Raw genomic sequence first — 144,179 nt, 5'->3', positions numbered from 1 at the left:
GCGCGGACAGTGGCTCCGCCAAGACATCACTCAGCTCCCTAAGCACCCTGGGGTGCAGGTTGTCCGGCCCCATTGCTTTGTTAACCTTGAGCTTTGACAGCTCACCGTAGACACTGCTGGGCGTAAACTCAAAGTTACTAAACGGGTCAACTGAGCCAACCCTTGTCTGTAGCTGAGGGCCGAGCCCTGGCGCTTCTCGGGTGAAGACTGAGCAGAAGTATTCATTTAATAGTTGGGCTTTTTCCGAATCCTTTTCCACATAGTCTCCGTCTGGTTTCCTAAGACGTACAATCCCGCCTGAGTTTTTTCTTCTATCACTGATATACCTGAAGAAGGATTTATCTCCCTTCTGGATGTTCTTTGCTAGAGACTCCTCCATGAGGAATTTAGCCTCCCTGACTGCTGTTTTGACGGCTTTTGATTTGGCCAGGTAGTCTGCTCTAGAGTCCTGCTTCCCTGCTTCCCTTCAGCATCTTTTCCTCTTCACCCCACATTTCCTCCTCCCTGCCCCTTACCTTTATGGCGTTTTCACCCCCTCTCCCCGGATAACAGGCCCAGTGCGACAAACCTCCCTGCCCTTTACCTGTGGCCGGCGATATCTAAACTGCCTTCTTACAACAGCCAGAGCGTTGTAGTTGCATATGACTGTTGTAAAGGTCGTCTCTGATGCAACTTCCGGTTGCTTCAGAGATGACTTTTACGGCAGCCACACGCAGCTTCAACGCTCTGGCTGCTGTAAGAAGGCAATTTAGACTCGCGGCCACGAAGGTAAGGGGCAGGGAGGGAGAAAGGGAGCTGTTTCAACTCAGCGGAGGCAGTAAAGAGGGAGGGAACGTGATAGGAGACCACACGCATTCCCTCCCTTAACTGTCCCCGTAGCCATGGTGGATACAGGTGTTTCCTCACCATTTGGCAGGTTATCGGGGCTAGCCGCGGGTAACAGCCACCGTGTCATTCTCTAGTTCCGGATCAGGCCAGCTGTGCACCCTCTTGGAGCGTGCAACCGGGGTGGACTGCCCCCCCCTTGGTACGCCACTGCATCCATGCATTCGCAGAGGCCCTCCAGACGGGCCCTGAGACACTAGTAGGGGGTGCCAGCAGGGAAGAGGACTGGAGAGAAGGAGAGGTGCTGGCACTGGCTGATTGCCTACAGCAGTGTTTCTCAACTACTTCAAGCTAAGTCTAACAAATATCAATTGATTACCCCAACCACAGACCTCCCAAGCTCCGCCCTAGGCCCACCCAAGTTCTGCCCTAGATCCCACCCCCTTTACTAATTGTAATGCAATTTTTTCCATTTACTTTTCATAAACACACAATAAACACAGCAGATATAAATTCTCAGAACTGACACATTTCAGTCACTCTATTGAAAATAAAATCATAACCTTTGTTGTCTGGTGACTTTATTTTTCTGTGCTTTTAACTATGTTTCCAGTGCCTTCTTATCCATTGACTGTTTTTCTCTCCTTCTTCAATTTCTGCCTTGCATCTATCTTTTTAAAGCCCAAAAATATATGGCTATGCTCTAGTGTCCTTAATATCAGTCCAAATGTTGAAGTATCCCGTTAGAAATGTGGACCAATATCATTTCTAACAGATTGCATCTATCTTTGGCATTAATTTAGCATTCCATTTTTCTGCTTTCTTCTCAAAATCTACTTTTCCATGTCTTCCCTTCCCTTCCTATCTCTCTCTCCTTCCCTCTCCTTTTCCATGGTCTGACATCTCACTCCTTCCTTCCTCCCCCCCCCAGTAGTCCAACATCTCTCTCCTTTCCTCCTAGTAGTCCGACATCTCTCTCCTTCCCTCCCTCCTCCCAGTGGTCCAACATCTCTCTCCTTCCTTTCCCCCCTTCCCAGTCTGGCATGTCTTTCCTCTCCTTCACATAATCTGGCATCTCTCTCTACTATTATTACTACTATTATTATTTCTATAGCGCTACCAGACTCCCATCCTTCCCTTCCATTCCCTGATCTGGTATCTCTCCCTTCCTTTAGTCATCTCTCCACCCCCCCCAGTGTAACATTTCTCTCTCCCTTCCTCCTTTCTGGACCCCTCCCAGTCCAATATTTCTCCCTCCTTTCCACCAGTCCAACATTTCTATCTCTCTTCCTTCTGCATGCTGCTTCTTCTTCTCCGGTCCTCCTTCCCTCCCCCAACCAACTTCTCTCCATGAGTCCAACTTACGATTTAACTATAATACTGAAGAGTATAAAGTTTACTGGCAATTTGCACATTATGCGTGATTATCACTTTCAACAACTCGTCCCTGATGAAGCAATTAACTTGTGAAATGGTAGAGTTGCCGTTGGACTTCCAATTAACTTTTGATTAGATTTCAATGGAACCTTGGATTTCCAAAGGAATCTAACAAGATGCAAGCTTTTGGATTACTATCCGTTTAATGTCTGTTTGATCTTGATATGGACATATGCACTTGAGGACTTCAAAAGGGCTTTATTAAGGTGCAAGCCATTTGGATTTCAATAAGTTAAGTGTTAATTTTTGATCATGTTATGGATATGTGCAATAGATTTTTAGCTTTTGAGAAAATACACTCAAAACAATAATGAAATAAATTAAATAAATTATTATAAGTAATATACACTGTGGGGCTTATAATCAAAAGAGAAAAAAGTCCAAAAACCGGCCTAAGTCGGCACTTGGACGAACATTTTCCAAATATGTCCAAGTGCCAATACTAAAAACGGGTTTTGGACGTATTTCTAAATGACCTAGGCCTTCATAGTGCCGCTGGACGACCAAAGCTAAACGGGGCATTTCAGGAGGAGTGTCGAGGGCGGGACATGGGCCAGCTTAGATTTAGTCGTACAGCATGTATAACTGAAAGTTATACAGCACACGATCGACGGAACTTGGACATTGTGACTTAGACCATCTAAAACATGGTCTAAGTCACAAAAACCCACCTAAAGTCAATAGATAAGCACTGCAAACACATAAAACAGACCCTCACACACTACCCCAGTGATCACCAACCCCCCCCCCCACCCCCATAAAAATATTAATCACACCTTTAAAATTCAGCCTCCAGACCATCATCACCTGGCCGCCTGGCATAGGAAAGCCTAGTCATCCAGCACAGAGGCGGCTTAAGTCATCTTGGGGGTGGGTTAGGGACCTATAGAGAGGAGGACCCATGCCCATAAGCCCCTGTAATCACTGCATTGATACTTAAACATGTGCACTCCCCCTATACACCCCCAAAACCCTTTTGTACTGGCATATAAGTGGCTCCTGCAGACATAAGGGCTATTGGGGTGGTAGATAAGTGGGTCTAGGGGATTCTGGAGGTGGTTTGAGGGGCTCACCATTACCTATAAGGGAGCTGTAGTGAGGAGAAGACATGGCACCCTTTTTGTGAAGTTCACAGCAGTGTCCTGTAAGGTACCCTATTTAGGTGGTATGTCTGCGTGTGCAGTTCATCACTTTGCAGACCCCTTCCATGTCCAACAGGGCTTGTTCTAGGCATTTTGGACTTGGCCAAAAAGTTGGACGGAAATGTGGTATAAAGATGGACGCTTTAGCGACTTGGACAATCAGATCTGCAAGACGTATAATTAGACAATTTTCAAAAGGAAAAAAATTTTGGATGTATTTTTCGAAAATATGTCTTAGGCTGTTTTTTACTTTGGACGACTTACGAGTTGGACGCAAACGGACTTAGACGTCCCTTTCGATTATGCCCCTCTGTATCTGTATATACCTTCTCTCTTTTTTCTCTTCTTTTCATTAGTATATATATAAAAAAAATGATAAGGATCACATTTTTGCTGAAAGAGCTCCATTGGCTGTTACTTCAAAATTCTAATCACAACATCTATGGTGTTAAGTATAAGCTCACCAAACACTATATAAGGCTTGGTGGCTACTTTTAGAGCCCGCCTTATAGCTTATCCAGGACTCATATGAATCCAGGATCTTGGAATCCATCTTCTTTTCTTTTCCCATGGTTTAGAGGGAGGGGTGAGGATTAGGTTGCTGTAGCTAACCCAATTGTGTAGGCTTCCACTGCTACTACCCATGTGGCCGGAATCATGCTGTGTGACACACTTTTTCTTGTTTTGTTCCGTTGGTGTCTTTGGGCTATTTTCTGGCTCTAGCCAGGGTCCTTGTTTGCCTTGGTCCTTTGCACTTTGATTTGTTTTATAGGGGAGGAGGGGTGTGGGTATGGCGGGGGGAGAGGAGGTTTTGGAGAAAAAATGGATGACGAACTTTGGATTGTATTGGATGCTGCTTTTTTGCTGTTTTCTATGGTGTCATCAATAAAAATTGTTCAACATAAATCAATATATTTCATATCATTAAAAAAAATTATAAGCTCACCAAAACCCACCAAATCTGTTTTACTGTTTAGGATCTCACCAGGTACTTGTGATCTGGATTGGCCACTGTTGGAAATAGGATACTGGGCTTGATGGACCTTTATGGCAACTTTTATGTTCTTATAATTTACTAGATCTAGTTCATTCTTTTCACTATCATCAATGTAGGCAGACAAGCATCGTTTCTCCTCTTCCATTGTTTGTGGTACCTGTAGTAGTCCTCTTCTGCAAATACTGTGAGGAAAATAAAGCTTGTTAACATCACTGAGGGAGAACAGAGTCTGGTTAATGATCATAATTTTTAACATTTCTCAAACCAAAGTTTCTAGCTCTGCTTGATTCTAAGTTGTAATCCACATACTGTATCTAATGACAAGTATGGTCCAGATATTGATGATAATTCCACCATTGAATTTAGCCTTCAAGATTTTCCTAACTTTTCTGATATATTCTTTGGTGATTGTATTATTTACCACGACAGGTTTGATGTTATCTGCCTTTAGAAAGCCCAGATATTTGTAGGCTCCTTCACTGTACAATCCCTTGATTATCTTATTATGGGCATTTCTATGCCTTTAGGGGTAAATTCTCTATTACTGCGTTTAACTTAGGCGTGCTTTGGACGTCAGATGTAAGTGAATAATTACGGAATTAAGGGTCTTAATTAATGTTAATTGGGAAATAAACGACACATAGACGTCCCTAAGAGGTAGTTGACGGACTGACGTCTACAGAAAACATAGTTCCGTCTCCAGCTCTGGACGTGGGCGTTCCGTGAGCGTTCCATGGGCGTGCCAAATGGGGACGCTAGATAGGCGCTACTTGAGCGAACGCCTGCGTCTAAATATCGTGTATTATGTAGACGTAAGAAACCCTGGTCTAACTTGGATTTCAATGCCGTTTCAACTTTCTTAATTGCGGCTCTTTGTTAGACGCGAGGCAGACGTTCGCTGTGTTTTTCATCAATAATTCCAATAGTGACTTTGAATAGGTAATTTTCATCTTTTCTCTGTCCTAATAAATATAATGTCAATGGAACACATTATATTGCATGGATAACAAACCACATTTCTGCCCAAACAATAATATAATTTACACATGGCTTTTACAACCCCCTTTTTTTTCTCAACAAACAGCACTGCAATCGGCTCTCTTTTGAAAGCAAAGAAAAAACAGCACACATTATCAGCACTTAAAAAGAGAATAAACAGATACATACCTTAACATTCAAGCTTCCCTCATTGCAAAATGGAGGTCTTCAGTTGCACAAAACTGACCTCATTGTGACCTCATCAATCTGCACCTTCAAAGTAGTATGCCACAATTAAAAGATGTGCTGGGTGTAGAACTCACAACCTCTGGATGTCAGGAGCACAGGCTGGCTCCTAACACATAGAGCTACAGCTGCTTCTACTTAGGTCCATCTCACCACCCTTTCATATCATACTTGACTGAGCTGTCTATGCTTATTAGCTATCATATCAGGATGAACTCAAATAAGTTTAAGCAAAGGAATGCCTAAAGATTTGGAAGGTTTTCAAGTAGAAAACAAATATCAAATATGTATTAAAGAATTGCAGCACAAATGACGCTGATCGGTAAGGGTAAAAAAACACCACTTTTCCGGGTATGACGCCTAAACGGAACAGATTACTTACAGTCATATATCCATTAGTACAGTGCTTAGAATGAAGATTAGCGTGTGAGAAAAATGGAGCTCCACCTCACATGTATTCAAGCACACTTGGAATATGGGTTTGGGGCTCAGTGAAAGCAGCGCTTTTAACCATTGAGCTACCACTCTTTTGTCTCAGCCTACTATGACATTATAGCTAAACTCCTTTTCCCTTAGCACTTCACTAAGATATGATATGACAAGGGAGCCAGAGACATTGGAGCAAAAGTTGCTGTAGGTCAGTGAGGAAAGGCACTCTACCAATCCTCCAGGCTTTGAGGGTTCAAACCCCAGCCTGTATTTTACTTGTGGCATATCTGCCTTCCAGGTGCACCTTGATGATGCTTTCAACTTCTTATAGGAGTTGAATATAACATTACTGTACAACTTTGCTGTGTAGCAGAAAAATAAACTTTTCCCCCTTCCATGCTAAGAATTTGAGTTCAACTCATCTTATATTTCTCCTTTTAAACATGGCATACTTTGTTAGTTTTTATCATGGTAAAGTATACATTTCTGAAATGGTGAAGAAACAATAATATACAACTGCAGTGTTTTGTCTCCTAGCAGAATTAACTGCCTATAAGAAGCGGTATAAGCAAATCCAAACTGCTATAAGCACAAGAAAGCATTTCTAGCTCAACACGGTAATGCTCCTGTTCTGAGCTCTGACCTCTGAAACTCCCTGGTTTAACTCCCACCTTTGCTCATTTTAATAAGGTCCTAGTTTTTTCCTATTAGCTCTTATAACAGGGTCTACATGGTGGACTTTGCCATTTGTAAGGTGCACATATCCCTTTCCAGGCAAACCTATTTTCAACTTACCATGGCTTGGACATCCTAAGCAGTGATGAGAGGAAACCTTTCCTCTGACAGCAAGATGACATTTGTGGATCGCCTGGTTAATGTGCTCTCATCACTGCTTAGGATGTCCGAGCCTGGCCAGCAGCCTGGAGTCCTGGGTAGACAAGTTTGGCTGTCTCCTGGCAGCCATTTTAGGAGAAATAACTGCGTATGAAGAACGGGTGGTTCTATGACATCACAACGCAAAAAAACGCGATGACGTTTTTGTGCCGCTTGGGGGTGCTTGCAGTGGCCACGCCGCGCTACATCAACACTGTTGATTACATCCTAAAGCACGCCGATATCGCTGTTATACAAAAAAGTATAGCAGAACGCTTAGAAGCTTACCATGTAAACCTAATGAAACTTCACCTCCCCCAAACACAATGACAAGTTATAAATTAAATAAATGAAGATTGGGAAGTGAGGTTCACATATTTTAGCTTAGCTATGCATGTTTGGGTGGGTGGAAAATAAAAAGAATATTATGTCTTTGGTAACCTTAATCAGGACTTGAACCCCTGACCTTTGGAAGATACATGCAGTGCTTTTAAGCACTGAGCTATGTTGGGGACTTGGGAATGAGAGTCTCCAGAAATGGCTTTAGGTACAAGCTTTGACAAGGGGTAATCATTGCAAGTATCTACAGGTGTATTTGATCTGAGAACACCCAATGAACGTCCAAAACGATTTCAAAATTCTAACGGCTTCTATGACGTCAGATGCTACTTTATGGTTAGGGTTAGGGCTACAGTTAGGTAGCTCAGTGAGTAAACGCGCTGTACCAATCATCCATAGGTTGTGAGTTCAACTCCCGGCTTGTCTTTTACTTGATTATAACATGAGGGGTTTATGCTGCAGGAGTGTGTTATTGGGGTGTTGCAGGGGTGTCTAGGATGACAGAGAATAGTCACTTGCATTTTCAACAATGCATTTGAATTTCTTAAGATGAAACCTTAGTGAGCTGGGGGAGGAAGGTCACCGCAGCCTCGCGCCTCAGATGAAAAGGTTAATTTTTTAGGGACTGTGTAAGCTGATCTGGGACAGTCTTCAGCGACTCGGAGCCCTCCTCCTGGCTGGGCAGAAGGAGGAGGCTTTGGCGGTGGTGGTTTTGGTGGTGAGTGAGGGCGGGAGGGGGGAGTCGCCTGGCTGCTGCATCTGCACTCCTGCTGGCCACAGACCTACTGATCACAGAGCAGAGATCACAGAAGCACGCAGGTATGTGCGCATGCGCGGCTAGGGTTTTATTATATAGGATATACACCTATCGCATCTCATTTTCATCACAAACACATTAGCGAGACTATACACAATACATTACAAAGTTGAGCTTGGGTTTGATAAAATAAACAGCATAATTTTGACTCTGTATTACATTTATTGAACCATACTTAAGAATATGGGTGTTGCATCCGTGACAACGGTGCTTTACACCATTGAGCTACCAGTCTTTTGCCTCAACTGACTGTGATATGATAGCTAAGTAGAGTATACTTTAGCACATCACTAAGGTATGCTATGACAGAGGAACCAGAGACACAGGTGTAGGTCAGTGAGTAAAAGCACTATATTGATCATCTGTAGGTTGTGAGTTCAACTCCCGGCTTGTCTTTTACTTGTGGCATATCTACCTTCCAGGTGCACCTTGATGTTATCCCAGGACAAGCAGGCATGATATTCTCACATGTGGGTGACGTCATCTACGGAGCCCCAGCGCGGACAGCTTTTCAAGCAAACTTGCTAGAAGTTTCAAGTTTGCACACTGCACCACGCATGTGCCTGCTTCCTTGCCCACTAGAGGGCGCGTTCCACCTCGTGGTCCTCAGTTCATTTTTTTCCGCGGAGCCAGTAAGCCTGTGGATTGTGAGCTCCAAAAACTTTTTTGTCGCCTGCTTCCTGACACCGCGTCTGATTTCTTAGGCGCTGTGCTTTTCGATTTTCTTTGTCGTGTCTTTATTCTTTTCTTTTCAAAAAAAAAAAATATATATTTTTTTCTTCTCGTTGGGCTCCGGGGGCTCCCGGAAGCCGTGGCCGCGGGACGTCGATCGTTCCCGGCCAGTTTCGTCGTTGATGTCCCGTCCTGTGACGGGTTTCAAAAAGTGCAGCCGGTGCGAGAGGCTGCTCTCCATTACAGACCCCCACCGGTGGTGCATCATTTGTCTGGGCCCGGAACACCCTACCACCTCGTGCGATCGCTGTTCCACCTTTCAGCCCAGGGCTCTCCGTCGCAGGAGGGCCAGAATGGCAGAGTTATTTGTGGCGGACCCCGTGGTGAAGGCCTCGACGTCGGCCTCGGCTTCGGCCCCGGCCTCGACCTCGGCCTCGACGACCTCGGGGCCCTCGGCCTCTCCTCGCCCTTCGACTTCCAAGTCGACCTCGGGAACGAAGACTACCTCGGGTAAGTCCTCCTTTCCATCCCCTACAGGGTCTGCAAAGAAGCCGTCCTCTGCTTCGACCAAGGCGGGTGGGTCGTCCTCGGCCCCGCCTCGGGCTCCACCCGCGCACGCCCCGAGGGAACACTCGAGACCGAGGTCGCCCTCCAGGGAGCATGCCCCGGATTCGGACCTCCCGACTTTCGTCGGGATCCCGGCTTTCCAGGACCTCCTCAGAGCGCTCATCTCATCGGAGCTGTCGGGGGCCCTGGAACAGCTGCAACGGGCTTCGACCCCGGCGGCGGTTGCCTCGGTGGCCTCGGCTTCGGCGACCTCGGCCTCGGGTGTCGGGGCTCCCTCGACCTCGGGGACCGGGGCTCCTCCGGCCTCGGTCTCGGCTGTCGAGGCTCCGCCCGCCTCGGCCTCGGTCTTACCATCGACCTCGGGGGATCAGCCGGAGCGTAGCGTGCGGCCCCGGGACAGGATGCGTCGGGTACGCCGCATTTCCTCGTCGTCTTCCTCGAGGTCCTCCCGGGGGTCTTCGCCCTCGACTCGGACTCGGTCGAGGCGCCGACCGAGGAAGCCGAAGCGCTCACGGGGTTCTCCTCGAGGGCGCGGTCGGTCTTCCCCGATCGGGGGCGGGGCGTTGCGGGTGTCGGAGTTGCGCATGGACAATCCGAAGCTTCTCCGCTCCCCGGCGCGTGGGGTGTCCCGCTCTTCCTCGCCGAGGAAACGGGAGGGGGCTCTCGTTCCCCGGACCCCGGGGTCCTCGCCCCGGGCCTTGTCGAGGCGGACGCATTCTCCTACCCCCTCGAGGCCTGTGGAGAAGACATCGTGGGGCTCGGGGTCAGGGAGAGATCCCTTGTATTATTCGCACGAGGCCTCTCCTGTTTCCTCGGCGAGGAAGTCGAGATCTCCTTCCCCGCCTGCTAGACCGTCCTCATTTTCGGTTTTTGTGCAGGACATGGCCAAGGCTCTCGGGTTGGACCTCTCGGTGGGATCCCAGTATTCCAAGGAGTTCCTTGAGGAGCAGGACCTTCCAACTCCGCCTAGGGAGGCTCCTCGGCTCCCATACAATAGGGTACTCCTGCAGACTTGGTTAAAAAATTTGTCAAACCCTCTTACAGTCACGTCCGTCCCGTCCAAGATGGAAGGCAAATACAGGACGGTGCCGGCTAAGGGGTTCGACAAGGCGCAGCTCTCTCACCAGTCTTTGCTGGTGGAATCTGCCCTTAAGAAGTCACAACCTTCCCGGGTTTCTGCGGCGGTTCCACCTGGTAGGGAAGGCCGGACCCTGGACAAGTTTGGCCGTCGCCTTTATTCCAATTCCCTGATGGCCACCAGGGTGTTAAATTATGCCTTCACTTTTTCCTCCTATCTCCGGGGTATGGTGAAGGACCTCCCTCAGTTTCGTGACTCCCTACCGGACTCCCAGAGGGCAGGTTTTGATACATTCATGTCCAACCTGTCTCAACTGCGGTTGTACCTGTTTCACGCCTTGTACGACGCATTTGAGCTGGTTTCGAGGGTGTCGGCCTTCGCGGTGGCCATGCGCCGTCTGGCCTGGCTTCGCACCCTCGACATGGACCCAAACCTGCAGGACCGCCTTGCAGATTTGCCTTGTGTGGGGTCCGAATTGTTTGACGAGTCATTAGAGGCGGCGACCAAGAGGTTGTCTGAGCAGGAGCGCTCGTTGGCCTCCTTGGTCCGGCCCAAGCCTAGACCCCCGCCGCAGAAACCCTTCCGCCCTCCCCCGAGGCGGTACCCCCAAAAGTCTACTCCGGCTTTTTCCAGACCGCCACCTAGACGCCAGGCTCAGAGGGGCAGAGGGGGACAAACGCAAGCCCCGGCGCAGGGCCCTTCAAAGCCCGCGCCTTCTTTTTGACGGGCTGGGCGGATGGGGCAGGTCCCCCTCCGCGACCGCTCAGGAACCCCTGCCTATAGGGGGGCGTCTTCGGTCCTTTTACCCAGCCTGGACCGAAATAACATCAGACGCCTGGGTGCTCCGGATCGTCTCCGAGGGCTACTCTCTCAATTTGTTGTCTGTGCCACCCGATATGCCGCCGGGACCTTCCACTTGCAATCGGGGCCAGCTTCCCATCCTGCTGGCCGAGGCCCGGGCCCTGTTGCAGCTTCGGGCGGTCGAACCGGTTCTCGCAGATCAGCGGGGGACCGGGTTTTACTCCCGCTACTTCCTGGTCCCGAAAAAATCCGGGGACCTGCGCCCTATACTGGACCTCAGGAAGCTCAACAAATTCCTGGTCCGGGAGAAGTTTCGAATGCTGTCTCTTCCGGTTCTATACCCTCTCTTGGAGGAAGGGGACTGGATGTGCTCCCTCGACCTGAAGGAGGCATATACTCATGTTCCGGTGCATCCTGCCTTCCGGAAGTTTTTGAGGTTCCAGGTGGGGGACTTGCACCTTCAGTACAGGGTCCTGCCTTTCGGCCTGGCCTCGTCCCCTCGAGTCTTCACGAAGTGCATGGTCGTGGTCGCGGCGGCCCTGAGAAATCGTGGGCTTCAAGTTTTCCCCTACCTGGACGATTGGCTAATCAAAAGCACGACCAGGGAGGGGGTTATCTCAGCGACCCGACAGTCTATCGCCTTCCTTCAACGACTGGGATTCGAGGTGAATTTCCCCAAGTCACAGTTACAGCCGGCCCAGTCCCTTCAATTTATAGGCACAGTGCTGGACACTGTGCGCAGGCGTGCGTACCTCCCGCAGCCTCGCTTGGCGGCCTTGGTTCGGCTGGGGCGGTGGGTCTCGCAGCTTCAGGTGGTATCGGCCCAGCGCATGATGATGCTTCTGGGCCACATGGCATCGACGGTCCACGTCACCCCGTTTGCCAGACTGCACCTGAGAATCTCTCAGTGGACCCTGGCCTCCCAGTGGCGTCAGGATTGCGATCCGGTGTCCCGTCTCATTACGGTCACTCCTTCTTTGAAACGATCGCTCCGTTGGTGGACCGACTGTTCCAATCTTTCCGGGGGGTTGCTGTTTCTGGCCCCTCCCTTTCACAAGGTCCTGACCACGGACTCTTCGGAGTATGCGTGGGGGGCCCATCTGGACGGGCTACGGACCCAAGGTCTGTGGTCGTCGGAGGACCGTCGATGTCACATCAATGTGCTGGAACTTCGAGCCATTTACATGGCGGTTCGTGCGTTCGACCACCTCCTTCGCGATCAGGTAGTCCTAGTTCGCACGGACAACCAGGTAGCGATGTACTATGTCAACAAGCAAGGTGGGACGGGCTCTTGGCCCCTCTGCAGGGAGGCACTTCGCCTTTGGGAGTGGGCAATCTCCCGAAACATCTTCCTACAGGCGGTCTATATCCAGGGAGACCAAAACTGCTTGGCAGACAAGCTCAGTCGGCTTCTTCAGCCGCACGAGTGGTCTCTCCACTCCAGAGTCCTGCGCGAGGTCTTCGACCGCTGGGGGACTCCGCAAGTGGACCTGTTTGCCTCCTCGGAGACTCGCAAACTACCTCTTTATTGTTCACGGATGTACTCCCCGGACCGTCTGGAGGCGGATGCCTTCCTCCTGGACTGGGGGGGGAGGTTCCTGTATGCGTTTCCTCCTTTTCCCTTGATCATGAGAACGTTGGTGCGTCTCAAGTCATCCACCGCCACGATGATTCTCATTGCGCCTCGGTGGCCTCGTCAGCATTGGTTCTCCCTGCTTCTTCAACTCAGTGTCAGGGAACCTCTGCTTCTGCCTGTGTTTCCCTCTCTGCTATCTCAGAGTCGGGGTTCGCTGTTGCATCCCAATCTTCAGTCCTTGCACCTGACTGCTTGGTTCCTTTCCCCTTAACTTCGATCCAGGTTTCTCAGCCGGTGAGGGAAGTTTTGGAAGCCTCGCGGAAGGTATCGACCAGGCTTTGTTATTCCCAGAAGTGGACCAGATTTTCATCTTGGTGTTCCTCGCGTCAGCTGCATCCTGATTCGGTCCCGCTGTCTTCGGTTTTAGACTACTTGTTACATTTGTCTAATTCAGGTCTGAAGACGACATCTGTCAGGGTACATCTCAGTGCCATTTCAGCTTTTCACCGGCACTTGGATGGTCGTGCTCTTTCGCTTCACCCTATGGTGCAACGGTTCATGAAGGGGCTAATCAATGTTTGTCCCCCTCTGAAGCCTCCTCCTGTTGTTTGGGATTTGAATGTTGTCTTGGCTCAACTGATGAAACCTCCCTTTGAGCCTATGGACATGTCTCTTCTCAAATTCCTTACTTGGAAGGTGGTTTTTCTGATTGCTCTCACATCGGCTCGGAGAGTTAGTGAGTTGCAAGCTTTGGTTGCGGATCCACCTTTCACGGTCTTTCATCATGATAAGGTGGTTTTGCGCACGAATCCGAAATTTTTGCCAAAGATTGTATCGGATTTCCACTTGAACCAGTCCATTGTCCTTCCTGTGTTTTTTCCTAAGCCCCACTCCCATCCTGGCGAGACGGCGCTCCATTCTCTTGACTGTAAGAGGGCGTTGGCTTTTTATCTCCAACGTACCAAGTCTCATCGGAAGGTTCCTCAATTATTTTTGTCCTTTGATCCTAATCGTCTGGGACATCCGGTTTCCAAGCGCACCTTGTCCAACTGGGTGGCTGCTTGCATTTCTTTTTGCTACGCTCAGGCTGGTCTCCCGCTCTCGGGGCGTGTTACGGGGCATAGGGTCAGAGCGATGGCAGCTTCGGTTGCCTTCCTCCGATCTACTCCTATGGAGGACATTTGTAAAGCTGCCACTTGGTCTTCGGTTCATACGTTCACCTCCCACTATTGCCTGGACACTTTGTCCAGAAGCGATGGCCGGTTTGGCCAGTCGGTGTTACGTAATCTGTTTTCATAAATTGCCATCCTCCCACCTGCCCTTTTTTGGTTGGCTTGGAGGTCACCCACATGTGAGAATATCATGCCTGCTTGTCCTGGGATAAAGCACAGTTACTTACCGTAACAGGTGTTATCCAGGGACAGCAGGCATATATTCTCACAACCCACCCGCCTCCCCGGGGATGGCTTCTTTGCTAGTGATGGAACTGAGGACCACGAGGTGGAACGCGCCCTCTAGTGGGCAAGGAAGCAGGCACATGCGTGGTGCAGTGTGCAAACTTGAAACTTCTAGCAAGTTTGCTTGAAAAGCTGTCCGCGCTGGGGCTCCGTAGATGACGTCACCCACATGTGAGAATATATGCCTGCTGTCCCTGGATAACACCTGTTACGGTAAGTAACTGTGCTATGTCACAATGAGGTCAGCATTGTGCTGCTTGCTACTTCCTCTTCCTGTGAACTAGAAGCCACATTCAGGTCTAATCTGTGTTTTGATTCTGTTTCTAAGTTGGGCCAGTGTAAGTTATGGGATTTACCTTTGTTCTGAAGAATGAGCTGATTGTTGCAATGTTTTAAGACCAGGAGAGTGTTCTTTCGAGCAAGATATCACTTCTAAACTATCCTCTCTGAAATAATGTCTCTGGGAAATCGAGAGAAAGCTTATTGGATGACTTAGGGTGCCTTTCCTGCCAGTCTTTGTGGAACTTAAACGAAGTTTATATGGTGTTCAAAGTCCTATCCTTTCCACTTCTAATAGGAGGTGAGTATGACATTCCTGTATAGCTTTCTGTGTAGCTTACATCTACCGGTTCCCACCTTCCATACTGATAATGTAAGTTCAACACCCACTCGGTACGTTTCATCTTCTAGTTCTCCTTTGAAACATAACATATTTTTTTTCCTTGTATTAATGGTAAACTGTACAATTTTGATATCCTAGAGGAAAAAGATACAACACAGCAGTGTTCTCTGTCTGCCATTCCCTACCTCACTGATATTGCTAGATCAACTAATATATAGTTTACAAAATGGTATACTGTGTTTTGGTTATCTTTTTCATCATCCTATACTTACAATGCTGAATGAGTGATAATAAAGAGTATAAAAAAAGTATAATCTAAAAAAAAAAAACAACCGTACCCACGTCTATCACGGGTCCATTGGAGACGTCTTAATGACGTTTCAGAAACCTGCGTCTATCTTGCGCCAAGCGGTTCTAGAGACGTCTACCGCACGCCTAAGTAGCGTTTGATTGACACTTGAGTTTGCCGGACGTCTAAAGCACACCTATGTTAGACGTACTAATAGAGAATTTACCCCTTAATGTCTACCATTTTTCCATAGGATGTCACACTTGTCTAATCCAAATTCCATGGCACTATCTTCATTTGTGATTTTCCAAAGAGTTTAAAATTGTTCATGTACAGTAGATGTGAAATTTTTGACGATGTCTTTCCAGTCTGGTAGCCTAAAGTTGTCTTTCTCAATGGAATCATGGTGATCACAAACAAGAATGGTGAAAGACTTTGAGTCCCCCTGCAATATTCCCCTCTTGATGTTCAGCTGACCCCCTTCTTTACTGCCAACTGTCGGTTCTGTTTTCCACTGACTCATTGCCTTCTGCGCATAATTTATGACATTTTCATTCACTCTGGTTATTTCCAGGCATTTCAAAATCCAACTGTGTGGCAATGAGTCAAAGGCCTTCTTGTAATCAATCCAAGCTACATTCTAGTTCATTTTTCAGTGTGTGCATTTTTCCAAGATCATTTTATCAGTCAGCATTGATCTTTCGTGCCTCTGGTGTTTTGACAGTTTCCTTTTTGTTGCACTGGAAGCACATAGCTTCTTTCCGAATGGACCTGGACGATGGCTGTTATTATTCTTGTCAGCAGTTTGAACATTGTTGGCAGACCCTGTCCCTTTTGCTGGATCTCTTTACAGGAGGTAGGTCTTCCCAGTTGTCAACCATCTTTCAATCTGCCCTCCTTGCAATATGTTGCTGAACTCTTAGCTGTTCTTGGATGCAAACTGATCACGTTTGAGCCAGAAATCATGCAACTGGGTTTTTTTTCCAGGTGCTGTCTGATTCTTGACCTTCTTTACTCTTTTTCCAACTAATCTAAGAGCATTATAACTAGACCTCCCATTCATTTTCTAACTTTAGTTTTCACATAACTATGTAACTTGTTATCTTTATTACAGTTCTACACAGCTTCTTCCAAAATCGAACTATTTCTTCTTTGTCAGGCTCTTAATAGTTTCTGTTGGTTTTTCCCAGTGGTGTAGCCAAGGGTAGGCCTGAGCCCGTCCACTTTCAGCTCAGGCCCACTCAAAATTGTGACACCCTTGTTAAAGCTGGCGAGGATCTCCAAACTTCTTCAGCTGAAAAAGTCCTGCTCTGGCAGCCTAGAGCAATCCCCTAAGTGCTATTTTCTCAGCATTTGTATAAGCAAGACACAAGTAATTGTGGGCAAGGGTTACCATATGGCTCCAGAAAAAGGAGGACAGATTGAAACATATGGGTTTTACTTCCATTGAAAGGTTTACTTAAGAGTATGGGAGTGTTCTGAACAATTCTATAACTAGCTGCCCACAGTAGGATTACTATATGACTCCAGAAAAAGGAGCATGGAGCACTAAAAACTACACTGACTTTCCAGTCTATGACAAGACTGTACGTAGGCTCCAATTTTGAGGCCTTTTTCTGAATATAACACTGTAGATGCACCTCCTGGATTGAGTGGAATAGTATATATTATGTTATCCAGAAAAAGGACAGATTGAAACATTCAGGCATTACTTCCATTGAAAGCAATAGAAGTAAAACCCAGATGTCTCAATCTGTCCTCTTTTTTCTGGAGCCATATAGTAATCCTAGTGTGGGCAGCTAGATATAGAATTGTTCAGAACACTCCCATACTCATCACAGCCATCTATCTGCACCAGTTCATCACCTCACGTGGAGAAAGAGTTCTTTGTGGGAGTTAAGAGTTACAGAGAGGAGGAGAAGTAGTGGAGGCAGAGGAGAGAGTAGGAAAGGAGAAAGAGATAGAGGAAGAGGGAGAGAGAAAGAGAGATAGAGGCAGGAGAGATAAGTACAAGAGATAGAAACATATGTATCAGGAGGGAGTACAATTACCCACCCCAGGAGACTGAGGCCCTGGTATTCCTGTGCCTCTGCCAAAGGAAGCACATATTTAAACATTACCAACAGCTTCCCCCCCCCCCCTCAGTGTGTCCATGAGGGGGCATGGAACTATCAGGAGCAGTCTGCACAGGTGAATGTGAAACTGTGCCCCCAAGGATCACAGCTACACTTATGTTCAATCGCCAGACACAGGGAGGGTGTGACTCCAGTACATAGAACTTGCTCATGTCCTAACAAAGGAAAACCCACCACTGTGCAAAGCACAATCCACAGAATAAGATATGAGGAGCTCACATGGTTGTCTCAACTGTGTCCTGCTAACATAAGAGGCCCTATAGATGTAAGATCCCTTCCCCGCGTCTGCCCTACATCTATATAGAACAATCTTGGGGCTAGCTCACTAAAATACTGTACAGTGAACCAGCTAAACCATACCTACCTGTACCCAATGACCATTCCCACCTATAACCAACAGTGCAAATGCTCTACACAAAGACCACTCTTGGGCCCCAGGCCCACCCCAGCTAACAACCCACCTGAACCATGTTGGCCATTTCCCCCCTTGCCCTCCCTGTAAGCAGCCTATTGCCATATGTCCCAGGCCATGTGAGGAGCATTGCACACCATTTCCCAAAAAACATTCATGGATGTGAAGCCAAGAAGGTCTATCACCTGATCCTATTCTCCCACAAGGAAGCAAGGTTACTATACATTGGTGATCTCCAAATTAGACTACTACAATAGTTTACTCATTACTCATTGGAATTACTCAAAAAGAAATCAAGCGACTTCAAATAATACAAAATGCAGCCATAAAAATCATTACAAATTCTAAAAAAATATGACCATGTTACCCTTTTGCTGGAAAAGGCTCACTGGCTCCCAATAAAATACAGCATTTCTTATAAAATTTCACTATTAACATTTAAAACATTAATAACAAAGACCCCCCCAATTCATTGATAAACTTCTCATTCCCTATGAACCATCCCGAACACTTAAATCAGTTAATCTTGGATTACTGACTATTCCATCATTAAGAATAATTAGTACCAAAAGCCTGGACATCTTCTCTGTTGTTGCTCCGCAATATTGGAATTTGCTTCCCACCAATCTGAATACCGAAAAAAATCTCAACCGCTTTAAGGGTTTACTTAAGAGTCATTTGTTTAAAGAAGAATTTACACTATGACAACCTTCAATTCTAGACTCTGTCCATCAACTATCAAGGAAACACTGTCTTGCCCCAGTCCTTTTGTTCTTTCCTTAAATGTTCTCCTTTCCTTTTGCTTGGAAAAGAGACGGCTGAGGGGAGGTATGATTGAAGTCTACAAAATCCTGAGTGGAGTAGAACGAGTACAAGTGGATCAATTTTTCTCTCCATCAAAAATTACAAAGACTAGGGGACACTCAATGAAGTTACACGGAAATACTTTTAAAACCAAAAGTAGGAAAAAATTTTTCACTCAGAGAATAGTTAAGCTCTGGAATGTGTTGCCAGAGGATGTGGTAAGAGCGGATAGCGTACCTGGTTTTAATAAAGGTTTGAACAAATTCCTGGAGGAAAAGTCCATAGTCTGTTATTGAGAAAGACAAGGGGGAAGCCACTGCTTCCCCTGTATTGGTAGCATGGAATATTGCTACACCTTGGGTTTTGACCAGTTACTAGTGACCTGGATTGGCCAACGTGAGAATGGGCTACTGGGCTTGATGGACCATTGGTCTGACCCAGTAAGGCTATTCTTATGTTCTTATACCCTCCAACCTTGCATTTCCCATTAGTCAAATGTCCAAATTTAGTTTTGTTATCCATATTGTAAATTTTTAACCCCAAAATCTTTCTATTGTAACTCACTTAGAAATCTTGATAAGCAATTTTATCAAATTTTAATAAAACTTGAATGACATTCTGCCTAGCTGGTGTTAAGATATGGAATGCTTTGGTGGGTAAGTTGCGACAATGTATTGATAGGTTTCAATTCAAGAAACAGCTAAAAACCCAATTGTTTGTCACTGCATTCTTATGACTTAACAGTTTTTTGGAAAAGAAAAGATAGTTCTCCCCTGTTGATTTTCAGATTTTAGTTTGTCATAATTATTATGTTTGTTTTACCTCATGTGAACCGTGTAATTTTTAAGCGATATAGAAAAATTTTAAATAAATAAATTGTGTCTTGCAGGCACTTTGAGGTGCATCGTGATCTAGAGTCATTGTGGTGCTGTTATAGGCACGGGCGCCAGGAAGATCCTCATCAGATGCATGAGATGGTAACCTAGGGCTGAACATAAATACCACCCACCCCCACAGCACCCATGCAACCTATCTTTCCCCTATCAAGTGAAGCAATCGTCCTTTCAACATGCCCATACCCCTCAGAACCCTAAACAATGAGATGACATGGTACAGCTCCTACTACTTGTGTTTTGCAGGCGCTTCGGGGTGCATTGTGATCTGGAGTCACTGTGATGCTGTTACAGGCATGAATGCTGGGAAGATCTCTGGAGGGTTTTTTTCAGCAGCTTCATATTTCGCATGTTTAGACCCTTGCTGCAAATGTACTTCAAACAAAATAATAGTAACAATAAAGACAGCAAAATTCTTAATTCAAGAGTATTTGAATCCAATAGAAAATCTATAGTAAGATTTGAAGACCGCAGTCTAGAAGAGTTTGAGCTACTGTGCCAAGAGAAATGGGCAAAAACTTTACTATCCCGCTATGCAAAATTGAAAAACACTTATCCTAAGTAGCTTATGGGTATTAGAACCTAAGTAAATAAATATAGGGATATATATATTTTTTTTCAATTGTGATAATAACTTAAATAACAATATTCATATCACAATTTAAAATAATTAATTAATAATTTAAATAGTGCTCAGACCCACAACCCCTTAGTGTTCTTGTGTAAAGACACACAACACCAATTGCCATCAGACCATCATGGCACTATTAATGTCTGCAACACCATATAACAATCCAACATCCATTTACTATAAAATAAACTTATCTTTGTGGGGGTTACTGCTTCTCCGATGGTCATTTAATAAGCAGCTGGTGTCATAAAGTGCTTGTGCATGTGCTAATAAATAATAACTTCTGGAAGCCAATGTACAACCTAAGAACATACGAATAGCCTTACTGGGTCAGACCAATGGGCCATCTAGCCCAAAATATCCTGTCTTCGTGGAGGCCAATCCAAGTCACAAAAGGCACTTCCAACAAGCTCTGATTTATGGGACGTGAAGTCTTATAGAATCAAGACTTTTGTTTTCTCATTCTTATTTTTTGAGTATTTTTTAAACTGATCTGAGGAAGAGGGATTACCTTCGAAAGATAATCATAAACTACATTAAAGGCCCTTTTTATGAGCCCAACCGGAAAGTATGATCTGGTTATGTTGCTTGGCGGGCTTCCTCACTCCACTAGAATTGGGTTAGGAGGGAAGGGGGCTGGGGTGGGGGTGGGGGTTAGATTGAGGGGAGGTTAGGGTGGGGCTGTTCTGGTCTGGGGGGTTCTAGCATTGTTCATGGTTCCTTATTTTGCGGGGTGATTTTTGTTCGTAGCTAGATTGTACGTGTCTATGAGAGATTTCATGACTTATGGTTGTATTTGACTTTTGCATTTTCCTTTGTGTTATCAGTTGTCTTTTTACGTAAAATATGAATAAACAATTTTTGTGGGAAAAAAGGCCCTTTTTATAAAGACGTGGTAGAGCGTTTTAATGCAGACCAGCGAGGTAAATTCCCCACAGACCATTCAATTTCTATGAGCATCGGAGATTTTACCTCACCAGCCTACGTTAAAACACTCTACTGCAGCTTGATAAAAGGAGGCCTAAGTTAGTCCAATAAAAAGGTATTATTTTTTTCCTTTATGTTTTTGTTTTATTTCTATATTTTACCTTCCTAGATGTGTTTCTCCTTAGTGCATTTACAAAATCATGAGTGATGTAGAATGGGTACAAGTAAATCGATTTTTTTACTCCATGAAAAATTACAAAGACTAGGGAACACTTGATGAAGTTATAGGGAAACACTTTTAAAACCAATAGGAGGAAATATTTTTTCACTCAGAGAATGGTTTGGACAAGTTCCTGGAGGGAAAGTCCATAGTCTGTTATTGAGAAAGACATGGGGAAAGCCAATGCATGCCCTGGGATTGGTAGCATAGAATTTACTACTATTTAGGTTTTTGCCAGGTACATGTGACCTTGATTGGCCACTGTGGAAACAGGGTACTAGGCTAGATGGACCAGTGGTCTGTCCCAGTATTGCTATTCTTATGTTCTTTTAGAAACATGATGGCAGATAAAGGCCAAATAGCTCATCTAGTCTGCCCAAATGCAGTAATCATTATCTCTTCCTCTTTCTAAGACAGCCCTGCACAACATACGGCCTCGGGCCGCATGTGGCCCGAAACGGCTCTCACTGCAGCCCATGCCCGATACAGCTCTCACTCCCTGATCTTGCATCTTCCACCTCTTCTCAAACAAAAACCCAACCCAAACTCATCTCATCTCATCTCCAACCCCCTCCTGACTCAGCATTTCCCCTCTTTCCCATCAAACACAAACCGAACACCCTTCCCCCTCCATCTGGCATCTCTCTGTTGCCAGGAACCAGCTCCGAAGCTTTCCAGCGGCTATGTTTCACTCCCTCTGCCACAACTTCCTATTTCTGGCAGGGTGGGACGCAGAATATGGAAAGAGGGAATGGGACATTGGAGAAACAAAGTTTTGGGTGTTGTTGGAAACTTCAGAGAAGCAGGTAGGACGCGGAGATAGAGCATTTGAGAATGAGGGAGAGAAGTCAGGCTGCGGATATGGAGTGGGGAGAATGGAAGAAAGAGGAAGAGATGCCAAAGGGGAGGCAGAGGAGAGGAGTGCAGATGTTGGACTAGGGGGTGTCTAGAAGGAAGAGAGCGAAAGAGACTGCAAAAAGGTGGAAAGATTCTGGACTAAGGAGGGAGGGAAGAAGGAAGGAGACAGAGAGAGAGAGGGGCAAAGAAAGACCTGGATGAAAGGAGAACAAATGCTTGACATGGGGGGGGGGGGGGTTTGTAAGCAGAAGAAAGTCAGAGAGAGAGAGGCCTGGACCAAAGGAGAAAGACAGGAGGCAGATGCCGGATTAAGGGAAGTGCACAGAGGAGGAGAGACCCTGAGGAATAACAGAGAAATGCAAGATCATAACAGAGGAGGGAGAGAGAGGAACAAAGGTGGTGGTAGGTACAAAGGAGAACTGACACTGGATCTGGGGAGGGTGTAAGAGAGGGAAAAGAGAGAGCGAGACCTGGACCCAAAGGGGATGGTGCTGGATTGTGAAAGAAATGTTGGATGCACAGTCCGAAGGAAGTCCAACCAGAAACGAATTAAATCACCAGACAACAAAGGTAGGAAAAATGATTTTATTTTCAATTTAGTGATTGTAATGTGCTAGTTTTGAGAATTTATATCTGCTATGTGTCTATTGAAAAATGAAAGGAAAAAATTGCATTGCAATTAGTAAAGGGGGCAGGATATGGAGCAAAGTGTGGATGGGTTTAGGGATGGGTGGAGCTTGGGAGGTCTGAGTTGCGGGTACTTACCTTGAAGTAGTTGAGAACACTGCTGTAAGCAATCATCCAGCGTCAGTGCCTCTCCTTCTCTACCGCCCTCTTCCCTGCTGGCACCTACTGGTGTCTCAGGGCCCATCTGGAAGGCCTCTGCATGCGCGTTATGTCATCACGGCAACATCCGCGCACTTGTGGGTGCCTCGAGCCATGGCCACTGCCTGCGGCCCTCGCTACATTTTCTGACTTTGTTGCGGCCCTGGATCATTTTTGAGTTGTGCAGGCCTGCTCTAAGAGATCCCACATGCCTATCCCAGGCTTTCTTGAATTCAGACAAGTCTCTGTCTCCACAACCTCTTCCAGAAAACTGTTTCATACTTCTACCACTCTTTCTGTAAAAAATATTATCTTAGATTACTCCTGAGCCTATCACCTCTTAACTTCATCCTATGCCCTCTCATTCCAGAGCTTCTTTTCAAATGTAACTATTACTTTAAAAAAAAGTCCAAATGAAAAACGCACAAAAAAAACAGCAATTGAGGAATAGGAGGGGACAGCATTCTTAGCAGTCTGGCCACATAGACATCCCAGCAGAGCAGTGGGGCACCCTATGGAGCTTTGCAGTGAACTTCACATATAAGGTCCCAGATACACATCTCACCATAACCCCCAAAACCTACTGTACCCACTGTATACCACCACAATAGCCCTTATGCCTGCAGGTGTCACATATGTGTTGGTACATTTTGGATGAATTTTAGAGGGCTCACACTTTCCACCACAAGTGTAATAGTTAGACTGGGATATAAGCCTGGGTCCCTTTCTCTGCAGTCCACTCACAGACCACTAGGCTACTCCAGGGACTTTCCTGCGTCTCTAATAGGACTGACCATAACATCTGAAGCTGTTATTCAGACTGGTATATATTATTTCAGTCACATTTTGGGAGGCTGGGAAGGGGGACAGTGACCTCTGGGGGAATAAGGGAAGGCCATGCCTTCATGCCTCCAGTGGTCATCTGGTCTATTTGGCCACCTTTTTGCCATTTATTTGTTACTGAAACAGGTCTAGCCTCAAATGTCCATGTTTTGCACAGGATATTTTTTTATAATGTTCCATTATTGCAGAAAAATGTCCAAATCATATATCTGCCCTAATCCAGCCCAAAATACACCCTAATATGCATGCCCCCTTGAAAGTCAGATGTACTGCAGACAAACAGCATATAAACCATCTTAAAAATGTGTTTTAAGAATGACAATTTGAGCGTTTTAGTAAACAAAATGTCCAAATGCCACTTTATAGTAAACTAACACAAGTTCATAAGGTCAATCAAAACATAATTCACAACTCCCTTACAAATTAACCAGCACAAACTTCCACTTTATGCCATTTTAAAAAATTGTTTTCTCTTTTGAAAATGAGCCCCGTAGCAGAACTTGAAAAAGATTCAAAGTGGGAAGGCTTTTACAAAACATTATATTTATGTTATGTGCCATGCTAATTACAAAGGGAGAGTTTCAGATGCAATTTTCCTGGAGCAATCATTTAAATGAGATTTGAAACATGGACATAGAATTGAGAAAGCAGGATTTTGGCCTACTTTTTACTTTTGTGACAAGATGGTGGTGCAGTTTGACAGCTCTGATGGTAAACCAATTAGTTCTTCCCGGATCAAATTTTTCACTCTGAAAACATATTACAAGTCTATAATTGCACGGCAACTTCAAAGAGCACATTTTATAATATTATGACAGAAATGTGACTGGATAGGAATGGATGCATGTGATCTGTCTGGTAAGGGAGAGGGTTGCAGCTGGTTTGCTCGTATGAGGGAGTGTGTATGCAGGAGGTCTTGGAGGGCAGGAAGAATACTCTTTTCCCCTTGAATCCTCCATTCCATGTGCCCCTCGTGCTGTAAAATGCCCCCCCCCCACCCCACACACACACTTCTACCCACTCCCCAACACAATCATTGGCAATTGTAGCTTCACTTCTTATTCATTTGACAAGTTATAACTACAATTGCACTGCTTATCCCAACTAGCAATGCGATCCTGATCAGTGGTTGGGGACCAAGCTCCCTATCAGCCCCACTCTTCACTTTGACTGGCAACAGGCTCATTTTTAGCTGGTATGGTTTGGAGTCTCCATCAGCATTGCTCTTTACTTCAGCTGACTCTGGGCTCTGCTGGGGCCTGGGCTCCCCATTGCTTCCTCACTAACACTTATGTTCTAGATTTTTAATGTACAAACCACTGTTCCTTATCTGTGACATATGTACCATAGATGGACAGATATTTAGGCAAGAAACCAAAACATAAACATATTTTACTGTCAGAAAACACATTCAAAAAGGTGAGAATAATTCAGAGGTAGGCCTGAAAAAAATAATGTATACCACCCAGATTTCAATGTGTTGAAATATTTCAAACAGGTTATGTAGGTGGAACTCGCCAAGGCCACTCTTTCCTCTGCATTAACAGTAATTTTATAACTTGAAGGAGGAAATGTAGCCCTGATAGAAAAGCAACAAAGGAACATTCAACTTGCAGACTGCATGTGAAAGATTTTATATTCCCTCCCCTCTTACATTAATCCAATCATTACAGTGATTATTTTTACTAGGTTTAGATTTTTGTTAGTACCTCTTCCATCTTTTTTGTGACATACAGTACTTGAAGCCCTATTTTACATAGGACATAGAAATTGGAATTGAGATATCCAGATCGAGACATGCTCAGTTTCAGTGCTATTTTAGAAAAGGATCTGCTGATCAATGTTGTTCAAAGTATTATAGTAGGTCAAAGTACTTGGGATACATAATCGACCAAAACCAGACACTTCATTTCATCTGTCATTGATCACGTAGAACAATGGACAAAAAACTTCAAACTAAAACTAAACCCTGAAAAAAATCAAAATATCCATGGCCACCCCAACGAATAAATACAAACTACCATCAATCAGCTTACAAGGGAGAAACTTTCCTATTAACCCTGCTATAAAAATCCTACAAATTATGTTTTAGTTTATCCTTGTTTTATATTCTAAGGTGTGAATTGTTTCTCCCTCTTATGTGGACTGTTATAAGAGTTTAGACCATGTTAAATTTATAGGGTCTAAGGACCGGTGATTTGTTTTTTTTCTTTGTTTAAATTTGAGGGCTAAAGTCTTTTCTGTTACAGAATGTTTCATTTATGTATATAAATCATTAAATAAATAAATAATAATAATAATTTTAAAAAAATCCTAGGAGTGACCTTAGATCAACAACTGACATTTGATGCCCACACTGACATCGTAGTAAAATAATGCTTCTTCCTATTATGGAAACTACATACGATAAAATCATATTTCGATTTCGCTTCGTTCAGACTGTTAGTACAATCACTAATCCTAAGCTCGCTAGACTACTGCAACATCATTTACCTAGGATCCTACATAAAAGATTGAGAACTATTCAAAACACAGCCATACGACTGATTTTCGACCTGAAAAAATCCGACCACATCACTCCATATTTCAAAATACTACACTGGCTACCTGTTGAAGCTAGAACAATTTTCAAATTTGGTTGCCTATGCTTCAAAACACTATTCGGTACTGCACCCACCTACCTTCTGAAACACTTTGTTCTCCAAAACAAACTCCGCCTCTCACACAGAACAGTATTATTTGCCTTTCTGAATCCCAAAAGATGCCAATTCAAAAGATTCCTCGACAAGTCACTTTCCTTCCAAGCAGGAATCTGGAACAATACTCTAAGGGCTAGGTTCACAAAGCAAACCGATCGTGTACTGATTTCCCTCCGACCCGATTCACTAACCTCTGTGCCTATCCAATTCCGATCTGTGCATGCAAATGAGGGGGAATGCATGCAAAGTAGGCAGGGACGCGATTCACTACACAGAATAAGGAAGACCAATTGGGCTTGCCGATCCGAAGTGAACCAGCTGCTGAGGACCAGTTGCTTCAATTCTTACCGACTCTTCTGCCCTTTAAAACCACGGGCTGGCAATGCGCTTTGCAGAATACATAAAAAAGGAATTCTTCCTTTTTTATATATTCTGTAAAACGCATTGCCAGCCAGTGGTTTTAACCCACCCCCCGCCCCGATGCCCCCGTGCTGATGCCCGCCTGCGCAGATGCCCTCTCCCCGCACATATGCCCCCCCAAACAAACTTCAGGAGGGATGCCAACTCCCTCCTGCCACCCAAGGAATGTCCCATCTCCGATCCATCCCTGCCCCCCCGTACCTTTAATGGAGCAGGAAGGGTACTCAATCCTTCCTGCTCCAATGCCTCCTCACCCACCCAAAACAAATGTCTCACCAAGGAAGTCCCTGATTGGCTAATCCGGGACTTTCTTAGGTACTCACTATGGAAGACCCAGATTGGTTGAGGAGCCCGAGACGCCTGAGCCAATCAGAGCCTTATGCCACGCCCCATGCATCACATGATGCACCAGGGCGGGGCCTAAGACCTCACACTCATCGCGGGAGGCATTGGAGCAGGAGGGATTGAGTACTCCTCCTGCTCCGTTAAAGGTATGGGGAGAGGAGGTGGGCAGGGGACCATGAATAGGGAGGGGGTGTCCAGGGGGTGGCAGGAGGGAGTTGGTATCCCTCCTGCTGTTCGTTTTTGGATGGTTGGGGAGGTACGGGGGCGGGCAGGGGGGATCGGAGACATGGTGTCCCTTGGGTGGCAGTAGGGAGTTGGCCTCCCTCCTACCATCGGGGTTTTTTTTTTGGGTGAGGATCATGGAGTAGGTACAGGGCACTTGTTGGGAGGGGGGGGTTAATTTATTTTTAATTGGGTTGATATTTTGGCTACTTCTTCTGTCACTGCCAGGGCTCTAGCAATCCGTTCAGTCAGTTGGGGGCATGTTAACAATCGTCCTCATTTGCATGCAGGCCTGTGAATTTGTTGGCCTGCATGCAATTGGGCATGGCTCGGACACGGATCAGGGGGTTTGTGAATCTAGCCCTAAGTGACTTACTCCTTAACTCATCGTCATACCATTCGTTCAGATCACTGAAAACCCATTTATTTGACAAATTCGTTTAAACTTCCTCAAATGATTTCCTCTACGTCTACTTGCATGCTCCTGCCTTCTGATCTATATAATTATGTTACATGCCTGTTTGTTTACTCCCACTTCATGCTCATGATGTAACTTTGCTGCATTCCTGCAGCCTCTCTTATTGTATATCGTCTTGAACTGAAAGGTATGACAGGATATAAATAAAGCTATTATTATTATTGTCTAATATAATACCAAATTAATAGAATGCTGGTCGGTTGAAAGTTTGTGGTTATACATGGTCAAGTCACATTATTATGACCACTGCCTACTTCTGATGTCAGGAATGCACAGCAAAAGAACAAATGTATGTGTTGTGCGCAGGCTGCGTGGGTATATAAGGCGGGATGTCAGCAAGTTGTCAATGTAGCAACTGTGGTTGTCATGGGGGAAAAGGGCAATTTATCAGACATTGAAAAAGACATGATCATTGGCTACAGGGCCAAAGGCGACAGCATTTCGGAAATGGCGGAGTTGGTGAACTGTTCACGGGCTGCTATGGTTAAAGTGCACCACGAGTGACAAAAATTGTCTACGTCCTGCCAATCTGATTGTCCAGGTCGCTAAATTGTCCATCCATATACCACATTTTCGTCCAAGTCAAACATGCCTATAACAAGCCCTGTTGGACGTGGGAGGGGTCTGGATTGAATATCCAGACATGCCACCTAAATAGTGGGGTACTTCACAAAAAGGGTGCCATGTCATCATCTCACTACAGCTCCCTTATATGTCACAGTGAGCCCCCAAACCACCTCCAGAATCCCCTAGACCCACTTATCTACTACCCTAATAGCCCTTATAGCTACAGGAGCCAATTATATGCCAGTACAAAAGAGTTTTGAGGGTGTATAGGGGGAGTGCACATGTTTAAGTATCAATGCAGTGATTACAGGGGTTTATGGGCATGGGGCCTCCTCTCTATGGGTCCCTAGCCCACCCCCCAAGACGACTTAAGCTGCCTCTGTGCAGGGCGACTAGGCTTTCGTATGCCAGGCTGCCAGGTGATGATATTCTGAAGGCTGAATTTTACAGGTGTGATTACGATTTTTATGGGGTTTGGGGGGGGTCGGTGATCACTGGGGTAGTGTGTGGAGGTCTGTATTATGTGTTTGCAGTGCTTATCTGCTGACTTTAGCTGGGTTTTTGTGACTTAGACCATGTTTTAAATGGTCTAAGTCACAACGTCCAAGTTCCATCTAGGCTTTGTTGGAAAACTTTTGTTTATACATGCTGTACGACTAAGTCTAAGCCTGCCCACGTCCTGCCCAAATCCCGCTCTCGATACTCCTCCTGAAACACCCTGTTTAGCTATGGTCGTTCAGCGGCACTATGAAAGTCTAGGTCGTTTAGAAATATGTGCAAAGCCCAGTTTGATTATCGGCACTTGGACGTCTTTCGTTTATGATCGTCCAAGTGCCAACTTAGGCCAGTTTTTGGATGTTTTTCTCTTTCGATTATGAGCCCCTTGGAGTTTTGAGCTCTTATTGGTTATTGTTCCCCTTTGTATTTATAGGTGGATGTACTATCAGTCTCTAGCTACTATAATAAAATGCTAAGCGCTCATGCGCACTCCTACTTTGTGTTCCATGATCCGTATGTCCGTGGCAGGCAAGAAAGCGCATGCGTGCTTACAACGGGCCCACAGTCGCAGACCCCAAGGTAATGTTGAGTGCTGTGGCCAACTCACTTACACTCCACGCCCGAACTCACGAGCCGCACCGGTGCGGCGGCAGCTCCTCCCAAGAGCCGCACCAGATGGGGATCATGAGAGGAGCCATGGCAGCAAGTGCTGCACAAGGGACATGGAGGGGGGAGGGAAATGCCACTGCTGCTGCACATACCCGCGCTCACTTAATTCACTTAATTCTCACCGCCGCTGCAAGTACTGCACAGGGACGTGGAGGGGGAGGGAAATACCGCTGCTGCTGCACATACCCGGGCCCGACCTCGGTAATCGAGGTAACCTGCTGTCGCTGACGCCTACATCCACTTTCCGTGGTGGTTGCGTTCTGCGTTTTCCAAATCTGAACAAAATAGCCTGTGCCGAGCCCTGCCAGAGCTGCTTCCGATTACAAGCTAAACTTCTCAAATAAGCCAGTTTGGGGAAGGGAAATATTTTGCTTTAATTTGCCTGAAGTGTGTGTGCCGGGGAATCAGTGAACGATCTTACATTACTTTAGGTAATGAAGTAGGCCGCTGTCTAGGCCTACCTCGAAATAGAGACCTCATACTCTATATACTGGTATCAATCAATAAGTATATTTAATAGCAAATCAGTAACAGCTTACAAGGATAAATCATTCAGCATATAGAGTAACAGAATGTGATCTTCAGGCCTGAGGATCCTCTGATGTCTGTTCTGCTACTTCCTCTTAAAAGCCTGTTCTTATACATTTCTTGGTGGTCAACACCACGTTGGTCTAAATCACATGATACATCTTTATTGGTTATTTCCTTACACGTCATTACATAAGTATATTCATTTATTGGCTTATACATTTGTGTCACGCTATACGTCTGTTCAGTTTACCGTAAGGCCTATCCTTTTCCCGCAAATGCCCCTTTCTTTTACCATATAAGCAATTCTGAGCCTCAACCCCCTCCCTGCTTCGTTATCACAAGACATATCTTGTTAAATGATATTCTTGAGAATTCTATTTTCTGACCATGAGATGTGTTCATCCTTTTGTAATATCCTGCCAGGTGTGAGCCCTATTGCCATGTAACAGAGTTAAGTCTTGTTTCTCATAAGTTTTGCTTAGCCTAGCAGCTAGCTTAGCAGGGTATTTCCCAATCAGTATATGCCAGCTGGTAAGAGTATTATGAAATGTCTTTTATAGTGTTAATATACTGCTTTATTAGAGCAGGAGAAAAGGGGGGGGGGGTTCTTCTTTGAGGTCTGGTTTCTTTACCTTTAGTGTTTTCCAAAGGACTTAACATGCTTCATCTGTATCATACAAGGACTTTATACCAGAATTTTCTTCTTCTTCTCATCTTCCTCTTCCTCTCAGTAAAGGGGGGGGGAGTGTTGACAAGGGGGGAAGGGAACAATCTTGCTTCCAATTGGGGAGAGGGGTGTGATTTGTTGGGGACAGGAAATTTAAAAAAATATATGTGAACCTATGAAGATCTTGTTAACTGTTCTTTTCTTTTTTTTTTTTTTTGCTATGCATGGACTTTGCAGAGTTTTTTTTGTCTCTTTCTTTGTATTATAATGTTTTTATTCTAACAACATTATTGCTTTAGAATTCAATCCACTTTGCTTTTAGTAAACCTAAATTTTGAAAATGATTGTCATTCATTTGGATGCACTTGTGAGTCATTATTAAACCAACACAGCTATAAAGGTTCAAAAATTACACTAGCAAGAAGTGGAGTGTTCAGTCTGATAAAAAGTTTCTTCAGATCAGACCAGGCTGCAATATTACTAATGTCTTCTGCCTAGGTCTGTGGATGCTGATCAAGGGAATCTCTCTCTGAAACAGTTGACTTCCTTGTAGCAAAGAACGCTTCTTCATCATCATTGGCAGCATATAAACATATCCTACCATTATGCTTTAAACATATCCTATCCATTATGTTTTTATCAGGACTCTTCAGAAATGGCCACTGTCTAAAAACTTTTTTAAAGACAACTCTGGCCAACTAGCACGTCCTCATATGTCCAAAAAGCAATTATGCTAGTATATATTTCATAGTAATCTTTCTTTATACATTTTCTTTTCTTCATCTATATCTTGTAGAAAAAACCCCAACTTATTTCAGTGCAGGAGATCCAGTTGCCGACATAGCTATGTTTCGTATACTGTGTCAGGGCAAACAGACTCCTGAAAAACAGCAACATAATTGCCGCCATTAGCACTTCCATGAAGTAAACAGAGTTTAATTTTCAAAATAGAAAAAGGAAAACCAAAACAGTATGCAATGTAGTTTCAATCCATCTTTAACACACAGCATCCTCACATCTGTTGCCTTCCACTTTCAGTTACTCTCCACGGCACATTCATTCAAGAGTGGCCAGCCAGTTCTTCAAATCTCTTGCAGGGATGCATCACTTGATTCACACCAGCCAATCAGATCAGCTAGCTATTGTATTGACAGGATGGACTTTAAATCACCGACATCTGCTCAGTTTCTATATTCATTCTTGCAGGTTGCACACTGTTTAAATAGAAAATCCATCATTGTTCTTTGTAATTTAAAAGATGGTCAATATCGCCAGCTTCCCTCCCCAACTGAATGACATCCAAAATTCTACATCTGATATCTTAAATCCTGTGCTTTTTCTCAATCCAGTGCATTACTAATGGAGCAATTATTATTTGTTGATTAACCCTGGATTTATGTTCAGTTAACATCTTATGCTCAGTGCTGAGCATAAGTCCAGAGTTAATCAACAAATAACAACTGCTCCATTAGTAATGCACTGGATTGAGAAAAAGCATGGAATTGAAAATATCAGATGGGCCAATCAGGGCCTTAGGCTCCTCCCTGTGTATTCCAGTATACAGAGGGAGGAGCCTAAGGCTCTGATTGGCTCAGATGCCTAAGGCCCCTCCCTTTGGAGGGCCTTAGTCAGGCTCAGACACCTTAGGCCCCTCACTGTGCATCCCAAGATGCATTGGGAAGGGGAAGTCCTGCCATTTTGAAGTATTGGGCATACCTCCTGCTGTCATCTTTCTGTACAGGTACGAGAGTGGTTTGGGGGTATTGGGGTGATTTCGGGGGGGGGGGGATCTGGTGGTGGAAGTGGGCATCCCTTCTGTTGTTTCTTTCTAAAGTAGGGGGAATGTGGGAGGGGGTCCTGCAAGGGTAGGGGGGTTGGTCAGTTTGGCGTGGAAGTTTGCGGTGGCAGGAGGGAGTACTTTGACCTGCAGATTTTAATTTAAAGGTTCACGGATGCAGGAGAGAGTGGGCATCACTCCTGCATCTCTTTATTTTTCTTCTGGGAGTTGTTGGCGGTGGCTCAACTCGCCTTTTTTTATGGGGCAGGTACTGCATATGTGTAACACACACACAACATCTGTGCCATTAAAAAAAAGAAAAGCCCTAAAGCTGAGTGGTAGGAGGCTGCTTTGGGGCTTTCCCTGCCGCTCAGATGTTCAGACTTCCCCAAACTGACCCTGCACATGTGTGAGAGCCAGTTTCTAAGCTCGATGATCAAACAGCTGCCCATGAGTTTTGTGGAGGGCAGTCATAATCTCATCTGATTGCTATCTGACATGGGAAAACCAGACATCTGGAAATACAAGTACATACTTGTATCACTGTTCGCCGACAACGCCAAACTTTGCAACATAGTAGGCAGATGCTTATTACCTGATAATATGACACACGACCTACTGCTACTGGAACAATGGTCAAACACTTGGCAGCTAGGCTTCAATGCTAAAAAATGCAAGATAATGCACCTGTGCAAGAGAAACCCGTGTAGAACTTATGCACTAAATGGTGAGACCTTGGTTAGGACCACGGAGGAACGCGATCTAGGAGTGATCATTAGCGAGGACATGAAAGTTGCCATTCAAGTGGAGAAGGCTTCCTCCAGGGCAAGACAAATGATGGGGTGTATCCGCAGAAGTTTCGTCAGCAGGAGACCTGAAGTTATGATGCCGTTGTACAGAGCCATGGTGAGGTCTCACTTAGAGTACTGTGTTCAGTTTTGGAGACCACACTACCGAAAGGACGTGCTGAGGATCGAGTCGGTTCAGAGAATGGCCACCAGGATGGTAATGGGGCTCAAGGATCTCACGTATGAAGAAAGACTAAAGAAATTGCGGCTGTATTCACTTGAGGAAAGAAGAGAACGGGGAGATATGATTGAAACGTATAAGTACATCACGGGATGCATCGAGTCAGAAGATGATATCTTCAGGCTCGTGGGACCCTCCACCACCAGAGGGCATCCGCTGAAAATCAGGGGAGGGAAGTTTCATGGTGACTCCAGGAAGTACTTCTTCACCGAAAGAGTGGTGGATCACTGGAACAGACTCCCACTCCAGGTGATAAAGGCCAGCAGCGTGACGGATTTTAAGAAAAAATGTGATACTCACATGGGATCTTTAAGGGAGTAAATTCAGGGGGGGGGGGGATACCTGGAATGGGCAGACTTGGTGGGCTATAGCCCTTTTCTATGTTTCTACATGTCTGAGACAGGCAGCAGGCTAAATGACATCTGACAAGGCAGGCCTTCAAGACTCATATGCCTTTTTACTAGAAAGATTATCAAGGTAAGAACCTAATCTTTCCTTCTAGTGCAAAAAGCATGAGTCTTGAACAAGTGGGATGTACCAAAGCAGTTCCCTGAGTCTAGGGCAAGTCAGATGAGCCTGCTGCCAGCACCAAGAACCTAAAAGCAGTGTCCATTTGTTGCCACCACATCCACTCTGTAAAGTTTTGTGAATGTATGGAGGGTTGATAAAGTGGCTCCCCTACAAATCTCGGGCGGAACTGCCCGTGACTCCACCCATGAAGACACCACATTTCTGGTAGAGTGTGTTCTTAAAGCAATTGGTGGTATCTTACCATACCCAATGTACACAGAAGAAATGGCCATGTGAATCCATCTTGAAATGGGAGCCTTAGAAGCTGGCCTCCCCAGGTGACTAGGACTCATTAGAACAGTGTATTGCAAACTGTGTGCTGTGGCACACCAGTGTGCCTACTGAGATTTCAGGTGTGCTGCGACACACTGGTGAAGATGAGAGTTGTCCACATTGGCTGACTGTCTACAAGACGTGCCTCTACATGACTAGAAGTGAATAACCCACTGATTCAAGACTCATAAGCCTTTTGTAATAGAATTATACGTTATCCGCTTTGAACCAGGTATCAGGGAGTTATATAAGCATCATTGCCATTACCAAAATAAGCTATGAGAAACAGATCTACCTTTTGGGATCTGCTAGGTACTTGTGACCCAGACTGGCACCTGTCAGATGCTAGGCCTGATGAACCTTGGTCTAACTCTGCATGATCTTTCTTATGTTCTTAATCATTTTATCTTTTTTCTTTTCTATAAGAAAACAGGTTAGTTCAATTCAGTTAAGTTTAAATCTCAGGAACATTATAATGGCATTAAGGAACTGGCCTCTCTTGGACAACAGTATCTTGAGCCTTCATTTTCAACTATCCAGGGTATTTGCCGGATCATGTTGGCCCTCAGTTGGAATCCACAGACCCTCTTTACCTCTGGAAACTCATTTGTATATATCTTAGTTCCAGCAAATGGATGACACCATTGAGCTCCATCAGGACTTGTTAATACTGCTTTTGCAGCATCCTCACCTTGGCTGGCCTGAGGAACAAAAATTATATCTGGGCATCAAATTGGGGGTCTTCATACTGGACCAGCCCCAACACTGAAAATTTTAAATTGTTTATTTTCTGTTGGTTTCTGCCTGTGGCCTCAGCTGACTCCATTTCTTCGTATTTTGTTTTTTGTAAACTTTTAAAAACTTGCCCCCTCTTTTACTAACGCATAGTGTGGGTTTTAGCGCTGGCAGTGCTCCTATGAGCGTCAAAGCAGTTACCACAGCTGTTGGTGCTAAAACCCGCGCTATGCTTTAGTAAAAGAGGGGTTGGTTATTTCAACATTTTAATTGAAACTGTTTATCTGTAATATTGCATTGAAATTGTAAATCGCTTTAACACTGTGGTATACAGCTGGCTGGGGGTACAAGGATGAGAGAAATGCTGGCTGGGGGTAGGGGATACAGGGATGAGATACTGACTGGGGGTTGTAAAGCTTATTGGGGAGTACAGGGACGAGAGAGATGCTGGCTGGGGGTAGGGAGTACAGGGATGAGATGCTGACTGGGGGATATACAGCTTTCTGGAGTGCAGGGATGAGAGAGATGCTGACTAGGAGGGGGTACAGGCATGAGAGAGAGGGATGAGTGAGAGATGCAGATGATGGGGTAAAGGAGAGATGCTGGCTCAGAAGTGGAAGATCCAACACACCAAGAAGAACATAACATAGAGAAGAGATTTTAGATGGGGACTGAGTGTATATAGAGGAACACTGAAGTAATGCTGGGCACAGAGAGGAACAGACTTGGAGAAGAATGCTTGATGGGGAGAGAGAATTGAGACGGGCATAAAAGGACAGCTAGACACAGGGCCATTGCTTGAAAAGGGGTGATTCTGACAAAGGGATGATGGAAGCAGGGCAATGAAAAGGAACACAGAGGAGAGCTCAGGATAGAGACGGGAGGGAGAGGGGACAGATGCTGGACAGATGGGGACAAAATGTGAAATAGGTGATCCTAGGAAGACAGTTAAAAAACCAAAGAAAAGCAGAAAAGGGAATCTGAAACCTAAATAAATGGACTGTGCATCCTTCCTGCCAGGTACTGTCTAGGGAGGGAGGGAGGGGGTTCCAGCAGGAGGGACTGGGCATCTGTCCTGCTGGGGGATGTCTCGGGTGGGGGGAGTGGTGGCAGGAGGAATAAGACACTCTTACCGCAGACATTCAGGGGTGAGGATGGTGGGATTCCAGCAGGAGGGACTGGGCTTCCCTCCTGCTAGTTGTCTTTAAGGGGGGGGGGGGATCCCTGCCATGGCCACTAAACTGATCGTGGCAGGGAGATTCCCTTGCTGCAATCAGCTCTGCGGCAACCCGATTTTCTATCAGGTGCCTGTGACATGGACGCCGTTTAGAGAATCATGAGGACAGACCCAATTCAATATAGGACACCCGTGTGCGATTCTCTAAAGCCGCTTAGGCAGCTTCTGAGACTGTGCGTCTTATACAGAATCTGGTCCGTTATGCCCAAAAGTTTGAAGAGCTTTTAATTTTGGGAAGGACTTTTATGTTAAGTGTTTGTTTTTATTGTTTTTCCTGAATGTTTTGTATTTCAGTTTTGGTCTTTTTTGTACACCATTATGGACTATTTGGGATATGGGCAGTGCATAAATAAACGGTTTGTATTTGTATGACATAGTTGTTTGATAAATTAGAGGCGTTTCCAGCAGCAATTGTTTGGGCTACTCCAACACAAGTTAGGCTACTTTTTGCCAGGAGTTGGTATGGAAATTTTTTTTTGCCGTCTGGCAACCCTGCCCTAGAAGGAAAAGGGGACCACAGTTATTGGTAGTACCTTGCATGTTTCAGCTGCCTAGCACAAAGTACAGTAGCCCCTGCTTGTTTGCCTCCCACTTGCTACTACTCGTTGTGGAGTATTGGCCTACTCCATTACCAACAAAACTCTGGGTTCGTGCTCCTTGACAGTGCGGCACTTGGCCAAGATTCAGTGTAGAGTGGTTGGTCACTGCAGAGGCATTTGCGGGGTGCCTCCCGAGGCAACCGACCTACTTAGCCTAAACTGGTTTAATGCCTAGCTGCCAATTCATCTCCCATTTTGTGTCTGTTACCACGTGTTCACTCTAAGCGGGTACTACTCTCTCTGTGAAAGAGGGAAAGTATCACGTTATGAAAGCTTCAGTGAAAGGCAAGAAAAGAGCTGCTAATCTCCTGTTGTACTATTGACACTAGCCTTCCCTAAATAGAAGCGAGGAGGGGTCCCTCCAGCCCAAGTCTTAGACATAGCCGGCGCAAGCGTAAGTACACTGACTAGGCGGGATGGGATGGCCCCAGTGTACAGCGCGAGCTAAGATAGGCTGCGCAAGCGCGCGCCCGCCGCAGTGTCGCACTTTGCCGGTGGCGCGAGCCTCGCAGCGGCTTCAAGTCTAGTGGACAGCATCGCAACAGTCGCTGCGCGAGCGTGTACGCCTCGAGCGGAGGGTGTCCGTGGGAGCTTGTGGATGACCAGAGGGGTGGGGGGGAGGGCAGCGGCACAAACGAAGAAGGGCGAGGAAGTGAAGATTACTGGGGATATAAAGCGCAATAAAATAAAAAGCAATTAAACAGTAATCGCCGTCCTATTGACTTCGCATCCTGTCGGAGACAGGTGAGCCTGTTGTTTATTTTATTTTGTTTGTGGGGGAGGGGGAATAGGGTTTGTTGTTTTTTCGTGTGTGCGGGGTTGGATATTATACTTTTTTTTCCTACCCTCTTTTGTTATCGGGAGCAGGCTGTGGAGGAGCCGGCGGCCTGTTCAGAGGGGGTCGGGCCTGCGAACCGGGGAAGAGAAACTGAAAACAAACAATGGACCTTATGGTTTCAGGGAGCAGTAGAACGGACATCTCCTTGGAGCCTTTCTGGAGGCGGAATCTTGGGCAGCCGGCTCTCGCGTGCCGGTGGCCGGTTAGGCCGTTATTCCTCTATGGAGTTTTACTGGCAAGGAGTTGAGAACATAAAAAGGCATGGATCCTCTGGATCTGGGGATAGGTAAGGATGCGTGTGTACTGGTGGTGAGAGTGGGCAGGCTAGCGTTAGGGATTCTCTGTGGAGTATAATAGTGGCTAATTCATGTGCCTGGTGTGAGTGTGTGTGTCTGGTTGTGGGGCATTGTCTGGCAGCGTTTTGTAGAGATGAACAGAGGGTCTGCGGCCTAAACGCCTCCTTTATTGGGATCCATTTCCTTAACCCGTGCACACTAGAAAAGGGACTTAAAAAAAAAAAGAAAAATTATGGCGGTGATGGAGGAGGATACTAATAGCTATAAAGTCGACCTCATGCATATATAGTACGGACATAGAGTCGAGGAAATTAGATAAACAGGGCAGAATAAATATCCAAGGATTCAGTCTTTGTGTGTATGTGTTTTGGTCTGTCGTGGTTTAACTGCCATTTATCCGGGGTTTTGCTTTGATGATGAAACTACCCCATTTATTGTAGTAACATGGCGAAGTAGGGCTGCATTCTTGTTTACGTATATTGCATGTGGATGTTTTCCTGACACTTCCCATTGTTCTGCTAATGTGGATTGTTGAAATGAGGCGTGAGACAAAGATGTGGATCGTCCTGACATGAGCATAATCTAACACTCCAAATTCCTCTAGGCAAGGAGAAAAGGGAGATCGTCGTGATTTACTTTTTATAGTTAATAAAATCGCTGACATTTGGAATATAGTATATGGATCTCTAAGATGGGTATAGTATCATATTCATTGCTTCAAATACTACTACTATTTATCACTTATATAGCACTGAAAGGTGTATGCAGGGCTATACATTTTGACATTTAATGCGATTATCCTAATTAAAAATCGTATGAATGTTAGAATATTTAGTTGCCTGTAATGCTATTAAACTCAGATTTGGTTCAAGGGTATAAGGGGGCCTAGGTCACCCTTCAGCCTTATCCCCTTCCCTATCCCCCAAAGACATCATGCTTATATACAGTATATGACATGCACATTAATAAGGAGGGTAATAATAATTTGCTAAGTGTCATTTACCCAGGTAAAAAAGGGTATTTGAAAATTGCCAATCCATCCTTTAGGCAAATTGATGGTTCTTTGTATGGCTGGGGCTATCAGGATTTTATGCTTTGCTTTGACTGCAGCAGCTCTTTACTCCCCTCCCCCCTCCCGGCTGCCCTAGGCAACTGCCTAGACTTAATGGTTGGGCAGGCCCAGTATAAACTACCTGTGGTTTACTCGGCAAAGATCTGCCTGATAAAAAAATAAGAAGGTGGAATTTACTTATTTAGTGCACCTGCAATCTACAACAGTTTTATAGGGGTTAAGGAATGTTGCAAGTTGTATACACATTTTACTTTATTTAACTAACTGCTATTTCAAAATACCACAATTCCAGATGATTCTCTACCATCGCCGGGTGATTCCCTAAACTCATGCTACATTTGCGCGCAAACTTTTCTGGCAGGGTCTGAGTTGTCGTAGCCTTACTTTTCAGTCAGTGCCTGAGCATTGATTGGCTTAGGCATTGACAGGAAAGTAAAGCTTGACAGCTCAGAAACCCCCCATTAAAAAAAAAGAAGACCTATGAATCGAAGAACAGCAGTAGAGAATGCCCAGTCCCTCCTGCCACCAGGCTCTCCAGCTCCCCCCCCCCTCCCGACAATGTCGTGACACATTTCTATGATGAAGGCTGTCCATAAAGATGCCTACTCCCTTTGGCCAGCAGACCTGCCTCTTCAGAATGGCAGGCCTTCCCCTTCCCGGTGCATCCTGGGATGCACTGAGGAGGGGCCTAAGGCTCTGATTGGCCCTGGGACCTAAGGCCTGCCATTTTGAAGAAGTGGTCCTGCTGGCCAGTGGAAGTAGGTATCCCTCCTGCTGGCCTTTGTCGTAGCGGTACGTGGGGAGGTGGGGTCCCTGGTAGGGAGAGAGTAGGCATCCCTCCTGCCAATCTTGTACAGGGTGTGGGGAGGGGAGGGGGCTGAGCTGGCAGAATTGGGACTGGGGCAGGGAGAGCAACTTTGACAGCAGGGAGGAGCTGTACTTAGAAATTTCTCTTCTGAGCAAGTGCAGGCACAGTTCATCCTGCTCTTTACCAGTGATTTTCCACACAAATAGCATACATATAATTTGCATGCTATTATGCTGAGAATCGTCCATAAAATCGCTCCCACTACAGCCTACATTGACTTGTGGGATTTTACTGGCGAGTTTTGAGAATCTGGCCCTTAATGTATAACAGTCATCGTAACTATGAAAACCAGTAATTTTGTATGTTCAGGTATTGATAACTTTTTTTATTTTTTATGTTGTTGGTTCTGGCCTGGCTCAAAAAATTAAACAAAACAAAAAATGCACTGTTTTGTTTATAAATCAAATAGACAAGAAATCATACGTAAATACAAAAAATGGAGAAAAACAGACCTCATACGGACAGCCAGGACTACACTGTACAACTAAGCCATCCGTATCATCACAGGTCTGAAAAAAACTCCATACATAAATATATCAGTCTCTCATCTGTTAGTTAAACTTTTATTTCAAAACTTTTTTCTTCTTTAAAAACTGGATAATTATTAGATTTCCATTGCATAAAACTCATGACAATGGCTACAACTGAGAGGAATTGCCTCTATATTATAGCATTCATAGAAATAGATCGTGAAAAAAACTTATCTTCAAACTGTCTGTCTAAGGAAATGGTCAGCAAACTGTGGCTCGCAAGGCGCAGCTCTTTAGCCACTTGAGTGCAGCTCGTGGGTACCTGCTTCCCTTCTCCCTGCCCTCCCCCAAGCCACCGCTATTGGGAACAGGCCGCCACCGCTGCCATCGGGGAACAGGCCACCACAGCAGAGTACTGAGCTCTCCCTGCTTCCCTTCCCTGCGGGGCCGACCAACTCTCGCCACCTGACGTCAATTCTGACTTCGGAGAGGACGTTCTGGATCAGCCAATCACTGCCTGGCTGACCCGGAACTTCCTCTCCGACGTTAGAATTGACGTCGGGTGGCGAGAGTTGGTTGGCCCCGCGGGGAAGGGAAGCAGGGAGAACTCAGTACTCTGCACCGGCCTGTTCCCCGATTGCGGCAGTGGCAGCCTATTCCCTGATTGTGGCAGTGGCAGCCTATTCCCCAGCGGCGGTGGCAGCATGTTCCCAATGGTGGTGACTTGGGGGAGGGCAGGGAGGGAGAAAGAAAGAAGGGAGACGGGACACAGACATAAAAGGGGCACGGAGAGAGAGAAAGACAGACATACAGAAAGAAAGGGGACATGGAGAGAGAAAGAAAGGGGACATGGAGAGAGAAAGAAAGAAGGGGCAGGGTGAAAGAAAGAAAAAGTTTGGGGAGGGAATGAGGTCTGGAGGAAAGAAAGCATACAGGAGGCTAAAAGAAGGGAAGAAATATTGGATGCACAGTCAGAAGAATAAAGTGCAACCAGAGACTCATGAAATTACCAAACAAAGGTAGGAAAAATGATTTTATCCCAGGACAAGCAGGCAGCTATTCTTGACTGATGGGTGACGGCACCGACGGAGCCCCGGTACGGACAATTTTAGAGTGATTGCACTCTAAGAACTTTTTAGAAAGTTCTAGCTCGGCCGCACCGCGCACGCGCGAGTGCCTTCCCGCCCGACAGAGGCGCGCGGTCCCTCAGTTTCTTAGTTTCCGCGGAGCTAAGAAGACGCGTTTTCAACGGCTGTTGAAATTTTTTCTTAACTTGCCTTCCCGCTCGCGTAAACGTTTGGCTTAATTTGCCTTTTTTCTTTCTTTTATTTTGTTAAAAAAAAAAAAAAAAAAAAATCTTTTATTTTTTTCTTCAAATTTCGGTTTTCCCCGGCGGGGCCTTCTGCCACCATCGAAGCCTCGGCCTTCGATTTGGCGGAAGCCGTTTTTCCTTTCATGCCCCCTCAACCGGGTTTTAAAAAGTGCCAGCGGTGTGCTAGGCCTATATCTCTCACGGACCCACACAACTGGTGTTTACAGTGTTTGGGTCCTGAGCATCAGGCCTCTTCTTGCACCCGCTGTGCTACTTTGAAAAAACGAACTTTAAAAAATCGCTTAATTCAACAGCGATTGTTGTTCGGTGCCGAGATGTCCGACCCCGTTCCTTCGACTCCGGCTTCGGCACCGATTCAGTCGGCACCCTCGTCTTCGACGCCGCGTGATTCCACACCGGCATCCCAACAGTCAGGTAAGCCGGCTAAGAAGCCTTCCCCGCTGGAACGTCTTCCGGCCTCGAGTGCAGTGAGCCCAATCCTGCCGCCGGTTCGACGCCAGCGGAAGCGCTCCGCCCCTATAGAGGTGAGTCCCTCGACATCGGGCTCCTCATCTCCGGGGCGTCGAGCGGCACCGCAGGTACCGCAGAAGAAAAAAGCGGTACCGGTGCCATCCCTCGATGACCGCATTACGGCCATTCTTCAGGTGCAGCTGAAGGAGCAATTAGAACGACTCCTTCCTGCTATCATGACACCGAACCTTCCGGTGCCAGTTCGCACCGAGCCATCGGTACCGGTTGTTGTACAACCTGTATCGGTACCGATTGTGGAACCCGTATTAACCGCTTCCACTGTTTCGGTACCGCTTCACCTAACCTCATCGGTATCGATGCCAGTCCTTGCACCGGAGCCGAGAGCTCACCATCAATCGGTGCAGACTTCGGCACCGATGCGTCCGATAACTTCTCCGGACACGGTATCGATGAGGTCGGGCAAGTCGATGCGCAAAACCCGACACATGCAAACGTCGACACCTGAGTCTCGGGACCATTCTTCCCATGTAAGGGACCCTGATCTGTGGGGAGACTCAGAGGAACCCTTTCTTTCTGAAGGAGAATGTTCCTCAGAGGAGGAGGATTCGGCTGTCCCTGACCCATCCTCCAAACAGGCCACTTCCTCTTTCTCTAGTTTTTTGAAAGAGATGTGTGAGTCCTTGTCCATTCCTTTGGAGGCTGAATCCAAAAAGTCTAAAGCTTTTTTGGATGCCCTTGATTTTGATCAGCCTCCAAAGGAATTTTTGAAACTTCCCCTTCATGACATCTTGAGGGAAACTTTCTATAAGAATTTAGAGACTCCTTTAACTGTCCCAGGGGCCCCACGTAAACTGGATTCTCTGTATAAGGTAATTCCCATTCCTGGGTTCGACAAACCTCAACTACCACATGAATCCTTATTTGTCGAATCCACCCTTAAAAAGACTTCAGGAGCCAGTGTATATGCATCTGTCCCTCCTGGCAGAGAAGGAAGGGCCATGGATAAATTTGGTAAGAGGCTCTACCAAAATGCTATGTTAGCTAATAGGGCTAGTAATTATGCTTTTCATTTTTCTTTTTATTTAAAGCATCTCCTTACCACCATGGCTTCTTTCGAGAAATATCTTCCTTCACGTAAGCATTCCGCTTTTCACACATGCTTGTCGTCTCTTCTCCAATTGCGTAAGTTTATGGTGAGATCCATATATGACACTTTTGAACTTACATCCAGAGCGACAGCAATGTCAGTAGCTATGCGTCGTTTGGCCTGGCTTCGGGTATCCGAGCTTGATGTTAACCATCAAGATCGGTTAGCCAATGCCCCATGTCTAGGGGATGAGCTCTTTGGGGATTCCATGGACTCAACCACACAAAAGCTCTCTGCTCATGAGACGCGCTGGGATACCCTGCTCAAGAATAAAAAGAAGCCTCCTCCGCCAAGACCATACAGGCAGCAATCGGCCTATCAACGCCGTTTCACAGCCCGTCCATTGCCTACCACTGCTCAACAACCTAGGCGTCAGAGGCAACAGCAACGTCAGCCTCCCAGACAACAGCAACAGCAACAAGCTGTAAAACAACCCCCTCAGCAAAAGTCACAGCCCTTTTGACTTCATTCTCCGCAGTATAGCCAGTATTCCTATTCCTGCTCTCCTGCCTCAACCAATAGGAGGTCGACTTTCTCTGTTCCTCAGCCGGTGGGAAGTAATCACTTCGGACCAATGGGTCCTCAACATCATCCACCACGGCTACTCTCTCAACTTTCAGACTCTCCCACCTCAAAGCCTGCCAAAAGAGTCTGCTTTGAACAGTCCTCAATCAGCCCTCCTTATTCAGGAGGTCCAATCCCTCCTCCTTCTGAACGCTATAGAGGAAGTTCCTCTAGATCAAAAGGGGCAGGGATTCTACTCCCGCTACTTTCTAGTTCCCAAAAAGACAGGAGATCTCAGACCCATCCTGGATCTTCGCGATCTCAACATTCATCTAGTAAAAGAAAAATTCAAGATGCTTTCTTTAGCCATCCTTTATCCCCTTCTAAATCAAAACGACTGGCTATGCTCCCTCGATCTCAAAGAGGCTTACACTCACATACCGATCAATGTAACCTCAAGACCATATCTCCGATTCATGATCAATCATTGTCATTACCAGTACAAGGTGCTGCCCTTCGGTCTTGCCTCATCTCCAAGGGTATTCACCAAATGTCTCATTGTGGTGGCGGCTTTTCTACGCTCTCACCACCTGCATGTATTTCCTTACCTGGACGATTGGTTGATCAAAGACACTTCTGCCCAAGCGGTCCTTCTGGCCACCAACCAAACCATCCAGTTTCTACAACTTCTGGGATTCGAGATCAATCTACCCAAATCCCATATCATTCCCACTCAGAGACTTCAATTCATTGGAGCGATCCTAGACACACTCCTCATGAGAGCTTTCCTGCCATCCAATCGTCTTCAGACCCTTCAGTCTCTATGTCACCAGGTACTTCCTCTGCCGTCCATCTCAGCAAGGCAAATGATGGTGCTCTTGGGACACATGGCATCCACAGTTCATGTCACACCTCATGCCCGTCTTCACCTGCGCACTCCTCAATGGACCCTTGCGACCCAGTGGTCCCAAGCGTCGGACCCTTGCTCACGACACATATCTGTGACATCATCTCTTCGTCAGTCTCTGCAATGGTGGTTGGTATCCTCAAATCTATCCAGAGGTCTTCTGTTCCATCAGCCTCCTCATCAACTAGTCATCACCACCGACGCCTCTCTGTATGCATGGGGAGCTCACTTGAACGAGTTCCAGACTCAAGGTCTTTGGTCAGCCCAGGAGAGGAAACATCAAATCAATTTCCTGGAACTCAGAGCGATGTTTTACGCCCTCAAGGCCTTCCAACACCTTCTCTTTCCTCAGGTCCTTCTGTTGTGCACAGACAATCAGGTTGCGATGTACTACATCAACAAACAGGGTGGGACAGGCTCTCGCCTTTTATGCCAGGAAGCCCAGAAGATCTGGACTTGGGCCATAGATCATCATCTCTTCCTGAAAGCTATATACATTCAAGGGAAACAGAATTCCAAAGCAGACAAACTCAGCAGAATTCTCCAACCTCACGAGTGGACACTCGATCCCGTAACTCTGCACTCGATCTTCAATCAATGGGGCACTCCTCAGATAGACCTCTTTGCAGCTCCTCACAATCATCAGCTGCCCCTATTCTGTTCCAGACTTTACTCTCCACACCGTCTGACAGCAGATGCTTTTCTCCTCGACTGGTCGAATCTGTTCCTGTACGCCTTCCCTCCTCTGCCTCTCATGTTGAGAACCTTGTTCAAGCTCAAGAGGGAACGAGCCACCATGATTCTGATTGCTCCGAGGTGGCCCAGGCAACATTGGTTCTCCCTTCTACTTCAACTCAGTTCCAGGGAACCTTTTCTTCTTCCTCTGTTTCCTTCTCTGCTTACGCAACAGCAGGGAACCCTTCTGCATCCCAACCTCCAGTCTCTACACCTGATGGCTTGGTATCTCTCGGGCTGAACTCGACTGATACTCTTTTATCTCAGCCCGTTCGTTCCATTCTGGATGCCTCCAGGAAACCAGCCACTCTACAATGTTACCATCAAAAGTGGACGAGGTTTGCTTCCTGGTGTCTTCTTCATCATCTTGATCCCACTTCCCTAGCAGTGGAGACGTTGTTGGATTATCTTCTTTCTTTGTCTGATTCTGGCCTGAAGTCCTCTTCCATCAGGGTCCACCTCAGTGCCATTGCAGCTTTTCATGAGCCAGTCCATGGAAAACTTCTTTCAGCTCATCCCCTGGTATCCAGGTTCATGCGTGGGCTTTTCAATGTGAAACCACCTCTTAAAGCCCCTCCGGTTATCTGGGATCTCAATGTGGTTCTTTCAGCTTTAATGAAGCCTCCATTTGAACCTTTAGCTACTTCTCCTTTCAAATTTCTCACTTGGAAGGTACTTTTCCTTATTGCTCTTACCTCTGCCAGGAGAGTCAGTGAGCTTCATGCACTGGTTGCAGATCCACCTTTTACGGTCTTTCATCATGACAAGGTGGTTCTGCGTACACATCCAAAGTTTCTCCCCAAGGTTGTCTCGGAATTTCATCTCAACCAATCCATTGTTCTACCGGTTTTCTTTCCAAAACCTCATTCTCATTCTGGGGAACAAGCTCTGCATACTTTGGATTGTAAAAGGGCTCTTGCTTACTATCTGCAGCGTACGAAACCCCACAGATCAGTTCCCCAACTTTTTCTGTCCTTTGATCCGAACAAATTGGGACGTCCTGTTTCTAAACGCACGTTGTCTAATTGGCTAGCAGCGTGCATTTCTTTCTGTTATGCTCAGACCGGACTGACACTGGAAGGTTCTGTCACGGCCCATCGAGTCAGAGCAATGGCAGCATCTGTAGCTTTCCTCCGTTCCACTCCTATTGAGGAAATCTGCAAAGCTGCTACTTGGTCCTCAGTTCACACTTTTACATCTCATTATTGTCTGGATGCATTCTCCAGAAGGGATGGTCACTTCGGCCAGTCTGTTTTACAAAATTTATTTTCCTAATGGCCAACCTTCCCTCCATCCCTCTTTTTGTTAGCTTGGAGGTCACCCATCAGTCAAGAATAGCTGCCTGCTTGTCCTGGGATAAAGCACAGTTACTTACCGTAACAGGTGTTATCCAGGGACAGCAGGCAGATATTCTTGCGTCCCACCCACCTCCCCGGGTTGGCTTCTTAGCTGGCTTATACTAACTGAGGGACCGCGCGCCTCTGTCGGGCGGGAAGGCACTCGCGCGTGCGCGGTGCGGCCGAGCTAGAACTTTCTAAAAAGTTCTTAGAGTGCAATCACTCTAAAATTGTCCGTACCGGGGCTCCGTCGGTGCCGTCACCCATCAGTCAAGAATATCTGCCTGCTGTCCCTGGATAACACCTGTTACGGTAAGTAACTGTGCTTTATTTTCAATTTAGTGATCAAAATGTGTCCGTTTTGAGAATTTGTATCTGCTGTCTATATTTTGCACTATGGCCCCCTTTTACTAAGCCGCAATAGCGTTTTTTAGCGCAGGGAGCTTATGAGCATCGAGAGCAGCGCAGGGCATTCAGCGCAGCTCCCTGCACTAAAAACCGTTATTGCGGTTTAGTAAAAAGGGAGGGGGCATATTTGTCTATTTTTGTATAGTTGTTACTGAGGTGACATTACATAAAGTCATCTGCCTTGACCTCTTTGAAAACCCGCGGAATATAAATGATGATTAACATTTTCTCTGCGTACAGTGTGCTTTGTGTTTTTTAAAATTTTATTGTTGGTAGATCATTTTGACTTGGCTACGAAGGTAAGAGGGAGGGAGCTGCTGAAAGACAGCCTTGCAGGCTTGATTGTGCAGAGTTATTTTTGTAAAATCATGTTTTGTTATGTGACTGGCATTATTTAGACTTTAATTTCTATGAATGAATAGAATGAAAATGATATAAAATTGCTTGCTTGTTTTTATGTGCGTGCGCTGAAGGAAAGTTGAGAGAGAGAGTGGGCTTAGGACGCTGAAAGGAAATGGGGAAGAGAGAGTGGGGAGAAGATGCTGATTTATAATTTGACAATTGTACAGAATATTGTTTATTTTTATACTTTAATATAATAAGTTCAGTATAAAACTATTTGAGGCTTGTGTGGATAGGATCAGGTGGTTGGCGGGGACGGAGACAAATTTTTTCCCCGTGTCATTCTCTAGGCTCTGCCACGAATCGATTTCGACTACGTGTGGGCGAGTAGGGTGTCAGTCGGGTTGACGTAGCCATCGTAGCGCAAGCGGGCACGGGATATGGCTCTCAAAAAAAAAAATCTTAATCGAACTGCTGATTTTGGCTCTTTTGACTAATGAGTTTGCCTACCACTGGTCTAAGGCAATCCGTTTCTTGCTTCTTTTTCATAGATTACCCCGATGACTTTCTCCTGACAATAAGCATTTCTGTTTCGCCTTCTCATCAAGGCTACATCAGGGGAAAAATTTGCAAAAGCTTTTCTCATAAACCGCAGCACTTTTTAAATACTATCACGCAACTAAAAAGTGCTGGCAAAACCCCAAAATGGCTGCGTTTTTTTTCATGCTCTGTTTCTATGAATGCTATAATATAGAGGCAATTCTTCCCAGCTGTAGCCATTGTCATGAGTTTTATGCAGTGAAAATCTGATAATTATCCAGTATTTAAAGAAGAAAAAAGTTTTGAAATAAAAGTTTAACTAACAAATGAGAGTGGTATAATATTTATGTATGGAATTTTTTCAGACCTATGATGATACCAATGGCTTAGGGTGCAGTGCAGTCCCGGCTTTCCGTATATGAGGTCTGTTTTTCTCCGTTTTTTGTATTTATGATTTTTTGTCTATTTGATTTATGTATTGGATGAATGTGCATTCCTGCTAAACAAAGCGCGTTTTTTGTTTTGTTTATGCTAGTGTATACGGCTGTATCCCTTTATTGGCTCAAAAAATTGAGACAGTGGCTGAAAGCTCTTTAAAGCTTTTCTATCTCTAAAGTCTCCCCTTTTCAGTTTTAGTAGAGAAGATGTGGCACAACTCTTGAGAGCCTAATTTACTAATGAAGTGGTTCCATTTTATATCTTTGGTGTGTTTGTGGGTATGTGTGGGAGGGGAGGGGCCCAAAGGGGTGAAAGCTTAGCTTATTTAACAGTGTTTAGTGTGTGCTAGTGTGCCTGTGTGTCACTATGGGCTAGATTCACTAACCCTCTGATCCGTGTGCGATCAGTTTTCGTTTGCATGCAGGCCGATGAATTCACTAAAGGCCTGCATGCAAATGAAGATGATCGTTGGCATGCCCCTAGCCAACTGCACCATCACTAAAGCCCTGACAGTAGTGACAGGAGAAACAGCCTCCTGTCACTGCTGTCAGGACTTCTACCGGCTTTTAAATTTTTTTTTTAAATTCGGGCAGATATTTTGTGTGTTTTACACATGCAAAATATCTGCACGATTTAAAAAAAAAAAAAAATTAAACCTCCCCTCTCAACAATTGCCCTGAATACCCTCCCTCCCTGAACCCCACAAAAAATGTGCCCCACACCCTGCTCTCTGCTGCCCCGAATCTGCCTGCCCTGAATCTCTCCTGCCCTTCCCGCACTGGGAGCTCGTGGTTTTAACCTGCAGGTTAAAATCACGGGTTCCCTGGCCTACAAAAAGTGAAAAAAAAAAAGAGAGTTGCGATGCCCCCACCTCCCGTCGATGCCCCCCCACATGCCGATGCCCCACAAAAGGCAGGAGGGATGCCATCTCCTTTATGCCATGCTAAACCCCTCCTGGCCTGGCTAGGCCTGTCCCACCTCCCTCCCTGTTGCAAAATCTAGTCCGGCTGGCCAGGCCAGGCCCACCCACCTAAAAACAAACTGCAGGAGGGATGCCAACTCCCTCCTGCCACCACTCCTGGACATCCCCTACGCATTCCAGGCCCCTTTTCCACCCCTGCTCCCCGTACCTTTAACGGAGCAGGAGGGGTGCTCAACCCCTCCTGCTCCAATGCCTCTCGTGACGACTCTGAGGCTTTAGGCCCTGCCCTGTTGCATCATGTGATGCATGGGGAGGAGCCTAAGGCCCTGATTGGCTCAGGCTCCCACCTTGGGAGGGGCCTGGGGTGCCTGAACCAATCAGGGACTTCCTTAGGGCTGAGCCTAAGGAAGTCCCTGAATAGTCAAAGCAATAGCCAATCAGGGATTTCCGAAGGCTCAGCCCTAAGGAAATCCCTGATTGGCTCAGGTGCCCCTGGCCCCTCTCAAGGTAGGAGCCTGAGCCAATCAGGGTCTTGGGCCACGCCCCGTGCATTGTATGATGCACTGGGGCGGGGTCTAAGGCCTCAGAGTCGTTGCGGGAGGTTAAGGGGAGGGGGAGTGGAAAGAGGGCCTGGAATGGAGAGGGGGGTGGCAGGAGGGAGTTGGCATCCCTCCTGCAGTTTGTTTTTGGGTGGATGGGCCCGGCCAGCCGGACGGATTAGATTTTGCAACACAGAGGGAGGTGGGCCCGGCCCGGCCAGACCAGGAGGGGTTTAACATGGCAGGAGGGAGTTGGCATCTCTCCTGCCTTTTGTGGGGCATCTGTGCATGGGGGAGGGGCATCGTAACTTTTTTTTTTAAAAAACTTTTTTTTCCTTTTTTCTCGGGCAGGGGGGGAGGGCAGCATCGGGTGGTTGCAGGAGGAAGTGGGTTGCGGGTGGGGAGGCCTCAGCCATTTTTTGACAGGCCTGCCTGTCTTTTCTTTTTTTATTTTTTTTTATGGGGCAGATTTTTTGCATGTGTAACACATGCCTGCCTAACCCTAACCTGTGCCATGGAAAAAAAAATGAATAAAAAAGACAGGCAGGCAACACAGTTACCGATAGGTCTGCAGCCGTCAGGTTTGCCAGTAGTAAAACCCGATTCAAAATAGCCAGCAATTGTTAGTGAATCAATTGTTTGGCTATTTTGCATGGGGTTTTGCTAATTTACATGGGAGGGTTGGGATCCGATCGCTACAGGCTTTAGTGAATGGGATTAGAGGGAAATTTGGTCGCAAAGGGCTCGCAAACCAATCGGTACACGATCGGTTTGCTTAGTGAATCTAGCCCTATGTGTTTAGGTCCCAATATGGGCATGGGAAGGTGAGAGTCCCCCATCCACAGATTAACTCAAATATATTCTACATTCCCCTCATTCATTCTCACCAACCTCATCCACACCCCTCCCAAACATTCTTGGATTTCAATATATTATCCTTATTTGAGCTCAGATCGTTAATCTCAGCTATGAAACTTATTACTGATCCGCATGACCCAATCCTTCCACTATCCTAAAAGTTTACCTCACCGTTTTCATACCGTTCCTACACTCTGTGATCTCAAACAGCCCTAAAATAAGAAATATGTTAGCTTTGGGATATGTGCATCACAATTATTTTTGTATTCAGTGGCGTAGTCATATACAGCTGATTTAGGGGAGGGAATGGAGCTTAAAATTAGTAGATGGGCACCAAAGTTTCTCCCCGCCTGAGTGCAATTTAAAAATACTTGAGCTATTGGGGATTCCCAAGCCCTGCCACCTAAAGACATCTTCCTTCAGTCTGGCAACCCAAAATCTCCAAGCTTTGCAGCCAATGACAATATCTTCAAGCTGCCACTGCTTTCATGTATGCATGAAAGCTAAGGGGGGGGGGGGAGCAGGGAGGAGGGAAGGCAGCAGCTCTGCAATATTGCTGCCAGCTGCAGAACTTGGGAAGTTGAAGGGGAGGAGGTGGCCGTCAGTTGGTGAGGCTTGGGGATCCCTACTAGCTACAGCAAGGGAGATGTTCATTTTGAAGGAGCCTGAGCTCAAAGTGGGAGGCCCAAAAAAGCAGTAATATTTACCCTTACTGAACGATCCTCCATGTGCGCTGCTGACAGCTGATGCAGCATCCCTGCTCTGATGAGGCCATTGTTCACATTAAATGCGTGTTTTGTCTTGTTTTTATTTTAATGTAAAAATATATATTTTTTTCAATAAATAAGATTATTATGATGATGATATCTGGTTTTATTTAATGTTAGTAGCTAGTTTAAACTGATTCCTAAAAACATGGTTCTTGAAAAGAAATTTGGCTCTCAAAAGAAATCTTAATAGTTGTACTGCAGATCTTTGGCTCTTTTGACTAATGAGTTTGCCTACCACTGGCCTAGGACATCAGATACCCTTAGGTTGGCCCTGATTTTTGAAAGAAGTTAGTAAAGATAGTGGAACAAAAAATCATGACAGTTATCCTAAATGCTCTGTTGGATAATGCAAAATAGAGAATGACACAGGGACAAATTTTTTATCCCAGGACAAGTAGGCAGCCTATTCTCACATATGGGTGATGTCATTGACGGAGCCCGGATGCGCAAGCAGACTTTCTTGTAGAAACTAGAAGTTTTGAATCCACCGCACCGCGCATGCACGAGTGCCTTCCCGCCCAGTGTAGGGCGCATCTCCTCAGTTTTCTGTGGAGCCGAGAAGTCTGTCTTTGACTCTCTGCGTTTAACTTTGTTACTTCGTGCCTTCTCTGAACTGCGGTTTGTATTTTTTTCTTCACGAATCGCTGTTCTTAGTTTATTTCTTTTATTTCTAGTTAAAAAAAAATAATTTTTCAATCTTCCGTCCGTCTGCCGGGGCAAGCCGCTCGGCTGCAGCCCAAGGGCTTCGATTTTGCGGCGGCTGTTTTTCCTTCTATGACCTGGCCTGTCATAGGCTTCAAGAAGTGAAGCCAGTGCCAGCGTGCGATTTCCCTTATGGACCAACACCGTCGATGCCTCAAGTGCTTTGGGTCGGAACATCACCCAAAGTCGTGCGAGCGCTGTGCTACTCTTCAACCTCGAGCCCTTAAATGCGTCATCTTTTGGTGGAGAAGCTGTTTGGGATGGATTCTTCCTCCGATCTCTTGACTTCGAAGGCACCCTCGGCCTCACCTTCAACTGAGACTCCTCCTGCTTCCACCTTGAGCCTCATCAGACCTTTGTCGTTTGCAGCGGCTCTCTCTTCGACGACATCTGCTGTATCTTCCCCTGTTTCCTCAGGTCAGATAGCTCAGCAGAAAGTTCCAGCGGTGGTGCTTAAAGTGCATAAGACTTCCAAGTCAAAGCACATTTACACTGCCTCGGTGGAACCTCCAGCCAAAGCAGTTTCAGATGTGGATCCATCCTTGCCGGCTTCCTTCCAGACCATGTTGGAGAAGCAATTCATTCAGTTCCTTACTAATATGGGACCGAAGCTTTTTCCTCTCATCCAGCCTGGGCATTCAGCAGACTCAAGCGAGGTCAAGCCGCTTCCTTTGCCTCAGTCGGAGCTTACGCACTCTTTGCAGGGAGCAGAGTCTCTGTGAGTGTCTGGTCTGGCATCTAAGCACGTGAAGCAAGGAGCAGAATCTTTGCAAGTGCCTTGTCAGGAATCCTTACACTCTATACAAGGAGCAGAGTCTTTGGGAGTGCATCGAGGTTCCTCCATCAAGCCTCTGGAGCTTCGATCTACAGCCTCCAGTCCTATCCATTCTTTGGTGGCATCGGCTGCTTCTGACTCCGAGACGAAGTCTCCTCAATCTTCAAGATCTGCTTCCAAGCATCGTTCTCACCGACGATTGAGGCCTTCATCGAGGCATACTTCCCGCTTCTTCTAAAGAACGTCCCTCTTCAGCTAAGCCTCGATCTACTCCTACTTCGACTAGACCGCCGATTCCTCGCTCGAGGTCTCAACTTCCGCACCTCGAGGATGCAGTGGTTTCGATTGCTTCGTCCAAGTCTCCATATTCTTTTGATGCCTTTTTTCCGGCCGAAGCTTCATCTTCGACCCAGGCTGCCTCGACGTCCTAGAGTCCTTCTCGAGGCAAAGCATTGGCGGATCAGCTATCTTTCTTGTCTTTTCTTCGTCAGATGACTGACTTGGATCTTCAATTAGATGCTGGTTCCAAATACTCTGAGTACCTCGAAGTCATGCATTTCCCTCAACCTCCGGCAGAGTCACTTAAGCTTCCTCTTCACAAGCTTTTGTCTCAGACTTTTGGTCAATGCCTGGAGACCCCTTATACCATACCGGCTGTTCCAGGCAAATTGGACTCTAGGTATAAAACTGTACATCGCAAAGGGTTTGACAGCTCACAGTTATCTCATCAATCCCTGCTTGTTGAGTCCTCCTTGAAGAGTTACCATCCTTCCAAGGTTTATGCCACCATTCCTCCTGGAAGGGAAGGGAAAACTATGGACAAATTTGGATGTCGCATCTATCAAAATGCCATGATGTCCTCTAAAGTCCTCAATTATAATTTTCATTTTATTACTTATTTTGAGTTCCTCATCACTCTATTATCAAAATTCTTGACTTATTTGGATACTCAAAAGCACTTTGAATTTCAAGAAGTTCTTGCTTCTTTATCACAACTCCGATTACATCTCCTCCAGTCATCTTATGATGCCTTCGAGTTGTCTGCCTGGGCAGCTGCTTGCTCTGTAGCCATGCACCTCCTTGCCTGGCTTCCTACCATTGACATGGATCCTAATCTTCAGGATCGCTTAGCAGGCAATGACCTCTTTGATGAATCTATTGAGGCAGCCACCAAGAAATTGTCTGAACATGAAAAATCCTTTGCTTCTATTGTCAGACCTAAGTCAAAGCCAGCTCCTGCCAAACCTACACTCCCTGCTCCTATCTATCAGCGGCGTTTTGTTCCGAGGACAGCTCCTTACAATCGTCCTCCTCTTAAGAAACCGCAGTCTCGGAAGCAACAAAAACCTCAACCTTCTGCTGCACCTAAGGCTACTCAGCCTTTTTGACTGTTTAAAACAGAGCATAACCTCCACCTTTCTGGCTCTGCCTTCTCTTCCCCCTATAGGAGGTCGTCCCCATCTTTTTTACCAACGATGGATGACAATTACATCTGACCTCTGGGTACTAACCATCATCAGAGAAGGATACTATCTTCATTTCACTAAGGTTGCACCAGAGCTTCCTCCAAGAGAGTATCCTTCCCAGACCGCCCTTCTTCTTCAGGAAGCTCAAGCTCTGCTTCGTCTCCATGCCATCGAACCAGTTCCTCTGGAACAGCAGAACAGGGGGTTTTACTCCCGTTACTTCCTTGTTCCAAAGAAGACGGGCGGTCTGCAGCCCATTCTGGATCTCAGGGCTCTCAACAAATTTATGGTCAAAGAAAAATGTCAAATGTTGTCCCTGGCATCCCTTTATCCCCTTCTCGAGCAGAACGACTGGTTATGCTCTCTGTATCTCAAGGAGGCCTACACTCATATTCCCATTCATCCAGCCTCCCATCAATATCTCAGATTTCGGGTGAGGAATCTGCATTATCAATACAGAGTGCTGCCATTCGGCCTGGCTTCATCTCCCAGGGTGTTCACCAAGTGCCTGGTAGTGGTAACAGCAGCTCTGAGGAACCATGGTCTTCAGGTATTTCCCTACCTTGACGACTGGCTCATCAAAGATTTAACATCTCAAGGGGTTATTGTAGCGACCCAACGGACTAACTGATTCCTACAAAGTTTGGGATTCGAAATCAACTTTCCCAAATCCCAACTTCAGCCCTCACAGAATCTACAATTCATCGGAGCTGTTCTGGATACTATCCAACTCAGAGCATTCCTTCCACAACAACATCTGGAAGCTCTTCTTCAACTCTTGTCATACAGTGCCTTCCCGCTCTTCCATCTCAGCGAGACACATGATGGTACTTCTAGGTCACATGGCCTCCACAGTACACGTGACTCCTTTTGCCAGACTTCACCACAGAATTCCTCAGTGGACCCTGGCATCTCAATGGAAGCAGGTTTGCGAACCACTCTCTCGACACGTAACAGTCACTCCTTCATTGAAGCAGTCTCTCTGTTGGTGGATGCTCTCTTCCAATCTCTCCAGAGGCTTGCTTTTTCAAATGCACCCCCATCAGAAGGTCCTCACGACAGATTCTTCGACCTACGCTTGGGGCGCTCATCTCAATGGTCTCCGTACACAAGGCCATTGGACCAGTACGGATCGTCAGTGTCATATCAATCTGTTGGATCTCAGAGCTATCCTCAAGGCTCTCCACACTTTTCAACATCTTCACGACCAGGTAGTCCTCATTCGGACGGACAACCAAGTCGTCATGTATTATGTCAACAAACAGGGAGGGACGGGATCTGCCTCCCTTTGTCAAGAAGCTCTGAAGGTTTGGGACTGGGCAATCCGCCACAACACCTTCCTCAAAGCTGTCTACATCCAAGGGGTGAAAAATTGCTTGGCGGACAACTTGAGTCGTCTTCTGCAACCTCATGAATGGATACTCCATTCCTCGCCTCTTCATCACATTTTTTCACAGTGGGGAACGCCTCAGATAGACCTCTTTGCAGCTCCCCACAACTACAAACTGCCTCAGTTCTGCTCCAGGATATATTCTCGTCATCGCCTCGAGGCAGGTGCTTTTCTTCTGGAATGGACGAATCTCTTCCTCTGTGCATTCCCTCTCATTCTCAAGACTCTTGTCAAGTTAAAGAACGATCATGCCACCATGATTCTGATTGCTCCTCGGTGGCCGAGACAACCTTGGTACTCCCTTCTACTTCAACTCAGCAGCAAGGGAGCCATACCTTCTACCAGTTTTTCCATCTCTGCTTACACAGAGTCAGGGATCTCTGATTCATCCCAACCTGCAGTCTCTAGACCTGACAGCTTGGTACCTCTCAACATGACAATGCTATCACAAAAAATGGACTAGATTTTCTACATGGTGTTTTTCTCATGATAAGGAGCCTCAACATTCCTCCATATCTTCTGTTTTGGATTACCTTTTGCACTTATCCACGTCTGGCCTCAAGTCTACATCGATCCAAGTCCATCTCGGTGCAATTGCGGCTTTCCATCAGCCTATTGAGGGGAAACCCATCTCTGCTCATCCGGTGGTTTCCAGATTCATGAAAGGACTTTTCCCTATTCCAGTAAGAAACCTTCACCTCTATCTACACAGCCATCTGCTACTGAACTTGCATTCTTTTTCGATAAGAAAATCAAGGATATCAGATCTCACCTAGGACCTCCCATTTCTGCTGTACTTCTAGACGTTCCCAACAATATTACCCACCTACCATTCAGTACTTGTTCTAACTTTAAACCCCCTTCTTTAGCTAATCTTCTCCAAATCTTACAATCTTTAAACGCGCCTAATAATCCTACAGAGAGTATTCCCCCTTCCCTTCTTAAAAAATTCTTATCTTTTTTTCGGACCATTTCTCTTGGAAATGGTATCTAAATGTCTCTCCAACAGTCTCGTCCCTAAAGCTTGGAATCAGCTCTTGTATTTCCTAAATTAAAAAATCATAACTTAGACTCCACCCGTCCCATCGCCAATCTTCCTCTTATTTCAAAATTGACAGAGAAAATCATTTATAACCAACTTGCTGAATTTATTGACAAAACTCATGCTCTCCATCCACATCAAACTGGTTTTCGCTCCTCCTACTCCACCGAATTCTCATTGCTAGGTCTTACCTCAACTATATACTATTTTCTTGATCACCAGAAATCCGTTCTTATCTCTCTAGATCTGTCCTCAGCATTTGATACCGTTGACCACTCTCTCATCGGCCGACTCAAAGACTGCATCCTCACAGGATCAGCTCTCTCATGGTTTTACTCATACTTTAATGAACGCAGTTTCAAAGTTCACTCAAAGGAGGAAACCTCACCACCTGTAGCACAAAGTTACGGTGTTCCACAGGGTTCTATTCTATCTCCCTTGCTATTCAACATCTTTATGTCACCTCTCCTTATTTTAGCCCAGTCAATCGGTTTCACAATCTTCGCTTACACGGACGATATTCAACTACTTCATCCCGTTGATACTTCAAATACCTCAGAAATACAAGAAATCAACAATAAACTAGACAAAATAAAAGACTGGCTTCACACAAATAGACTTTCTCTTAACCTCGATAAATCATGTGGTCTACTCTTTCCAACCAAAAATAATGAAACAATAATAGGAAAGATTTTCATCAAATCCTCCCCCGTAAAAATAGAAACAAAAATAAAATTACTGGGAGTAATTATAGATAAAGACCTTACATTTCATGACCAAATCAGCTCAGTGGTAAAAACCTGTTTTTACAAGCTTCGCCTCATTTGTTCCCTCACTTCCATTCTTGACACGGATGCAATCACAACCTTGGTTCACTCTTTAGTTATCTCCCATCTTGACTATTGCAATTCCCTTTACAATGGAATTCTCCAAAAAGAATTCAGACGTTTACAGTTAATCCAAAACACGGCAATAAAACTTATATACAAGTTAGGGAAGTATGATTATGTCACTCCTCTCCTGAAAGAAGCGCACTGGCTTCCCATCACACACTGTGTTACTTACAAAACCATCATGTTGACCTTTAAAATCAAACTCTCCCATCAACCTTCCTTCCTCGATAAGCTCCTCATTCCATTGCGCCCTACACGGACGCTTAGATCAGCAGACCAGAACTTGCTCTCCATTCCTTCTATAAAGGATTTTTTCTGTACCAGGAAATCAAATTTTTCAGTAGTAGCCCCATCTCTGTGGAATGCCTTACCATCTCAACTCCACCATGAAAACCTAATCAATAAATTTAAGATTAGCTTAAAAACTTTCCTATTTCAAGATGCTTTCAACTGCTCTTGAATTACCTCTTTCTCAGTCAACCAACCACTTTTAAGAAGCGATCCTATCCCTAATGTTTTATTTCTTTCCCTCCATTTCCTTTCAACCCCTCTCCTTCCTCTTAATCATCACTCTCAAGTTTGTCCCGTCCATGTCCTTAATGTACACTTCCCTTCTCTCTAATAAAAATTTACTTTTATAAGCATAACCTTTTTTCCCTATTTTAACATTTTATTGTAAACTGGCTAGATACCCGTTGATGGTTGGTATATTAAAAATTGATAAACTTGAAACTTGAAATTTCAATGTCAAACCTCCTCTCAAACCGCCTCCTCTGGTTTGGGATCTCAATGTTGTCCTTGCTCAACTGATGAAGCCTCCATTTGAACCAGTTGACAAGGCTCATCTGAAGTATCTCACTTGGAAAGTGGTGTTTCTTATTGCCCTCACTTCTGCTTGATGAGTCAGTGAGCTGCAAGCTTTAGTCGCTGATCCACCTTTCACGGTATTTCATCATGACAAAGTGGTCCTTCGCACTCATCCTAAATTCCTCCCTAAAGTGGTATCGGAATTTCATCTCAACCAATCCATTGTTCTTCCAGTGTTCTTTCCAAAGCCTCATTCTCATCCTGGAGAAATAGCTCGTCATACTCTGGACTGTAAACGTGCTTTGGCCTTCTATTTGGAATGCACCAAACCACACAGAACTGTTCCTCAACTTTTTATATCCTTTGATCCAAATAAGTTGGTACATCCTTGGTACATCCTATCTCTAAGCGTACCATCTTCAACTGGATGGCTGCTTGTATCTCATTCTACTGGATTGCCCTTACACAGTAGAGTCACAGCCCATAAAGTCAGAGCAATGGCAGCTTCAGTAGCTTTCCTCAGATCTACACCTATTGAGGAAATTTGCAAGGCTGCCACTTGGTCCTCGGTTCATACTTTCACTTCTCACTATTGTCTGGATGTTTTCTGCAGACAGGATGGACAGTTTGGTCAATCAGTATTACAAAATTTATTCTAAGTTGCCAACACTCCCACCATTCCATTCTGGTTAGCTTGGAGGTCACCCATATGTGAGAATAGGCTGCTTGCTTGTCCTGGGATAAAGCACAGTTACTTACCGTAACAGGTGTTATCCAGGGACAGCAGGCAGCTATTTTCACAACCCACCCACCTCCCCTGGTTGGCTTCTCTGCTAGCTATCTGAACAGAGGAGACGCGCTCTATGCTGGGCGGGAAGGCACTCGCGCATGCGCGGTGCAGTCGACTCGAAACTTCTAGTTTTTACAAGCAAGTCTGCTTGCAAGGCTTCCGCATCCGGGCTCTTTCGATGACATCACCCATATGTGAGAATAGCTGCCTGCTGTCCCTGGATAACACATGTTACAGTAAGTAACTGTGCTTTCCTGTCCACGCAGGAACTCATTTTCTTGTCCCTGCACGTTCTTTTCCTGCCCCTGCCCCATTCCTGCAAGCTCCATCCTCATCTGCACAAGCCTCAAAAACTTTTAAATCATTCGAGGCTTGTGTGGTTAAGGCAGAGCTTACAGGATTGGGACAGGGACAGCAACAAAACTCGTGGGAACGGGATGGGGAAATTGTATTTATTTATTCGATTTTTAGCCCGTCCTCCCAAAAGAGCCCAGAACGGGTTACAATGAATATATTGGTGCATTAAAATTATAAGTAAGATAGGTACTTAGAAATTCCTTACTGTCCCGAAGGCTCACAATCTAACTAAAGTACCAGAAAAAATGACAATTAGAAGAGTAATAAAGAAAGAAAAATAGAGATAGAGGAGAAAAATAAGAAAATAAACATTCTAATAAGATTACAATGATCTAAAGGAATTTGAAAGGTTAAAAAGAGGGGAGATAGGAATAGATGCAGAGGGAGAACCGTTGAAGCAATAGAATTCTGGGGAAATTTAAATGAAATTTGAATGATAAAATAAAACAAAACAAGTGGCAAAACAATGAGTGAGATTAAAAAAATTTATCATAAACTAAAAAGAAGTGAAAATAAAATCAAAACAGTCAAAACTGAAGACCAGCTTGAACGGGCCCCCGAGCCAACCGTTGGTCCGATGGGCGGACTGCAGCCCTCCTCTGTCGGCTCTCCCCTGCTGGAATGGGAGAGGAGCGAAGACAGTGTCGGGTGCCCCGCTGGAACGGGCCACCGAGCTGACCGTTGGTCCGATGGCCGGACTGCAGCCCTCCTTCGTCGGCTCTCCCCTGCTGGAATGGGGGAGGAGCGAAGACAGTGTCGGGTGCCCCGCTGGAACGGGCCCCTGAGCCAACCGTTGGTCCGATGGCCGGACTGCAGCCCTCCTCCGTCGGCTCTCCCCTGCTGGAATGGGGGAGGAGCGAAGACAGTGTCGGGTGCCCCGCTAGAACGGGCCCCCGAGCCGACCCTGCGGGGATGGAGACAAATTTGTTCCTGTGTCATTCTCTAATGCAAAACTTATTTTGCTGTTCCCTTTTCCCTCTGCCCTGTTTGGAGCAATTCCTCCCTACCCCCTTGGATCCCAGTGAGTTTTCCTCTGTCTCCCACCCTGTCCTTAGCAATCTCGTTGCGCTTAGGCCCCAATGCTCAAAAGCTTTCTGTGCTGATAAAGACTTGTTAAATCAGTCTTACTGGCATGGGAGATCAGCTTCTGATGCACAAAAGGGATCTTCATGGCTGTTACCAGTCCCTCTAGCAGCCACTGAGAACACTATGCACATGCATTGCAAGGAGCTCATTAGTATTTATATTGCATACTCTGTAATGTTCAAAATGGAACGCCCACTTTTTATGGGCAAAAGTTACTGGCAGGTCTGGATGCTTATGCATGTGTTGTGTGCTTGTATGTCCAGCGCACATAATACATGCAGAACAACATTTCGCTTTTTTATCTTGATGTAATTATACTCCTCTGTGTCATGTTAGTTCATGTCTGTCTTTAAATCCCCCCTCTTATTTAATGGTACATAATATTCTTTAATTTTTTTTATTATATTCTCTTATAAAACTTATTGTAAATCGTTTAGCCAATGCTTGATAGACTGTATATCAAATAACAAATAAACATGGAAACTTACAAAAAAATAAAGCCGCAGCTGAGCCAGCAGCCCTGTTCTCCCTGCTGGCTCATCTGATCAGGGCTCTAGAGCTGCCGATCAGGTGAGCCAGCATGAGGAGAACGGAGCTTCAATTCAATTACCAATTGTTACAGACCCAGGACTATTTTTTCAGTGTTGATGGAAGCTGTATTTGACACCAACTCATTGTATGTCCCTGACGCAGCCTTAAAGGTGAAACTGGCACTATTCCTTGGGAGCATTTGATTAAATGCAAGTTTTTCTTCTTATGATCTGCTTGTCTTCTGTTCCTAGTAAGAAATTTCCCCATCAGTGTGAAAGTTGGAAAAATTCTTCAGTACACAAAACAATAAGAAGAAAAGTAAATTACAAACAGGAGAAATATAATACCTATGAAAAATAATAAAATACTTTCATTTGTCATCAAATTTAACTTATCCAAGAATCGGTACAAATATTAAAGAAATCAGAATTCAAGCTGAAATACCGCATACAAAGAGGAAAGGGGTGATTAGAGCTGCACCCTCACCAGCACTTACCTCCTCCCTGGCATAGCACACAGTGGACCGCTTCTTCACGGTTTTGCTGGCAGCTGCAGAAAATACCGAAGTTATTCCAGTTTTAGGGAAAGGCATTGAAGAGCCTTTCTCCCTATCGGGAATGGAAACATCTCTATCCCTTCCGGTGCCCTTCGACCCTCCGTGCCCAGCTACTACAGGCGCGCTGGAGCAAGAGCCCCTGGAACCCGGAAGGATTTCTACGGGGGCACAGCGGCTGAAACAGTTAGAGCTGGGGAATCCAGCTGAGAGCGCAGGAGGATTACCTGCTCCCACGGAGGCTTCATTGAAGGATATTTGGGTGCTTCGTCAACGTTTGGAAGCTTCTTCAAGCAAATCTACACAGGAGGTATCTAATATTTTCTCTCAGTTAGATATATTAATTAAGTCAGTAGACTATAAAAAAAGATTTTTCTGACCAAACCAAGCAAGTACAGGAGGATATACAACATCTTCAACAGTTTAAGGTAGCAACAATTTAAAGACAGTATTTCAATTCATAGAAAATTGAAACAGATAGAGAACTATAATTGTTGGTTGATCCTTCGGTTCTTGAATTTTCCTCTCGTTCCTGGGACTATGCCTGTTGATATCTTTAAGAGGTATTTGATTGAAAATTTAAATATTTCCTCAAGTAATGTTCCCCCAGTTAATAAGATTTATTACCTGCCAAGTAAGACCTACAAAAGGACCTAACGAGACTGGAAGACTGGGCAAAAAAGTGGCAAATGAGTTTTAACGTGGAGAAATGCAAGGTCATGCATGTAGGGAAAAAGAACCCGATGTTCAACTACAAAATGGGGGGAACACTGCTAGGGGTGAGTAACCTGGAAAGGGACTTGGGGGTGATGGTCGACTCATCACTGAAACCATCGGCGCAATGTGCGACAGCCTCAAAGAAAGCAAACAGAATGCTGGGCATCATCAAAAAGGGTATCACAACCCGGACGAAGGAAGTCATCATGCCGCTGTATCGCGCAATGGTGCGCCCGCACCTGGAGTACTGTGTTCAATACTGGTCGCCGTACCTCAAGAAGGACATGGCGGTACTCGAGGGAGTGCAGAGGAGGGCGACTAAGCTGATAAAAGGTATGGAAAATTTTCCATACGCTGACAGGTTAAAAATGCTGGGGCTGTTCTCCCTGGAGAAGAGGAGACTTAGAGGGGACATGATAGAAACCTTCAAAATCCTTAAGGGCATAGAGAGAGTAAATAAGGACAGATTCTTCAAACTGAGGGGAGCCACAAGCACTAGGGGTCACTCGGAGAAATTGAAAGGGGACAGGTTTAGAACAAATGCTAGAAAATTCTTTTTTACGCAGAGGGTGGTGGACACATGGAACGCGCTTCCGGAGGAAATGATAGGCCAGAACTCTGTACAGGGGTTCAAGAAGGGTTTGGATAGGTTCCTGGAGGATAAAGGGATAGAGGGGTACAGATAGAACTTGAGGTAGGTTATAAAAGTGGTCAGAAACCACTTCACAGGTCGCAGACCTGATGGGCCGCCGCGGGAGCGGACCGCTGGGCGAGATGGACCTCGGTCTGACCCAGTGGAGGCAACTTCTTATGTTCTTATGTTCTTAAAAATATTTCTTCAGAAAGAATGGAAGGGGCTAAACATATGGATGTTGGAAATATAACAGCTTTACTAGAACAAGCTATGACAGCTGAAACAGAAAGGACCACTCTTGTGTTATCCTTTGTATTTGAGCAGGATGTCAGTATGATCTTAAAGTTATATTTCAGAAATGCTCAAAAATTATTTGGAGAGCAAAAAGTTTGGATAGACCCTGATGTCTCTAAAACAATTCAAGAGCGAAGGAAATATTTTCTTTCAATGCGACAGGACACCATTAAATTGGGTGCTATGTTCCTTTTAGTATATCCCTGTAAATGTTTGATAAGATATTTGGGAATCAAATACTGTATACATTTTTTTTTCTCCGGAACACCTGAAGGAATTCCTGGTAATCAAAAAATCATCAAGGACTGATTAGAAGGGCTTTAGATCATTATTAGCAGCGGCTTTCATATTAAGCATTTTCTTTAAAAATTAATACCTTCTTCTCTTAAATTTAAATATTTGGCTCTCCTTGTAACATAGTGGTCTAAAAAAGGGTTTAGTTTTTACTTTCTTTGATAGACAATTGTGTTTTCTCCCTTGCTGTTTAGTTGTTTTGCTTTCAGAATTCAAAGCAGTTGACCAGACATAGATTGTACAGCTAACCTAAACAGCAATACTATCGTGTGTCAATTTTGGAGATGCCATAAAGGCATTAGCGAAAATATGGTATAATTTCATATGGAAAATCAGCTACTAGCTTTAAATTTTATGTAATTTGTTATTTACCTACTTGGAATTTCTAGGAAATTATGCAAAAATATTCAAATTACTGAAATATGTTTAAGTGCTCTAATATTTTAAAAATGTTTGCATTTCATTTTAATGCCTTTTTTGTTGCAAAGAGGTGGAGGGGCATAATCAAAAAAACCATCTAAGTCCCTTTTTGGCCTAAGTCCTTAAACGTTCAAAGCAGAAGCAGGGAAAGTGTCCATAACCAAAACAAACGTCCTTGTTTTGATTATGGCCTGCCTCTACTAAACGCCCAGATCACCACTACGTCTAAAAGTACACCCCCACCAAAAAAACGCCTAAGCCCCAAACGTCCAACAGAAGGGCTTTAGGCGAAGGAGGAGCCAGTCCTTCGCCTAAAAGCTGAATTCTGTAACCGGTGTCTGTCAAAACAACACCGGTTACAACCCCCCCCCCCCAATAACGATCCAGGCAGGAGGGTGCCCAAGCCCTCCTGCCATGTCGAACCGCGACCCCCCCCCCCCCGACAACATCGGGGCAAGAGGGAGCTCAAGCCCTCTTGTCCCACCAATTAACATCGGGCCAGGAGAGAGCCCAAGCCCTCCTGGCCCCAGCAACCCCCCCCCCCCGCAACTGGATTGGGCCAGGAGAGAGCCCAAGCCCTCCTGGCCCCGGCGACCCCCCCACCCCCCACTACATTATGGGCAGGAGGAATCCCAGGCCCTCCTGCCCTCGATGCAACCCCTCTCCCCCCAACGTCCGCCCACCAAGAACCCCCGATCGCCGACCCGCATCTCTAGAGGAGTGATGGCATCGTGGTAGGGGAGATTAGGCATCTCTCCTGCCGTGATGCTTGCGGTGGAGGGGTAGGCAGGTTGCGTTTTCGGCACTTAGACGTGTTTTGACTTGGTCTAAGTCAAAAACATATAAGTGCCGACTAGGCAACCTTCCTAAGGTTTTGGTTATACCTGTTGTACGCCTAGGTGTAGGTCGGCCCCCTCCCGCCCACCGCCCGCCCTTTCCCCTCCTCTAAACACGCCTCTTTTCTCTCTGTGTGTCTAGAGGCAGGGGAAAAGCCTAAGTTAGTTTTAGATACGTCTAAAAACCAGCTTTGGTTATGGGTACTTGGATGATCAGGCGTTTTGATCGTCCAAGTAGCCATTTAGGACACTTTTTAGATGTTTATTGTTTTTTTTTATTATGAACCCCATAGGATTTTGTATTGTAGTTGTTATATCTCCATAGTCGCAAACTTTGCAGAAGGGTGTCACTTCCTTCCCTTCAGCAGTGGAGAACAGCTTCCCCTTCAGTTTTTCCTTATGCAAGCATAAGAACATAAGAATTGCTGCTGCTGGGTCAGACCAGTGTTTCATCGTGAAACTAAAAAGGAATCTTCTGATTTGCTCTGGTTTTCTTTTTATTATTTTCGAGTATTTTTAAGCCATCGGTTCCTTTTTCCTGCATGGCTTTAGTGCTCGGAGGTTCCCTTCTTGGGTTTTTTCCACCAGGGAAAGAATGCAGACCCATGAGGGTGGGCTGCTGCTCACAGGCCAATCTCTCTTTGAGTATCTGTGGAGCCAACCTGCTTTGTGGTGCTTGGAGAGCTGCTCGTGTGCTGATTATCAGAAGCTTGAGCGCAGGCTATGAGGCCCCTGTGTAATAATCCTCTGTGTATCAGAGAGCCTGCTGCAAATTTTCTCCCCTTGATGGCGTTGCGTTGATTTTCAGGGTTTGGAGTCCTCCAGTCAGGGATCCTGCAGTGGACCTTAGGGCCCCCAGTCCAGGGATTCTCAAACTGGCAGTCTCTTGTAGAAAGCCTACTTAACAGGCCCAGGAAGCGTTGCACTACCTGTGAGTGCATCAGCTCCGGTACAAGTGAATTTTTTTTTTTTAATCAATACATTTTTATTAGAATTTTGTAATTTATAAAAGACAACAATACTGTACACTTCAACAATACAGAGATATAACAGTGACCAATTAAGGAGAGTCAAAGAAACAATGTCAGTGACGAATCTGTCTCCATACCACCCTCTCCTTCCCTTTGCTCATAAACACAGAATACAAAGAAACAGTGCCATCTCTATCCCCATCCTAATACCATCCACATATTATCCCCACCTCCCCAAACTCATAGTGCGCCCCGTGTGGCGGCCCCCCCATCACACCCCTTCCCCCCTGCTGTTTGCAGATAAAATTAAACATATTGAAAAATTTTCTTCCAGGATCTTTCTTGCTGTTCATAATGACCATAATGCTTTGCAGCAAGACATTCCATCTGGGCCAATTGGCTGAACTTAAGCAGCCATTCCTCCCCTGAAGGAACAGCCATACATTTCCAATACTTTGCAATCAGATACTTAGCAGCTGCCAAACCCATATGCATAAGCTTAGTCTACCAAGGGAAGCCTTGAACATTGTGCATCCCCAGCAAGCAGCCCTGTGGTAGAATTTGTACAGGATCCTGGATCCACTGAGTTAAAGTATTAGTAACATGTAACCAAAACAACTTAATCTTCGTACAATCCCACCATATATGTAAAAAGGAACCAGGACCCGTCTTGCACCTTCGGCAGTTATTAGGTGTATTGGGATACATAATATGTAAGCGCTCTGGGGTTACAATTTTATATGCGTTTTCTTATACTAATATGCAGTGAGACGCTCTCTGCACCTCAGCACAAATCTGAATCCAATCTTTCTCTGTAAACCGTAGCTGTAAATCCCGTTCCCATTTCAGCCTAAAAGGATGTTGAATCAGCTCCTGTACTGAAATTGGCCTAGGCACCTTACCCAGTAGAACTCATAAGTTTTCCAGGTGTTCTGTCCCCTGTGGGTCCCCCCCCCCCAACCGGCCAAGAGCATAAAATGGCAAAGCTGCATATAAGCAAAGAAATCCCCCCGGATTCCTGGTTCCCTATCAACTAACTCATCAAAGGTAGGTATATGCCCCCCAATGAGCACATCCCGAAAAGTAACTATAACCTTTTCCTCCCACTTACAAACAGCACCCCTTTCAGACCCCACTAGAAACTGTGGCTCCCCTCTAACAGGTGACAAAATAGAGAGCCCCCTATGATGCAGATCTCTATGTCGTATGGTCCACCAGATCTGCACTAAATGTCAAAAAAATGGATTATGTACCCCCTGTAACCTCTCCAGATCAGAATAAGAAGCCCATAACCAAGTTTGCAATGTACAATGTGGAACATAGCTTTGTTCTATTTAAAAGCTGCTATTGCCCAATCCGATAAAAAGCAAAGCTGTGCTGCCAAATAATACCAAAAGAGATTTGATACTGCCCTATCCCTTCCTCCCTCGCTGACCAAAGCACTTGGTACAAGTGAATTTACATCCTAAACAGGCTTCTCTGCTTCAGAACATGCCGGCTCCAAATGTCAATGACCAGTCAGAGTAGAACTGGGAAGACTGGAAATCCCTTTCCATGCCTTTATTATCACCACAAGTAACCGCTGCACCCTTGGATGATTTGGAATCCCTTTCAGGGGTCAGGAGGCTATGGCAGCTATTGATCACAGTGATGATTCCTCAGTCTTTTCAAGTCTGCCACTGTTTCATTGCTGACACCCTCTGTAAGTTGAAATTGGATCCTCAACAGCCCTCCACCTCCCAGTATTCCGTTAGAAGCGGCACAAATGCATAAACGATTTTCCCCAGCACATTTGGACATCATCTTGTTAGTCATTGACTAGCGGGAATCTCCAGAAAGCTTTCTAAAGATGGCCAAAGCTATGTCCAGACTTTATCCTATGGCTCCAGACATCCAACAGCCATTTTCGCAGCTGAAAGGGGATTCTGCAGTAGCACACGTGACTAAACATCCTAGCGAAGGAGAGGTGATGCTGAAAGACATACAGGATCACAAGATGGACATGGTCTTTAAAAGTTAGTTTGAAGTCCTAGCTTTGGGCTTGTCATACCAGATTGCAGCATAGTACTTTAGAGCTGGACGACACCTGTCCCCACATGTGGCTGGTTCTCTTTATAACATTATTAGTCATGAGCAAGGTTTCAGCTTATACCATTTCTGTCTGCTGGATGCTCTGAATTACAGTGGGTGGGCGATTCAGCTTCCAGAGCTACTTTCAGTAAGTTACCCTTTAAAGAGCAGATGCTTTTTGGCAAAAGTTTGGATGACCTCATGGCCAGTGTGGCGGATCACTGTCCCAAATTCCTCCCAGATATCAGGGTTCAATGTTCTGCCGTGGGCGGCAGGGGAATTTTCATTCTTGAAGATTCTGCCAGTTTTCCTCTGGTTCTTCTTCTCAGAGTCCCTTCCAGGGGTCCAGATAGAGATTGGGCAAATACAGATGCTAACAACGCTCAGGTTCATGAGGCGGTTCAGGCACCAAAAGGCCACAATGATGTCAGGTCAATGGCCATGCCCCCCTCTCTGGCGAGAAGCTTTCAGCTTTCTGGAGGGAATGGATTCTGGACATTATTTGGGAAGGGCAGAAGATAGAATTTTCTCATCTTCTTCCAGATCTGGTAACAAGCAGCTCAACCAGAAAAGGAGGCCAGGGTCCGAGCAACAGTATGACTCTTGGACATGCATGCCATAAAACCAGTTCCCGAAGATGAATCAGACTGCGGTAGTTACTCCATATACTTCATAGTGCCCAAGAAAGGCACAGATTGGAGACCTATATTGGACCTAAAGTCTAAATGAGGCTCTGAGAGTTCCCCACTTATTCATGGAGTCGGTTTGCTCATTCATCGTGGCGGTTGCTCTGGGGAAATTCCTAGCTTCCTTGGATTTAATGAAGGCATATCTTCACATTCCCATCTTTATGGATCATAGAAAATATCTTAAGATTCCATGTTCTTCAGTGGCACTTTCAGTTTGTGGTGCTATCTTTGGATTGGCCACTGCCCCCACTGCCACACAAACAGAAGCTCGGGAAGCAGATCACAGAGACCTTAGCATTACCAAGCCCCCCATAGCCTGGCATTACCTTCAAGTGCTGTGCTCAATGGCGGACTCCCTGAAAGCTGTTTCCTGGGCGAGAGTGCATATGCAAACACTCTAGGACTCTCTTCTCTCTGGGTGGTCCCCACAAAGGCATTCTCTGCAGATGCAGATCTCCTGATCATGGGAGGCAAGACAGAGCTTATGTTGGTGGCTCCAGAAGGGGGATGCTTTCTGAGAGGCATGCTCCCCGGAATCACCTCATGGGTGACACTCATGACTGACGCCATCCTGAGCGGCTGGGGAGCCCACTGCTGTGATTGCCCTCTTCAGGGAAAATGGATCCCATTGGAAAGCAAGTGGTCCATAAATCATCTGGAACAGAGGGCCATTGATTTGGCGCTGAAAGAGTTGAAGATTTTTCTGACAGGAAAGGCGGTTGGGGTGTTCTCAGACAATGCAACTTCAGTAGTTTATGTGAACTGACAGTGAGGCATCAGAAGTGCCCCTCTAAACTACAAAATCATTCCATTATCAAGAAACTTTAGAAGAGGAGGCGGCCTAGCCATAATCCTCCGTGACCACTTCCAGTTCCAAATCCTCGATTCCAAACTGACCAACGCCCTGGAAATCCTCTCCTGCAAAATCTCCAAAGCTGACTGTAAAGACAACCTAACCGTTACTCTATTCTACACCCCCCCCCCCCAGCAAATGGAACCAAGCTAAAGAAGATTTCTAGGAATACCTCCTCACAAATTCCGTCGCGGGCACTCACAACCTTCTCGCAGGCGACGTCAATCTACACCTTGAACAGGAAGTGAATTCCAATGTGGCCGATCTCCTCTCCTTCCTAACATCCCTAGGTTTCCCTAAACCACCCCCTACAAAAACCCATGACAAAGGTCATCACCTAGATCTGATCTCTTTCCTCCCCAACACCCCTTCAACCCCCAGCATTAGCCTTAAAGAAGAAAACTGGACCACCACCCCCTGGTCTGACCACCTCCGTTGCAATTTCAAATTACATTGGCTTAAAAAACAAACCAAAAAACAACCAAGAACCATCCACAAAGAAAAAACAATATGGTCTAGAGGCCAACTTAACCCAGAAGAATTCTGGTCCCACTACAACCCAACATCCATCCCAGATCTCGACCCTAATTTCATCTCAGACTGGAACAACTTCAGCAATAAGACCCTAAATGACATTTCTCCACTGAAACTTTGCAAGAAAAAACACCGCTCCTCTGCCAAATGGTTCGATGCTGACCTACTTGACCTCAAACGTGAAGTATGCAAACTGGAAAGAACCTGGTGCAAAACAGGCACAAACACTGACAGACACTCATGGCGAATTAAAGTTACAGAATACAAAAAAACGATCAAAGAAAAGCGCCACAAGCACTACTCCCAATTTATTAACACCCCATCCCTAAACACCAATAAACTCTTCAGACTAGTTAACTCCTTATTTGACACCATCCCACATAAAAGCTCCCCCACCGATCTATCACCCTCCCCGACAAATCTAGCTGACTACTTCGCCAACAAATTCTCAACTTGAAAACAACGCTCACAACAACTAGCACCTACCCATATATCCATCCACCTTCTACAGAAAATGATGGCTCACCGGCTGACATGACCTGGTCTCACTTCAAAAACCCAGACTGGAACCTATTTCACAAGCTATACTCAAAATTTTCCAAATCCAACTGCCTACTAGACAACTGCCCTCCATCCATCATGAAAACTGCCCCCCTCCCCTTCAAAGCGGAACTCTTCAACTGGGTCACCCTCTGCTTGTCAACCGGCCACTTCCCACTGGAACTTGGCAACATCCTCGTATCTCCAATAATCAAAAACCCCAAAGAATCTCTCTCTGTAACCTCCAACTACTGACCCATCGCCAATATTCCGCTCTTCCTTAAAATCATGGAAGGACTTGTCAATTACAATCTCACGTCATACCTAGAGAAATTCAACATCCTTCACGACTCCCAGTCTGGATTCCGCACCAATTACAGCACGGAAACCGTTCTAGCCTCATTAACCAATCACCTCCTCCAACTATTCTCACTGGGAAACAGCGCACTGTTACTCCAGTTTGACCTCAGCAGTGCCTTCGACCTAGTAGACCATGACATTCTGATTAGTTGCCTCGACTCCATTGGCATTTCTGGACAAGTACTAACTTGGCTCACAGGCTTCCTAAAAAACCGAACCTACCAAGTCCATAATGACAGAACCTTCTCCCATACCTGGAGCAACCCCTGCGGAGTCCCCCAAGGCTCCCCCCTATCCCCGTCACTATTCAATATCTACATGGCATCACTGGGACACATGTTATCGAACCGTAACCTGAAATCCTATATTTACGCAGATGACCTTACAATCATCATACCCATCACCTCACTGTCACATGAGACAGAACAATACATCTCTACTGTCCTCACCATGGTAGAAAACTGGACCACACACTTCAAACTGAAACTAAACCCAGAAAAAACGAAGTTCTTCCTTGCAAGTCCCAACCACAAACTAACGTCCACCACCCTGCAACTTAATGGTTTAACGTACCCAATCAACCCCACTATAAAAATCCTCGGAGTCATCTTGGACCGATGCCTCACTTTGGAAGACCACACTAATGCCCAGGTCAAAAAATGCTTTTCTACCCTTTGGAAACTCCGTTCCATCAAACATTACTTTGATTTTCCCACCTTCAGATTGCTGGTCCAATCCCTAATCCTAAACTCCCTGGACTACTGCAACATCATATATCTGGGCTCCTACAAGAAAACCATTAAACGACTAAGACTCATCCAGAACACCGCCGTCCGCCTCATCTACGGGCTCAAAAAGTCAGACCATATCAGCCCTTTCTATAAAAAACTTCATTGGCTACCGTTCGAAGCAAGGATCATCTTCAAATTTGCCTGCCTCTGCTTCAAAACCCTAACTGGCTCAGCCCCGATATATCTGTCACGCCACTTTGCCTTCCCAGGCTCTAACCGTACACGCAATGCGCACCTGTTTGCCTACCCCTCCTCAAAAGGATGCATCTACAAAAGATTCTTCGACAAAACCCTCTCTTTCCAAGCTGGCAAATGGAATGACTGCCTGTCCACCCTCATCTCTCTTGCCCCAACTTATCAATCCTTCAGGAAATCTCTCAAATCTTACCTCTTTGATAAATTCCTCTAACCCCCGCCCTCCCTACCAAACTAATAATCCCAACCTCGCCTCCCTCCCTACCCTTCCTCCCCTCTTCCCCGGTTGGCAACCCCCCTTGCAACAACTATTGGATCATTTTGTAATTGTTACTGGTTTATACCATACACTTGTTAACTAATTCTCTGCACCTTCATTGCATAAATTGCCCTGAACTGTTTTCTGATATGCTGAACTGTTTTCTGATATGCTGTAACTTCGCTGTAAATGTACAGTCTCTTAACCTGTAAACCGCTCTGAACTGTTTTGTGGTATTGCGGTATACAAAAAATAAAGTTATTATTAGTTATTAGTTAAATGGTGTTCAAATGGGCAGAAGTTAACTTACAGGGTGTCTCAGCTACCCACGTGGCAGGAGTAGAGAACGTCCAGGCTGACTTTCTCGGCAGACAGACTCTGGATCCAGGGGAGTGGTCGTTGTCCCAGAAAGCATTCAGTCTCATAGTGCAGCATTGGGGAAGACCAGAACTGGATCTCATGGCCTCAACCAAGAATGTGAAGGCGATTGATAAAAGGTATGGAAAACCTTTCATATGCAGAGAGATTGGAGAAACTGGGGCTCTTTTCCCTGGAAAAGTGGAGACTTAGAGGGGACAAGATAGAGACTTACAAGATCATGAAGGGCATAGAGAAAGAGGAGAAGGACAGATTCTTCAAACTTTCAGAAAGTACAAGAACGAGAGGGCATACGGAAAAATTAAGAGGGGACAGATTCAGAACCAATGCTAGGAAGTTCTTCTTCACCCAAAGGGTGGTGGATGCCTGGAATGTGCTTCCAGAGGGTGTGATAGGACAGGGTAAGTTATTGGGGTTCAAGAAGGGATTGGATGAATTCCTGAAGAAAAAAGGGATAGAAGGGTATAGATAGAGGATCACTATACAGGTCCTGGACCTGATGGGCCGCCATGTGAGCGGACTGCTGGGCAAGATGGACCTCTGGTCTGACCCAGCAGAGGCACTGCTTATGTTCTACAATTGAAGAGCCAAACCAGGAAGCACAGAGCCCCAGAGAATCTTCATGTGTTCCCACCGTGGGATATGGTAGGCCAGATCATCCGCAGAGTCGCAAGCTACTAGGATGTGGTGATACTGGTGGCTCTAGACTGGCCTCGTCTGCTTTGATATGCGGATCTGGTGTGCCTACAAAGAGGAAGGTGTCTCAAACTGCTGGTTCTTACGGGGCTCCTTAGCCAGGGCCCAGTTCCCATGGAGCATTCAGAGCACTTTGGTCTAATGGCATGGCTCTTGTTACTCGGAAGTAGACATTGTGACCCTTCTGAAAGTGAAGAAGCCTGCAGTGTTTGTATCTTATGCAAAATCCTTGAAGGCTTTGCAATCATGGTGCACCAAATAGTAGGTAGAGGTCTGCACGGGGATCGCGGGAATCCAGTGGGTCCCGTGGGAATTCCCCCTAACCCACGGGACTCCCACGGGGACCCCCCTCTGGCCCACAGGACTTCCACGGGGATAAAAGGCGTTGGAAGCTGGGTTCGTACATATAATATAATGGACACGTCAACCTTAGTAAAAGAGGGGGTTTATAAATTAATTACCTGAACAGAAAACAAAAAATAGGGTTCCACCAAAGAGATTCCACAAAGAAAACATCAGCGCAAACACAAAATAAACTGTGGAATTGATGATCCTGTCAGAAGTAATTGCTGCTTTTTATGGGGACGGGTGGGGATGGAGGTAATTCCTTGCGGGGATGGGTGGGGACGGAGAGGATCCTGGCGGGGATGGGTGGGTATTCTGTCTCCGTGCAACTCTCTAAGAGTAGGTGGAGCCTTATCAGGCTTCCATTCCAGTGATCCTAGCATTCCTGCAGGCCGGACTAGAAAAAGGCATAGCATTTCGCGTCTGAAGGTACAGATGGCTGGGCTCTTGTGCTTTAGGGCTCGAGAAGGTAAGCCATCACTGGTATCTCATCCAGATATCACTTAGTTTTTGCTGGGGGCGCTCAGATTGCGTCCTCCAGTTCATCGGCTGTTCCCGTCTTGAAACCTTAATGTCGCTATAAAGGATCTATCATGCTCTGTATGAGCCTCTGCCAAACGTGCCCCTCTTGGATCTTGCAGTCAAGATTGTTTCTCATTGCCATAGAGGTGAATTTCAGAGTTACAGGCTAGAGAATGACACGGTGGCTGTTACCCGCGGCACCATGGCTACGGGGACAAGGCCATTCACTGCCCCATGGAGCAGTGAATAGCCTTGTCCCCGCAGTTAAGGGGGGGAACGCGCGTGGTCACTTATCGCGCTCCCTCCCTCCTTACTGATCGCTGCTGCTGCTGCCACCCAGTCCAAACATCTTCCCTACTCCCTCCCTGCCCCTTACCTTCCTGGCCGGCGATTTCTAAATTGCCTTCGTACGAGCAGCCAGAGCGTTGAAGCTGTGTGTGGCTGCTGTAAAGGTCATCTCTGATGCAACCGGAAGTTGCATCAGAGATGACCTTTCCAGCAGCCACATTAAACTTCAATGCTTCGGCTGCTTGTAGGAAGGCAGTTTAGAAATCGCCAGCCATGAAGGTAAGGGGCAGGAAGGTTTGTCTGCACAGTTGTGTGCTGCAAGCAGGAAACACTCCTTCTGCCATTTAAATCTTAGTGCTTAGTTGTCCGGGGGGGGGGGAGGGCACGCGGTGTGCATGGCGGAAGTGACTAAGAGGTGTTCTCGTTGCAGGGGGGGGTGAAAGCGCCCTGAAGGTAAGGGGCAGGGAGGGAGAAAGAGAGGAAAGGTGGGGTGGAGAGGAACAGACGCTGAAGGGAAATGGGGAAGAGAAAGTGGGGAGAAGACGCTGAAGGAAATGGGAAACAGAGAGTGGGGAGAAGATGATGGCAGGGAAAAAGACAGAGATGCCAGACTATGGAGGTAGCGGAGGGAAGAAGATGGGTGCCAGACCAATTTTTTTTTGGGGGAAGGGAGAGAGGCACAGTAACAGAGCAAATGGAAGACGCAGAGAGAAGAGAGACAGTGGATGGAAGGAATTGAATGAGAAGATGAGGAAAGCAGAAACCAGACAACAAAGGTAGGAAAAAAAATTGTATTTATTTATTTTCTTTTTTTAAATTTAGAATAAAATAGTATATTAGTTGTGTTGATAAAAATTTATAAACAAAGTCCTGCCAGCTTAACATCTTTCTCTAGTTCAGCAGCCAGAACTTTGATTTATAAGAAAGGAATAAGCTAAATATTGCAGTACTGAGGCTTGTATGGATGCTATGGGGACAGGGTGGTGAAGGGGGACGGGGCGGTGAAGGGAACGATGGTCATGGGACGGGGACAGATTTTTCCCCTGTGTCATTCTCTATTACAGGCTCTCTCCTGTAGAGAACAGTTCCTCAAGTTTACAGAGTCTGGTGTTTCTCTACGGACATAAGAATAGCCTTACTGGATCAGACCAATGGTCCATCAAGCCCAGTAGCCTGTTCTCACGGTGGCCAATCCAGGTCACTAGTACCTGGCCAAAACCCAGAGTAGCAACATTCCATGCTACCCATCCAGGGCAAGCAGAGGCTTCCCCATGTCTTAATAACAGACAATGGACTTTTCTCCAGGAATTTTTCCAAACCTGTCTTAAAACCAGCTACGCTATCCACTTTTACCACAACTTCTGGCAATGTGTTTTAGAGCTTAACTATTCTCTGAGTGAAAAAATATTTCCTCCTATTTTTAAAAGTATTTCCCTGCAGTTTCATCGAGTGTACCCTAGTCTTTGTAATTTTAGATGGAGTGAAAAATCGATCCACTAGTACCCATTCTACTCCACTCAGGATTTTGTAGACTTCAATCATATCTCCCCTCAGCCGTCTCTTTTCCAAGCTGAAGAGCCCTAACTTTTTTAGTCTTTTCTCATACGAGAGTAGTTCATCCCCTTTATCATCTTGGTTGCTCTTCTTTGATCCTTTTCTAGTGCTGCTATATCTTTCTTGAGATAAGGTGACCAGAATTGAATGTAATATTCCAGGTGAGGTCGCACCATGGAGCGATACAGAGGCATTATAATATCTTTAGTTTTGTTAACCATCTCTTTTTAATAATTTTTAGCATCTTGTTTGCTTTTTTGTCCACTGCTGCACATTGGGGCGAAAGGTTTCATCGTATTGTTTACAATGACACCCAGATCCCTTTTTGGGTGCTAACTCCCAAGGTGGACCCTAGCATCCGGTAAACATTAAATTTCATCTGCCACTTGGATGCCCAGTCTTCCAATTTCCTAAGTTCTGCCTGCAATGTTTCACAATCTACATGCGTTTTAACAACTTTGAACAGTTTATTGTCATCTGCAAATTTAATCGCCTCATTCGTCGTTCCAGTTTCCAGATCATTTATAAATAAGTTAAATAGCACCAGTCCCAGTACAGATCCCTGCGGTACTCTAGTATATGAAGAGATTCATTTATCCACCTTTTATCCTACATGTTTGGTGAAACAGGACAGGATTTTGCAGAGGCTGTATGTATGTAAAGTCCTACTCACTACCTGGAGAGAACTAATGATTCCCGGCTACCCAACCACCTTTTTGTGTTGATCAGCCAATTAAGATGAGGCAAGCCAGCTTCGATTGCCAGATGGATTCACATGGCAGTTTATTTTTCCTACATTGCCTGTGGTAAACAGCGCCCTATCTTGATTGCAGCACATTCAACTAGAAGAGTGGCGTACTTCCTGGGTGCAGTCCTGGGCTTTTTCATCTGATGAAATCTGTAGAGCAGCTACTTGGTCTACTCTCCACACCTGTACAAGATTCTATAGAATGGATGTGTTAGCAGCTCAAGAGGATACCGCATTTGGGTCCTTGGTACTGCAGGCAGGCTCTTATGTCCCCTCACCCCTAGACATCTAGCACTGCTTTGGTACAACAGCTACACTAAAGAATCCTGTGTCTTTGCAACAGAATGGAAGATTAGGTTCTTACCTTGGTAATCTTTTTTTCTGTTGTAAGACAAACTTCTGCATGGCATGCCCTGAGTAGACTTTTGATTTGCCCGATTTCTGCCTCGCATTTGTCAGTGTCCGTCACAGGACGGTGCCTCCTGCTATTTAAGATTCAGAGGCAACAAGATTGCAGGAGTATGAATGCTCCTATTTTCTTTAGCCTTTGGGCTTTTATATGGGGTTCCAGTTGCGCTTAACAGGCTGGTTCCTGGCTGCTCTTAGTTCTAATTCATGTTACTCTGGACCATTCGGGTCTTTATCTGCCGTCATCTACTATGTTCTTTTTTTCATGAGATAGAGCACAACAGAATGTGGTTTGTCTTTGGGGAATTTATCCATGCCCCTCCTTTTCTTCTGTTTCAGTGGAGTTTGATTGCTTTGGTCTAATTAGTTCGAAACTACGGGGATACAACAACTACAGTACAGAATCTTTTGTCTTATAACGGAAAGATTACAGAGGCAAGAACCTAATCTTTTGTGCCTCAATTATCAATTTAGCTTACTAATTTACCCATATTGACACTAACATTCATTTTTGCAATCACATGTTTTTCAACATAGCGATGTCATAGCGATAATCTAATACTGAAAATGTCCAAAAGTAAAACAAGATTGTATGTTTGGCCTCATTTGCATCATTTGGTGTAGCTGAACTGCCAACTCTTAGGGATCTCATTAGATATGGGCTGTATTTGAGAGACATCAGTGATTAAGACAGATGAAATTACAGCACTGACAAACTGGTCAATGACCTACTGACTGGACTACTTGCTTAGTGGTAGAAAGCAAATCCAAAATTCAGTGGTCCTTTTTTATATACAGCCACGTTAGGATTAAAGCAAAGTTGAAATCCTTGGAACAAGCCAGCCATGTTTGTTGGCAGAGCAAAACTGGAGGAGAAAGACAGACAGATTATGGAGAAGCTTAACACACCAATGACATAATTAACCTGCAAGTATGAAATAGAGTTGTACTGATGTAGGATGCAATTCTGCCTGTGTCGGTGGAATACACATACTGACTGCACCAGAGAGAAGATTCCTGTAATTGAGTTAGCCTTTATAAAAGGTCAAAGAGAGAAAGTTGGGAGTGTTGGACTTCATCAGATTAGACCATTCAACCTCCCTGTCCAGAAGACAAGAACTACAAAAGGAAAGGCAGGCAAAAAGGAAGAAGGATGAAGAAAAACAGAGAATGAAGAGTGAATAAAAAAACCAGCAGAAGTGCAAGAGATGATGGAGAGATCTGTATTTGAAGTGATATAGAGAGATTCAGATGACATAGCAGAAGAACCAATAGAGGAAGCTCCTGTTGCTCTAGAGCAGCCCTGCACAACATGTGGGCCACATATGGCCCCAAACGGCTCCCACTGCAGCCCGTGCCCGATACGGCTCAGAGCTTGGCTTCCCCAGCTTTCCCCTCAGCATCCTCCGGATTCTCCCTCAGCGAGATCGTCTTCCACACTGTGACCATCACCAACATTTAAAGCTAATTATGGCAGGTCTCTTCTGCAGCATGTTCCGTCTGCCACAGTTATGCCTTTAATGTCAGAGGAGGGATGGAACTGCGGCAGAGGAAACATGCTGCAGACACCGATGGAAGCCTGCTAAGTTCTCTCTGCAGGCTGCCATAATTCGCTTTAAACGTTGGCGGTGGTCACAGTGCGGAAGACGACCTCACTGGGTGCAGGAAGCAGCGAAGGTAAGTCCCCACCCGTCGCGAGGGCCCCGGCGGGATGGGGATTGCCAGAGATGCTGGATTCGGACACTGGGAGCGGGGTGTATAGAAGGAAGAGAGAGACTGCAAAGAGATCGAAAAATTCTGGACCATGGAGGAAGGAAGGAGAGAGAGAGAGAGAGAGAGAGAAGCAAAGAAAGACCTGGAAGAAAGAACAAATGCTGGACATTGGGGGGGGGGGGGGGGTTGTAAGCAGAAGAAAGACAGAGAGAGGCGTGGACCAAAAGGGAAAGACAGAAGTCAGATGCTGGACTATGGGAGGTGCAGACAGAGGGGGAGAGACCCTGAGGAAGAACAGAGAGATGCAAGATCATAACAGGAGAGGGAGAGAGAGGGAGATATGTTGCCAATAGGGCGGGGGGGGGGTAAGGGTTTTAAGCAGAAGAAAGAAATAGAGAGAGTGAGAGGCATGGACCAAAGGGGAAAGACAGGAGGCATATGCTGGACTATGGGAGGTGCAGAGAGGTGGGAAGAGACCCTGAGGAAGAACAGAGATATGCAAGATCATAACAGAGGAGGGAGAGAGAGGGAGACCTTGAACAAAGGTGCTAGTAGGTACAAAGGAGAACTGACACTTGATCTGGGGAGTGTAAGCAGAGGGAAAAGATAGAGTCCTGGATCCAAAGGGGATGGGGCTGGATTGTGAAAGAAATGTTGGATGTACAGTCAGAAGGAAGTCCAACCAGAAACAAAATCAGACAAGGTAGAAAAAATGATTTTATTTTCAATTTAGTGATAGAAATGTGTCAATTTTGAGAATTTATATCTTCTGTGTGTTCAGTATAATCTTGTTATAACGGACTTGCTTATAATGGAACCTCGCCTATAGTGGACAAGGTCCGCTGGTCCCAGCTGAGCGCAATTATAAACATACAGAAAATCATCAGATATAGCGGACTTGCATATAACGGACTTTCGGATATAACGGACAACTATTTTGGTCCCGAGAGCCACTTATAGCTGTAGTTTTCTTTGGCTATAACGGACATGCAGACTCCGCCTACATGGCGCATGGCGTATCTGTGATACTGTAGTCAAAATGGCTGAGAAGTCTGCTACAAAGCGTCATTCTATAACATTAGATGTAAAATGCGAAATCGTTCTTTTAATCGAAACTAAAAAGAAAACCAAGTGGATATTGTACGTGACTATGGTATAAGCAAAACTACGGTCTGTGACATCTAGTGTAACTGTGAGAAGTTCAAGATTTCTTTGCAGTTTGCAGATGGCAGTAAGAAAATGCGCAAAGCCACCTATGATGCTAAAGATGCGCTTTTTCTTTGGTTGGTGCGCCAGTCTCTGGTCCAATTCTGAAAGCGAAAGCAATCAGTCTTGCTGTTCAACTTGGTCACGATGACTTTAAATGTAGTCATGGGTGGCTGATCAGTTCAAGAAGTGCAGAGCTGTTAGCTTTCGTGTCCTGAGTGGCGAATTGGAGTCTTTCCCTCAAGAACTTGCTGTAGACTGGTTACAGACCAAACTGCCACGGCTGCTGGACTAATATGACGAACGCAACGTTTTCAACGCTGATGAGACTGGGTTATTTTTTAAGTTGTTGCCGGATTGCACAGTGACGTTCAAAGGAGACAGCTGTCACGTGGCAAGAGAAGTAAGGAGCGCCTCACATTATTGTTTGCTGCCAATATAGATGGGTCTGAAAAGCTACCGCTACTAGCTATTGGAAAGTCTGCCAGGCCACGTTTCAAAGGTGCGAAGTCGCTGCTAGTTGTGTACAAAAGCAATCATAAAGCATGGATGACAGCCAGTCTGTTCAGTGAATAAGAACATAAGAAACGCCTTCACCGGATCAGACCGAGGTCCATCTAGTCCGGCGATCCGCACATGCGGCAGCCCATTTAGGTACTCCTATATGGAGACCCGGATTTACCGTATCCCTCAATATGATATGCAAGAAGGAAGGCATCCAACTTGCGCTTGAATCCCAGTACAGTAGTCTCCTCCACAACCTCCTCCGGGAGTGCATTCCAAGCATCCACCACGCGCTGTGTGAAAGAAAACTTCCTGACATTTGTCCTGAACCTGCTGCCACTCAGTTTCAGGCTATGACCTCTTGTCCGTGTCACATGTGAAAATGTCAGTAATGCTGCTTCTTGGTCTATTTTATCAAATCCTTTTAATATTTTGAAAGTCTCAATCAAATCCCCTCTCGGTCTTCTCTTCTCAAGGGTAAACAGTCCCAGTTTCCTGAGTCGATCTTTGTAGCTCATATGTTCCATTCCTTTAATAAGTTTCGTGGCTCGCCTCTGCACTTTCTCTAGCAGAGTTATATCCTTTTTAAGGTATGGAGACCAGTGTTGGACACAGTATTCTAAGTGCGGTTTGACCATAGTTCTATAAAGTGGCAATATAACATCTTCCGATCTACTCGTAATCCCCTTTTTAATTATGCCCAACATCCTATTTGCTTTCTTCGCCGCCGCCGCACACTGTGCCGATGGCTTTAGGGTACTGTCAATCAGTACCCCCAAATCCCTTTCCTGTTCGCATTTTTCTAACTTGACCCCCCAACATCTTATACTCATGTTCCTTGTTTTTCTTTCCTAGATGCATCACCTTGCATTTGTTTATGTTAAAGTTCATCTGCCACTTTATTGCCCACGTTTCTAGCTGGTTCAGATCTTTCTGGAGGTCCTCGCAGTCCCCTTGAGAGCCAACCGCTCGACATAGTTTTGTATCATCAGCAAACTTTATTATATTGCATGTTGTTTCCTCTTCCAGGTTGTTTATAAAAATATTGAACAAGATAGGCCCAAGAACCGAGCCCTGGGGCACGCCGCTGGTCACTTGACAGAAAATTTGTTAAGGAAAACTGTCGCATTCTGATGATCGTTGATAACTACAGTGCGCATGACCTGGCTGTAGATAACAGCTTAAAGCAATACAGCTGGAGTTCCAAACTGTACTAGTCAACTTCAGCCATGTGACATGGGATCATACAGAACTTCAAAGTTCTGTACAGAAAGCGACTTATGCATAAACTTATCATAGCCATTGAGAACAGCGACATGGACAACTTTGCCGTCAACATACTGCAGTGACTGTGATGGGTTCGGTCAGTATGGGAGAATGAAATCACAGCGACAACAATCAACAATTGTTTCAGGAAGGCAGGAGTTGTCAAGAATGTTGTTTCTGACATTTCTGCAGACAGGAGAAGATCGTTACACCCCCATCGCCAACATTGTCTGCGCCTGACTGTGATAGCATTTTTGAACGGCTGATGGAATTGCATTTCTTGGACCAGACTATGTCTGCGGAAGAATTTCTTGCCATTGATGAGCAGGTGCAGACATCTGCTGTGTTGACCGATCAGGAGATTTTAGCAGAAGTCAAGGCAAACTGGCAGTGTCGATAATGCACAAACTGGTGACGAATCCAGTGATGAGGAGGCTCCAGTTGAGCTTCCATCATCTACACATGAAGCAAGCATGGCGTTGCCACTGCTGCAGCGATACGCTAATGATGCTGTTAAAGCAGACGTACTGATGTATTGTGTTGGAAAACTTGATGTGTAATTCACTAAAACATATGAAAGAAATGCAGCCCAGAAGAAAATGACAGACTATTTTTCTTTCCAGGATAGTGCGACATAATGCTTTAGAACAGTGTTCTTCAACCTTTTTACACCTATGGACCGGTGAAAATAAAATAATAATTTTGTGGACCGGCAAACTACTAAGACTGAAATTTTAAAAAACCATCACCGCCCCGTCCCCGCGAGCTTAGTCCCGCAAACCATCTGATCCCATCCGCACAAGCCTCAAATGGCTATCTAATATAATAAAATGGTAGGACGTGCATGTGCACTAAAAAAATTGTGTTCCCTGAGCTGTCGCGTTTTTTTTAGTGCGCATGCGCGGGTTGTACGTCACCAATGTTCCTCCTCCACCATGCAACGCAAGCCATGTCCGCCGCCGGCCTCGAGCTACTGGGGGCCGGCAGCGCAAGCCGCCCGGCCGGTGCTGAGGCCCCGCCTCCCGCTTTCGCCCTACACAGCGACGCCAGACCCGGACCTACAAAACGCTGAGGCCCGTCTTCCGACCTACACGGCACCGCCAGATCCGGCACCACCACAAAACGGCCCTCACATCCGCGAACATGCTTGCCATGGAAACAGAGGGGATCAGGAGCTAAACATCGATTTTAAAAAACAAACAAACAACAGTGCACAACGACAGAGACACACAGACACTCACAGAAGGACAGGGGGCTAAAGAGACAGATTTAAAAAAATAACAAAACACTAAGGAGAAAGAGAGACACAGGTAAGGAATGCTGCTGGGCAGGGGGAGCAGGGAAGAGGGTCAGGGGGAGAAAAGAAGGAGTGCTGCTGGACAGACAGAGCAGGGAAGAGGAACAGGGGAGCAGGTAAGAAGTGCTGCTGGACAGGGGGAGCAGGGAATAATGACTGCGGAGCAGGGAAGAAGCTGGACAGGGGGAGCAGGGAAGAGGGACAGGGGGAGCAGGTAAGGAGTGCTGCTGGACAGAGGTAGGTAAAAGGAAGGGAGAAGGCCTACTGCTGGACAGGTGGAACAGGCAAGGGGTGATGGTTGACAGCCGAGGAAAGAGAGAGACAGAAAGCGGTCAAGAGGAGAGAGAGAAAAAGAAATAAAGACACACACATCTATTCTAGCACCCGTTAATGTAACGGGCTTAAATACTAGTGATTTTATATTGAACATATTTTATTAAAGTATAAAAAGAAACAATATTCTGTACAATTGTCATTTTATAAATACAAATAATACAGGGCAAGGATCAACAAAACCCCCGTCTCCCCTCCCCTTCACATATATCCCCTCTACTATCAAAACTGAATAAGCCAAATTATTACAGAATGCTACACAAATATCATGCTAACAGAATACCGCAGTCACACAAGGCAGGAATGGTGTTAGGGGAGTGCAACTAGGGCAACTGCCCCCTGGTCAGGGAGAGCCCTAAGCCAGCTGGAAGCTAAAAAAGCACTTCCTGGGCTTTGCACTCCCTAGTTATGTCTAACATCAGCTCCAACAGGATACATATTTCAAATCTGATATGTTCTAATCACAAGATAGAAATAATTTTTTTTTTTCTATCTTTTGTCGTCTCTGGTTTCTGCTTTCATCTTTTCACTCTCTTCCATCCAGCGTCTGCCCTCTGTCTCTTCAGTCTAGCATCTGCCCCTTCCATCCACTGTCTGCCCTCTCCCCCTTCCATATGGTATCTGCTTTCTTTCTATGCCCCTCTCCCCTTTCCATCCAGCCTGTGCCCCCTCTCTCCTTTTTACATGATTCATTCTGCTCTCTTCATTTTTATCTCTCCTAAACCAGATCTAGTATCTATGTTCCTCTCTCCTTATTTCTCATCTAACCCCCTTCCCAGCATCAATCTCTCTCTACTTTCTCATTCCTCTGTATCTCCCCTTTCCCTTATCTGATCTCTCCATTCCATCCTGACTCCTTCCCCTCCTCTAATCTCCCTGCCAGCTGTTTCCTTCCTATTTTCCTCCTCCCCTGCCCAACAGTACCCCTTCTCCCTTTCCTCCTCCCCTTATCCAACAATAACTCTCTTCCCTTCTCCCCTGTCCAGGAGTACCCCTTCTCCCTTCCCTCTCCAGCAAATGTTTCCTCTCTTTAGGCTAGCGGCAGCTCTGTGTGCTTTTAACTTCGGTTTAACTGTGGTTTCATGAGGCAGCCTCGGTGCCTTTGGTAGGCCGGCCCACATCGCATCATCAAAGCGGGCCGGCCTAGCAAAGACCCTGAGGCTGTTTCATGAAACCGTGGCTAAACTACTGCTGTGTGCCGAAGTTAAAAGCACATAGAGCTGACGCTGATGGTCTGGTGGTGCGGAGACAAAGGCAGGAGGCATATGTGGCAGGAGTCCGGCATAGCGATGGCAACAGGAAGTTACAAGTCAGCTGATGCCGGCACCTTTTGTTGCGGTGGGGACCCGAATCCTTCAAGGACCGGCAAGATTTTTTTTGCGGACCGGCGATTGAAGAACACTGCTTTAGAACATCTTTTAGTGCTTTGGTTTTGCTATCATTTTGGGCCATACCAATGTTTTGCTGAGTTTTGTTGTTGATATGCTTGTGCAGTGACTGTTGTTCATTGAGTGTAGTTGTTTCAGTTGATCTAAATAAAGTTTTAAAAAAATGCACCGCTGGATATAAGACTGTTTTTCCAGGTCCCTTGAAGTCTGTTATAACGGGATTATACTGTATATGAAAAATGAAAGGAAAAAATTGCATTACAATTAATAAAGGGGGCAGGATCTGGGGCAGAGCTTGGGTGGGTTTAGGGCGTAGCTTGGGAGGCCTATGCCTCTCCTCTCCTGCCCTCTTACCTGCTGGTACCCTCTACTAGAGTTAAATTTTTGCAATTTTCTGCTGTCATTTTTTCATAGGGTGACAATGCACTGCAGACACAGGCTATAACTGAGGGCCCTCAAGGAATACTTTTGTTGGTGTACGTGGGATAATAGAAGTTGGCTTACTTGCACTACTCATAATAAAGGAAATGGCTTTTGAATATTCCTACATTATGTCTGTTTTAACTGACGGTAGCATCAGGAAGCCAAACTTTACTGTCAAATCTACAGCGAAAGAAAACTGTTAGAGCACTTCGCTAAATTCGTATTATACGGTAACCCTTATCGCGGGTGTGAGCAGGCCAGTACATCTCCCATTAGCTGCATAAGTTGTGGCTTGGGATTTCTTGTTTGGCCTTTTTTTAACGTACGTATAGGACGTTGTCGATTTCGCTGGGTGTGTCTGTTCAGTTTGCCCTGTCTGCTAGAGCTGCGTTCTGCTGTGTGTGCGTGCTTGCGTACTCGTGTAGTTCGTCACTTGGTGTAGCTTCGGCGCTGTGCGTGCCTAGTTGGGATAACCTCGCCCCTGGGTCGTTGTTTGGAGCAGTCTCTTTATTAGAAGGAGTTGGCAAGGGCCCAGGGGGCTCTGTTAACCAAGGAATTTTTTTTAAGCTTTACGGCACCGAAGTTTGGTGATCGAAGAGAGATTTTGTATTTATGCTCTCTTCAACCTTTAGGGACGTAACTGATGGGGGATTGATTTTGCGCGGCACTATTTGGAGTCCAGGGAACTTCTGAGAAGCAGTTTATAGGTGGCTTGGCTCCGAATAAAAACTGCATAAACAGCGCTGCGGAGCGTACAGAATTCGGATAATGAAATGTACATTGTACAATCCTGGTTTACCAAAATCCGATTGGATTACTTCTTAAAAGTTGTTAATATTGTTACAGCAATCGATTTATAGGGATTAGAGCTGCAAAGTATAACATTCCTACCTACTCATTTTTGGCTTCCCGTTCTTCAAAGTTTTTTCTTAGGATTCTAGATTTTCTTGATTCCTCAAGATCTCGTCCACTGGTGGAGTTCATGCTTTGTATTGTTTTTCAGTTTGAGGTATCCAGGAGGTGCCTCTTACCTATTTTTGTTTCTATGGGGAAGCGAAATGAACTTCTTAACTACTCATGACGGGAAAAGCTTCGTACGGCGTTTTGTATTCGTGGAAGGGAGTGCTGTTTACATGTTTATCAGGAAGTAAGACCAGGAAAAATAAAGGTAAATATTTGTTTTATACGTAAATGTTTTGAACCATGAAGAGAAAACATGTATTTATTGATCACCTTGGATCGACAAATTGTAGTTTTGAAAAGATTGCAGTTCTGATTTAGTAATTGTTAATGATTTTGGTCTTGTCAAATCGACGGGCTTCTTTTAGGGCTGTTTTTGTACATAGTGTAAAACTATTTTGTACAACTTTAACTTTATTTTGTATTAACCGCAGAAAAGCAAGGAGAGAGAGCTTAAAAACGGTAAATTTTTTTCACTGCATCAAAAGAGTATATCGTGGTAACCTGATACTTTCCGTCACTGTGCGGAATGATTGGGACACTGATTATGGAACCCATTTTTGAGAAGCAAAACCACGAACCCATCGTGAAACAAAGTTTAGCTGAAATACGTATATAAATTATGGTGGCCCATTGGTAGCTGCGCATTGATATGACCTTTCCTTGATGCCTTGTGGCCGGGGATGTTGCATTAACAGCCACGCCTTGAAAGCAATACTATAACAGGGTGCGTATAAAAGACGCTAATTACGGCGCTTGTTCTAAGCCCAGCGCTTTACCGCCAAATGATCAGTGCAGTGGACTATGGAGAGCTGAGTTAGGTTACCGCTGTGCCTCCTTGTCATGCTGGGGACGTCACTTAATCCTCCTGCATATAATAAATGTGCTTTGGATATACTACAGGAAGGCAGTACTGTATATCAAAACCCATTTTAACTTCACCGTTCCCCGGCTGTAGGAGCAATGCAGCTACACTGAAAGTAAAAATGGTAAGGGGTGCAAAAATTCTCCCAGCTCTCGCAGTGGGGGTGGAAGGGCAAATCGCACAAGCTGCAACTATAGCTCAGCCCTGTTTAAGACAAATCCTGTAAGTTAGGTGCCTAGGTTTCTTCCCAGAATAGTAACAAACGTGCACATCTAGCAGCCCTATAGCTAGTCTAAAATGCTCATGCCTGTAATGCATGCATATAAATAATAGTATTTTCTGTTACACAAAGCATAGGGGTCCTGACAAGTGGGTTAAGTTCCCTAAATCAGCAGCTGTTGCAGAAGGAATCAAATACTTTTTCTTCAGCTCCGCATCCTGCATCAGTGCACTGTCTCTCTTCAGTTTTCATTTTTTTTCTTCTGCAAGCAGGCTAGAAGGTGTCTTTCTGATATGTTTTGAGTTTTTATTTTCGTTTTTATATCATTCTGATTTTGAGGCTTGCAGTGCTTGAGATCTCCAGTGGCCCTGGGCCAGCTCTGCTGGCAGGGTTGTCTAGCCAGCCTCCACTAACAGTTAATAAGCTCCATGATAGTTTCCCTGGGAGCAGGGCTCGCCTCTGATTTTATCAGGAGCTTGAGCGCAGGCTGTTCGACCCCCACGGTGGTCAAGGAGGGCTTTGACGGCTGTAGCCTGCATTTTCCTCCCCCCATTGCGGCACGCTGGTTCATGGGGGTCTGAGGCCTCAGTCCGGCCTGACTGATAGCCCCAAAGATTGATGTGTCCTGGATTGAGGATTTACTTGTTTGAGGCAAGGGTGTTCTCCACTATCCCAGCTGCAGTGAGAGCTGAAGCAGGTTATATCACCAGCATAGCACACTGAATAAGGCCATTACAACCAATGGGAAAATCGAGGGGGGTGGAATCTCTAAAAGTCTGTTTTGGTGGTTTCTGGGGCTAGATATAGGGTCACCAACCTCCAAAATCCTCTTCAATGAATTTTTTGTAATTGGGCTGTAGCTTTCCCGAGCTGTTTTGGCGCCAGAACTCTACTGTGGTGGCCATCTTGGATTTACTGTATATACTCAAATATAAACCTAGATTTGGGGGCCAAAAAATGGCCCATAAATGGAGGCCTCGGTTTATATTCAAGTCTTACTACAACAACTACTTATCGTTTCTATAGCACTACTAGATGTATGCAGTGCTGTACAATAAACATGCAAGAGACAATCTTGGCTCAATAAAGCTTGCAATCTAATTAAAACAGACAACCAGGACAAATAAGGGTTAGGGAATTTCTCAGAGGGAATGATAAAACAGATATACTTCCCCCTCAATATTCACGGGGGTTAGGGGTAGAGTCGGCCTGTGAATATTGAAAAAACACAAATAACTTTTAGGACCAGCTCTGACCCACCCCTGCCTCCCGGACCTCTCCACACCTTACCTGGTGGTCTAGCGGTGAAGTGGGGTTAGGAGCAATCGTCCTGTGCTCCTGCCCCATGCAGAGCTGTCCACACAAATGGCTGCTGTGATTTCCCACTGTAGTCTTGTGAGACCACGGGAACTCACAGCAGTCATTTTTGTGGACTGCTCTGCACAGGGCAGGATCATAGGACGATCACTCCTGCCCCGCTTCACCGCTAGACCACCAGCTAAGGTATGGAGAGGTCGGGTAGGCAGGATGGAGGCAGGGGTGGTTCCAGGTTTAAAAAAACTCGTGAATAACTAAAGTTGCGAGTCTTAAACCCACAAACCGGGAGGGAGAAGTGTATAGACCTATTGCAGTTTCTCCCCAGGCCTACCTTAAGCCCTGCTGGTCCAATGATGAGCCAGGGCAAGAGCAATCCTCCTATTTCCTGGACCATGTAGTCTTGTACTCAAAATGGCTGATGCAAGTTCACACAGTAACCTTGTGAGATTGCCATGAGTTCGGTTTATATTCAAGTCAACCTTTTTTCCTCTTTTTGGGAGGAAAAAGGTTACCTTGGTTTATATTTTGATAGGCTTATATTCGAGTATATGGTACTGATTTTGATTAAAAAGTCTCTTTCCTTTTTATCAGCAGCAGATGAATCCAGGCGAGTGGGTTGTGTCCATCTATCAGCAGGCAGAGATAGCAAAAAAAGTTGAGCTCTGCTACTTATATGATGGTCTGCTCCTGATATTTCAGTATTCTCTATCTCCGCAGGTCTCATTCCTTGGTTTCATCTCCTTCTCTGTGTGGCCTGTAAGTGGGGATAATTCCCTGGATGCAGGACCAGCTAAGCTCCTGTTTTAGCTCTGTTAACTATGAGCAAGGGGATTAAGCTTCTTGGGTGCCTATCTAAGGGTATATTTGGTGGTGCCAGTTCCTAACCCATCCCCTGTTCTCCAATTTGAAATTTGTTCTGTACTTCTGGCCCTCCTCATATTAAAAAAAATTAACACCAAACCACTGGCTAAACCCAGAAGGAGGAGTTTTGCCTGGGGAGACTGGTTGTGGGACTTCCTGCTCTGTGTGCTTTCCTCATTCGGTGAGTATAGTGTATTTGCTATCCCTGGCTTCTCTCTCGTGTCTAGAACTCCCTTGTGTTTGCCGTGGGTAGGTTGGTTAGTAACGGGTTTCCTTCCGATTCCTGCTGAAGTCCGTTGGGTGCAGTACTTTTTCGAGTATATAAAAAAAGAGAATTTTCTTTGATGGGCCTCTCCTGTCCTGCATTTCACGTGGGAGGCTCTGGTGGGTAGCTGTTCAGTGGGGATGCCGCACACTGTGCTCTTTCTGGGCCTGGCTTGTCCTGCCTTGTGGCTGGCTCTTGTATGCTGCCACATGGTAGTGTGGGGCTGGGCTGACTGGATGTTTAGATGGTGACGGCCATGTGGGGGTTTCCTACGTGGCAGCCCTTTAGCTTCTTTGGTTGGCGGGACACTTCAGTAGGGTTCCCCTGCTTTTGTTTGATGATACTGTAGTGCACACACACAGGGATCATGTCACCCACACATATGGATCATGTCACTGAGTTGGCCACCATTTCATGGCAGCACGCACAGTGAGGAATCCACCCTGTGATGTTTCTCAGCACAGTACAATAGTGGTTTGCAGTTGCCTTTTTCACGCAGTGTGAGACTCCACTATGTCTCTGCTGCCCAACATAGGGCCCCTCAACCCACATCACCGGTATTCCTAGGTGGTCTCATATCCAGGTACTAGCCAGGCCTGACTCTGCTTAGCTTCCGATAGAGCGTGCCTACTTAGGGTGGGCAGGCCATAGGCTGTATAGGTTTTATGGGCTCCTGGCCTTATTGAAGCTCATCATTGTACTCACCTGAGACTCGGTGTTGCATACTCTAGATTCTCTTTACTTAATGTTAACTGTGCAATTGGAAAATGGACATTTGCTGAAATATCAGGAGGTATGGAATACTTACACTGTAGGGCCTATGGGGGTCAGTCCTCTGGGTCTTTCTGTCCTGGTATGGTAGGTTGGTTCCCTTATCTGAGTCCTGGCTTTGGTCTGGCTGTTCTCCTTCGAATGGGCGTGCTTCTCCTGATCTGTAATTGGCCCTTTTGGGGCCCCTGTCGGATTCCAGGTTGTTGTTAGGTGCATCGATTCGTACTTGAGTCCTAGTGACTTGATGAATTGAGGATCTAAAAAGAAATCGGTTTTGGGCTAGTCTGAAAAGGTCCAGCATCATCCCATGGTCATTTTCAACGTTTTCAGCAATCTGATTGCAGTCGCCCTCTTCGCCTGGTTCCTTTAGTCTTCCCAAACATGATATCCTCCTCCAGTGATCTCTAATAGGTTCATAGATGAAAGCGCAAGAGGACAAAGCCGCTAAGACAAATGCGCGCTGGCCGTCAGCAGGCCAGATTAAAAGGTAACTTTAAAGCGCTCCGAGGGTGTGTGTGGGAACCTCCGATTTTACTTAGACGTGTTGGCGCTGCGATTGGGGGGATCTGGGGGACCCCCCATTAAAGAGGAAAGTGTAATTTTTCCCAGTGTTTTAGTGAAAAATTAATTTCCTCTAAGTGGGGATTTCCCCCCCCCCAACGACAGCAGAAACACTTCAGAGCGCCACCCCCCCCCCTCAAAGAGCTTAAAAGTTACCTTTTTAATCCGGTGCACTGACATCCTGTGCTCATTTGTCTTAGCGTCTTTGTCCGCGTGTGATTGTTGGGTGCCCTTTAGTCTCTTCTGGTGGTGTGACCAAAATAAGACAATCTTAATGTCATCATTTGGGCTTTGAGTATGACTTAGCTGGTTTAATCTCTTCCAGAATTGATTTGTTATTTCTTCTGGCGATCCACAGCACGCCTAAAATCCTTCTCCAGCACCAAAGCTCAAATGAGTCAATCTTCTTTCTGTCTCATTTCCGTAGTGTCCAGCTTTTGGCAGAAAGAACAGCGGTGGATATATACACTGAGTACCCTTCACCCTAATGGACAGAACAATGAAATTGAGTAGTTAGCTTTTCTCTAACCATTCATGCACCATTTAGTCTTTTTGACACTTGCTCTTAGTAATGAATGGTGGTATTCAGCAGTCCTTGTCATTTAAGTAATAGTATACTATTACACTGTCACATATAGAAAATCTTCGGATATTTAACTAGTGACTTAATCATGTTTGGAAATTGGTGGCGTTTTTGTCAGTTAAAAACGAGACACCACGGTGCAAGTTCTGATCTGTCATTAAACCTGGTATGTATGATTTTAGCTTCTTCGTATGTCTGCATTAGTTTAAACATTGATTTGAGTAATAGTTTGAAATGAATCATACATTAGACTCTTTTCTCACATTCACAGATATGCAAAGTCACAGCAAGTCTTTTTGTAGGCAATTTCACTGCCTGTGAATGTGTTTTGGAATTCCGATAACTGGGTCTCCTGAAGCAGATTCTGAAACGGGGCCATGTTGGGACCCCTTAGCCACGTTGTTTTAAGATTTGCTCGTTTGCTGAAATTAAGGCAGAGAATAACATCAGGCAATTGCAACAAAAAAGATAAAAAGTAAAAAAGCAAGAAAAAGCACAGTTACTTACCGTAACAGGTGTTGTCCAGGGACAGCAGGCAGATATTCTCTATATGTGGGTGACATTATCAACGGAGCCCCCTAGCTGATGTTTTTGCAAGCAGACTTGCGCGAAGACCTTCAGGCTTGCGATTGGCCCGCGCATGCATGCATGCCCCTCCCGCCCTGCCTAGGGCATGCGTCTCCTCAGCGTGTCCTCAGTTCAGATAGCAAGCAAAGAAGCCAACCATGGGGAGGTGGGTGGGTTGCGAGAATATCTGCCTGCTGTCCCTGGATAACACCTGTTATGGTAAGTAACTGTGCTTTATCCCAGGACAAGCAGGCAGCATATTCTCTACATGTGGGTGACCTCCAAGCTAACCATAATGGGATGGAGGGAAAGTTGGCAATTTAAGAGAACAGATGCTGCAAAACAGACTGGCCGAAGCGGCCGTCACGCCTGGAGAAAGCATCCAGACAGTAGTGCGAGGTGAACGTATGAACCGAGGACCAAGTGGCAGCTTTACAGATTTCCTCAATGGGAGTCGAGCGGAGGAAAGCAATAGACGCCACCATCGCTCTGACCTTGTGGCCCGTGACTTGACCCGGCAGGGAGAGACCAGCCTGAGCGTAACAGAAAGAGATACAAGCGGCCAACCAGTTAGAAATGGTCCGCTTAGAAACAGAGCGACCCAAGCGATTGGGATCGAAAGAGATGAACAGCTGGGGAGCAGTACGGTGAGGAGCGGTGCGCCTCAAATAGAAGGCCAGTGCACGCTTACAATCAAGAGAATGCAGAGCCGCTTTTCCAGGGGAGAATGGGGCTTCGGAAAAAACACAGGAAGAACAATGGATTAGTTGATGTGAAAATCAGAAACAATTTTGGGCAAGATCTTAGGATGGGTGCGGAGGACCACCTTATCATGATGGAAGACAGTGAAAGGGGGGTCCGCAACCAAGGCTTGAAGCTCACTGACCCGACGGGCAGAAGTGAGAGCAATAAGGAACGCAACTTCCAAGTAAAATACTTTAAGTGAGCCCGCGCTAGCAGCTCGAACGGGGGTTTCATCAAATGTGCAAGGACCATGTTTAGATCCCAAACCACTGGAGGAGGTTTAAGGGGTGGATGAACGTGGAAAAGTCCTTTCATGAAGCTGGAAACCACAGGATGAACAAGAGATAGGCTTCCCGTCAATCGGCTGATAAAAAGCAGCAATGGCACTAAGGTGGACTCCAGTGCCAGATAAGGGTAACAGATAATCCAGGACAGCAGACAGAGGCTCCAGCTGTCGAGTAGGACATCAGGAAGAAAAGCTGGTCCACTTCTGATGGTAACATTGGCGAGTAGACTCCTTCCGAGATGCTTCCAGGACAGGCTGGGAGAGCTGGAACGAGGGAATTAAGTCTCGAGGAACCAAGCCGTTAAGTGCAGAGACTGAGGTTGGGATGAAGCAGAGAACCCTAACTCTGCGTAAGCAAAGAAGGAAATATAGGCAGAGGAAGAGGCTTCCTGGAACTGAGTTGCAACAGAATGGAGAACCAAGGTTGTTGGGGCCACCGAGGAGCTATCAGAATCATGGTGGCACGTGAAAACTTGAGGTTGACGAGAGTCTTTAGAATCAGAATGGAGGGAACGCATACAGGAACGTGCTCGTCCAATCCAGAAGGAAGGCATCCGCCTCGATCCTGAGAGGGGTGTAAACCCTGGAGCAGAAGCGGGGCAACTTGTGATTGAGGGGGACGCGAACAGATCGACGTCTGGAGTCCCCCCAACGAGCAAACACCTGACACAGGGTCACGGAGTGGAGGGACCACTCGTGAGGCTGCAGAAGACGACTCAACCTGTCCGCCAGACAGTTCCACTGGCCCTGAATGTAGACAGCACGAATGAATATGTTGCGACGGACGGCCCAATCCCAGAGCCACAGCGCCTCCTGGCACACGGACTTGGACCCTGTGCCCCCAAGCTTGTTGACATAATACATGGTGACCTGGTTGTCCATGCGAACCAGCACCACTCGGTCGAGGAGCAGGTGACAAAAAGCTTTCAGAGCGAGGAAAATCGCATGAAGCTCCAGAAGATTGATGTGACAAAGGCGGTCGGCACGGGACCAAAAACCCTGGGTGCGCAGACCGTCCAGATGAGCCCCCCCAAGCATAGGTCGACGAGTCCGTCATGAGGACCTTCTGCGGCGGAGGAGCATGGAACAGAAAACCTCTGGAAAGATTGGAAGAGAGCTTCCACCAACGGAGAGACTTCCTCAACAAAGGAGTCACGACAATGTGTCGAGAGAGAGGATCCCGAACCTGGTTCCACTGGGATTCCAGAGTCCATTGAGGAATATGGAGGTGAAGTCTGGCAAAGGGAGTCACGTGAATCGTGGAGGCCATGTGACCTAGGAGGACTATCATGAGCCAATTAGATACGATCCTGAACGAGGAGAATCTACAAGATCCCCATCAACATGGTTTTACGAAGGGAAGGTCCTGCCAATCGAATCTGATTGGCTTCTTTGACTGGGTAACAAAAAAGCTGGATATAGGGGAGTCCCTGGACGTCGTGTATCTAGACTTCAGCAAAGCGTTTGATAGCGTCCCGCACCGCAGGCTATTGAGCAAGATGGGTTCTATGGGATTAGGTGAAACATTAACTGCATGTGTTAGGGACTGGCTTACAGGAAGACTTCAGAGGGTGGTGGTGAACGGTACCCCCTCCGATACGACGGAGGTGATCAGTGGAGTACCACACGATCCTCTTCAACATCTTCGTAAGAGACTTGGCTGAGGGGCTTCGAGGTAAAATTACATTATTCGCCGATGACGCCAAACTATGCAACATAGTAGGCGGAAGCACAACAAACAAAAGCACAGTGCCCGACAGAATGACGCAGGACCTACTCCTGCTGGAACATTGGTCAGAGACTTGGCAACTAAGTTTCAATGCCAAAAAATGCAAGGTCATGCACCTTGGCGGGAAAAATCCATGCAGGACCTACACCCTGAATGGTGAGATCCTAGCAAGGACAGTGGCAGAACGCGACTTGGGGGTGATCATTAGCGAAGACATGAAGTCTGCCAATCAAGTGGAGAAAGCTTCATCCAGGGCCAGACAAATCATGGGCTGTATCCGTAGAAGTTTCGTCAGCCGTAAGCCCGAGGTGATAATGCCGTTGTACAGATCCATGGTAAGACCCCCATCTAGAATACTGTGTACAATTCTGGAGACCACATTACCAAAAGGATGTGCTGAGAGTTGAGTCGGTTCAGCGTATGGCCACCAGGATGGTCGCAGGACTCAAGGACCTTCCGTATGAGGAACGGCTGGTCAAGTTAAGCTATACTCACTTGAGGAACGCAGAGAGAGAGGAGACATGATTAAGAGGTTCAAATATGTCACGGGCCGTATCAAAGCAGAAGAAGATCTCTTTTTTCTTAAAGGATCCACGGTAACCAGAGGGCATCCGTTGAAAATCAGGGGAGGGAAATTCCATGGCGACACCAGAAAATATTTCTTCACCGAAAGGGTGGTTGATCGCTGGAATAATCTTCCACAACAGGTAATTGAGGCCAGCAGCGTGCCAGACTTTAAGAAAAGATGGGATTGGCATGTGGGATCACTTCATGTGCGTAGTTAGAGGGTGGGTCATTGGTGTGGGCGTGGTTAGAGGGTGGGTCATTGGTGTGGGCAGACTAGATGGGCCGTGGCCCTTTTCTGCCATCATTTTCTATGTCTATGTCTATTCTGACGAGGCCGAGACAAGAAGGAGTGGAGACGCACCGTGTTCAGGACCGCTCCGATGAACTCGAGAGACTGGGACGGGCAGAGGTGGGACTTGGGAAAGTTCTCCTCGAAGCCAAGACTCTGAAGGAGCAAGATTGTCTGTTCCGTCGCTCACAGGACTTCGATGCGAGAGGACGCCTTGATTAACCAGTCGTCGAGGTAGGGAAATACCTGCAGGCCATGGATGCGCAAGGCTGCAGCTACCAAAACCAGACATTTCGTGAAGATCCTCAGAGAGGCCGCTAGGCCGGAGGGAAGAACACGATACTGGAGATGGAGATCCCCCACCCGGAATCTCAAATACCAGCGAGAGGCCGGGTGTATTGGAATGTGCTTGTACGTCTTCTTGAGGTGCAGAGAGCACAGCCAGTCTCCCTCGTCCAAGAGGGAATACAACGTGGGAAGGGTGAGCATTCTGAACCGTTCCTGCACCAGAAACTTGTTCAGAGCACGGAGGACCAGGATCGGACGCAGATCCCCCATCTTTTTGGGTACCAGAAAGTACCGGGAGTAAAATCCGGAGTTCCACTGTTCCTTGGGAACCTCCTCGACCGCCCGAAGGCGAAGAAGGGACTGAGCTTCCTGCAGAAGGAGGGAGAGGAAGCTGAGACTGAGCAGAAGGAAACTCTCTTGGAGGCAGGTCCGGAGGTACGCGACTGAAGGGGAGGGAGTTCCCTTCCTTGATGATAGACAGCACCCAACTGTCGGTGGTAAGATTTTCCCACTGGGCATAGAAATGATGGAGACTACCCCCGATGAAGAAGGGGGAAGGATCCATGAGGAAGGGAGCCCGAAGGCTCGGACTGGAATTGTCAAAAAGACGGCCCGGTCTTCGCCGGGGCCAACGGCTGAGTCTTAGGTTGACGTTGCTGCTGCTGCGGAGGCTGTTTCGAAGGAGGCCTAGAGAAAGCAGGCCTAGAGAAAGCAGGAGTGGATTTCTGTGGAAACCTCCAGAGAGGAATTTTATATTGGCGAGCCGGAGGGGACTTAGGTTTAAGTTTTACCAGAGACGCAAAAGACCGCTCGTGGTCTGAGAGGTGCTTTGTGGCTGCCTCGATGGACTCATCAAAGAACTCATAACCTACACACAGGAGATTGGCCAGACGATCCTGTAGATTCCGATCCATATCCACAAGCCGGAGCCAAGTGAGGCGACGTATAGCGATCGCAAAGGCTGTGACTCTTGAGGACAATTCGAAGGCGTCGTAAGAGGCCTGAAACATATACAGGTGGAGCTGGGAGAGGGTCTCCACGAGGAGATGAAACTCCTGACGCCGAGGCTCTGGCATGACCTGGAACGAGCAGAGGGCATCAATACAGAACCGTAGGTAGGACGTGAAGAAGAAATTGTAGTTAAGGACACTGTTCACCATCATCGAGTTCTGATAAAGACGGCGACCAAATTTGTCCATCGTACGGCCCTCCCTGCCAGGGGGGACGGCAGCATAGACCTTGGAGGGATTAGACTTCTTCAAGGAAGACTCAACCACCAGGATTGGTGGGAAAGCTGAGCATCCTCAAACCCTTTAACGGGGTAGTCCAGTAACGGGACTCCAACTTGGAGGGTATAGCAGTGACAGCATATGGTGTCTCCAGGTTCCGGAGAAACGTCTGCCGAAGAACCTGATACAAGGGTAGGCGAAGTGCCTCACAAGGCATATTGTCAACTCTCAGTTCCGCCAGGTATTCCTGGGTAAAGCAGGAGTCGGACTGAAGATCCAAGCTCAGAGCTCTGCCTATGTCAGAGATGAAACGAGAAAAGGAGGAGGTCCGAGAAGAGGATTCATCCTCCGGAGGAGACCCTGACCGAGATCGGGGCTTAGCCGAGAAAGAGGGAGAAATAGTTAGCTGGAGCCTCAGAGTCCCGTGAATGGGAGACTGAAGAGGTTCGACTAAGGTGTGTAGGGGGCGTCGAAGAACGGCCCCGTGCCAAATGGACCGGGGAAGACCCCGGAGTCCGAGGAAATCGCTGAGAAAGCTTCGGAGAAGACGGGGTATAAGAAAAATCCCAAACAGGCTTTGAAGCAGGCCCCTTAGAAGCCGGCAAGCTTCTTGATGGGGAACAAATACTAGAGTCCAATTCGAGGACAAGCGTGTGTGTAGACGGTCTCGAAATTGGAGACCTGCCCCGACAGGGCGGGGAAGACCAGGGCCTTTTAGAAGAGGCAAGCCTCGCCCCAGTAGCGGGAGAAACATGGGCCTCCGGCCGGGACCCCCGAAAAGTCCTTGGCGCCTCAGGGGAGGAAGAATCGCTCGAGGGAACCTGACAAATCTTGCTGGTGACGCCTTGAGAAACGAGGGGACGCTCAGACTGGGCAGACCGTGACTGGGTCGAGACCGAGGCCACAGGCGTCGAGGTCGGGACTAGTTGACTCACCACCGAGGAAAACTGTGTGGCAATAATAGCCTTAAGCATGTCCTCGAACATAGGCACCGAGACCAAAGGAAGGTGGGTCGGAGGTGCAGAAGTGTGCTCCTTCGGGGGCGACCTCGAGGAAGAGTATTCCCTACGTGAGGAGGCATGCTTAGAGTGATGTCTCGAAGGCGCCGATGAGGCGGTGCTGACGAGAAATACTAAATACTTTATTACACACAAATATTTAATAAAATATATATTATATTAGTTCGTGTGTTAAGGTGGAAGTTTTGCAATGATTGGGTGGTGAGGTTCTTTTTCCTCCATGTCTCTGAGCACAATCTATCCACTGATTAAAGTATAAGGAATATAGAGTTCCAAGAGGACTTTTAAGAAGTTACAGCAGTTACACTAGCGCAGGGGTTGGGAACTCCGGTCCTTGAGAGCCGTATTCCAGTCGGGTTTTCAGGATTTCCCCAATGAATAAGCATGAGATCTATTTGCATGCACTGCTTTCAATGCATATTCATTGGGGAAATCCTGAAAACCTGACTAGAATAAGGCTAACGAGGACCGGAGTTCCCTACCCCTACACTAGCGTGTTTTTTGTTTATTTTCTTGAATACATCCATCTTTAGCATTAACTTAAGATTCAGCTTTTCTTCCATTTTAATGTTTTCTTCTCAAAATCTATCTACAGTACTTTTCCATGTCTTTCCTTCTCATCTATCTATGTGTTCCAACTCCTCCCTCTTTCTTCTCCCCTATTTCCATCTATCCATAAGAAGCATTTCTTCTTATTGCTTATTGTATCCATTGCTGTGTACCATCTCCTGTCTCCCCTTCCCCCCTCATATGGTCTGGCATATTTCTCCTCTCCTTCCCTCCCTCTTCCTGAGGTCTGACATCTCTCTCCTTTCTGTAGTCTGGCATCTCTTCTCCCTGCAGTCTAGCATCTCTCTCGCCCCTCCTTCCCTTCCACTCTGTGGTCTGGCATCTCTCTCTCTTTCCTTTGAATTCCAGTGGTCTGCCACCTCTCTCTTCCCCATGCATCTCTCTACCTCACTCCTCTCCCACCACCATGTCCAATAATTATCTCTCTCTCCCTCTCTCTGCCCAACAATTCTCCTTTTTCTTCATCTCCTCATGTGCACCATCTCTTTCGCTCTCTCTGACACCCAATTCTCCCTTTCTATTCCCTCCCTCACCTCAGCATCTTTTTCCTTCACTCTCCCTCCTTCCATTCTATGGCTCTCTCCTTCTCTTCATTCTATGGCTCAAGTTCATGCCCCCTCCCTTCCTCCCTTCTATCATTTGTCCGAAGTTTGTGCTCCCTCATTCTTGAGTCCCAACACGCCCCTCTCCTACACTCCATTCTCTGTCTCAGCTAGGTGCCTCCCTCCGGTAGGTGTCTTGTTTTCATTGCCGCCCTCGGTTGTTTTATGATCTCTGGGTAGAGGCTCTTCCTGAATATTGTAGAAATCACCAAGAGCCTCAAAAATTAGTTTGACCCAACCCTCTAGGGCACAGGTGTCAAACACAAGGCCCGTGGGCCGAATCCAGCCTGCCTGGCCGTTTTATGCGGCTCACGGTGTGATGCGGCGTTTTCATTACCACCCCCAGGTGTGTTATCTTCTGGCTGACTCCCTCCTCACTGCTGCAGTGTGCACAAAACTGTGGGCGGTGGCTCCTACACTTGTCCTGCACCTGAACCAGAAACCTTCTCTCTGATGTCTCAACATCAGAGGGAATGCTTCTGGATGAGGCATGAGGAGCCACTGCCCACGGCTTTGTACACACTGCGGAAATGAGGAGGGAGCTGGCCAGAAGATAACATACCTGGGAGTGGTAATGAAAACGCCGCATCACACCGTGGGCCGCATAAAACGGCCAAGCGGGCTGGATTCGGCCCACGGGCCTTGTGTTTGACACCTATGCCCTAGAGGGTTGGGTCAAACTAATTTTTGAGGCTCTTGGTGATTTCTACAATATTCAGGAAGAGCCTCTACCCAGAGATCATAAAACAACCGAGGGCGGCAATGAAAACAAGACACCCACCGGAGGGAGGCACCTAGCTGAGACAGAGAATGGAGTGTGGGAGAGGGGCGTGTTGGGACTCAAGAATGAGGGAGCACAAACTTCGGACAAATGATAGAAGGGAGGAAGTGATTAATTCTGTCTTCAGTACAACATATATTTCCTTGTCACCAGCAGCGGATGAATCCAGATACAAGTGTGTTGTGTCCATCCACCAGCAGGCAGAAATAGAGAACAGTAAGCTGAGCTCTGTTATACAGTGTTCTTGTATATCCAGTATTCTCTATCTCCAGCAGGCAGATGTATGGTCTCTAGCTCCTGATTTCATCATGGACTCAGCTCTTGTTTTATTGTTTAATTCAGTGAGCTTGGGGGATGTAGGTTTTTTTGGTGTTCCTACTCAGGATACACCTGGTGGTGCCAGGCCTCTCCACCCGCTCTCATCAGAGAAGTTTCTCTCTCTCCTTCTTATGGGTAGAAATTCCATGTGTAAAGGGGAAAAGGATAGTGATAGGTGTGTACCACTGTCCGCCTAACCAGGATGAATAGACTGATGCTGAAATGTAATCAGAAATTAGGGAGATTAAATTGGGTAACATAATAATGGATGATTTCAACTTTGACTGGGTAATTGTAAAATCATGGCATGCTAGGGAGATAATATTTCTTGATGAAATCGAGGACTGCTTTATGGAGCTGCTGGTTCAGGAACAGACAAGAGGCAAAGCAATTCTAGACCTAGCTCTTAGTAGAACACAGGAATTGGTGTGGGAGGTAATGATGCATAAAAGTAATCATAATATGATCAGATTTAATATAATCCCTGGAAACCCAATACAGAGAGGAAACCCAATACAGAGAGAGGCCTGGACTCTTGTTCTTGAGCTGAAGCATTTGCTACTCCTTTCCAGAACTTTCTGGAGGGGCATTCTGTGATTCCGCTTGGTATTTCTGTCAGCTGGTATTTCTGCATCTAATTATGCTGCCTGATGGTAACTCTGGGCCTTTAAAATAATAATGATACCCCATAAGAGGTAGGTGGTTTAATTGAGAAATTGGGGAAGGTGGTGATTTTTGTCACCAATGAGTTTTTAAAAGCAGATTTACTTTCTCTCTCCTCTGTTGTGGAATATGAGTGATTTCTGAGCATCATTTCTACCACTGCAGTAGAATTTTATCCAATTTGAAATGGTTATATTCCTGAGGCAGTTACTTGCTAATCTGGTGGGCTGTGAGATCTTATATCATGTAGAGCAGTGTTTTTCAACCGCTGTTCCGCGGCACACTAGTGTGCCGTACGGTCAGGGCCGCCATCAGGGCAGTACCACCAGTCTAGGAAGAGGGGCGGGCCGCCCCACGTGGACAGGAGAGAGCTGGACGGGGTCCCGCGGAGTTCAATACATTTCGAGCCGCGAGGCTGGTCTTCTGTTCCTGCCTTCCCTGCAGCTAACATATAGCCGATCGCAAGCATTCCCCGATGTCAGCGCTGACGTCGGAGGGAGGGCTTAAGTAAAGCCTGCCCTCCGACGTCAGCGCTGACGTTGGAGAATACTTCCGTTCGGCTATTTGTGCGCGGCAGGGCAGGCAGGAAGCAGAAGACAAGCCTCGCGGCTTGAGCTTCGTTTTGCTGAGAAAGTTGCAAAGATGGGCTGGGAGGCAAACACGGAACACAAAAGGGGGGAGGGAGTGCGTTTTGGACACAAGGCATGAACTTGGGAGAGAGGAAGGGAGGGAAAGAGATGCTGAGGTGGGGGAGGGAATGGGTTTTTGGACACAGAAGGCATGGACTTGGGAGAGAGGAAGGGAGGGAAAGAGATGCTGAGGTGGGCGAGGGAATGAGTGTTTGGACACAGAAGGCATGGACTTTGGAGAGAGGGAGGGAAAGAGATGGTTGTGTACACGGGGAATAGAAGAAAGGAGAATTTTTGGTCATAGGGAGGGAGTGAGGTACAGATAGTGGCATACCAGGGTGGGGGGGGGGGCGGTCTGCCCTACCCCGGGTTTACGTCCCAAGGGGGTGCACAACTGGCCACCCTCCAGTGTTGTCCCTAGGCCGGCAAACTGCGGCTCTTTAGCCACTTGAGTGCCACCGCCGCTATCGGGAACAGGCCGGCGCCAAGTTCTCCCTGCTTTTCCCTGTGGGGCTGGCCAACTCTCGCCACTCGCGTCAATTCTGACGTCGGAGAGGACGTTCTGGGCCAGCCAATCGCTGCCTGGCTGGCCTAGAACGTCCTCTCCGACGTTAGAATTGACGACGGGTGGCGAGAGTTGGTCGGCCCCGCGGGGAAAAGAAGCAGGGAGAACTCGGTGCCGGCCTGTTCCCGATGGCGGCAGTGGCAGCCTATTCACCAGTGGCGGTGGCAGCATTATAAAATACTTTCTTTGTGTTTATTTGATTTCTATTCAAGAGAATTACTTTATATATAGTCAATATAGGCACAGAGTTAAATTTTTTAACATTTTCTAATGGTGGTGTGCCTCGTGATTTTTTTCATGAAACAAGTGTGCCTTTGCCCAAAAAAGGTTGAAAAACACTGATGTAGAGTAAGACTACTACATAAGGCACAACATGAAATTGACAAGAGAACTGACCTACAAATGATCAGTAATATAATCCATCTGTGCTACCATTTGCTGTTTATCTTGGCCTGGGACTTTGGTCACAGGAGCCAACTCTGGAGGTGCTTTAGCACCTCCAGTAATGAGCAAATTCCTTCACTTTGTCCACATATGAATAAATGTGATAGTTTCAGCACTCTCAATCATTGTGAACTGTTGGTTTCTATCAATGTTCCCTCTAATTTTTGCTGGCATATGTGTGCAAGAAAAACATTTTCTGATCAGGTTTTCCACCTTGATTCTTTAACATGTGTGACATAACCTATTGTCGCAATAAAAAAACCAAAAAATTGTGTGCACAGGTTAAGCATGTTCGCTTCCTTTCTGACCCATTTATTCGTGTTCACGTGCATGGCTTAGAGCAGTGGTCTCAAACTACTATTTTGAGGCCCTCGATATGTTTATCATAACCACAAAAGTAAAGTAAAACAGTTTCTTGATCATATGTCTCTTTAGCTATAAATTACAATATTATTATTAAGACTTAGCCAAAAGGAAAGATTTATAAACTATAAAGTGTTTTACCTCATGCAAAATTGTCATTTTTTTAATAATACATTAACTATTTTTTCTGAGGCCCTCCAAGTACCTACAAATCCAAAGCCCTGCAAAGGAATTGAGTTTGAGACAACTGGCTTAGAGGGAACCCTGGCTCCAATGACCTTTGCTGTATTTCATACAAGAATCCATTGTATTTCCTGCTGTTTTGTGGGTATCTGTTAAGTCCAGTTTGCAAGTCTAGCCCTTTGGATAGTTAGCCTCTAGTTTCTTTATGCCATGTTAGTAGTTGTAATACTCACAGATAGCATCCAGTTGCCCATGGCAGTGTTCTTATGCATTCATCTAGCTTTTGTTCCAGTTTCCTCAGTTTATAGCTTTCTCATGCTTTTACCCAGGTTGATTTCAGGAGATCAGCTGACTTCCCTGAAAATCCCAGCTTCTGGAGTTAACCTTGCTTCTGGTATCCTGTATTTAGAAACAGAATGAATTGACTGTGTCTCCAAAGCATTTTTCTTAAACCACATTGTAAATATGTATTTAAACTCTAGAGTTCAGTACATAAGTTCATTTTTTCCTCTTTTCTGCATTGGTTTGCAGGTCAAGCTTATGGCTGCTAGGCCCTGTTATAGTCTTCCTTTGATGGTGCATAGCCTGGCTCTGTGACTTCTACTTAGGTTGCCTGCACCCGTCTTTCTCTATTGGTCCTTTCAGAGGATCAACTGTGTTTTAGATGCTGACGCCTTTCTTGTGGAGGGAGTTTAATTCAGCATCTTGTGGGGGTCATGGACAATTCCATCTCTGAATGATGGGATCGGCTCCATCGTGGGTTGGAGGAAATCTGTTCCCTACCTAGATGTGTGCAATTTCATCTTTTAGGATTGAGTAGCTCCCCATTTCTGCCTGTAGGGCACTCTGTTTTCTCCATCTCTCGGACTTGACTGTCCTTCTAAGGGTGAAACACGACTCACTTTGGTTCTCTCGTGTAGCTCCATTATCAGGTGTAGAGTGAACTTTTTTCTGGGACTTGGTCATGGCTTCAACTCTGGAAGTTGGGCGCTCCTTCTCTGAGCCTTGCACATGGTCTCATTTCAGAGTATGGCACTCTTCCCTAGCTCTGATTCCCAAGTATAGTTTAATCTCTGAGTATAGAGTACCATCTTTGGCTCTCAAGCTTCACTCACTCTCTGGGTATAGAGTGCACTGGTATCTTTGGAATGGAGTGTTTTTCCATTTCTAGCTGCAGAGTGGGTGCACTGATGTCTTGGGCTCTTGAGTGCACTGTCATCTCTGGATATAGGTCAGGGGTTTTACAATCATAATCCTGAGGGTCACAACCCAGTCAGGTTTTTCAGGTTTTCAAGAATTTCACAATGAATGTGCACAAGATTAATTTGCACAGACTTCTTCCATTGTTTGCAAATCTCATGCATACAATGTATGGTGGTGGCCAAAAAAGCAAACAGGATGCTAGGAATTATTTAAAAAGCAATGGTTAACAAGACTAAGAATATTATAATGCCCCTGTATCCTCCATGGTGCGAACTCATCTGGAGTATTTCGTTGAGTTCTGGTCTCCTTATCTCAAGAAAGATATAGTGGCGCTAGAAAAGGTTCAAAGAAGAGCGACCAAGATGATAAAGGGGATGGAACTCCTCTCGTATGAGGAAAGACTAAAAAGGTTAGGGCTCTTCAGCTTGGAAAAGACAGCTGAGGGGATATATGATTGAAGTCTACAAAATCCTGAGTGGATTAGAACGGATGCGTACTAGTGGATCGATTTTTCACTCCATCAAAAATTACAAAGATTAGGGGACACTCGATGAAGTTACAGGGCAACACTGTTAAAACCAATAGGAGGAAATTTTTTTCACCCAGAGAATTGTTAAAGCTCTGGGCCAGAGGTTGTGGTAAGAGCGGATAACATAGCTGGTTGTAAGAAATGAAAAGGATTAGGTCCCAATTCCTGCCCCATACTTTCTCTGTCTCTGTCATTTGAAAGTCAGATGCATCTGGGGACATATTGTAGAGGCAAGAAATGATCTCCAAACATGTCCGCTTTATTGAATATTCTGTACCTCCTTTTATATCATTTTACATGAATCAGTGTTGTCGGCATGTGACGTAAACACAAACCATATATGGACACAGGTCACATGAAACTTTAAAAGAAATAACAAATTACATGGGTAAGGGTCGTCAGCATTTTTTCTATCTCAAGACTGAAGTCCACAGAGGGTGCTGTGGTCAGCAGAGCTCTTTTCTTATCTAAAGCTGTTTGCAAATACGGCTTATAAAAACAATTGAATTCACTTCACAACAAGTTAAGAACATATCTTTTCAAACATAAATGTCCTTGTATTATTTTCAAAGAAGGAAAGACAAACAGGGTCTGGCTTTCTTACAGCTTCAAAACATTCTATGGAAAATTACCAAGATACTGATACGTGTCCCTTCAAGAAAGATTTGGACAAATTCTTGGAGGAAAAGTCCATAGTCTGTTATTGAAAAAGATATGGGGGAAGCCACTGCTTGCCCTGGATTAGTAGCATGGAATGTCGCTACTTCTTGGATTTTGGCCAGGTACTTGTGACCTGGATTGGTCATCGTGAGAACAGGCTACTGGGCTTGATGGACCATTGGTCTGACCCAGTAAGGCTATTCTTATGTTCTTATTGTGGAAATCTTGAAAGCCTGATTGGGTTGTGACCCTTGAGGACTGTGATTGCCCATCCCTGTTCTAAGGCATAGCTCCATTTCTGGATGGAATGAGTGTAACTTTGCCCCGTCCCCGCGGAACCTGGCCCCATCCCAGCAGAACCTGTCCGCATTTGCACAAGCCTTTTATATTTAAATCTCTTAGGAAACAATATTCCCTAGCAACAGCAGCAGATGAATCCAGAGACCAATGGGATAGCCCACATCTACCAGCAGGCGGAGATAGAGAAACTGATTAACAGGTGGTCCTATTGGCTGGCACTCCTCCTGTCTCATCAGTATGCTCTATCTCCCAGCAGGGGAAAGTCGCTGTTCCACTAGCTCCTGGATTCTGGCTGTGGCTGGATAAATATTTTCTCCTGTTGAGGTTTGCTCTTCAGTGAGGCAGCAGTTATATTTCTCCTGTTGAGGTTTGCTCTTCAGTGAGACAGCAGTTATATTTCTCCTGTTGAGGTTTGCTCTTCAGTGAGGCAGCAGTTATATTTCTCCTGTTGAGGTTTGCTCTTCAGTGAGCCAGCAGTTATATTTCTCCTGTTGAGGTTTGCTCTTCAGTGAGGCAGCAATTATATTTCTCCTGTTGAGGTTTCCCTCTTCAGTGAGACAAGGGTGTCTGGCTGGACGGTGCCGGCTTTAGAGGTTACACTTGGACCCCCCTTGTCCCTGCCTCACCCTTCCTCCAGTGATAGAGGGGTTAGCTGGGTCTCTAATTTTTCTTCTTTCCCTTGAAAAAAAAAAAAAAAAAAGAAAGAGACCATTTGCTATTTGCAGTTATGCATTCTCAGGGGTGCTCAACCGGTGTCTGTCAGTCCTGTATGCCTGGTTGTGAGTATCCCTTTGTTGCATTGCCCTGCGGGTTATATTATTTTGCGGTTGTCTTGGACCTACGGATTTGTGTTGGTTTTGTGCTTGTTTTGGAGTACCTGCAGCTGTGCAGTTGCGTGCCTTCCAACTAGCTTTCCTCATCTTCTAAGCCTTGTTAGGGCAGTGAACACTGTGCAGTATGGGGAGTTCATTTGCAATGTGTGCTTTTTTCATTTAAGGCCTTCTGTTTGGTGTCTTGGGCACTGTTGTTCAAATCGGTGTTTTCCTGCGCACGTGAGCCGCGAGCTTGTTTTTGTGCGTGGACGGGAGAGACCTGATTTTTGCGGCCTGTTCGCTGGGGCTGTCCTGTGCGCAGTGGGTGCCGCGGCGGTGTTCAAGCCGCCGAGTGAGTCGTGCTTGTGGAGTCAGTGCCTTTCAGCGAGTGGGTGGCTCGCTCTTCTGCTCCGATGCTGGCGGCAGAGCCACTGCGTTATTGGCGCCTGTTTTCAGCTGCGGCCTTATCTCTGCGCCTCCCCAGTCTCCCGGTTCTGGTCTTGACTGTGTCGGGGGTTGCAGGTACAGTTGCTGTTCACGCGGCGGTGGGACTCTCTCCCGAAGTGCTTCTTTGGGGTCTGGGAGCCATCCTGCCTTGCCTGAGGGCGCTGGAGAGGGAGTCCATTCGGCAATTGGCCCCTCGATTACAGCTTGTCACGGCGCTGGGTCAGCAGGAGGTGCTTTGCCGCTGGGACGGTCAGCGGCGGGGGGAGGGATACCCGAGTCTTGGTTCGGATCTCTCCTCCTGCATCCCGGGGTCCTGGTATGGTAAGAGTTCTGCCTGTTGACTGTTGCCTCTTATTTGCGCCTTGGGGTCTATTACAGGTGGTGCTATTACAATATTTCCTTGTCATATGTATGTCTACTATATTGCTGGAGAGTTTAAGTGATTTTGTACACTTACTGATGATACTACAAGGGATATAGAATTTACAACAAAAATAAAATAAAAATAAACCGCCTTGTACTGGCGTGCTGAGTTTTACTGTTGGGGCTACACGCTCTTAGTAATGTGGGGTTTCCTGGTGGCACCTTCACTTTTCAAGCGGGCAGGACTAGGTTTTGTTGGTATCTGGATCAACGCAGGGTCCTGTGTTTTTTGGGATACTCAACAGCCTTGTGCGGCTATCGTCTTTTCCTGACGTATGTTAATCAGCTCCCCTATTTCTTTTTTTCCCCTCTTCGCATTGTTATGCGCGGGGTCGTTCCCTTGTAGCCATGTGATGAACGGCTCTCTGAGAGGGGAGACAGGGCTGTTTGCCAGTTTGCATCATCCCTGCAGTGTATTTTGGACAGGGTGTTTTCTCTTTCTGCCTGCCAAGTACATGCCCTTCGCTGAGGGGCACTGAACTCAGTTTTGGGGCGGCAGTGCTAGGTGCCCTGGCGGAACTTATCCGCTTATGGTAGGGGGAATACCTTTCTTCCTTTCCTGTGCTTTTCATGTTCCTCCGCTGTTGCACAGACCTTTCCGGCGTTCCCCTATTTCATAGTAAAGGATACTCCGCTCCGATTCTTTTTGTATCCAAGCGACGTGCAGTCTCTCTTTTCCAATCTGGCCCCTAAATGGGACGGTCTAGTGGCCTTGCTGGTATATATTGTGTCCGATATATCTCCATTGGATTGATAGCGCCTCACTCTGGACAACCTGTCATTGCAGCGGTGTCCCGGATGAACGCTTTTCCGGTTTCTCTTACAGTCATTTGTTAAATTGATCTAGCAATTCCTGATTGACCCTCCCTGATCCCGCCACATACCTCTTTTAACCATGTATTCTCCATGGCAGTGCCGAGGCACCCTCTTGTTGTAATCCACCTAGACTGAGAGGTATTGGCAGGATAGACGGCGTCAATTTAATGATATAATATGGAGGGGTGGCAATCATGGATTCAATACCTTGGCAGTTAGTTGCTTGTCTCTCTTTGGGCAGCGCTTTCGATTTTTGCACGTGCCATTTCTCCTATCCAAGGTTTAAGAAACTTTTAGAAAATGTGGCCAGAGGTACTGTTTTGGCGCTACCAGGTGATTCACCTAATTTCTTCTTGACTGAATGCTGGATTCGGATGTCTTTCAGTCGGGCCATTTGACTGACGCGAACAGGGTGATTTCTTTCCTCAGTTCTTTGGACGTGAATCTTCGAAATTTGCACAGCACTCTTTTCTCCTGTACTATTTATAGCTATGTCGAGGAGATGTTTTTTTGTTCCTATGGGAGAGACATGTGCTCTTCCCAGAAACTTGGGCGATGAGTCACAGTCTCAGGTTTGCAGGCTTCTTTGGTCCCCATGACTCAGAGTATGGAATTCTGTTTTTGACCGCACTGGGAACTTCGGCTTGCTTTCCCATTATAACGCTACAGCAGTCGCCCTTGTTCTGGTGGTGCCCGGTTTCTCAGGGCTCCGATTAGTTGATAGGCTTCTCATGCATCGCTCTGTATGTTTTGGTGGCTCAGCGAGATTTCTCTTTTAAAAGGCATGCCTTGGTCTTTGCTGGACTAGCTCATGGCCACCATACATCCCAGGCTGTTGGGTTGGGGGGACTCGGTGCCTTCCATCCTCAGCTCCAGGAGTCTGGTCTTCAGGGTCGACTCCGTACTTGTTCATTCTTCTACTCTTGAGCGTGGTCAGGCTACCTTTCTGGAGCTTCAGACCCTTCTTCCGGAATGCTGCTGAGGGCCTTTCAGTCGGTATTTTGATGGGGGTATTTCTCTACAGCTTGGGCAGTAGGTGCTGTACTCCATTGCCGGGTACAGTTGTTATTCTACTTCGATGGGTAGACCCTCATCTTCCTCTTAAAAGCCCTGTCTGGAGTGCAATCTTCCGGTACTTCTTCGCAGTTTCCCGTAGGCGTCATTTCCACCTTGTGCCGTTGACCACGGGGTTTCTTGTGGCTTTGGTTTCGACTCTGCAGTTTTCCGAGTTGCAGGCCTTGTTCAGCGGGGATTCTGATTTCCATTATCTGGGGTATCAGTTCATTCGGTACCACAATTCTTTCTAGGGGGTGTCATCCTTTCTTTGATGACTAGCTCACTTTTCCTTCCTTCTTCTGGGGAGGAGAAATAGGGAGTCGTGCTTTTATTCATTGCATTTTTTAATAGTGCATAGCTTTCTTTGAGAGCAAGGTTTCTAATGACTTTTGGTTGTTTAGATCACCTGTTTTTGTATTATTCACGGAACGCCTCAATCTTCTGGCGGCGTCCAAAGCCGCCATCGCTCGATGGGTCCAGGAGGACATTCTGCTTACTTGATGGCAGGAAAGCGATTGGCGAACGAACTTCATGACAATTCCGCCAGTGCGATAGCTACTTCTTGGACTCGGTCCAGAGGTTTTTTTCCTTGGAGGAGTTTTGTCTCGCGGCTGCTTGGTCTTCCGAGAGTGTTGTTTCTCAGCATTACTGGTTGGATGTGGGGACACATACGGTAGATGTGTTTAGTGCTTTGGTTGTTGCGGAGGCGGCGTTTGCTTCCCACCCAGATTGAGGATTGCTTTGCTACATCCCATTGGTCTCTGGATTCATCTGCTGCTGTTGCTAGGGAAGGAAAAATTATGTTCTTACCTGTTCATTTTCTTTCCCTTAGACGCAGCAGATGAATCCAGAGCCCCACCCTTTCTGGTATTGTCTGTCGGTTTTTTCTTGTGCAACTTTCGCGGTTTGTTGTGGTTGATAGTTGTATTCTGTATCATTGCCTTTTGCGATTTGTTCTGGGAAAGAAGTTTTTTACATGCTATGCCTATTGCTGGTTACATGTGCTTGGGCAAGGAGCTATACTGATGAGACAGGAGGAGTGCCAGCCAATAGGACCACCTGTTAATCAGTTTCTCTATCTCTGCCTGCTGGTAGATGTGGGCTATCCCATTGGTCTCTGGATTCATCTGCTGCGTCTAAGGGAAAGAAAATTAACAGGTAAGAACATAATTTTTCCTTCTGAGAATGTGGTGAACCCAGCTTAAAAAAAGCTTGGATAATTTCCTAAAAGAGAAGTCCATAGGCTATTATTGAGATGACTTAGGGAAATCCACTGCTTATTCCTAGGATAAACAGCATAAATCTGTTTTACTACTTGGGACCTAGCTAGGTACTTGGGGCCTGAGTTGGCCATTGTTGGAAACAAGATGCTGGGCTTGATGGACCATTGTTCTGACCCAGTATGGCTATTCTTATGTTCTAAGTGAGCTGTGTAACCGATTAAGCCCCATGTGTGAGTTTGGTGTGGTAACAGGTACTGGACCAATTATAAACCATCTAAAAAAAAAATAAAAAAAAAAGTAGTTAAGAGGGTTTTCCCACCCACACCGAGATCTATCAGATGATGTGAGGATTTGAATCCTGTTCTGGACAATATCTACTATAGCTAAGTATCTTAAGGATCCTTTTACTAAAATGCTTTAGAATTTACAGGTAACTCAGCTTAATGTGTGATTTTCCGGTGTCAGGTGAAAAGCGCGCCGGGACAACGGCACGCCCAGACAATTGAGCGCAGCGCGGAGGTGTGCGCCGCTCAAAATTAATGTTTTTAGGGCTCCGACGAGGGGGGGGGGCGTGGGGGGGAACCCAATAGACATCGCGCCGCACTGTGGGGGCGTTGTGGGGGGTTGTAACCCCCCACATTTTACTGAAAACTTCACTTTTTCCCTGTTTTTAGGGCGATGTCTATTAAGTAAAGTGAGGGGGTTCCCCAACAAAACCCCCCATCGGAGCCCCTAAAAACAGTAATTTTGAGCGGCGCGCACCTCCACGCTGCGCTCAATTGTCTGGGCGCGCCTTTGTCTTTCGCGCCGTTGTCTATGAACCGATTTTCCTGCATTCTTTTTACAGCTTTTTTTATTTATTTATTTATTTTTTTTTTTTGTGTGGGGGGGTCATCATGAAGGTCGTGCACTAATATTGCCATTAGCATGCAGGAGTTGTAAACACTTAATGCAGGATGTTTCAGCTGCATTACCCAGTTAGTGTGTGCTAATTATAATGCAGTAGCTGGTTAATACAAACATGCCTTTACCAGCATATTTACTGGGCGTTCTTAGCACATTGCTTAGCATGCAATAATAGGGAAGTTACTGCACAACATTATAACATGTTTGTTCAGTAGTCTGTTCTTGCATGCTAACTGCGTGTTAAGGGCCTAGTGCCTTTTGGTAAAAAGGCCCCTTAGTTTCCTCTGCTCATCCCAGAAAGGTATTTCCTCTAATCTTCCTGTATAATAAAGTTTTCACAGAAGATGTAAATTAAATGAGAACCTTGTTATCAGTCATTTTTTTTTTTACTTTGCTTCTTTTCATGCCCTTTGTTCTTGAAAACAGTTTCCTTGCTCAGTCTTACTGGAGCAACAAATTATTTCTCCTTATTTTAAAAATATCTTTGTTTGATTTCTTCAATTTGTATTTGCTTAAGCTGTGGTATTTTAAGAAAAAATAATTCTTCTACTTGAATAGAAAACGTTGCTTACCAGGACAGTTTGCCAGGATTTTCTGTTTCAGCTGAAATTCGCTAATCTGTTTCAACTGAAACCAAAACTGGCCTGGTTCTTTAAACAGAAAAAGCCTTCACTCCTCCCTCTCACTGAAATACCATATCATTGGTGGGGTAGTGGCTAGTTTGGGCCAAAGCAATCCCTAGTAATTCCTGCCCACACAAGTTCCCCAATCAGAATGGCTGCTACGATCTCCAGCAGCAACGGCCATTCCTCGTCATCAGCAGCAGATGAATCCAGATGAGTAGGTTAAGTCTACCTACCAGTAGGTAGAGATAGCAAGCACAAAGTTGAGCTCTGGCATATATGCAATGGTCTACTCACTGGTACTCCAGTATTTTCTGTCTCTGCAGGCGGATGGATGGTCTCTCTCCTGGTCCTGGTTTCATATGCTATTCAGACTGGCCTGCAAGGCTCCAGGCACAGCTTAGTTCTTATTTTAGCTAGGCTAACTTCCTTGAGCAAGGGGAGTAGGCTCCCTGGGTGCCTATTTCTGGGTATAGCTGGTAGTGCCAGTTCCCTACTCCTCCCCTGTACCCCTCTCTCATCTTTAACTTCACTTCTATCTATTCACTTATAATATGCACACAAAAAATTGAAAACTGGACAGCCAACTCACGAATCTGATGACTTCGACCACAGATTACAAAACCTTCAGAAAAAAAAAAACACCCTACTTTTCAAAAAATACATAAAACCAATATAACACAACCAGATCTGTCCCCAAGTTTCACCTGCAATACTAGCTAATCCTTAGCAAATCAGAGAATGTCCAGACTATTCCTTATGTACTTCTAAATATTATGACAATTCTTATGTAATCCGCCTTGAACCGCAAGGTAATGGCGGAATAGATATCACTAATGTAAAATGAAGTAATCTACCTCATCCCAGAGGGAGTGTAGTGGTCTGGGGGCATCTTCTTAGTACAGTGCAACTAGCTGTATGTATATGTGCTGTTTCACATTGAGTATGTCGCTCCTGTGCTCTACTGTTCATGAAGCCTCCTTGGGAGGGGGATGGGGTGGGGGTGTTGAAATTGCTCACTTTCCTCTCGGCCAAGGGATCCTGGTGCCTTTGTTTCTGGCATTTCCTTTTTGCCTTGTTCGGCTTGCAGGTCAGCTGTATTAAAAAAAAAAAAAGAGAGAGAAAAGAAAGAAAGGTAATGTATGCAAACAGATTGCAGAGCTTCGTTGTAGAGAACGACACAGGGACAAATTTTTCCTCGTCCCCGTGGGAACTCGTTTTCCTGTCCCTGCCCCATTCCTTCAAGCTCCATCCTCATTTGCACAGGCCTCAAACACTTTAAAATCAAAAGTGTTTGAGGCTTGTGCGATTAAGACAGAGCTTACAGGAATGGGATAGTGACAAAACTCATGGGGACGGGATGAGGAAATTGAGTTCCTGTGGGGACGTGGAAAAATTTGTCCCCGTGTCATTCTCTACTTCATTGCTTCTAAGCCCTCCTCCTCCTTGATAAGTCCTGACTTCTAACAGTGGCATGTTTTGGGTGGGAAGTAATGTTTCAGGCCAGTGTCAATTCTTGGAAGTGAGGCACAAACGGGTCTGTTTATCAGAGACCCAGCGTTGGATGGTTTATCGTGCTACAATTTTTGGTGGGAGCACATTTAGATTTGCCTCGGCTCATGCCACACTTGGCTGCCATTCCAACGGCTTTTTCTGAGGGCCTGCTATAGCAAGGGATACTTTGCAACTGAATCACCAAACAGACCAGGAGCAATAGAAAGATGGTGCTGTTTGTGGGACTGTTGGTGTGATTTGCATGTTGGGTGGCACTGGGACATGTCTGTTCAGCGGGCACACCCATTTCTTCCCGGTTGCTCTGTTCAGTTTTGGCCCCGGGAATTTTTGCCCTGCTGCATTCAGGGGTGGGGCGGTCATTACGGTTCTCATGGCTTCTCTCGTCTGGGAGAAGTGTTCTTCCCTTTTCTGACTGCCATTTCTCTAGGGGAACATTTGACACGTGAGTCCAGCCTGGGTGGCATTCCCTCGCCAGAAAATACAAAAAATAAATAAAAATGGTGGGGATTGCCGTTGTCAGGCCCGGCAGTTTATCGTCCCACCTTTATGCGTCCCCCATCTTGGTCCAGCCCTATTGTGGACTGGGCTTGTCTCCCCCCTCCATGCACCCTCTCCCCTAATTTGGGTTTGGGGGTAGCATTCTTGGCTCCAGAGGGTTTGGAATTATTTCCCTTTGCCCTGAGTTTTTTCCTGAGGCCAGTAGCTCTCCACTCTGGGGGAGCCTTCTCTTTGTGGACAATCCATTATTCTCCTTCTGAAATCCTCTGCTCCCTAGGTCGAGGTAGGGGCACTCGCGTGGTCTTCCTTCTCTCTCTTGGCTCAGGGTTTTATTATGCTCTATTTTTTTCTTGTCAGGGGCTTTCTTTCTTGGTTCATGCACCCTGCGGTATATTCCGGCCTGTTTTAGGGAGTACTCTGTCTGTGGGCTGCTGTTTAACCACACTGAGTTCCTTGGGTCCGTTGGTTAGGACCGGTGGTCTGATCTGGCGATTCCTAGATCCATTTTGTATGGACCTAGCTGTCCTTGACCTCCCTTTTGTCCTGGTATTCTTGCTCCCTCCGTGGCCCAATGCCAGGAAGGGCATCAGTGGTCTTACATTCTGGTCCCCTGATGCGCTCCTTCTCTGGTTTAGAACCTTTCCCTAGGTATGCTGGTGTTCCACGGATGTTTCTCCTTGTGGCTTCAGAATTCCGAAGTCATTGAGGACTGGACTAGTTTCGGGGGTAGCCTTCCATACAGGGATATCAGCAATAAAACGTTGTGATCTTGGCCTTAGGCTTTCCAGATCGCCAGTGGAGCTGGTAGTCTCCTCTTATGTACCGCATGCCTTGGGCTATTTCCAATGTTATTTTTAGCTGCGTTTTGGCTGGGTGCAGCTTCTGGTTCCATGCCCTTCTGGCTTCAGCTGTGCCAGGATTCCATTTTTAGATGTGAAGATCAGTGATGCCTGCTTGTAAGCCTCTGTTCCATTGCAAGCTGTGGAGTGCTGCTCCTGCTGCATCAGTGACATAGCTCTTCTCTGTGACTCTGTTCCATTGCAAGCTGTGGAGCGCTGTTCCTGCTGCATCAGTGCCATAGCTCCTCTCTGTGCATCTGTGCATCTGCTCCATTGCAGTTGCTGGAGTGCAGCTCCTGCTGCATATGTGCCACAAATATTTCTTCAAGTTTGGAGTGTGGCTTTTATTGAGCCTGTGCCATGGCTTCTTTGCTGGTAGTCAGGAGCACTCCTGGGCTTCATCTACAGGGTTGCTGTTCGGTCTCGGGTTTTTAACACTGCTCCACGACCTTGGTTGCCTGTCTGGCACTTCTCCATCTCTGTTTCTACAATACCAGTTGCCTATCTGGCACTGCTCCATTTCTGAATGCCTAGAATGTATTCTTGGTGGACTGTCTGGCACTCCTCCATCTCTGCATGTCTGAGGCAGCTTAGGCTTCCTGTCTGGCACTGCTCTGTTTCTGCATGTACTGAATGGCTTCGCCTGCTGGTCTGGCTCTACTCCATTTCTGCAAGTTCATGGCAGTTTAGGCTGCCTGTCTGCCCAGCTCGGTCTCTTGACTATGCAGAATGACTTTGCCTGCCCTGTCTGGCTCTATTTTATCTCAGGATGTATAGAGCTGTCAGGCACTGCACCATCTCCAGATGCATGGCTCCAGTTCCCTGTCTGGCCCGCTTTATCTCTAGCTCTAGAGTGCAGCTTCAACTACCTGCATGGCTTTGATCTATCTTTGGATGTTGTGCTTTGTTTCAGATTCCTGCTTGGCACTACGGTGGCTGGTGGGGTATGGCTCCCTCTATGAGGCCGAGGGGGCTCTGTTTCCCTGTAGCCCCATGGATGCTTGCCCATACCATTCCTTTGCTATCAGATTCTTCTGTCTTCCGAGTGCAGGACTAGCCTGCCGAGTTCCACTTGCTCCCACTGCCTGCTTGTCATAGCTTTCTCTTGACATGACTTTCTCGCTACTAGTGGCTCTCTAGGTGCTCTAGATCAGTGTTTCTCAACTCGGTCTGGGAGTACCCCCTTGCCAGTCAGGTTTTCAAGATATCCACAATGAATATGCATGAAAGACATTGCATATGATGGAGGCAGTGTATGCAAATCAAGTTTATGCAAATTCAATGTGAATATCCTGAAAACCTGACTGGCAAGGGGAGTACTCCAGGACTGAGTTGAGAAACACTTCCCTAGATGAGGACTGGGTGCACCTTCTTTCTGAAGCATGGCTCAGTCTAGGGCGGTCCTCCACAGGATTGGTAGGCCCGTTCCCTGCGGGCTACTGTTTTGGAGCCTGCATGCGCCTTCCTCTGTCAGGTTGCCTTTACCTTCTAGTCTGGCCACTTAGTGCAGTGCAGCTTCTGTTGCTTGTTTGGGCTCTGGCCCATCTCTGGTTGTTGATCTCTGCTCCATTTAAGTGCTGGACAGAGGTGGGGGTTCGACTCTGCGTGTCTATTTGCCCGGCTCTGGAATCAAGCGCAGCATTATTTCATTCTTTGGCTCAGTTCCATCTTTAGTTGGACACTGTACCTCCCTTTAGCTCAGGGGTCTCAAAGTCCCTCCTTGAGGGCCGCAATCCAGTCGGGTTTTCAGGATTTCCCCAATGAATATGCATGAGATCTATGTGCATGCACTGCTTTCAATGCATATTCATTGGGGAAATCCTGAAAACCTGACTGGATTGCGGCCCTCGAGGAGGAACTTTGAGATCCCTGCTTTAGCTGTAGAGCGCACAGCAGAGTTCCTACTTCACCTTTACATCGAGGCTCTAATTCCCTGTTTGACACTATTCTATCCTCATGGTTTCAACAAAGGCAGATCTTGTTTGACGAACTTGCTGCACTTTAAGGGAGTAAACAGGCAGATAGACAAGGGCAGGGGTGTCCAATGTTGGTCCTCGAGGGCCGCAATCCAGTCGGGTTTTCAGGATTTCCCCAATGAATATGCATGAGATCCATTAGCATACAATGAAAGCAGTGCATGCAAATAGACCTCATGTATATTCATTGGGGAAATCCTGAAATAGACCTCATGTATATTCATTGGGGAAATCCTGAAAATCTGACTGGACTGCGGCCCTCGAGGACCGACATTGGACACCCCTGGACAAGGGCGACCCGGTTGACATTGTATATCTGGATTTTCAGAAGGCATTCAACAAGGTTCCACATGAACGAGGGTGAAATACTCACGTGGATTGAAAACTGGCTGGAGCATAGGAAACAGAGAGTGGGGGGTAAATGGACAATACTCGGACTGGAAGAGCGTCACCAGTGGGGTGCCGCAGGGCTCGGTGCTTGGATCCGTGCTCTTCAACATCTGTATAAACGATCTGGACATTGGTATGACGAGTGAGGTGATTAAATTTGCGGACGATATGAAGTTATTCAGAGTAGTGAAGACACAGGGGGATTGCAAAGATCTGCAACGTGACATAAGCTCGAGAAATGGGCATCGACATGGCAAATGAGGTTCAACGTGGATAAGTGTAAAGTGATGCATGTTGGAACAAAAATCTCATGCACGAATACAGGTTGTCCGGGGCAGTACTTTTAGAGACCTCCCAGGAAAAAGACTTGGGAGTTCTGATCGACAAGTCGATGAAGCCATCTGCGCAATACGCGGCGGCAGTGAAAAGGGCGAACAGAATGCTAGGAATGATTAAGAAGGAGATCACGAACAGATCGGAGAAGGTTATCATGCCACTGTACCGGGCCATGGTGCACCCTCACCTGGAGTACTGCGTCCAGCACTGGTTGCCATACATGAAGAAGGACATGGTACTACTCAAAAGGGTCCAGAGAAGAGCAACTAAAATGGTTAAGGGGCTGGAGGAGTTGCTGTACAGTGAGAGATTGGAGAAACTGGGCCTCTTCTCCCTTGAAAAGAGGAGATTGAGAGGGGACATGATCGGAAATATTCAAAATACTGAAGGGAATAGACTTAGCAGATAAAGACAGATTATTCACCCTCTCCAAAGTAGGGAGAACGAGAGGGCACTCTCTAAAGTTGAAAGGGGATAGATTCCGTACAAATGTAAGGAAAAAGTTCTTCACCCAGAGAGTGGTAGAAAACTGGAACGCTCTTCCGGAGTCTGTTATAGGGGAAAACACCCTCCAGGGATTCAAGACAAAGTTGAACAAGTTCCTGCTAAACTGGAACGTATGCAGGTGAGGCTGGATTCATTTAGAGCACTGATCTTTGACCTGGGGGCCGCCGCATGAGCAGGGACTGCTGGCACAATGGACCATTGGTCTGTCCCAGCAGCGGCAATTCTTATGTTTTTATTGGCCTTTGAGCATGGCTTCCCCTGCGAATATGCACCGCTACTTTCGTCTGCTTGGTGCAGTCTCTTCTGTGGGATCCGAGTTGGCTCCGCTTGCCTGTTTGGCATGACTGTGCAGCTCTATTTCCATGTCTGCCGCAGCAACATCTTTGGATGGGTGGTCTCATCTGCTTGGTACAAAGTCTTCTATGGAATCCAAGGTGGCTTCGCTTGTCTGATTGCCTGGCTCCAAGTGGCTCTACTTTCATGTCTGCCGCAGCAACATCTTTGAATGGGTGGTCTTTGCGTGCAGAGCAAGGCTTCTCTTCCCAATTAGTACTCAAGTTACCCTTCGATGTATTACGTTCCTCCTCTTGCTTAGTGCGTCTGCCTTGCCTGCCTTGTCTCCATCTTCTGCCACTTTGGATGTCTGCCTCGCACGTCTCCTTCTTCGAAGGTAGACTGCTGCTTTGGATGCTTGCCTAGCACATCTCTTTCTTCGAAGGTAGACTGCCACTTTGGAAGCTTGCCTAGCACGTCTCTTTCTTCAAAGGTAGACTGCTGCTCTGGATGCTCGCCTAGCACATCTCCTTCTTTGAAGGTGGACTGCCGCTTTGGATGTTCGCAGAGCACGTCTCCTTCTTCGAAGGTGGATTGTCGCTTTGGATGCTGACTTAGTGCGGCTCTGTCTTACAGGATATTCAACACTCTACATTCCTTCATTGCGAACCTCCATCTTCTGTTGTGCAGTGCAGCGTTGGTTGTTTCCTTCTCAGATCTTCCTCTTGGGATGCTGCTCGGCACAGGTGCGTGTCTCTGTGTATCACCTGCTCTACTTGGTCATGTATCCGCATCGGCAGGTGGAGTTCTTTTATCTCACCCTCATTTTTCCTTCTCTAGGGTGCACGTGTACATGCCTTCAACAGCATGGGTCCTCCAACATGACTGTGCTGGTTGGTGATCTGGGGTGCTCTTTGCCTTCTCACCCTCGGTTTCAAAGACCCATTCTAGCCTGGAGTTGGTATATTCCCTTGCGGGATCTGGTCGACCGTGATTATCACTTAGTCCATCTTTCCCCTTTTCAGGGATTTTTGAATCGCAGGTTTTAGACTTTATTCTTTCTCTGTTCCACCCTACTATGGATTGCTTTGTTACATCTCACTTGTCTGGATTCATCTGCTGCTGATGACAAGGAAATAAACATTATGTCTTAGCTGATAATATTCATTCCTTTAGTCACAGTAGATGAATCCTGGGCCCCACCTTTTCTGTTGCTTTCGGTGTTCCTTTTGCCCCATAGGCTTTGACCCGATGGTGGACCTTGAAGTGGATTCAGCTGCTGTGAGGAGGGAGTCTTCTGCTAAGGAACATCTTCGGTTAATCCTACTGCTTTTTACGAGGAATACTAGAGTATCAGTGAGCAGACCATCGCATATATACCAGAGCACAACTTTGTGCTCTCTATCTCCTGGTAGGTGGACTTAACTCACTCGTCTAGATTCATCTGCTGTGACTAAAGGAACGAGCATTATCAGGTAAGACATATTGGGTTTTTTTAGATTGGAGCTGGCATGGGCAGGAATGTTTTTGATTGAGTTGAAGGCAGGCATCATTCCTGCCCTGGCTTGCCACTATACCAGGGAAATGGTAGACCAAAGGGGGGGGGGGGGTAGTGGAACTTTGGCTCGAGGAGAGGAGTGAGCAGGTGCTGCACAGTACAGTTTTGATTTCAGCAGAAAATGCACTGGCATTTTTGATTCTAACCAAAATGAGACCAAACATCAGTTTTGGTGCTGGAACTGAAATTTGGTCAGGCTTTGATAGCTTCAATGCAGCAACTCATAACATACTTAAACAAATAGTGAAATTATTTGCATAGTAAATATTTTTTTTCTTCTTAACAGAAATGAGCCGTCAGACTGCTACAGCACTTCCAACAGGCACATCGAAGTGTACACCATCCCAGAGGGTACCTGCTCTTACTGGCACTACAGCTTCCAATAATGATTTGGCTAGTCTCTTTGAGTGTCCAGTGTGCTTTGACTATGTGTTACCACCTATTCTTCAGTGTCAGAGTGGTCATCTTGTTTGTAGCAACTGTCGTCCTAAACTCACATGTTGTCCAACATGCCGAGGCCCACTCGGGTCAATTCGTAACTTGGCTATGGAAAAAGTTGCTAATTCAGTATTGTTTCCATGTAAATATGCCTCCTCTGGATGTGAGATAACTTTACCACATACAGAAAAAGCAGACCATGAAGAGCTCTGTGAGTTTAGACCTTATTCATGTCCTTGCCCTGGGGCATCTTGTAAATGGCAAGGTTCTTTGGATGCTGTAATGCCACATCTAATGCATCAACATAAATCTATAACAACATTACAAGGAGAAGATATTGTTTTTCTTGCTACGGACATTAATCTTCCAGGTGCTGTTGATTGGGTTATGATGCAGTCATGTTTTGGTTTTCATTTCATGCTGGTTCTGGAGAAACAGGAAAAATATGATGGTCACCAGCAGTTCTTTGCAATTGTACAACTGATAGGAACACGCAAGCAAGCTGAAAACTTTGCTTATCGACTGGAGCTGAATGGTCATAGGCGGCGATTGACTTGGGAAGCAACACCTCGCTCTATTCATGAGGGAATTGCAACAGCTATTATGAACAGTGACTGCCTTGTCTTTGACACTAGTATTGCACAGCTCTTTGCAGAAAATGGTAATTTAGGCATAAATGTTACAATTTCAATGTGTTGAAATGGCAGTTGGACATTTTCAGGCCAGTGGTGAAAAACCTTTATATTTAATTTTACATAAACGAGGATAATTACTGCCAAATTATTTTGGTAGATGGTGGTTTGGCATATGAACATTAATACAAGGGAAGGTTGTTGAAGGACACAATGTAGGTGCATGTTATAACTAATATATTTAAAAGAAAATCAACAGTAAACCACTGAAATATATATATATACACACCGTATATATGAAAACAGACGTCCAGATGAGCATTTTTTTTATATTTAAAAAAGTCCATGATTATAAAAGAAATGTAAATTCTAAAACAAATTTTGTGTTTGTAGATTGATTGTACAGTGAAAGATACTGTTTTGTGTTTTTCCCCACCCCTTTCTGACTGACAAGCCATGAAGAGTGGTTTTAGACCACCGCCCCTCCCTAATTGTAAGTCACTACATAGTACTGCTGCTGTTTGTGTAAATTTTCAGTGTATTGCTAATTTTATTAACTTCTAGTTTTTCATTAAATAAATTTGAAGTTTTTTCTGTAACTAGGCTTTTTTTATCTCTTAAACCGCCCCCCTTCTCCCTTTTCTTTTGGTTTATTGATTGGTGCCTATAGATAATTTCTTATGGTTGAAAGTTCATAGTTTTCATTTGGTAAACCTTTTTCCAGTTAGTGGTTTGCTAAAATTCTCAGTTTAGCTATGTTGTGAATGTATGAATTTTATAGGTGCAATTATTGGAAAAGGGTAAACACTCCTCCCCTCCACAGCCAAAAAATAAAAAAAACCCCAAGGGATGAGCTAAGAGTAAAAATTCCAGGAAATAGTTGGAAATAGAAGGCATACTTACATTGTGGTCATCAACAGTTGACTAATTGCCCTCATTAAGGAGATTTGCATATTGAAAAAGGTTAAATTGGCCTCTACAATATGTATTTTTTTCTCTCTATGGGAGATATGTACCACCCGTTGAGATTGAATCTGATCCTCATAGGTGTAGTAAAATGTTTACCTTCAAATTTAAACTATACCTTTGTGTTCATTGTAAGACAATATTGACTTAGAGATCTTATATTATTTGTTAAGGTTTACTCAAACTGAGATATTCTTGATGTTGTGATTAAAATACCTGGAAAATTATTAATGCTTACCTTTTTAATTTTTGTTTAAATTCACAGCTGGACACAGCATTTCTCTTCATTTTATTTTTCAGTTGACTTAGCAGTTTGATTTCAAACTCCCACCAACAAAGAAAGTAACTTTATATTGTTTTAATGCTTAAAAGGCAAGTCAAGTTAGTGGTAATATTTTTTTATGGAAAAAATTATATATGAAGTCAAAGAACTAATATTAAAGGGAAATCTATTTTCAGAAAGAAGTGAGTTATTACTGGCTAGCTTTATATAATATGTTTGCATCAGAAAATTAAGTTTTGGAAAGTACATTAATAAGAATCATTTTGTTATATTAATCATATCGATCAGATGTATGGAAGCATTGTTTTGCAGGTAGTTTTGAAAATTTGAGGGTTATGTAGTATTCTAGCAGCCTGAATGTGGTCCATAGTTAATAAAAGGCACAGATCAGCTATGGCATTTGACGTCCTTTTATTTTATATGTTAAAATTTAAACTGTATTGACATCAACATCACTAGCTATGCAAAATAATCATGCTTTGTTGGTGTGGTTTACAAAGCAGTTTGGCATGGAAATACCTAGGAAAGAAATGTAATGGAGTATCTCTTGAATAACTGCTGACATTTAATGAAATCTAATTTCCTTTATATCTTGTTAAATCAGTTCAACCTGATGGGCTATGCCACCTTCCAGCAGATGGAGACAGAGAAGCTAATGACATCGGTAGTAATGTATAAATAGTGCAGCCTGTAATTAGTCAGTATTTTTCTCCCTCTAGCAGATGGTAAGGGGTGAATTGGTACAGCAAGATTCTTCAAGGCAGATCTGACTCCCCACTAGAGCTGACCAATTCAGGAAAAAAAATTCAATTTGATTTTGCAAGTTAAACTGATTTTTTTGATACGATTCAATTCACTTTCTATGATATAGCTTTAAAATTAGCTGGTAGGTTTATTTTGCAGCCTCTTCACCTATCCCACCCCCTTTGTTTTCTCTAACACCATACTGATGCTGTCTTGTATAAACAAAACAAACACTGTTAGGTCCTAGCTCTAATTTCTGTCAAACATCAGCTCTGACAGGATGCACATTTCAAATCTGATGTATTGTAAATACAAAATAGAAAATTATTTTTTCTACCTTTTGTTGTCTGGTCATTTTATTGTTCAAATCGTGTTGGTCCCAAGCTCTGATTTCTGTTTGTTTTCTGTTGACTCACTTACTAGCGTCTCTTGCCCATTTGACAATTTCTTTTTTCTCCATGCTCGCTATCAAGTACTCCTCCTCACAGAGTACAGTCTATAGCCTGTGGCCCAGTGCTGGAGGAATTCCTTTGCCTGTGATAGCTCCCAGGGATCAGTCCCCTTACCTTTGTCTTGGTGGAGCCAAGAGGGCCCCATGTTTCTCCATAGCCCCGGACATTTGCCTACTACTGCTTGCTCAGTACATACATTTTACCAGAGGGGGTGAGTATTTTACTTTGTGTCCTTCCATCCCTTCATCAGGATTGCTTTTGCAGAAGACAGTTAAGACAACAACAAAAAAAACACAATTTTCTCTGAGAGCCTGACTGATTATAGCTTCAAAATGCAAAAGCAGGTAGGTCTATTTGTATTAGAAAGTGGGCAGCCAGATGCTGTGGATATTCCCTGACAAGGATGAGTATGTCAGGAATCCTGGGGGAAGGGGAGCTGGCAATCCTATTCTGAACAGGCAGAACATGTTGGATGGCAAACACTGTGGGGCATATGGGACTTGGGGTGTCATTAGCTTCACTTAGCTCTCTTTATCTTGAATGTGATGGCAGCGGTGATATGCAACTCCATGGAGCATCTGAAATGTAGGTGCAGAATCAGAATCCTCAGTAATTTAGGTGAAGCAGGCTGTGGAAGAGTTAGTTTTGGTGACAGCAGCAGACATTTTTGTGCCAGATTATAAGGCTGCCCATGGCTGTGCTGGCTACCTCTTCGGAGTATGACTAAGTTTTGCAGAAGTAAAGGATAAAGGGTCACCCTTTTGGAGGTCTCTGTTTGGAGAAAGAAATGAATCCATAGTAGTGAGGATGTTCCAGCAGGAGTTATCTTTCCTCATTTGACCAATAAGTCTTAAAACGGGAAGAATTCATTTTTTTGTGGGCCCTAGGCAAACAAGTATACTGATCTCCATTTTTCTGTTCTCTACCTTCTTCCCACCTTTGCTCCTTCAGTCAGTATCTCTTGGAATGATGCATACTAGCTTTATTGCCCCATTAACCATAAATAGGAGATATTAGCCAGGTACCTTCCTTACTTCCCAGTTCAACAGCTTCTGTGGCTGCTTCTTAGGTAGAGTAAGTTTTGCATGCACTTGATGACCTCACATTGTAGTGATTCTAACGGTATGATATATGGCAATGTGATCTCATCAACATGTGCATATTGAAGAGGTTGCATTATTGTTTCTCAATGCATGGTGATCAGGTGGTGATCTGCAGAGGTTACATGGCAAGGGCTGGGTTGTGTTGGGCACAGCAGCTGCCAGCCTCACTGGAGGTGGTACAGCTGAAGTCATGAGGCCTTTCTGGCTGAGGTGCTCTTACTTAAATCTACATATAGTGTTGTTTGTTGACCATTGTGGTTTCCCACAGGTAGCTTGTGGATATTCTGAAAACCTGACCTGCCTATGAATCTTGAGGAATGGAATTGCCTACCCCTGGTCTAGCACAAATCTATATTTGCTTTAGCATTCATATACTGCTGATTCACTGTAATTCTTCTTTCCTTAGCAATAGCAGCAGATGAATCCAGAGACCAATGGGATAGCACACATCTACCAGCAGGCTCTAGATTCATCTGCTGCGTCTAAAGGAAAGAAAATTAACAGGTAAGAACATAATTTTTCCTTTTTACCTACATCTGCTGGTAAGGTGGCATGACCCTCAGTCTGCACTGGTCTAGTAGAAATAAAAGGAAATCGTAGCAGATGAGAACAAATCTCTCTAAGAAATCTGCCATTTAGCATCAAATATGGGCAAGTATTCTGCTACACAGTCCAAACTCACTTTATATATGTAATCCACTTTAGTTGTACCCACAGAAAAGCAGTATATCAAATCCATTACCCTTTACTTGTGAGGAGATTTCAGTATGTAGGATCAGTAGTATGCATTTACTGGTATTTGATAGCTAGTGAATCGGGATATTGCTTTGGACTTTGTTTATGACTACATTAAGGTAAAATTTATTCTTAACTGTTTCTTTTTTTGAATCCTGGAGTAAAAGTTTATAAACCATCATCTAACTCCTTTTTAAACCCATTTAAAGTAACACAAACAAAGCATTACGCTGGGGAAAAATATAGGGAAAATAAAAGTGAAATAAAGTAAATTAATAATAGAAAAGGCAAAATATTGTCCCTAAGTACATAATACTGGGCAGAACTAAATCTGGAGATTATCAAGCAAATATAAAAAGTTAATGGGGGAAAATAAAAGATGCCTAGCTATCTGGACTTTATACTTATTCTAATTGCAAAATTTATGAAATATCCTAAATACTTGAGACCTCATAGATAGCATCTTCAGCAGATGAAAACATTTCCTTAGCATCTAGCTCAGGGGTGGACAAAATTTTTGACTCATGGGCCACAATGGGTTCTTAAATTTGCCAGGGGGGGATGCCCAATGTGCTGCAGAATGATGATGGTAAGAGAAAGGGCTAAGGCAGAAAGAAAGAGAGAACCCCCCTCCAAGGGTAGACTGTTGTCTCTGGTTTCTGCTTTCATCTTTTTTTCGCTCCCTTCCTTCCAGCGTCTGCCCTCTCTGTCTCGTCAATCCAGCATCTGCCCCTTCCATATTGTATGTGCCTTCTTTCTATGCCCCTCTCCCCTTTCCATCCAGCCTGCGCCCCCTCTCTCCTTTTTTACACGATTCATTCCAGCTTCACTGCTCTCTTCATTTTTCTCATTTGTCCCTCTCTCTTTCTCTACTGACCCCCTTCCCAGCATCAATCTCTCTGCTTTCTCATTCCTGTCTCTCCCCTTTCCCTCATCTGATCTCTCCATTCCACCCTGACCCCTTCCCCTCCTCTAATCTCCCTGCCAGCGTTTTCCTTCATTTTTTCCTCCTCCTCTGTCCAGCAGTACCCCTTCTCTCTCCCCTCCTCCCCCTATCCAAAAGTAACTCTCTTCCCTTCTCCCCTCCCAGCAGCATCTTTCTTCTCTCCCTCCAGGCCCAGTAGCAACTCTCCCTTTATCCAGCAGCTTCCCTGCCTCCATCAGTGGCTTCCTTCGCTCCCCTCACAGCAGCTCTCAGTACTTGCCTGCAACAGTGATTCTCTTAGGTAGCCTTGGGTCCTTTGATGGGTCGCGCCACCTCTGTGGAAAGAGGAAGTTGCATTAGCAGAGGCGGGCCGCGACTCAGCAAAAGCTCCAAGGTTGCACTGCACTGGCAAGTACCGAGAGCTGCTGGGAGGGGAGGGGAGAAAGCCACTGTTGAAGGTTCCCCCTGATCTTGCTGGCCCTGCACGGACCAGCAGGAAATTTTTGGCAGGCCATATTAAAACAGTCAACGGGCCGGATATGGCCTGTAGGCTGTAGTTTGCCCATATCTGATCTAGCTATACTATTTTGCATAGGTGGGTGTTATCCCCTCCTACCAGCAGCTCGAGATAGTGTGGTTACTTATTAAAACTGATTTTCTCTGGTATTAGCTGGTGGTGCTCCTGGAAAGATTCAGTATTTTCTCTACCTCAATAGATAGGTGCTTGGCCTATTATCTCTCTGCTTTGCAGGCCATGGCAGACCAAATTAATTGAACCTAAGAGCCACTCAGCTTATCCAGTCCCCAGACTTTACCTAGACAAGCATGGAGCTGGGCTCTGCTGCCCCATCTTAGGCTTCTAGTGGGTAAGGCAGTAAGGCTTGGTTCTACAGGACCCTGCCTAAGAGGTACAGGTTTCCATCACCCACATTACCTCTGATCTGTGGATTCTGGAGCTTGTTTCTGATACTTTCTTGCCTTCCTCATATGGCTCGGAGCAAAAGCATAATAGGTTGTTGCTCAGTACTTTGCAAAGACATTATTCCATTTACTTTGCTTTTTTATTTATTTATATTACCTTGGAAAGATTTGCCCTTCTTGGGAGCACAAAGGAAATATGGTGATACCTTTGTTATTGGACTAACTCAATGAATTTTATGATGAGCTTTAAAAGTAGCTCTTCAGATTTAAAAAAAAAAAAAAAAAAAGTCAGTATATATACTGAAAGCATTTCAGGAAGAGGGAGAGGTGGGTAGTTAGGCAGGAGCCAGAAAGTTGGCAGAGCAGTTTTAAATGTCTTTATAGTGGGAAAGAAAGCCCAGATCTCTAAGTCCTGTCTGGTAGGTGTCAAAATACCTTATTGTGATTTCAAAAGTTTTATGTTCTTTGATTGTTTTAGTATTCTCACCATAAAATCATTGGTGCAGTGGTCAGTTTTTCCAATGTATTGTCTGACAGAGATGATCCTTCCAAAGCAGATGAATGGGGAATATGCAATGCATTTAACCTGCAGTCAACCCAACATCTGGCAGCTACCCCGTGTCGTAAATAGGCTCACCACTACAACACATGAAGTGCACACGTCAGGCAATACTTCAAACAACTGTCACCAGACCCTCATACAAAAAACAAGTAAACCCTGCACCAGGACACCTGATCATATATACCCACAACCAACTTAAGTACCACAAACCCTTGCAGCTTCAATAAAATTCCCATACAAGCAAATATCTGCTGAACCATCACCAAAAATCATCCTACAAACAAATCATCCCATACTAAAAGAACAAGTAGCTGCTCCATATGAGAAAGGAGCAACTCATTTCTGGCGCCCAAAATTGCAGAAAACAAATCAAACAAAGCAGTTCCTTGTAACCTAGTCTGAGGACACAAGCAAAGCCACCAAGAAAGACATAAAGACCAAAAGGCTCAGCCTGTATACCCCTCCACAGCAACAACTAACTCCTTGCCTAGAGAGCCCATGTGCTGTCCTATGCCTTCTCCAATTCAGAAACTATTCCATGTACCGACTGGAATTCCAAAACTAGTTGATGAATCTACCTTACTTTCTGTAACAATGTAGTGCCCTACAGTACTCAGCATTGTTCCCTGCCCTCTTACTCTGGACTTGCTGTCTAATGAAAGGAGACTTATCTCATGCGTAGTTGGAACCTAAGTGTACCCAAAATTCAAAATAGCCTTGCCAAAATCTCAGAGAGGGGCAAAACCTCCATTGTCCTGCTGGCTGTACCACTTCCCGTGTACCCAAACATCTGCCTAGCTTTCGCTAGCACCATTACAACCTGCTTGCCTCCTGAAGATCATCACACCCAACCCCCACTCCTCATCTGTACACCAAGGTCTTCATCCCCCGCTTTTCCCCGTTTTTCCCCGCTTCCCGCATCCTCTATCTAGTTCAAATAAAGCTGATAAACAATTGAAACTATGTTACTCTGTAAATCTAATAACAAATCTGTAATTCTAATAACAAATCTATAATTCTGACAAATAATTGTAAATCTGCCTGTCTATGCAGACCCTAATGTAATTCAATGTAAACCGCCTTGAACTCGAATGGGTATGGCGGTATATAAAAATAAACTATTATTATTATTATTATTATTATTATTAACCACACTGCCCTTGTGGTTTGGCAACTCAAATGCATGACCTGGCATGAAATCTGAGCTGTACAATATGAAACCAGTCTACAAACTTCCTTAAGTCTGTCCTCGGGTCAGGTACACCATCAGAACTGTCTGGTCCTTTGACATCCAGGAAAATCTTAACAACCCTACAGCAATCCCGCTTACAAAATTGTGAAAAGAACAAGTCCAATAACTAATCTTCAGACACAACACTGGGAACCCCCCCCCCCTTGGCAAAACCAACTGACACCTTACTAACCAACTAGTTCTGTCCCAGAGCACCGTGGAGCCCTCCATACTGAGAGTAGATAAACCTGTGAAAATGGTAAAAATTACTAATATCAAAATACACCACATCCACCACACTAATGCTGAGATCACCCAAAGAAAATAAACAGATTTGTTTAACCAAATCTGCCTCTAGTGAATCCTTAAGTTCTGTTGTAAAACTGTTTCTATTGAGTTATTTACCAAAGAAGTTAGACTTACTGGCCTGTACATCCCTACTCTGCTGCTTTCCCTCCATTTGTTGTGGAGAGAAACCCCATCTTTCCTGCTTTAGTCCTCCATTACCCACTCCTGATTCTGAAGAAGCAGTGAGAAGGTCAGTCAGCAGAGGCGCCAGAACTACCTCAAAATTTTCACAGTACTGTACTATCCCCCTCATGGTATCCACCCAAAGTTTTAACAAACCCAAGCCACTGAAAATCAGGCCCTGTCACACCTGCCCCCATTGCATGAGGTGTTTTTGTACACCCTCCCCAACAATTCAGCTGTGAACACAGAACAGAAAATATTAGTGAAGAAGCCAGCTGTCTCTTTATCAGCTGCTACCTATTGTGTCCCTGTACCCTTGGGTTCCACAATGTTTTCCTATCCCCCAAATCTAAAAATGTCCCTCATTACCATGGCAGTACAGACCGCTGCGGTACTCCACTGTTTATTCTCCTCCATTGAGAAAAATGACTTTAACCCAGGGGTGGGCAACCCCAGTCCTTGAGGGCTGGAATCCAGTCATGTTTTCAGGATTTCCCCAATGAATATGCATTGAAAGCAGTGCATGCAAATAGATCTCAAGCATATTCATTGGGGAAATTCAGAAAACCCGATTGGATTCCAGCTCTCGCGGACCGGAGTTGCCCATGTCTGATTTAATCCTACCCTCTGTTTTCTATCCGATAACCAATTCTTTATCCCCAACTGAACTTTGCCACCTATCCCATGACTCTTTAATTTTCTCAAGAGCCTGTAGTGAGGAACTTTATGAAAAGCTTTCTGAAAATTTAGATACACTACCGGTATATCAACCAGCTCACCTTTATCCACACCTTCAAAGAAGTCAAGCAAATTTGTGACATCATGTTGACGCCCGTGCATATTCAGAGGCCCTCCAGATGGACCCTGAGACGCCAGTAGGGGGTGCCAATAGGGAAGAGGGCTGGAGAGGAGAGGCACTGGCACCAGCTGATTGCCTACAGCAGTGTTTCTCAACTACTTCAAGCTAAGTACCCCCTAAGTCTAACAAATATCAACTGAATACCCCAACCACAGACCTCCCTAGGCCCACCCAAACTCTGCCCCAGATCCCATCCCCTTTACTAATTGTAATGCAATTTTTTCCATTCATTTTTCATATACACACAAGATACACAGCAAATATAAATTCTCAGAACTGACACATTGCAATCACTGCTGGCGATCCTCTGCAGGCTGCTTTAATTAATGCTGCAGGCAGCCTTGGGGGGGAGTCCCGGGGCTGCTTTGCCAAGCAGCGAGACGGGGGTCGAGGCACTCCCTGATCTGCGCTTCGGGCGTCCCGAAGGCGAGGAATGCCCCGAGGCGAGGAGTCGGAGGAAGAAAGACGCCGAGACCGACACACCTTCCCCCGCGGGGCCTCGACAGGATGCTCAGGCTGGTCTACCGGCTATGAGGTCGAGACCGGGGTCAAACGGGCCAAAGCCGAGGAGAGCTCCGAGGATATCAAGGCCCGCAGCATATCCTGGAACACAGGCACCGAGACCATCGAGGGTCTATCAGGTGCAGCAGTGCATTCCACCGAGGGCGACCTCGAGGATGAGTATTCCCTGGAGGCAGAAGCACGCTTGGAGGGCTTGGACAAGACCGGGGGAAGCGCACTCCCACCATGGACGGCCGGAGACTCCGAGGCCAGCTTCCTCGCCAGCGCTGACCCTGAAGAAGGAAGAGGGGACTTACCCGGAGCCAAGGTCTTTGAAGCCGGAGTCGAGCCCTTCGAGGCCGAGGTCTTTGAGGCCGACAAAAAGTTCAGCCATCTGAATGATTGGGGTTTTTTTTTTTTTTTTAACTTTTCTGGTTTCATTGTTACAGTAACTTTGATGCAAATAATTTTGATATTTGTGTTTGGCCTCCAGTAGATATTTGTTTTTTCTTTTGCCCTGAAGTAGATGGAATGTTAATAATGTTATCTTTCTGATTCACATTCTAACACATCAGGATGACTATGCTAAATGTGTCTTTTTTTTACATGTGATGCTCTTGAAGGTGCATTTTTGCCAGAAGCCACTGATTTTGCATCACATGTTTTTTCACTAGCATCATCTTCTATAATATACCAATACACAAAGGGGCAGATTTTAAAGGACGTCTAACTTTAGGTGTCCAGAATGTGGACATCCATCGACTTAGTCGTCCAAATAAAGTGGATAATAAGCCCAATTAACAACTTTAACAAGCAATAATTGACAAAGGCTGGATGTGATTCACAAAATAGGCATGGGATTCTGTAAATGGATGTCAATATAGATGCCCGTTTACAGAATCACATGCCGCCCAGCATCCTAACATGTCTACTTAACACCTAAAATGTAGGCGTTGCAAAACCAGGTCTATTTTTTAATATGAGTTGGGCGCTAGGTAGGTGCGAGTTAGGTGTGCATGACTTAAGCGTAACTTAGGCATGCTGGAGGCATCCGTATATAGGTGAATGGGGCTTTATTTTTTTGGGTAAAGAGCACTCCAGTTTGATATTAAGGTCAAAAGATGTTTAATAATGCATTACTTAACTAAAGCACATGAAATATATATTGCATACTAAACCTAGGGCTCCTTTTACGAAGCCGCGGTAGCAGCTTTAATGCGCGTGACTTTTCATCATGCGCTAACCCCTGCGCTAGCCGAAAAACTACCGCCTGCTCAAGAGGCGGTAGAGGCTAGCATGGCCGGCAGTTTAGCGCGCGTTATTACGTGCGTTAAACCGCTACGTGGCTTTGTAAAAGGAGCCCCTAGTTTTTGGAGTAAAGAGGACTCCTATCTGATAATAAATAATAGAAAAATATGTTTAAAAGTGCTTTACTCAAGCAAAGTAGTGCAAAAAAACTTCACTTAAAGGTAGCTGAGAGTCTGCTCAAGTGGTTTCAGTTGCAAAATATCTCAGTCCTCAATTATTTTAAACCTCAACAGTGAGTTGTCACTCTATGGAAGTTTTTTAGCCAATGATGAGGTGGTGGGTTGAGCTTGAGCTCTGCCAATAAAACCTGAGGCTTTTTCTTCCATTTGAGCAGACTCTCATCTATCTTTAAGTGGAGTTTTTTGCACTACTTTATATTTCTCCACTTCACCTTTTGCAATATTGTAGTTTACTCAAGCAAAGCACATGAAACCTCATTTATAAAAATTTTAAGAAAATAAAAATGAAAACCCTATTTCACAATGGCTGTAGTTCAGAGCAAGTGGACATTTCTGATCAACAATCTTGACATCATTGTGACATCATCAATATGTACCTAAATGGCAGAATGTCACAAAAAATAAAAGGAACTGCTGCCTAAAAGAAAGCACCTGTGGCTCAGTGGTTAAAGTCACTTCTTCCATCTTCCACAAGTCATGGGGTTCCAATCGCCCCCCCCCTTCCTCTAGTACCTCAACAGCTTCTTTTTGGTTTCATAAGAGAGTACGGGTTGTGGATTTTGCCATTTACATTTGCACTCTGCCCTTTCCAGAGTCCAGAAGGAAACTTTTATTTTTACTCTAAGATAGCTATGATCTCCTAAGGCAGCGATGGCGAACCTATGGCACGCGTGCCAACTGTGGCAAGCGAAGGCCTTGCAGCTGACACGCGCAGGGCCGCCATCAGGGCAGTACTACCAGGGGGTGCACAGGAGAGAGAGCTGAACGGGGACGATGGGGGACCCGCGGGATTAAATATAACTCAAGCCGCGAGGCTCGTCTTCTACTCCGACTGCCCTGCCGCTCACACAGCCGATCCGAAATCTTCCCCGACGTCAGCGCTGACGTCGGAGGGAGGGCTTAAGCAAAGCCCGCCCTCCGACGTCAGCACTGACGTCGGGGAATATTTCCGATCGGCTATGTGTGCGCGGCGGGACAGGCAGGAAATAGAAGACAAGCCTATGCGGCTCGAGCTACATTTTGCTGAGAAAATTGCTAAGATGGGCTGGGAGGCAAACGGGGAACACAAAAGGGGGAGGGAGTGCGTTTTGGACACAAGGCATGAACTTGGGAGAGAGGAAGGGAGGGAAAGAGATGCTGAGGTGGGGGAGGGAATGGGTGTTTGGACACAGAAGGCATGGACTTGGGAGAGAGGAAGGGAGGGAAAGAGATGCTGAGGTGGGGGAGGGAATGGGTTTTTGGACACAGGGCATGAACTTGGGAGAGAGGAAGGGAGGGAAAGAGATGCTGAGGTGGGGGAGGGAATGGGTTTTTGGACACAAGGCATAGACTTGGGAGAGAGGAAGGGAGGGAAATAGATGCTGAGGTGGGGGAGGGAATGTGTTTTTGGACACAGAAGGCATGGACTTGGGAGAGAGGAAGGGAGGGAAAGAGATGCTGAGGTGGGGGAGGGAATTGTTTTTGGACACAGAAGGCAAGGACTTGGGAGAGAGGAAGGGAGGGAAAGAGATGGTTGTGTACACGGGGAATAGAAGAAAGGAGAATTTTTGGTCATAGGGAGGGAGTGAGGTACAGACAGTGGTATACCAAGGTGGGGGGCGGTCTCCCCCGGTTTTACGCCCCAAGGGGGTGCACAGCTGGCCACCCTCCAGTGTTCTCCCTAGGCTGGCAAACTGCGTCTCTTTAGCCAATTGAGTGCCACCGCCGCCATTGGGAACAGGCCGGTGCCAAGTTCTCCCTGCTTTTCCCTGTGGGGCCGACCAACTCTCGCCACCCGCATCAATTCTGATGTCAGAGAGGACGTTCTGGGCCAGCCAATCGCTTCCTGGCTGGCCCAGAACGTCCTCTCCGATGTTAGAATTGACGTCGAGTGGCGAGAGTTGGTCGGCCCCGTGGGGAAGAGAAGCAGGGCGAACTCGGCGCCGGCCTGTTCCCGATAGCGGCAGTGGCAGCCTATTCCCCAGTGGCGGTGGCAGCATTTTCCCAATGGTGGTGGCATAGGGGAGGGCAAGGAGAAAGAAAGAAAGGGGGGGGACAGGGAGCAAAAAGAAAAAGAAAGGGCTGGGTGAAACAAAGAAAAATGGGGCATGGAGAGAGAGAGAAAGACTGACATACAGAATGAAAGGGGGTATGGAGAGAGAAAAAGAAAGAAGGGGGCAGGGTGAAACAAAGAAAAAGTTTGGGGAGGGAATGAGGTCGAGGAGAGAAAGCATACAGGAGGCTGAAAAAAGGGAAGAAATATTGGATGCACAGTCAGAAGAATAAAGTGCAACCAGAGACTGATGAAATTACCAAAGGTAGGAAAATGATTTTATTTTCAATTTAGTGATCAAAATGTGTCCGTTTTGAGAATTTATATATGCTCTTTATATTTTGCACTATGGCCCCCTTTTACTAAACCGCAATAGTGTTTTTTAGCGCAGGGAGCCTATGAGCTTCAAGAGCAGCGTGGGGCATTCAGCGCAGGTCCCTGCGCTAAAAACTGCTATCGCGGTTTAGTAAAAAGGGAGGGGGAATATTTGTCTATTTTTGTATAGTTGTTACTGAGGTGACATTGCATAAAGTCATCTGCCTTGACCTCTTTGAAAACCCGCGGAATATAAATGATAATTAACATTTTCTCTGCGTACAGCGTGCTTTGTGTTTTTAAAATTTTATTGTTGGTAGATCATTTTGACTTGGCCACAAAGGTAAGGAAGGGAGAGGGAGGGGAGCTGCTGAAAGAGTCTACCTTGACGTGGTTGCAGGCTTACAAATCTTTTGGTCAAAGAGTGCGGCGACAGAGAAAAGTATGTGTGTATTCGGCCCATGAATGAAATTATTAAAACATTATAAATTGCCAATAAATTGAAATGAAAACCAAAGGATTGTGAATCAAATTGATTCTCTGACAATACAAAGATTCCAACCTTTAAAAATGATGTTACATAGTTCAGGCAACTTTATAAAGAGTTTTTAGATACTAAAATCTTGTTATTAAGGTTTAATTGACGTGCTGGCACTTTGAGGAAATTCTTTGGTTTTGTGCGGCAGTTTGGGCACTCGGGCTTAAAAAGGTTAGCCATTACTGTCCTAAGGTATCATCTCACATAACAGGAACCCCTGCCTAAAAGGAAGTGCCTGTGGCTCAGTAGTTAAAAGCACTTTTTCCATCTTCCCAAGGTACTAGGTTCAAATCCCTAGTCTGGTCAGGAACCCCAGCACTTATTCCTATTATTTTTTAGTGACATTCTGCCATCTAGGTGCATATTGATGATGTCACAATGATGTCAAGATTGTGCATCAGACATGTCCACTTGCTCTGAACCACAGCTGTTGTGAGTAGGGATTCTCTTCTTATTTTCTTAGCCTTTTGGGAATGAGGTGTAGTATGCTATATTATTTCATGTATTTTGATTTTATTGTAAAAGAGGAATCCTCTTTACCCCCCAAAATAGGTTTAATATGCAATACAGTGGAACCTCGGTTTGCGAGTGTTTTGCAAGATGAGCAAAACACTCAGCAAACTTTTGACTTGCAAACCGAGCACTGCCCCCAATAAACGAGCACTTACAGCCCAGGAAGCGCTGCTTTGGGGGATTCCTCTTCCGTCTTCCTGGCAGCCTTCCACGTCGGGTGCCTTCCACAGGTTGGAGGACCTCTGTCTGGGCCTGCGCGGCCGGGTGCTGTCCCGCCTGCGCATTGCATGTAACGCGCACAGCATCAATCATTGGCGTTGTGCGTATCGTGTGCGGGTGGGGTGGCGCTCGGCTGCGTGGGCTCGGGTGGGGACTCTCCAGCATGTGGGGGGCATCCGATGTGGAGGGCCGGCCGGCGGATGGAGGAGGCATTCCTCTGAAGTGGCACTGCGGGGTTTTCCGGTGGCTGGCAGACATTAGAGGCATCCCCTCAGAAGCGGCATTGCGGGGTTCTTCTTCGGTTATGGACGGAGGAGACGGCGCTGCAGCACGCTGCACCTGACCCCGGGTTCTGGAACGAATAGTTGGTGTTGCCACTATTTTCTATGGGGAACTTTGCTTTGATAAACAAGCATTTTGGATTACTAGCATGCTCCTGGAACGGATTATACTCATAAACCAAGGTACCACTGTATATATATTTTTTGCATGTGCTTTACTTAAGTAATGCATTATTAATCATCTTTTGACCTTAATATCAAATTGGAGTCCTCTATACCCCAAAAAATAAAGCCCCATTCATCTATATGCAGACGCCTCAAGAACGCCTATCTAGTGCCCAACTCATGCTCAAAAGTAGACCTGCTTTTGCAAGGAGTCCTCTTTCCACAAAAAATGGAGGATTTAGTATGCAATATATACTGTGTGTGTGTGTGTGTGTATATATATATATATATATATATATATATTTATTTATTTTTTTCATGTGCTTTGAGGAACTTAAAGGCCAAAAAAAGTTGAAGGTACATATTTGATATTTACCCTAGAGAAATGACTGCTTGTAAATCAAGAGGATATAAGCTTGGCTTTGGAATTGACATGCAGTTTACTATCTGTGTGTGTGTGGTGCAGTTGTTAGACCTACAACCTTAGAACTCTGATGTTGTTGGTTCAAATCCCCCCTGCTCCCTGTGACCCTGGGCAACTGGAAAAGAAGAGAAATATGATAAAGGACCAAATTTAAATACCACATAGGATATAAGTGGTACATAAATAAAATATAATAGTGGCACTAGTATTTTACTGCATTCAATTTTCATGTAAAAAAAGCATAAAATCGCCATTCTAATGACATCATAATGCTAACACAGCATAACGTTATAAGGACGTCTATGTACACCTAAAAGGCGATTCTGCAAAGGACATCTAACAATATAGACGCGTTTAGACTCGCTGAGCACGATTCTCTATAGTATGTCTATGCATTATGGAATTGCGCTCAACATTCTTCTGCTGGACGTCTAAATGACGCCCAACTTTTAGACATCCTTTACAGAATCTGCCCCAAAATGCTTCCCCTCTCTTGTGAAGTGTTCATAACAGCCAACTTCATTGATAGTAAGGGTAGTTCAATGTGCCTAATGTATTAGTTTTGTAAATCACTTAATACTCATGTACAAGCAGTATATCAAATACAATAAATATAATACTCTTTTTGCCATTGTGATTTTCTTCATAGGATACCACTTTCACTAATTTAAATATCAGGGCTGTGGAGACAATATATAAAAACTTCAACTCGTGACTCCTTTATTTATATATCTATATAGGAGTTGTACTACTTGCAAGGTGTAGCCTTTTGGAATTTTGGTTTAATTTATGGTTATCGTTTTTGGTCAGCTATTATGGATTTGGCATTTTTGTTGTGTGACCAAGGTATTCTGTTAGCATCATTTTTCTATGCAGCATTTTTATACTAATTTGGCTTGTTTAGTGAAGGGGATATTTGGGAGGGGAGACAGGGGTTTTGTTGATCCTTTTTCTATATTTGTGATTTATAAAAATGACAATTGTGCAGAATATTATTTCTTTTTATACTTTAATAAAATGATTTCAATATAAAATAACTATTCAAGGCTTGTGCGGATAGGATCAGACAGTTTGTGGGACAGGGATGGTGACATTTCATGGGTGCCACTTTCACCAATATATTGTAAAATATACTACATTTTGTAATCAAAAAGTAAAACATATCCTGAAAAAATTGGGTTAATCAAATCTGTGAAATAAGAAATTTAAGCATTATAATATTTGCATGACATACAATTTAACTCTATTAGGAGTCAGAGCACATTTTAATTTAATTTCCATATTTATATCCTGCTTAACCAAAAAGTTCCAAGTAGGTCACAATAAGAAATAATACAATATCACAATTTATAAACAGTTAGAGGAGCATAATCAAAAAAAATGTCTAAGTCCCCTTTTGGCCTAAGGCCTTAAACGTTGAAAGTAGAAGCAGGGAAAATGTCCATGATCAAAAAAAACGTCCAAAAAGAGATTTGTTTTGATAATGGCCTGCCTCTGCGTTCAGCTGTTTAAACGCCCAGACCACCACTACGTCTATACTAAAACCATATAATCAACCTAAAAAAGGCCTAACTCCCAAAACAAGAGCTTTTAGGCGAAGGAGGAGCCAGTCCTTTGCCTAAAAGCTGGATTCTGTAACCGGTGTCTGTCAAAAAGAACACCGGTTACAGAATCCCCCCCACTACAACGATCAGGGCAGGAGGGAGCCCAAACCCTCCTGCCTGGCGGCACCGCGATCCCCCACCTGCCCAACATGATCGGGGCCAGGAGGGAGCCCAAGCCCTCCTGTCCAGGTGGCACCGGGACCCCCCATCACGATTGGGCAGGAGGGAGCCCAAGCCCTCCTGCCCAGGCAGCACCGCGACCCCCCATCACAACTGGGCAAGAGGGAACCTAAGACCTCTTGCCCCGGTGACACCCGCACCCCTCCATCACAATCGGGCAGGAGTGAGCCCAAGCCATCCATTGAATGGCTGGCCTTAGGGCCAAACAGAATAGGCCCAGCAGCCTTAGGCCCCTCCTGTGGGCGAGGCCTTAGGCACATGGGCCCACGGCGGGCTTGTGGCCCATGTGCCTAAGGTTGAGAAATTGAATAGTGGCTCAGCAACCATATTGTCCTCCGATGAAGGCTAGTTAATAGCTGAAACGCTCTAAAACAGTTTGAGCGTTGGGTAGTTCACAACCCACCAATGTTGGTTCTGGCTGGGAAGCCACTAAGATAAGTGTTTCTGTTCTTCTTTCTTTGATATATCATAATATATCTTTGATAAATTGGATGAATTTAATTGATTTTTAGATAAAAATTTAAATTAATTATAACATTGATACGTTTAATAAAGTTATTTTAAGTTAAAAGATTAAATCATGCACTCTTAGTCAGTTAGTTGATAGTTTTCTAACTAAATTAACCAATTAAATTAATAAAAAAATTTTGAGGTAGGAAGGAGGCTTGAAGTAAATGATTAGATTACATGCATTCAGGATGAAGACTTGAAATAACATCCAAGTTATAAGAGGTCTCTTTACTGAGAATAATACATCCTTTATGATACTTCAGCCTATTAAATTAAATCAATTTATTTATACATTAGGGTAAGTGTGTATTCAAAATTAGGTTTTTAGCAATAATAGATCTCATAAATAAGAAGTTAGGCACTAAATAAAAATAAAAATTTATTAAAACAATTTCTGTATCAATTATCCTTTATACCCCCTTTTTTCTTGATTGATGACATTTTTGTGGGTTGGATAACGTGGGAAATGATCCGTGTGTTTGTTAGGTAAAAACCCAAATAGCAGCATTTTATGCCACCGATCTAGGGCAAGCAGTGGCTTCACCAATGCCTGTCTCAACAGCAGACTATGGACTTTTCTCCTAGGAAATTGTCCAAACCTTTTTTAAAAAAAACTAGCTACATTAACCGCTCTCACCACATCCTCTGGCAACGCATTCCAGAGCTTAACTATTCTGAGTGAAAAAATATTTCTCCAGTCATTTTTTTTTCTGTCCTTACATTTGCTTAAATTCTCCAAACCTAAACTAGTTTGGCTATAAAACAGGATAGTGTGTAAAGCTGCAGCCCCATTATAAGATCAAAATATTTACAAAATGATGATCCTTTTATTTTTATATGCATAGCAGTTTAATTAACAAGAAATGCTTTTTTAATTGTATAGAGTATTGTATAACATTGAATATAAGGATAATTTTTTTCTTCAATAACCAAGGCAGAAGCCTAGGTCCCAAGCTCTCTGAAGTAGAAATTAGAAAAATCAGCAGTTGTGGATTTTATGTGTTTAAGGTAATTCAGTTACAAAAATGATTACAAACTTCCCTTTCTTCTAATTTTTATTTCATGGCTAAGGCAGCTTGTGTTACATGAGTAGGTCCTACTTGAAAGGTACAAAACTCATTAAGCACCTATGCAATGATTACAGTAAATTAGAGATTTTTTTTTCTAAATCATTTATAAAAGATTTAGATTCCAGACTAAGCAGCTAATAAAATGTTTGAAGAATCGAGTGAATATTGCTGCTTTAAGAGGGTGAAACTGAAATATAATACTCTTCAAGATAAGTGTTTAAAATGTTCAAGCTTTGCTGCTGATTGCACACGACCTAGTAAGACCAATCAATATTAAAGGAAATAGTTCAGCTTTAATATTAGCTCACTAAAAGACTTTTTAGAGTTTACTATTCACAAGATCAAGCCTGGGTTTGACAGAAAATCCACCATCAAAAGCTGCATTAAGAACATCTTCCAGACAGCTAGCCATAAAAAAATTCAGATCTTCCTTCACATTAATTGGAATCTCTTCTAGATCCTTTTCATTGCGCTTAGGAATGATAACTGTCTTCAGTCCGGCTCTGTGAGCAGCTAGTACTTTATCTTTAATTCCACCAACCTGTTTAGACACATTGGAAAAAATAATTAAAATTAACTTAAATGTATCTCATTCTGGGTCTAGGATAAAATTTCAGGTCATTGTTCATACAAATCCTGAAAATACTAACAGATAATCCTAAAAATAATCTTACACTTTCATGAAATTTAATTTAATGGAAGACAAGGGTTTATGATCTTCTTTCTGTTAGTCCCTGGAGGTTTCCATACGCTAGGTGTTCAATCCCAACCCGCAGTTCAGGTACTGCAGAAATCCACAACTTTTCTGAGCACATGCTCCACTCCCTTAGCCTGAGAGCTGGTAAACAAATCCAATTAAGTCCCAAAGCCAAGCAACATACCTGAACAAATCCATGACAAGGGAGGTATGGGGGAGAATCCCCATCAACAGAAGTAATTCATGAACTGGTTTGCTTTGCAAAATATTAACTGGTACAAAGGCAACTCAGAAGAACATTAAGGAACAATGTAGTACTAACCTGCAGTGTGCAGTGAGCACCCCAAGAAAGGCCTTTGGTAATATGCATACTCATAGAAGCTCCCCATAGGATCTGGCAACTGGCTGGAAAATCATCAAGCCTGTAATGAGAATAACTGAGGCAGAAAGGAGCAGGCTACTCCAAACACCTGAGTGGATACAGACAGGGCAGGTTGTATGGAATCCTCCAGGGACTAAACAGAAGATTATCAAAGGTATAAACCTAATCTTCCATTCTGTTATGTCCGTTCTGGATTCTGTACGCTAGGTGACATAACAAAGCCACATTAGCTAGGGAGGGACAGAAGAGCCTGCCCTCAAACCCAAAAAATGGCATCATAACGTGCCACCACAACCACTTGGTAAAACCAGGTAAAGGTATGGATGGATTTCACTCCAGAAGCATACAGTCTGTGCTTGAAACCTGTGACTAGGTCACTGGCCAGCAGACTCCCAGAGGAAGGGACCCTGAATCTATAAATGGTGGCACACAGCAGGATGCCTCCACAGATCCATCAGAGCTTCTCTGTGAAGCTGCAGTCCGGCACCTTGGGACTGAGTCCTTTCCTTTGACAGGGGACCATCGGGAAGGGGTCTCAAGGCACTGAAGTCACTGAGAAATTAACTTTAAGCAAAAAAGAAATAGAAGCAGAGCAACTGCAGAAGACTTCTGCACAGACTGCTTGCAGAAAGTGAAACTGGATTTATTTACAAGCTCTCAGCCTAAGGGGGTGGAGCATGTGCTTAGAAGTTGTAGATTTCTTCAATACCCGTACTGTGGGTTGTGATTTAACACCTAGCGCATGGAATCCAGAAGGTATGTAACAGAAATGACATTTTATCTTGCTTATATCAGACAACCACTTCAAAGTGTTTACAAATATCTAGATTTAGTCATTTCTTTAAAATAAATACACTGAAAAGCTCTGGCAGAGCATCATATCTAGAACTAAGCTGAAAGAAAGCAGCAGTCCCTGTGACAACTGTGAAGTTTGATCTCAAGATCAGATTTTCAAATTGTTAGCTAATTTTAAATCAAGGTAGCTGAACTTACCTCAGAAGTGCTACCTGTCAACAAGAGCACAGAACAATCTTCAGACAACTTTAAGTCAGGTTCGAAAGCACAGTTACTTACCATAACAGGTGTTATCCAGGGACAGCAGGCAGATATTCTTAACGTATGGGTGACGTCACCGACGGAGCCCCGGTATGGACCTTTTTAACTAGAAAGTTCTAGTTGGCCGCACCGCGCATGCGCGAGTGCCTTCCTGCCCGACGGAGGAGTGCGTGGTCCCCAGTTAAGATAAGCCAGCTAAGAAGCCAACCCGGGGAGGAGGGTGGGACGTAAGAATATCTGCCTGCTGTCCCTGGATAACACCTGTTACGGTAAGTAACTGTGCTTTATCCCAGGACAAGCAGGCAGCATATTCTTAACGTATGGGTGACCTCCAAGCTAACAGAGAGGGAGGAGGGATGGTTGGCCATTAGGAAAATAAATTTTGTAACACAGATTGGCCGAAGAGTCCATCCCGTCTGGAGAAGGCATCCAGACAGTAGTGAGTAGTGAACATGTGAACTGAGGACCAAGTGGCAGCCTTGCAGATTTCCTCGATAGGTGTGGAGCGGAGGAAAGCCACAGAAGCAGCCATAGCTCTGACCCTGTGGGCCGTGATAGCACCTTCCAGTGAGAGACCGGCCCGAGCATAACAGAACGCAATGCAGGCAGCAAGCCAGTTGGAAAGCGTCCGTTTAGAGACAGGACGACCTAGACGGTTAGGATCGAAGGTCAGAAAGAGCTGAGGAGACGAGCGGTGAGCCCTGGTACGATCAAGGTAGTATGCAAGGGCACGCTTACAATCCAGCGAGTGTAACGCCTGTTCCCCAGGATGGGAATGGGGCTTAGGGAAGAAAACAGGCAATACAATGGACTGGTTGAGGTGGAAGTCCGAGACCACCTTAGGCAGAAATTTAGGATGGGTACGCAGAACCACCTTGTCATGGTGAAAAACAGTGAAAGGTGGGTCAGCAACCAGTGCATGCAGCTCACTAACCCTCCTGGCAGAGGTGATGGCAATGAGGAAAAGCACCTTCCACGTAAGAAATTTGAGTGAAGTTGTGGCAAGAGGCTCAAATGGAGGTTTCATGAGGG

The 144,179-nt window shown here is 45.5% G+C and overlaps 2 protein-coding genes across 8 annotated transcripts in view; one reads left to right on the top strand and one right to left on the bottom strand.

Annotated features, from left to right (window-relative positions):
- Window positions 1–37,272: 37,272 nt before the first annotated feature.
- Window positions 37,273–123,569, top strand: SIAH1 (siah E3 ubiquitin protein ligase 1). Of its 5 annotated transcripts, none has more exons than XM_033943215.1 (2): window positions 37,273–37,294; window positions 121,138–123,569. In XM_033943215.1, exons 1-2 carry the CDS (start codon window positions 37,276–37,278, stop codon window positions 121,986–121,988), a joined length of 870 nt encoding a protein of 289 aa, XP_033799106.1. In that variant the 5' UTR covers window positions 37,273–37,275; the 3' UTR covers window positions 121,989–123,569. The 5 variants fall into 5 exon arrangements, with proteins under 5 accessions (XP_033799106.1, XP_033799108.1, XP_033799107.1 ...); XM_033943217.1 differs by lacking the exon at window positions 37,273–37,294 and adding an exon at window positions 37,381–37,403; XM_033943216.1 differs by lacking the exon at window positions 37,273–37,294 and adding an exon at window positions 37,444–37,753.
- A 15,708-nt stretch (window positions 123,570–139,277) lies between these two features.
- The window catches only part of LONP2 (lon peptidase 2, peroxisomal), a 201,978-nt gene continuing 197,076 nt past the window's right edge, over window positions 139,278–144,179 (bottom strand). Inside the window, exon 15 of one of the 3 annotated variants that reach the window (XM_033941471.1) lies at window positions 139,278–141,553. In XM_033941471.1, the coding sequence (XP_033797362.1) occupies window positions 141,332–141,553 (222 nt within the window). In that variant the 3' untranslated portion in view covers window positions 139,278–141,331. The remainder of the gene's footprint in view (window positions 141,554–144,179) is intronic. The other 2 variants (XM_033941474.1, XM_033941473.1) reach the window with 2 other exon arrangements.

Source organism: Geotrypetes seraphini, chromosome 4 (assembly GCF_902459505.1).
Source record: "Geotrypetes seraphini chromosome 4, aGeoSer1.1, whole genome shotgun sequence".
In the NCBI taxonomy this organism is placed as follows: domain Eukaryota; kingdom Metazoa; phylum Chordata; class Amphibia; order Gymnophiona; family Dermophiidae; genus Geotrypetes; species Geotrypetes seraphini.
Note: the sequence above shows the minus strand (reverse complement) of the source record. Positions and strands in the feature narration are given on the sequence as shown.

What these genes read in the sequence shown, in the direction of transcription:
- SIAH1 (XM_033943213.1), top strand. Translation starts at nt 86,800, where the DNA reads ATGACGGGAAAAGCTTCGTACGGCGTTTTGTATTCGTGGAAGGGAGTG. An exon ending in TAAGACCAGGAAAAATAAAG is followed by an intron (nt 86,891 to 121,137) that starts GTAAATATTTGT and finishes TCTTCTTAACAG; the next exon opens with AAATGAGCCGTCAGACTGCT.